This window comes from Sceloporus occidentalis, unplaced genomic scaffold (assembly GCF_023333645.1).
Source record: "Sceloporus occidentalis isolate IW3139 unplaced genomic scaffold, rSceOcc1.0.p SCAF_1, whole genome shotgun sequence".
Classification (NCBI taxonomy): Eukaryota; Metazoa; Chordata; class Lepidosauria; order Squamata; family Phrynosomatidae; genus Sceloporus; species Sceloporus occidentalis.
In genome coordinates this window covers 189,265,113-189,409,080 of record NW_028316981.1, presented here as the reverse complement: position 1 = coordinate 189,409,080, position 143,968 = coordinate 189,265,113, and the positions used below count along the sequence as shown (strand labels likewise).

General features: G+C 43.1%; 4 protein-coding genes and 1 long non-coding RNA gene across 6 annotated transcripts; 2 read left to right on the top strand and 3 right to left on the bottom strand.

Annotated features, from left to right (window-relative positions):
• The first annotated feature begins 11,158 nt into the window (after positions 1 to 11,158).
• LOC149323125 (uncharacterized) lies at positions 11,159 to 14,263 on the top strand. Its single transcript, XM_089536326.1, has 3 exons — positions 11,159 to 11,458; positions 13,058 to 13,516; positions 13,694 to 14,263. Exons 1-3 carry the CDS (start codon positions 11,159 to 11,161, stop codon positions 14,261 to 14,263), a joined length of 1,329 nt encoding a protein of 442 aa, XP_089392452.1.
• A 40,943-nt stretch (positions 14,264 to 55,206) lies between these two features.
• LOC149323124 (uncharacterized) lies at positions 55,207 to 59,523 on the bottom strand. Its single transcript, XR_016272445.1, has 2 exons — positions 59,442 to 59,523; positions 55,207 to 55,736 (listed from the first exon to the last, which is right to left on the bottom strand). It is a non-coding gene; the product is annotated as an uncharacterized LOC149323124 (long non-coding RNA).
• Positions 59,524 to 63,838: 4,315 nt separating this feature from the next.
• On the top strand, positions 63,839 to 67,892 carry LOC149323123 (ATPase SWSAP1-like). 2 transcript variants are annotated; one of them, XM_089487588.1, is made up of 2 exons: positions 63,839 to 64,005; positions 65,589 to 67,892. In XM_089487588.1, the coding sequence occupies exons 1-2, from the start codon at positions 63,853 to 63,855 to the stop codon at positions 66,132 to 66,134; spliced, it is 699 nt and encodes a 232-aa protein (XP_089343714.1). In that variant the 5' UTR covers positions 63,839 to 63,852; the 3' UTR covers positions 66,135 to 67,892. The 2 variants fall into 2 exon arrangements, with proteins under 2 accessions (XP_089343714.1, XP_089343710.1); XM_089487584.1 differs by having other exon boundaries at positions 63,839 to 64,080.
• A 4,565-nt stretch (positions 67,893 to 72,457) lies between these two features.
• On the bottom strand, positions 72,458 to 97,006 carry EPOR (erythropoietin receptor). The gene is made up of 8 exons (XM_089487756.1): positions 96,763 to 97,006; positions 88,334 to 88,475; positions 87,029 to 87,210; positions 84,230 to 84,381; positions 83,489 to 83,636; positions 77,343 to 77,430; positions 76,579 to 76,666; positions 72,458 to 74,434 (listed from the first exon to the last, which is right to left on the bottom strand). Exons 1-8 carry the CDS (start codon positions 96,869 to 96,871, stop codon positions 73,868 to 73,870), a joined length of 1,476 nt encoding a protein of 491 aa, XP_089343882.1. The 5' UTR covers positions 96,872 to 97,006; the 3' UTR covers positions 72,458 to 73,867.
• An 11,013-nt stretch (positions 97,007 to 108,019) lies between these two features.
• On the bottom strand, positions 108,020 to 143,745 carry LOC149323121 (ral guanine nucleotide dissociation stimulator-like 3). The gene is made up of 17 exons (XM_089487577.1): positions 143,689 to 143,745; positions 136,497 to 136,601; positions 135,188 to 135,402; positions 129,459 to 129,676; positions 128,314 to 128,438; positions 126,805 to 127,020; positions 125,817 to 125,920; positions 124,308 to 124,392; positions 122,858 to 122,950; positions 121,913 to 121,990; positions 121,378 to 121,410; positions 121,071 to 121,192; positions 119,228 to 119,317; positions 116,991 to 117,135; positions 115,910 to 116,059; positions 110,942 to 111,056; positions 108,020 to 110,840 (listed from the first exon to the last, which is right to left on the bottom strand). The coding sequence occupies exons 1-17, from the start codon at positions 143,710 to 143,712 to the stop codon at positions 110,269 to 110,271; spliced, it is 2,490 nt and encodes an 829-aa protein (XP_089343703.1). The 5' UTR covers positions 143,713 to 143,745; the 3' UTR covers positions 108,020 to 110,268.
• Between the last annotated feature and the right edge of the window lie 223 nt (positions 143,746 to 143,968).

Genomic DNA, 143,968 nt, shown 5'->3' with positions numbered 1-143,968 from the left:
GCATCCCCAACAGATGTCCATCCAGCCTCTGTTTAAAGACCTCTAAGGAAAGAGATTCCATTCCACTACACTCCGAGGGAGTTTGTTCCACTGTCAAACAGCCCTTACTGTCAGGAAGTCTTTTCCTGTAGCTTGCATCCATTGGGTCCTGTTCTCTGGAGCAGCAGAAAACAAGCTTGCTCCCTCCTCAATATGACATCCCTTCAAGTATTTAAACAGGGCTATCATATCACCTCTTAACCTTCTCTTCTCCAGGCTAAACATCCCCAGCTCCCTAAGTTGTTCCTCATAGGGCATGGTTTCCAGGCCCTTCACCATTTTAGTCGCCCTCCTTTGGACACACTCCAGTTTTTCAACATCCTTTTTAAATTGTGGTTTCCAGAACTGGACACAGTATTCCAGGTGGGGCCTGACCAGCAGCTCCTTTCAAACAGCTCCTGTCAAACCTGTTCTACAGTTGTGGCTTTCCAGCATTGCAGCTGATGAACTTTTTAAGCACCCTCAGAAATACAGTTCTTATGGTTCTATGGCAGGGAAAGCCATGACAATAGTGACACTTCTCTCACTGTTTTGCACAGTGCAGATACCTCTTCACTCACTTCCTCCCTCCTATCAGCCCCACTCTTCCCGAAACTTGAGCTGTAAACATCTTGGCAGAGAGTGATCTCCTCATATTCCAATGCCTCCCTGCCCCATTAGTGGGTGACTCCCTTGTTCTGGAAGGCTGTAGTAGCCATGTCTCTGAAGGAACATTTGAGGCCCTTCCTATGACTGCCTGGTGCTAACAATCGCTTGTTTACTGATGCAGTGCCATCACTGGGTGGCTGCATGGAACTTTTGCGGAGAACCATAGAGGGGTAGGTGGACACTTCTTTGAAGAGTGGCATGAGAGGGTCTGAACCTAGGCTGCTGCCTCCATGCTTGGAATGAAAGAATGCCCACATGTTTCCAAAAAAATGATTTTAATAAAGTGTTGTTTTAACAGCCCTTGCTTAGAGGAGTCATTCATTTGAGAAGAAGTCCTGCTGTCTGGGTTTGTAGGAGGTGAAACTAAGGGATACTACCTTATAAACCATCAAAAAAGTCTAATTCCAAAGCAGAAATTGTACACAGGAAGACAAAGTTCTGAATGTCTTGGTAGTCTTGACTAGAGTAGACCCTTTGAACCAACTGTGGAATTATGAATTAATGCTTAAATAAATCACATCGGGCCCAGACAGACAGGCCAAAATAAAGCTGTTTCAGGTCACTTTGGAGGCATGCTGTTCATATGATGAACGCGTCCTAAGAGTCCAAAAGCCATGCCAAAGCCACACTCCAGTCCTAAGACTGGAGCACAGCTTTGGCACAGCTTCTGGCCTCTTAAGATGCGTGTGTCATTTAAACAGCATACCTTTAAAGTGACCTGAAGCAGCTTTATTTTGGCCTGTCTGTTTTGGCCCAGTGACTCAATAGTTCTACTCTGGTTGGGACTAACAAGAGAATTCAGGCCACGACATTCAATCTAACCAGTGTATTATTTTTTAGATACAACTGCGGAATCCTTAGGTGCTCATCAACTCACTGCATCATCCTGGGCAAGTTTCTTTCTCACAGCTTCAGTTCTTTATCATGAAATGAAAATAGTGCCAATGGCTTACTTCAGGGTTGGATGAAGGTTTGAAGAGGTACTGGGCAAAGCGCTCTCTGGTTTTTATGTTGGTGAGCCTATTTAGGTATATGGCAGCCATATTCCACTGGTGGTTAGAAGGTGGAATTTTGATTTCTTCAATCCACCAGAGTGTCCAATGCAATGCCACCCCAGGGCATTCTGGGAAATTTAAGTGAAGACCAGTGCTTGTGACTCCTGGAGAGATCTTTAAATGCTGGCTGAAGACACCACGAGGGTTATCTAAACTGAGCCTGCTAATTCTACATGATTCTCCTATGTGTTATATTTTGAATTCACCAAAGATGGTGGGTATCTGAGTGGATTACAAACAGCGAGAAGAACAAAGTACTCTGCCCTTTTTAAAAGTCAGCACAGGATCATATATAAAAATAAACATAAAATCTATAAATGCCAGAGAGAAAAGAGGTATTTGCCTGCCTGGAGCTGAATAGGTAAGGCATCAGGCAACCTTTTGGGAGAGAAAGCCCAGAAGTGTGTGCGGGGGGAGAGAAATGAGAAGGCACCTTCTGCTGTAGCCACCTGCTTATCTTCTTTCATTGGGGACTCCTTGAAAGTCATATTAGACATTAGGCTAAAGCATATTACCTCTGATTAAACCATTTTTCGATCCTATAATAGTGTTTCCTTGGAGGCAACTAGTTCAGCTGTCAAACTTGCAGATTAAGTTTTTTATTTACCTTTCAATGAACAAATGAAAAACAAAGCATACCAAATGCAAGAAGTGTGTTGGGGGATAACCATGTACTATGGTGAAGCAGGTATCTCTTTGAGGGACCACCTCTGCTAAGCTTATTTTCTTGTTGGACTTCTGAATAAGACTATGACCTAAGGGCTTTTACAACCATAACAAATACACATGGGAGAATATACCCCTAGGTACCAAACACTTTAACACATGAGATTATAAAAGCATAATTTTAACAGGTTAAATACATCTTTGGCCAGTAGTTATCACACAATGTTGCGTCCATCCTGGTGCTGCTTTGCATTCCATTTGTTACTGTAATGCACTTGTTACTTTCTATTGACAGGCAAAACCCATCAATAGGTTCTCAATCTCACTGCTGTTCCTTTATTGCCTTCATGCAAAAGGTCCCTTCCACTGCAATTCTGCTTCTCAAGAAGTCATGGGGTATGAGCAGGTGTGATTCTATTTCTCTCCCCCCTCTTCTCCCTTTCCCCTTACGATCACAGCACAGCCATGTTGATAACCACAATTGCTTGTCTCCTCCCCCCCCCCCTCAAAAAAAAAGCATGGGGCTGTTGTGCGAATGTGCTTCAAGAGGGGGAAAGGAGCAGTGATCACAGCTGGCATTACTCATTTGGCAGTGTGGAAAACAGATCACACGATCATGGATTGCCAAAGTACTATCACGGGGAAAAGTGTGATAAGACCTTGTATCAAACTGGTATGCTTCCATTCTTAAACTAGTGTGACTGTGGCACGACAGCGTGGTGGGGTGATAAAATCCTTTATACTTCCTCCACTGTTGCCTTCAGCATCAGGAAGACTAAGGTGTTTTGTTTTTTTACTCAAGCATTATAGAATTTTCATTCACCTTTTAAGAAGCAGACTTAAAGCATTTTAAAGACTAAATTGTTCCTTCTGCAGAACTCATTTTCTTTTTTAAAGCCTATGACTGAGAGCCTGGATCTGGAAATGTAAAGTTGTGCACAGGTGGAAATAAAGCAACTCTATCCTTGCACCCACAACCCAACTTTTAAGCTGTTGCAGTCCTCCAGTGTGACCATTTTCTGGCTGGTGGAGACTTGGGGAGCAAGTGGAGTGCATCCAGTTGGATTCCTTTAGCTGGATGCATCCTCCAGGGCTACTCAGAGGTCCCAGAGGATGATTATCCACTTCCTGTGCTGTGTGGGATGATCCTCTACTCCCCCCTCCACCAGCCAGTAAATGGCTTTGTTGAGGAGGGAGCTCTAGCAGCTTAAAAGGTGGGTTTGTGGGGCATGTCTGGTCATTGCACAGTTGGTGGAGAATTCCAACTTCTGCCCTGACCAAAAAGTGAGTTAAGCAGGTATGCAAGTTGGACTTACAGTATGGTCTTATAGCAAGTATATTTCTATACTACTTACGGGTGTACTAAGTGGTTTACAAAGTGTAAGCTAATTGCCCCCAACAAGTAGGGTAGTCATTTTAGCAACCTATGGAAGGATGCCAGGCTGAGTCGACCCTGAGCCCCTGGCTGGGATTGAACTCACAACCTTGTAAAATGATGTCCCTTACATAAAATGGCAAAATCAAGGTTTGCGATTTGGCATTTCTATATTTTTAAATATTTTCAAGCCATGGATGCTTGAATCCATGAATGAAAAATCTGTGTATATAAGGTGCCAAATATATATCTTTTTAACACTCTAACAGGATGTCAGCCTGTATTTCCAGTAACATTGGCAAGAAATTGGTTGTACAATTCTATATTGTTACCCACTGTTTCTTTTGGGGCATGAGTTTGCCCCCCAACATGTCTCTTTCTGTTAGTACACCTGTTCTATTTGTCAAAGCATCACAAACCAAATACTTTCATATGATTTGGTGGACGCTTGAGCAAAAATGGAGTACCACATCCACTTCAGCAAGCGTATGGATGGCAGAGACAGCAGGGCCCTATGTGTGTCCTTGCCTGCTCCATGTTACAGATTGTCTCCCAGAAATTTTGCCCCTCATATCAGCCAAAAATAAACCCAGTTAGTAAATAGAAGTCTAATTCTGGATTTTTTCAGTATTGGGTGAAGTATTTAGACCAATACCAGCACTCCAAACATTTGGGGACATCTGGGGATGACATTTTTTGCACAAAAATAATTTGGAGATCTTGAGGGGGGTGTCACTGTTTCCCAGTCCTGACAATGAGCACCTTTAATTCAATCCCATTCCTTTCCTAAGTTGTCTGAAGGCCTCGGTGGAGTTTATCACACGGGAGAATTTCTCTTAATTTCGAATGAAAAGAAAGTGGGGCCAGAACGCATTCACGTGAATTCGCTAGTTTAGCAAATTTACATGAATTCGAATTGCATTGCCCAAAATTGTGTGTGGTAGTCTATCATGCAATAACATGAAACCCCATGATTGTATTCAAACTGACTTCCCATTGCCCGAAATTGAGTGTGGTAGTCTATCACGCAATAACCTATGCATTTGGATTGCCATTGGATTGTCCTTCCAATTTCCCTTGTCTGATAAACTCCAGTGCTAGTATGCCATGTGGGAGTAATAGAGGGGGATGATTTAGATTTGGCAGCAGAAGCTGGGAGGAGCATTTGAGGTTCACATCACCTGCTCACAGGCCAGAACAACCTTGGATATATTGGGTTGTTATGTTTCTTTAAAGTCAGATGCTGCTCTGTTTTTTCACAAACAACATTAGCTGGCGATATCTCAGTGTAATGCTGTTTCCCACAGTGAAACCCTGGATTTGTAAGATGGAAATAATAGTAATGTTCCTTCCAGGAAAGAGATGTGTAAAAGTTGTTATCTGAGCTCAGCTAAAGAGACACTTCTAAATAAATAACAACCCAGTCAATTGCCCCATGGAAAAATGTTAATGGGCGAGAGAAAGAGAAGGCAGAACTGCTCAATAGTGGAACAGACTGCTTTCAAAGATGTTGGGCTCTTATTTGCTGGAGATTTTAAAACAAGGCTTGAATGGCTATCTGCCAGGATTGCTTTAGCTCTGAATTTTCTGCATATCCTTAGGACTCCTTCCTACCATATGATTTTGGTATTCTGTTCTTCCTACCATCAACCCTCTTTCCTCCTCTCTCCATTTCACTACAGCCCTCAAAGCTGGCAGGTCTCCTGAATTAAGCCGGACTTATCTAAAGTGAGTTAATTGACATCTGGCAACTCTGCTATACCAGTTTTGCTTTTCTTCAAATCCAGTCAGCTATGATGACACAAAAGGTTAATTTCCTCATTGAGGAGCATTATTGACAATTGGCTTGAAAGTCTGAAGTGTTCCTCCCATCCCTGAAGCCTAACAGTATGAAGAACAGCACAATCTAATCATGGTTGACACCTAGTAGGTTAGTACAAACTAGACCTGTTCAGTCAATGGTTAGTGTCACATATAGGTAAATCCATTAATTCAATGGGTCTACTTTAGAACTAACAGTCCATACATAGGTGTTTTATTTCCTACACATTCCTACAAATTCAGTCGGGTTTTACTCCTGGGTAGGTTAATTCAATTTTTGTATTATGGTCTGGGGAATACAAAACTTCTAGTAAAATGAGCAAGAGGTGCAATCTGATTTTTTCTGCTTTAGATCTTCAGATGTGTTTCGATCTGTGGCTGAGGTGGCAATCTCATGTGCACACTTATTTGGGAGTAAACCTCTCTGAGACTGAATTAAAAAAAAACATAAATGGGAACAAGGTGTAGTCACAAATGATGTACAATTCAAACATAATCTGCCCCAGGAAGGTAAGGTATTCTTATTCGCTCCTTCATCCACAGAGTGTTCTTTCTTTTTCTCCCCCTACACTAGAATATTTGAGGCAGAAAATATAGTGAGCCCTTAGTATCTCTTGAGGTTTGGTTCCCCCTATGGATAACAAAATGCATGGGTGCTCAACTTCCATTATACAGTCGCCGCTCCTAACGTGCGGATCTGGGATCCATGACCTTGAATACTCACGGAGGGGTGACCTCCGTTGTTTCCAATGGCATACCTCCATGGGACGCATTGTTTCCAATGGGGCATACCCCCACGGCACGTACACTTGTGGACACACGCCCCATTCAAGCCTATGGTGCTTGGATATGCGCAAGCCTCCACTTTCGCATGGGAGGGGGTCTGGAACGTATCCCCCACAAAAACGGAGGGCCAACTGTATATAGTGAAGTTGTAAAAGGGTGTCCTTTATATAAAATGGAGAAATCAAGGTTTGTTTTTTGGAATTTATATATTTTGAAAACATTTTCAAGCCATGGATGCTTGAATCCATTGATAAACAATGTGTGGATATGGATGACTGACTATAGTACAGTACACAAATTCGTCCACATATTTCTACAAAGTGTGCTGATATACAGTTATTTATACATGTTTCAGTATTCTAAAATGTGCTGCTTCTCCCTTCTCTTGTATTTGCATCTCTTCCAACATCCTCCATCATTCTCAAAAGTAGTACTGTGCAATGTTTTCCATAGGTATGAATGCAAATATCTCCATACATTTAAAGGGCAACAGATTCATCCCACCTGGGCACAGATTCCATTGAGACATGGTAGTGTGGCATTGTAATGATGCTGCCCCTTGAGAATAGGGTAAGTTTGGTACCAGCAGATTCTGTGACAGATTTCACTTGCATCCTTAGGAGTTATTCAGTGGTGAAAGCAATGCCTCTGTTATTATTTAAAAAAAATTAGGGTCACTGTCAAGGTCAGCTTTTTGCTTTCTTTGGTTCACAGCATGTGCTGAGCAACTGATGAGCTGCACTGTTGTAGCTACTGTTAAAATTGGTCGCCTGACGAGAGGATTGGAAGGTAGTCATCATAATACCGATTTTCAAGAACTTTCCCCTGGATCTAGGAAATTGCAGTATGTTGGCTTGACTTGGTGGGAGGTATTATTGAAGCTGGAATTATTAAAGATAAAGAAGAAAAGGTCTCACTAAGGAAAAACAGCAACATATTTTTTGCACAGGGAAGTTTTGCCTTGCTAGTGCTTTGGAACTCTTTGAGACTGTCAGCAGATTTGTAGATGGGGATGAAATGCAGAAATGTAGGATGAATGACACCTGACTTGAGGACAGTAGACATGAAAAAGATTTAGGGGACTTTGCTGGTCACAGTTGAATGTGAGTCAATAGTGTAATGTAGTGGCCAAAAATATAAATATAATTCTTGGTTGCACCAACAGGAATATGATGTCCAGATCAAGAGATGTAATAGTCGCACTCTGTTCTGCTTTGGCCAGACCTGGCCTGGGATACTGCATCTAGTTCTGAGAAGCTTTCATTTTACATAACTATAGTACTATGATTTTACTTGGGCAGTCATATTAACATTCTATGGAATCCTGGGGTTTATAGTTTAGGGAGAGGTGGCTTAGCGGTTAGGATGCTGACTCTAATGACAGCAGATCAGCAATTCGAGACCCAAGCACCGTGTGACAGAGTGAGCTCCTGTCACTAGTCCCAGCTTCTTGCCAACCTAACAGTTTCAAAGTACGTAAAGTGCAAGTAGATAAATAGCACCACTTCAGTGGGAAGATAACAGCATTCTGTGCAGTCATGCTGGCCACATGACCCACAGAGCTGTCTTTGACAAGGCTGGCTCTTCGGCGTTGTAACAGAGATGAGCACCTTCCCATGAAGCTGGACATGACCTAACCATCATGTCAAAGGGGAAACTTTTACCTTTTACTTAAGAACCCTCCGCCTGAGAGTTGTAGTGCTTCTCCAAACTATATATCCAAGGATTCCATATGAGGTACCCATGGTAGTTCAAGTGGAATCACAGTGCTATAATTCTGTAGTGTGTAAGGGCCCCTGGACACCACAGTTCAAAATTATATTGCAAATTAGAAATACAAAATCAGGTAAATCCAGGTAAATCTTAGGACCCGTTAGTATGGAGAAATACAGTTTTTCAAATAGTCTGGACCTAAGATCTATAAGGCTTTATAGACTATAAACTTATCTTCCGAAGAGAGCACACATAATCTATCCATAAACAGGAAGGTCCAGCATAATGTAATAGTTTGCATGTTGGACTATGACTCTGGAGACCAGGATTTGATCCCCGCTCAGCCATGAAACCCACTTGACTTTGGGAAAGTCACACAATCTCAGCCTCAGGGGAAAGGCAAAGGCAAATCTCCTCTGAACAAATCTTGCCAAGAAAACACCATGATAGGCTCGCCAAAAGTCGGAAATGACTCGAAGGCACACAGCACAATTCACAAGGTAGTAACTGGAAGCAATGCAATCACTATGTCACAGAATTTAGAAGCATGATTTCTAGGGTTGTGTACTTAGAAAATACAAGGTATTCTCTCAGTGTACAGTGTTTCTGATCTTTGGAGACCCACTTCTTGTTGCTGCTGTTGTTGCTGTGGAGATTTCTCACATGAATGAAGAGCTGCATTTGTATCTTTTGCACATTTATAGATAAGCTAGGATTTGTTTTCCTTTGAAAATTTGAGTCAAGACATTTCTGATCAGCCCTTGGTAGCCAATAGACCAACTTCAGAGCCCACCCCAAGAGAAAAGCAGGATAGAAATAAAGTAAATACATACAAATAAAAATAAGTTGGTTTGTTTTGGAGAATCCGTGGATAAGGAGGGATGACTGTAATTGGACTTGAGCATCCATGAATTTGGATTTTGGAACCAAACCCCAACAGATACTGATGCTGAAACTGATTTTATCAATACAATAAATGGATGTTACAGTCTTATGATATCAGTCTAGATATCACCATAGTTCCTGAAAGTAAAAAAGTGTCATTTTTTTCTTGGTGATTAATCTTTTTATTTATCATATAAAACAACCATACAAACAATAAAATTTAATTCAAACATGCAATATATTTATTCGTTTTCTTTTTTTCTTATTGCTATCTTCATCTTTGATTTTCCATCTTTTTCTCTCTGCTCCCTACCTTCTCTATACATTAAACTCCTTTTTCCTCTCATCTTCTACTACCTCTTTTCTCCTACCTTCCATCTTTCTTCTCCTTCCCCACTATTCTCCTTCTTTCACACTCTACACATCTCACCCTTGCCTTCAGCATTTGCACACACCTTCCACTACATACCTGACTCTCTTATTATCATTCATATCTTCTCCCTCCTTTCTTACCCTTTCTTTCTTTCATGCTTTCAGAAGAATAGAAAAACATATCTTACATCAGCTTCCTCAAAATGAATTTATTGTATATTTTACCATGCATCATGACTTTCCTTTCGTACTTTATTTCATATGTACTGTACTTTGCTACTACACTTCTATCCTATTAACCAGTTAACATTCTTCTTGCCTACCTCTTGGGCTCCCACTTTGTTTCCTTATTTCCTTCTATTTCATTCTACTGTAATTTAATTTTCCTTAATATTAATATGTTTTCTTAATTACAAATTAATCTCTGTTCTATCAGACCTTGCTCCCCATTGTTCTCTCATATAGCTTATTATCGGGCCCCAAACATTTTCATATTTTTCTAACTTTTTATCTCTTAGTAGTTGTGTTAATCTGTCTACTTCCATGATATCGTACAATTTCCACACCCAATCTTCTTTCTTGGGAATTTCTTTCTTTTTCCAAGTTTGGGCAAATGTAATTCTGGCCACAGTAATTAAATAAAATAAAAGGTCCCCATATTTTTTATCTACCTCATCATCCAAAATTCCTAGCAAAACGATTTCCGGTTTCATTTCCATTTGTAAACCTTATATGTCATTAACTGTCCCTCTAATCATTTTCCAATATCTTGTGGCCAATTTACACTTCCACCAGCAATGGTAAAAGGTTCCAGGAATTTCATCACATTTCCAGCAATTACATTTAACATTTTTATAACTTGTTTGGCGAGAGATACTATCAATGGAACATTTTATGCCAATTTTCTTTTAAACTTTGCGACACTGTATATTTCAGCCCTTTGTTCCAATTTTTCCCCACTGCTCCATTTGAATTGGATGTCCCACATAATCCGCCCATTTTATCACTGACTCCTTAACTACTTCATCCTCTGTTTTAATTATCCAATTTTTTTTTATACAGAAGTCTTATTGTTTTTATCACATAGTATTTCTTCTAATTCTGTTTTCCCTTCAACTATCCCCTGAGATTTGATAGCCATCATGGCTCTCTCGTGAATCTGTCTATATTGGAACCACCCTAGTTTAAATCCCTTGTTTTCTAAGACTTGTTGTTTCACTATTTTAATTTTTCCATTCTGCCTTTCCACTTTATATTTGCACCAATTATCCTCTCTGTACATTTCCTTTCTATAGAAAGCATCTTGTGGAGACAGCCATAATGGAGTTTTGTTCATTATTCTTTTTTTATATATTTCCCCCAAACCATTAAAAGGGCCTTCCTTATACAATGGTTGTTAAGCATTTGATTCACCTTTTCTTTACCATAGGCCAAATAAGCATGTAGTTCAAATTTTATACCTTCTCCTTCTAATTCTAGCATTCTTTTGTAATTCAGTTTCATCTGTTCTTTGATCCAATCTAATGTGCAGGATCTGGTAAAGCCAGTCCCCCTCAGAAATGAACAGCCTTTCTAAGTCTAATGATTGGGAATCTCATTTCTCAACCTCTCTGGTCATGCCCAGGCTAAGGTTATGCTAGGATGGCTCCTGGAGGTGATGACATAATGGGGTTGTGACACAGTGCTGGAGGTACAAGTTGTGAGGAAAGGACAGACGGGGCCTCCGGCTTGCATGAAACACCAGGCAAGCCGGGCTCTCCAACCTGGCCCAACATCAGGTTGCCCAAAGCTTCTAGCCATGGCAACCCAACGCATCTTCATTATCGCCACCTTGGCTTGGTCCCTCCTGGTTGTGCCACTTTGGTTCGGAGAAGCTGATAGTCTGAAGCCCTCCACCCAACAGCAGCCACGTCACCGCAGGCCCCCACAGCCGGACACCCTTCTGTGGCAGGGATCTTCAATACCCCTCATGATCCTTCTAGGTGGGTGCTGTGCGTTGGCATGGTGCATCCTTTTCCTCGCCTATGACGTCCACCAACGGGGCTCCACGGAATTGCCACAGCTGCCCTACAAGGAAGAACCGGTGCCAGTGCTCCATGTGAGTCTTGGGGAAAAGGTGGCATGAGAAAGGGAAGCCATGCCAAGGATTGGAGAAGAAGAATAGGTGCCCAGCAGAGAGGACTGTAAAACTGGGAGGGTATTCAGATAATGGAAATAATCCAGGTAGAATCAGGGGCCCCATTTGCACTAATCTGGGTTATTTTCTTGGTGTTCACACTCACCCTGAATGCACTTGGTGTACTTTTTTGGAGGGAGTACGAAGAAACCTGCAACATTCGATACTATTCCCCCCCCCCCCCCACGTTTTCCTGAAAGATCTGCATTGGTCCGCATCTTCGGCAGCGTGAATACGCTTCCGAAACATTTTGGATCGCTCTGTGTTGTTCATGGGAATGGAGGTGGCTCCATTTTATCTGGAAACGATGGCATGTGTGAATGGGTTAAAATGACTTGGAGAGATTTGTGAACCCGCTTCTTGGCCTTTTGGCTAAGATCAAGTGTAGTGTAGTGAACCCAAAACATAATGGGAACAATGATCTCAATATGCACCAGCGCAGTGATCCACATCTCCTTGGGAGCAAAAAACTGTGTATGAATTTCTGGCTCGAATCTCAGGGATCATTCAGAAATTGGGTTTTTTTAGCAGAACGATGCAAATAATGTCACTCATGCATTCCAGGCTTGTTGTTCACACTGTGGAACCACATCTGTGCCCATCTCTGCAAGTTTGGTTTCGCACATATCCCAGCTCCCAAATAAGTTGATGATGTAAATGTATTCAAAACACATTCAAGGCATGCAGAGTTTTATCCCAGTTTTTCAGGATCTATTTGCATCGGTTGTTCACACGGCTGAAAATATGAATCTTTTAGAAAACTTGGAAAAAGACCTGCTATTATTCAGGATTAAGTGGAGTTTTTGCAGCCCTATCAATATAATCAGGTGCATTTGGGATGCATGTGAACAATGGAGATCAAACCTAGATTCATTCTGGATTGTTTTCATTGTCTGAATAACCCCTTTGTCATTTGGGTGGATTTTGAATGCATCTGATTAAGTGCCAAAAAATCATTTAACCTGTGATAATCGTACTCAGGTTTTTCCCCAAGTTTTTATAAAAGATTCACATTCTCAGCTGTGTGAATAACTGATGTGAATTGACCCAGGATACAACTCTGCATGCTTTGAATGTGTTTTGAATCCATTTGCATCGTCGACTCCATCTTTATCCGAGCGCTGGGACCTGTGAGCAACTGAACTTGTAGAGATGTATAGATGTATTTCCATAGTGTGAACAACAAACCCAAAATGTGTGAGTGAGATTATTCATATTGTCATGGTAAAAAACCCCACATTTATTTATTTATTTATTTATTTATTTATTTATTTATTTATTTATTTCAAGGATGTATTTATTTCAAGGATTTCCATCCCACCTTTCTCCCACAATGGAAACTTAATCATATGCCTTTGAAATGCATGTGAACAGCAAAGTTTCAACTCAGATTACTTTGCGACAAGATTCTTTAGAATAACAAGGAACAAGCAGGGTTGTTAAGTTTTTGTCCTTCTTCTTCTTAAAGCAATGTTCCAAACACTGCTAAGTTAAGCCTGACCTATTTTCTTTTCCGGACAGGAGGCCCAAAAAGAAAAGAGCCAGCTTTTGTTCCGAGCAGAGAGTAAAATGTCAAGCCTTGGCATTGAGAACCACCAGTGGATGGAAAACCACCAAGAGACAAACGAAGGGTTGAAAAGCATGATTGATCTGGAGAAAAAAAGTAAGAGCAACAACCTGGTGGACGAAAGGACTAGAAGCATTCTCCAACTGGAAACGAAAGCGACAAGCCAGAATCTAGTTCCTGAGAGATCTAGAAGTATTTTCCAACTGCAAATGAGAGAGACGAGCCAGAGCGTAGCTCCTGAGAGATCTAAAAGTATCATCCAACTGCAAAAGAAAGCCACTAGCCAGAGTTTAGCTCCTGAGAGATCTCCAAGCATTATCCAACTGGAGAGGAAAGCCACCAGCAAGAGTTTAGTTTCTGAAAGGTCTCCAAGCACCATCCAACTGGAGAGGAAAGCCACCAGCAAGGGTTTAGTTTCTGAGTGGTCTCCAAGCACCACCCAACTGGAGAGGAAAGCCACCAGCCAGAGTTCAGCACCTGAGAGGTCTTCAAGCATCATCCAACTGGAGAGGAAAGTCACCAGCAAGAGTTTAGTTTCTGAGTGGTCTCCAAGCACCACCCAACTGGAGGAGAGGAAATCCACCAGCAAGAGTCTTGTAAGCCAAAGGGTTCAGTCCGAGACCAAACTGGCAAATAACATCATGGTTGAGAAGATTGGGAGCTTCACACAACTGGAGAGCAACTTCGAAAGACAACTGGAAAGTCCAGTCAAGGTGGAGAGGAACAGAGGAGTGACCTTCTTCCAGGATGAACTTGACATGATCCTTCAAAGGTCTGTCCAAGCTGAGGAAGACAACAACCCGTCACTGTGGAACTTCATGGAGAAGGAACTAGAGAACCTCCTGAAGGCCCTTCGCCTTCGCCAAAACACCCAAAGCATGGCTCCGGTTGGGAAGAAGACTCCTGGTCCCTCCACTGAGGATAAGTCAGTGGGACCAGAGATAGAGATGTCAAATCCCTTGGCTCCGGAGACATCACCAAGGCCTGCAGTTGAGTTGCCTTCAAACTCTCCAAGAATGGAGGAGATCGAACCTGTGATGCAGGTGATCATCTGTGAGATCCCCAGAAGTTGGAGCAGAAGTCGGAGCAGAAGCCGAAGTCCCACCAGAGGCCACGGCCGTGGCCGGAAGCGGAGATGCACCAGCCGAAAGCGCAAATAAACTCTGTAAAGAGAGAGAGATAGTGGTATGTTTGTTCTCAAAGGCAGGCACTGAAAAAGACCCAAGGGTGGTCCCTGTCTTGCATCTGTCTTCTTTCCCAAGACTATGTAAATATTGTCTGTTTGGGAAAAGTTCCTTTTAGGGGTCTAGTATCGCTCCGTTGTTCATGTTTGGAGAGGACACAGTTTGTTGTTATTGTCATTATGTGCCTCCAAGTCTTTTCCGACTTACGGCAGCCCTAATGCGGTGAACTTATCCCAGGGTTTTCTTGGCAAGTTTCTTCAGAGCCAAGTCACACTCTCTTAGCCTCAAAGGAAGTCCGACAGATGCATTGTTGGATGGAGCCTAAGGCTGCTTCCTATTGTTATTCTTCAAGTCGTTTTCCAATTTTGGGGGCTCACTCTCACTATAAAAAAAATCAAATTACTGATCGGATTATATGACCATGGTTCCCATTTGAAATCGTTTCAGAGATTAATGCAATCATCCAGGCACTCTTTGAAGCGATTTATAAGCAAAAAAATTCAGTTTTTTTGAACAGTAGTTTTCTGGCAGTTCTTTTTAAAAGTCTCAATTCAGAACCGTGTTCTACTAGTGGGAATGAGATCCTGATCTTTTGTATTTGCATCACATTTGGGGAGGGACCAATCAGTTGGGTGGAGAAAGGGGTGTTGACTGTCCCTTCCTGAAGCTGCCATTTCCTCCCCCTGTGCGGCAAAGTGGTAAGAAATTGTGGATATTTCCCCTCCCCCCTTTTTAAAATAACTTTAGCGAAAATGCAGTACAACACAATTCTGGGTTCCTAACAGTGGGGAATCAGTTAGGAATCCTGTTCATTTGTCTTGTGTGGGTTGCCGCTGCAGATGTATAGAGGGAGATTGGCATGTGGATCCATGGCTTTTACTTTTTTAAAAACTTTTCTTTTAATGATTGATTTATTGATCAGTTGCATTTTTGGTGAATTGCAATTCCATGGCATGGCCCTGGTACTCCTTGGAATTGGATTTTTTTTGCTGCCTCCATGCAGTTTGGGGGGGGGGGGGTGATGGCCAGATCCATAGGTGCCATTTTGCGGTTGTTCCTTGCTGGACTTTACCGGAAGAGAGGGTGTTCACAGGTGGCCCAGGGGCTCTGGTGCCCACTTTGCCCTCCCCCCTTTATTGTCTTTTTTTCTATACCTGACCTTTTGCCCCTTTGTGCCCGCCCCTGAACCCTTTCCTCCTTATGAAAAAACCCTCTTCACAAAGCATCACTCTCCGGAATAGCAGCGCAGATCACAGCCACATGACACAACCTTCCATTAGCAATGGCAGAGTCAAAAAAAGTGGGAGGGGGATAGCTTGGAAAAGGGAGGAGATGATAGATTTGATCACAATTTGGTACCAGGAAATGGTACAAATGCAGCTGAACCACAGCCATTGTAGTATCAATGTCTACAAAACTATAGCTAAAAAGATGAGGGACAGAACTGGTTTGGAGTATAGAACCAAAGCAAAAACTATGAAAAGTAACTTTAAGGTTGCTAACCAGCTGGCCAACAGCAGTGGGATGGGTGTGGTAACCATGTCCTCTTTTCAAGAGCTTAATGATATTTTTGCTGGAGATGCCAGCGTCGAAGTGAAAAGGGTGACCTCAGCAACAGTGATGGTCCACAGAGGAAGTGATCACGTGGAACCCAGCATGGCACCGCATCAAGAAAATCAGCCCATGGAAGGCTCTGAAGAGCTGTTTTGACAAGGTGAATGTACAGCAATTTTGTGTTGTTTTGATGATCTCTACTTGCCCAGTACAGTTTCTTTGGGATGGGGTATAGCTAATGTTTTAAGTGGCTCTGTTTAAGGGAATATTTCACAGTTTTCATGGGTGTGTAGTCATGGACATCCTCTGCAGATGTGCTGGGATATGTGCACTATGACTGGACGATACTTAAGGAATTTTTTCTTTAGGTTGAGGAATATAGGTAGGGCTGTTTATGTCCTTGTTTGAGTTTGAGGTAATCCACTGGAACATGCAGATTGCTGGCATTCGTGTTATGGCTGTTCCAGTACTTTTGTAAGTGTGTGTTGGGAGTGCGGTAAGGGAATGATGTTGAGAGGGTTACACATGGGCATTTCTGGCATGAGTAAATACTAAAGAATATTGCTCAAAAGGTGATCTGGACGTACATTTCTGTCTTCCTTTCCTTTTGGTCCCTTATGCCTTTTTTCAGCCCCCGCCCCAAATAGCCATGTGGCTCTGAGAGTAATTATCATTCTGTGAATGGGTCCCTCTCCATTCCTATGCTCAATATTGAAAGGGTTTTTGGATAAACACAATGCTCCCTATGTTTCTGTACAAAAAAATCAGGGTTTTCTGTCCCTAATGTGCCACTACTTCTGTCTGCAGATTTCCCAGGAGAGGAAGAGGAGACTGTTGTGTTAACTCTTTCTCCAGTTGACAAGGAAGATGACAGCACCCAAGTGCAAGAGACTGCTGAAGCTACTCTGATGGAGGTTGTGGCAGATGGGCCCAGTAAAGAGCAGCACAGGGAACCTGAAACATCACTGTCCACGGAACCCAGAGATTTGTTATTTACATGTTTCTCTACATACATTACTTAATGGTTGAGGTTGTGATATGCCATGCAGATGTTGTCTGCATTTCCTTGGGGGCATAATCATTTTGGTCTTACATGGGATGTGTATTGCCTATCTGATGTTTGTGTTTCATAATATATATCCTCTTTAACTCAGTGAACAACACATCCAGGCAAAGGACCAGACTGACCCCTGCTGAGAGACTTGCCATGATCAACAGAAGGCAAGATTGAAGCATGGTGGAAAAGATGGCAGAAAAAATGATGGAACGCTCTTCAAGGCAGCTGAACCTTCTCCTTGAACATATGATGGAGCAAGCAGCAAGGAATGAGGCAAGGGATGTTCAGTTTAGGGACAGAGATTTCCAGATTAGAAAGAAAGACAGTTCCTCTCAGATGATGAGGTTGGGGAGTCCTCCTGCCTTTTCTGCACTGGGGAGGTCAGTTCTAGTTCCTACTCAAAGCAGCACACATGGAACCATTTCTCATTTCACAACTTATTTGTGAACTGCTAGAAGGCGTTTATTGCAGAAATATAAATGGGGTCTTCTGCTTTATAGCCTCCCAGACAATCTCTGCCATGCGCCCCCCCCAAAAAAAAATAGGGAAGGGCTGAGAGAGTGTGACCAATTTTGGAGATGTAATGGTGGCTGGAGAGAGGCAAACAAAACGCAATTCTGAAATGTTGTTTGATGCAATCTTATCTTGGAGTCTAGGGGGGGGGGGGGCAGGTGACATTGAGTCCATGCAAAAGCACACCAGGAAAAAAAATGACATAATTACAGTACATCATCCTTTCCTATGATATCTGTACAGGTAAACATGGACATTTAGGCATGTGTTTGTGTGCATAAAGGTTTTATTTCATTTATGCTTGTCACCACACTTCAAGGGGATAGTGCAGAACTAAATAATTAAGGTAAATATATATGGATATACATATCATAATGATGGCACGATAGCAAGCAGCAACACCACATGGAATACAAATTCTCAGGAGACCAACATTGCAGAGAAATATATTTATTACGTTCCATGGGAAAGGAAAGCAGCAATGGGTTGCCCACAAGGTACATAGCAAATAGCCTTTTATGGTAATTTACCTTTGCATTTTATGGTAATTACCTTTGCATTTAGGGTAATCCAAAGAAATAATGACCTACTTGTATACCTTAGTGTAAACATAGTGAATCCACAAGTATTCTAATATGTACAATAAAGTTCAAGGGGAACCGCAAACCCCAGGGGAATGACAATTGTGCTAAATAAAATACGAATCCATTGGAAAGCAAAATAATTTGATTTCATAGTGGGAATGATGCATTTTGTGGAATCAAGTCATCAATTCAATGTCATGCGATTTGGGGACTGATTTAAACCGCAAGTGGGAATGACCCCTTTCTTGCTCTCCCTTTGCTCTGCACCTTTCACACTTCACATTTAGGTTGAACTTGTAAGAAGCTGCACTTTTCTGATTAGAAGCAACACAAATTGGTTTTTAATGGGTTGTTCCGAATCATGTTAAGGAGGCTGAAGTATGAGTTTGTTGCTAGCAAAACACAGCAGCTTTGCAGTAATTATGACCTATTGTGGTATTTATTGTCTATAAAGCTAGTTAAATTTTTTGCTAATTGTTTTCAATAACAGGAAACTTGCCATCTCTTTTTAGGAAGTCCAGTACATGTGGAATGTCATTACTGATTGCTTTACAAATGGAGCAAATCTTTCTCTGCTGATGCATTTCCTGTAAATAATCCAAAATGAATTAATGGGGTGATGTTCCACTGGGACTTAGTCCGCAAGGATTCATTTGGATTTTTAAGAGATCATCTAGCTTCACTGATGGGCCTTTGAACAACTTTACACACTTACGTTGATTTGGACCTGAGATTTTTCCGGTTATGTTCACCACAACTTTTATGTCTTTTCCATTAAAGTTATTAGTAGTATAATTTTGTTCCCCAGCATAAATGTAGTGAGGCAGACTTCTAGAGTTATGACTATTTCATCTCATTCATCTCTTCTTTACTTATTTGGTTGTTATATCTGGTGACTCCTAGGAAGTTATGAAGGACCTGAGGGAATCCTATAGTATTTGTTTGTACCTATATAGCCCCATTAGTCTGTAGGATCAGTACGTAGAGAGATCTGGTAGCACCTTTGAGGTGAAAGAAAGAAGCCGGCAGCATGAGCTTTCATAGACTTAAGTCAACTTCCTCAGATGCATTTGATCAGAGTGGAAAGCCAGAGACAGACCTATATATGTCATTATTGTGTGAGAATGTTAATTCAAATTCAAAATCCTTTGTATATGGAAATGAAGTGGCAAGTCACCAATGAGACCATTGTTAAAACTGAACTTGCAACTTCATTTCCATACACAAAGGATTTTGAATTTAAATTTGAATTGACACTAATGGCATATATAGGTCTGTCCCTAGCTTTCCACTCTACCATTTGCATCTGAGGAAGTAGATTTAAGTCTAGGAAAGCTCAAGCTGCTAACTTCTTTCTTTCAGTTAGTCTCAAAGGTGCTTCAAGATCTCGCTATGTACTGATTTTACAGACTAAAGCATGGCTATATCTTTGAATTCTACCAGCAAGTTTAGGGTACTCTTGGGGGCCATTCAGACTACCTTTTGTACTGAATTGTAACCCGGATTAAAAGTCAGAAGTTCCCATTGGCACCGGTTTAAACACATCAGAATTAGGGTCATTCACACTCAATCCAGGGCAAATCCAGTGCGAATGCTTGTGTAAGACGATTCACAGGGAAGGACAGATGGCATTTTGGGGTGGAAAATGGAGGCAGGGCAAGGAGATCCAAAGAGGAGGGATCATGATTGGGTCAAGTTCAGGCGAGGGATTTAGGTCAGAGGGCAGAACATACCTCCCCTCTCTCAGGCAGCTTTCTCTCTCTCTCTTTCTCTCTCTTTTGTAATTTTATTTTGGACAGATTATGCGAATGCTTGTTCTACAGGTTGATACATATTGATAGAATGCCTCTGCTTGTGCTACATTTCCCTTTCATTTGCTTGCTGCCGGCACAGCACCACACTTTGCAAGTGGCATTTTTTAAAATTATTTTTTTGTGTGTGTGACAGAATATGCAAATGCTACAATACGGATGTTACAAATGTTTCCCTTTCAATTTGGCAAATTGATACAATGTGTGAATGCTTGTGCTACATGTGTGTATGTAAGGAGAGATGGCATTCTGGGGTGGCAATCGGAGGGAAAGGAGATGCAGAGATGGCATTCAGGTGGCCTCCCCTGCAAGTGACATTTGTTGCTGTTGTTGTTGTTGTTGTTGTTATTATTATTATTATTGTGACAGATTATGCAAATGCTTTGGGCTGGAAGGGAAGGGAAGAGGTTCCAAGGAGGAAATGCTGGGCTGCAAGCGAAAGGGAAGCTAGAGGCTGGCATTCAGAGGGAAGGCTGAGGAAACCCATGACTTTGGGGGAGTCACACTCTCTCAGCCTCAGGGGAAAGGCAAACCCCAGGATCTCCTTGGAACCAATCTTGCCAAGAAAACCCCAGGATGGGGTCGTTTTAGGGTTGCCACAATCTGTAATGACCCAAATACACACAACACACACACACACACACACACCTGGAGGTTTTTAAATTTGACAACTTGACACAATATTCGCACACTGCCACCAGTTTTTTTAAAAATGGGGGGGGGGGGGGAAGCACCCATTCCATTGGCCAGTGGTTGTAGGATATGTCACTTTTGATGAAAGTGAAAGTGTATTTGATTGACAACAAAGGAGGCTCCATGTTAAAGCGGTACTGCAAATGTGAATTTCAGAGGGGTAAATTGTCCTGATTGAGGAAAAACATAGTGGGCACTTGTAACTGGGCTGATTCAGTATGGGGGCAACTGGATCTACCCAGTTCTATCCAGTGCAAATGGGCTAGTGAGAATGGGGCCTTAGTTTTTTTTAAAAAAGTAAGATTTAGAGGGCCCATTTCTACACAAATGGGATGCACAATGGCAGCAGCACCAAAACCGCCCCTCCAACTATCATGTTTTGACAGTCCCAATTAGTCCTCTGTCACCCCACTTTTTCTGCTGCTTTTAAAATGTCCCAGTCTTTCTCTCACCTTCCATTTTCCTACTTTCTCCTCAGCTTACTTCTATTGCTGCATACTGAGGCGCAAAAGTAGTTTGCATTCAGTTAGCAGGGAAGGAAAGAATAAGAGGAGATAGAATCATATCTTTCCCTATAGGTTCAGACAAAAGCAAACGGCCCCTAGCTTGTCTGTTCTGCTTCATTATAACTTCTGCCATATAACGATACTCTGATGTTGCTTGGCCACATGTAGTTTCCATCTATAAAATGTCCAACCAATCCTAGGATTGAGAAGGGGATACATACTGTCTGACATTTCACAGGTGAAAACCAGGATCTGTATAGCCAATGTGGTCAGGATGGCAAAAGTTATTAAAAAGGAAGAACACACAAGCTAGCAGATCTGCAGCAGTTTGCTTTTGCTTAAGCCGACTGGAAAGGGCAAGATTCTGCCCTTTCCTCTCCTCTCCTCCTGCAAAGTACAAACTATGGCCCATTACAGACCGCCCAAAAGGGGCAGTCTTGGGCCGCTGCTGTTTGCTCCATGAGGGAGCCGCAGCAACCAAACCGCGCGACTCCCTCACGGAGCAAAAAAGGAGCACGCAAATCGCGCTCCTTCCAGGAACCCGGAAGAGACGCCGCAAGTGCCAAAGCGCGCACTCGCGACATCTCTTCTGGGTTTGGATGTCAAGATGGCAGCGCCCATCTGTATAGGGCACCGCTATCTTGACGTATCGGTTACGTGCGAGGGGCAAGGCGCGTCCGGAAGCGCCGCCCCTCACGCGTAATCGCAGTATGAGGACGGCGCCTCTTAGGCCCGTCTGTAACCCATCTATGTTTGCATTCTGAACTCATTTTGCAGCAGTTTAAGTGAGCTGAGGGCAGAGAGGGAAGGTGGAAGGAGGAGAGAGAAACTGGGACATCTTAAAAGCAGCTGAATGACACAGGATTAAGCAAGACTATCCCTGCCAAATTGAGACAGTTGGAGGGTGTGAGGGTGCTTCATAGGACCTGAAAATTCCTATGTGAAGTCTTGCCTTTAAAAATGCCTCTTCTAATATGTGCTACATGAATAGTTTAAACCTTAGAGAAGAGTTTGAGAAACTCTTTTTAATTGAAGATCCTGGATACTGAAAAGCATGAAGGCTAAAGAAAATCTATTTTAGGCTAATTCTTCCTTTAGAGCAAAAGCAATGCTATATTAGGGTGGAATGCAAGTGTAAAAAGTAATCAATGAATGTCTTAAAGTGGTAGTGGACTGGATGAGGAAAATCAGATTAAAACTGAATCCGGACAAAATGGAGGTATTTACAGTCTGGGCTTCTAATCTAGGTACTGTATAACAATCTCTAGTCCTAGATGGGGTTGCACTCCCCTCAAAGGACTGTGTTCACAATCTGGGGGTGCTTCTAGACCCGTCGCTCCAGATGGTAAATCAGGTAAATGTGGCAGGATATGGGGATACAGGACTGTATTGTTTTGACTTGTAAGCCACCCTTGTTGTTTTGGCCAGGGGGGCAGGATATAAATAAAATATTATTTTATTATTTATTTATTTATTTAATCATAATTATACCTTTGTGTAATTCTGTGAGGGGGGTTAGAAGTAGAAGAAGGACAAATGAAACAAAGTACATTGCTACTACCTGCACTCATTAGAAGTGTGGAAGCTCTGATAAATAGTAAGATGGGTGACTCTTGATAAAATGCAGAGCTTTTCTTAGCAGCAGCAGGAACCAAAGTTGTTTTTGTTGAACCAAAGAAAAGCAACTTCAGAACTCCCCTAACATTTTTTAATGTTAATTTTAAAAAAATATTTTAAATTGGCATCATGTTTAATATTACCTGCTATACTATAGTTCCATACAAGTATAGAACATATTGCTTCTGGGGTAAATTATGGACGTGGCATGAATGAACTCATAGAAATTGTATTTTGTATAACATCAATATTTTGAAAACCAACCTGAGCATCTTTGATGTCTTCCTTGCTCCTCTTTCAAGTGGATAATCTGGTCTTGGTCTTCTAGTTTCTTACTTAGCTCTGACAGTGTTCCATTCTTTGCTATAAGAAATCCTATTTTGGCATCTTCTGTTTCAACCTAACCATCCCTTTGTTATTTTCCACTTCTTTCATTATCTTTTCATACAAAATCTACTGCTCTCCTGCAATGGAGTATGCACCAGCTCTTCTGCGCAATCTGGGCAATTTTGTCTACTGCCTGATCTGAGAGGAGATAGAAAACCCAGCAATTCTTTAAAAATCTGAATGTGCCAAAGAATATAGGATAGTATTTCAGTTCTTCTCCCCAGCAGATTATCCTTGCAACAATATTGTGAGCTACAGTAGGCTGAAAATTAACAGTTGGTCCTGGCTTAGTGAGTAAAATGGAGTCCCTTATATAAAATGGCAAAAGCAAGGTTTGCTTTTTGAAATTTATATCATTTTGGAATATTTTCAAGCCGTGGATAGTTGAATCCATGGAAAAAGAATGGCATAATTTATTATCACACTGTTCCCATGATAATGTTTTGGCGAGCCATGCCTCCATGATTTGTTTTCTGTACTGTCAAACATAGCCTTCTAGGAGGAAGGAGAGGAACAAACAATCCCAAAGCTGGATGCACAGTTACACAGCAACCAGCCTTGGAAAGGTGTTGGTTGCCACAGTCACTATTCCACCCTTTAAAGCACGGGGCTGCCACGTGCACATTCACAAAGTAGCCCCAATTTTCAGGAGAAAGGGTAGGAATGAGCAATTACACTTGTCAGCTGCCTTCCAAAGACAGCTGCTGTGTGAGTGTGCACACAGTAGCCAACTTCGGGAAGCTGTTGGCAGCCACAATTCCTGCTAGGGGGAGAGGAGGAGAGTAGCAGAATCACACCAGTTTACACCAGATGACTGCTGGAGAAGTGGAACAGCAGCAGAAGGCACCTACTGCACTAAGGCAGGAATGGAATAACAGCATGATCGAAAGCCTATTGCCCATCAGTGAAAAGGGGCATAACAGTAATGAATGGAACACAAGGCAGAAGCAGGATGAACACAAAATTCTGTGATAAGTACCAGCCACAGATACTATTATCCTGTTCAAACACTTCTTTTCTAGCTAGTGTGATAAAATCCTTGGGCCCAGTGGGGTGTAGTAGTTTGAATGTCAGAGCAGGGAGACCATGATTCAAATCCCTGATCAGCCATGGAAATCCACTGGATGACCTTGGGCAAGTCACACTCTCAGACTCAGACGAAGGCAAAGGCAAACCCTCACTGAATGCATTGTGCAAGAAAACTCTGTGTGTCTCTATATAATAATAATAATAATTATTATTAACCTTTATTTATGAAGCGCTGTAAATTTACACAGCGCTGTACATACAATCTTTTTAGTTAGACAGAGTTGACTTGGAGACACACAGCAACAACAAAAGCCACTTGGCTTTCATGTAGGAGGCCTTGGCTTTTGGAGCCTAGGAAATAACTGAGCTCTCTAGTTTGTAGCATCAGGAGCTGTTGTGTATATCAGAGTTCTGTTCTGCAATCTGGGGACCTATTGCATAGGGCTTGACAAACTAACCATGTGCTCTAAAGATTAGCACATGGCACTTACTCTTTAGTAGGCATGCTTAGAATTGAGCTGTGTTTTTTGGCTGGGTAGGAAAATGTCCAAATGGATAAGAATTACACCAACATTTGCTCACTTTGATCTTAGCTCCATCCATTTTTGACTCTCAGAGTCTTCTTCCACATTGGAATGTGGTCCTAAAACCAAAAGAGATTCTCTATTCTGGTTGATGTCCTCAATAAAAATGCCTTTTTAAAAAAAACTGATTAAACAAATTCATGGAAAATAGGTTGGTTTGCCAAGGTGTACTATTATTACCATGATAAAAGCAGATCCTCCATGTTCAGCAGCACTGAACCAGAGTACATTGAGCATCAGATCTAGTGATGTGCAGCAGGTGAAGTGTGCCTGGTACTCCCAAGTCCTCTTTTGTGAGCTTCCCTGAAGCTCCTGCTTGCTTGCTCTTGAAGAACCAGTAGCTAGCTAGTGCACTGGCTCTCTGGTGGCCAGTTAGGGGTTCTTGTGTCATCATTCTTCTTCCTTTGGGTACCTCTCCCATCATTGGTGAGGAGCACTCAGTTGTGTGGTTGGTCTGTCTTTGGTCTTCTGGAGACTCACCTGACTGCATGTGACACATTCATGCAATTAGACATTCCCTAAAGTTTTTAAAAATAAAAACATAAATAAATGGTGTGTGTGTGTGTGTGTGTGTGTGTGTGTGTGAGAGAGAGAGAGAGAGAGAGAGAGAGAGAGCATCCAGAATGAAATCTTAGTGGTAGTGAGGGAAGAAGATTTTAAAATTTCCACCCCCAGTCCTGATCCAGATGGCATTGTGCTTATATTTGCAGTTCACACGAAGAAGATCAGGAGTTTATCCTGTGAATATCCCAGAAAAACTGCATAATTATGGATAGCAATTTCACACATCGCACAAAACCTGCCATTAAAATGGTCACAAAGAAGCATGAATGCACATCTTTTTACTTTCAAGATTTCAGCGACAGTGCATTCCCGATATCACTTTATTCGTGTAATTGCGTGCGATAATCATCTGCGTAATTGCCCACTGTTTCCGTTTCATTTGTGGGATACTTTAAATGTGCTTTAATTTCTCTTTAATGCTGAAATCAGCCCTGGTGTGATAAATACCTTAGAAGGAAAGCAGAGCTGGGCTTTTAAAAACAGAACAAAACACCCTACACCTCCCAGAATCCCACAGGAACGTCCACTGATCATGCTGACTGAAGGTTTCTATGAGTTGTGCTTGAAAAAGAACTTTCCTAAGCTTTGGTTTCTATAGAGGTCAACTCCAGTTTCCTACACTATGATAGTGAACTGGAGTCCAGTTTCTCCAGCACTTGAGAACCTGATAGCTCATCTGTGCCGGCTTGCTTTCTGGATCTCCTTCTTTCCTTCTTCTCTCTAGCATGACTTTTATCCTTCCCTAATTTTCATTGGGTGTAGCCAGTTATGTGCCCCCCTTCTGATAAGGAGCAGGTGCTTCACCTTATCAATGTATCCCAATGATAAATATTTCAGAGCCCTTCTGTGCAGCTATCACCCCCCCCCCCCCCATTAGCTTCCCATTAGCTGCAAGCAGGTCCAGGAGACAGATCGCTTGGGCAGACCATGATTCAATCAGGGCCTTTCCCAGGGGCACTCCTTTTATGATGCAGGCAGTGCTGCCACTGGCTTAGGGAGCAGAAGGTGGAGGCCGGCAGGGCAGGCCGCTGCTCTTGGTGTCTGCAGATGCTCAGTCAAATGGTTTTCAGAGTGGGGGAGGAGGTTGCTTAGAGCATGGAGGGTGGGGTAAGCATAGCAAGAGGACCCAAAAACAGAGAGACCCCTGTTCTCATCTGGACATGTGGGGTGCCCAGGCTCAAGTCTATAGTGGGATAGGAACATATGCCCATGTGATGATGGGCGAGGATGCATTTCTGGAATGAGAGATGCAGAGAGAGAGAGAGAGAGAGAGAGAGAGAGAGAGAGATGCATTTGCATTTGTAGATGAGAGAGTAGCATGTCATTCTCTGGGTATTTATTTGTGTCTGGTCTTGCATTTCTCTCTCTCTCTCTCTCTGTGTGTGTGTTTGGTCTGCCAGGCATCAGGGCCACTCTGCACAGTACATTTTTCCTATGTGGGTGGAAAAGATTACAGGGGAAAAAAACACCTTTGCATTTCATGATCATGTGGGGAGCTGATAAGTGGCTGTTCTGTTGTGCGTACATGATAGACACATGGCTAGGCTGATTATACATATAGATATACACACATTTTGGTGACAGGCTATTGCTATTACTAACAGTAATAGATTTATATTTATGTCTCCCCCCCCCCCCAAAAAAAAAAAAAAAAGCATTTACGTCCCATTTTGCAAGGTGGCATAAATGGCTATCCATCTTCTCACTTTGAGAGACAAAATGACTCATCCACTGGGCAATTTTGTGATTTTCAAGAATCATTGCGGACAAGCTGAACTGAAATGTAACTGGCTACTCCCAGTGAAAACTAGGGAAGGATAAAGGTCATGCTAGAAGGAAGGAAGGAAGGAAGGAAGGAAGGAAGGAAGGAAGGAGACTCAAAAAGCAAGCAGGTACAGATGAGCTATCAGTTTCTCAAGTGCTGGAGAAACTGGACTCCAATTCATGATCACGGTGTGGGAAACTGGAGTTGACCTCCACAGAAACAGAGCTTAAGAAAGTTACTTTTTCCAGTGCTTTAACTCTTGCAAGTAAGTGTGACAGCAACAACACACCGGTCAAGTCCCAGCTGGAGTGAAAACACTGAATCTGTTGTGGCATGGTGAGCCAATACATGGGTACATACTATACACTGAATGGGTTGGGTCACTTCCATCCTTAGTAGGGGCTGACAATAAGTTTCAGATCACTGACTGACTAAGTGTCAACAGCAATTGACTCTCCTTTCAATGCTTGCCACTTCTTTACTTCTTCCCTGTCAAGACTGAGTCTGTAAGGTCTTGGATAACTGATAGATGGGACAAGGGTCTCACCTGCAGCCTGTGGAATAAAGGTAGGGGTTAGGGTTTCACTAGGGGGGCATTCACACTCATGTTTTAGACCTGAGGGGATGTGGATCGCCGTGCTGATGCATATCGGCTTTGTTGTTCCCATTTTGTTTTGGGTTTGCGAATCTCTTTGAGTCAATGTAACCCCTTTGTTATTCACACATGCCATGGTTTCAGGATAAAATGGAGCCATCTCCATTCCATTGAATGATACAGAGTGATCCAAATCGATTCGGATGCTTATTCACACTGCTGAAAATGTGGATTCATGCAAATCTTTCAGTAAAACTTGGAAAAATACCTGGTATTGAATATCCTGGATTAAGTGGGGGTTTTTTGCCAGCGCCCCCCCCCTTCAAAAAGGGCATCAAGTGCATTCAGGATGTGTGTGAACAACAAGGATTCAACCCAGATTCATCCCAGATTATTTTCATAGTATGAATGGGGCCTAGGATGTTATCATGAGATGACATTACTCCCTGGAAAATATTATAATACTTTTTAAAGTGGGAGGTGTGAGCCAGCATGGCATAGTGGTTTGAGCTATGACTCTGGAAACCAGGGTTCAATTCCCAGCTTGGCCATGAAACCACTGGGTGATCTTGGGCAAATCACATGTTCTCAGCCTCAGGAGAAAGCCATGGCAAATCACCTCTGAATAACTCTTGCCACTCCCCCCCCCCAAAAAAAAACCCTCCATTATAAGTTCACCTTAGGACCGCCATAAGTGGGAAATGACTTGAAGGCACAACAGCAGCAGCAGCAACAACAACAACAATAACAACAACAACAACGAGGGAGATAGCAGGAAAAGAGGGAGGCTTCCATACAGGTGGATTGATTCAGCAAAGGAAGCCATGAGCACAATAGGATCGCCAAACTGAAAACTATAGAGGGTTTTGGTACCTCTAATGGTTGTGTAGAAGAGGCAGTTTAAGTGGGTGTTGCTTGTCATGCAACAAGGTAACAGGAAACACCGAAATCCCCCTTTTGGCTAAGATCCCCCTTTTAAAGATCCAGGAATCCATTCCAATTTTCACTCTGGCAACCATACATGTGAATGATCTTCATATTGGATTAGATATATGGCTATGCACAGGTCTGTTGTTGTTGTTGTGTGCCTTCATGTCGTTTCTCACTTATGGCAACCCTATCATGGGGCTTTCTTGGCATGATTTGTTCAGAGGAGGTTTGCCATTGCCTTCCTCCGAGACAGAGAGAGTGTGACATGCCCAAGGCCACGCAGTGCGTTTTGTGGCTGAGTGAGATACAAACCCTGATCTCAAGAATCATGGTCCAATGCTCAAAGCAGTATGCCATGCTGGCTCTATTATTGCACAGGTCTTATTATTCCTGAACCCACGAATAAAAAGAAATGTAACATGAACTCTCTGATTTGTGCGTGGGGGTGGGGGTGGGAGGAAAGGAGGAGTGTCAAAGCATCCATTGCTCCCCCACCAAATTCTCTTTTCCAGATTCTTTAGCACAATGTGGGGAGATTGTGGCCTTCCAGCTGTTATAGGATGATGACTGCCACCATAACGCCATGCTGCCGAGGACTGTGGGGAACTTCAGGCCAATGGGCCTTTGCCCACCCCTGTTTAACCAGTCACCTAGAGGTTTAGGGTGTGTGAGATAACACACTCCCAGCTTGCAGAGTGCTGTGAAATGTATATGGAGGGGGGTTGTGACTCTGAACATCTGTGCGCATGAGGCACAAGGAGCACATACCCCAACCTTTGATCTGTGTGTAATCAATGGGAGCTGCTCGGTTCACAGCCTTCGGCTTCAGCATGAATAATTTAAGCTCTGAATCAGTGACAATAGAATTAGTGGCTAGGTTCTTGTTTCTGCCAAGGCTGGCGAAGACGCAAGCGGGAATGATCAGGAGGAAGAGATCAAGGCCTGACCAGTCAGGAAGCCAGGGTTGCCCCAAATATTAAAGTGGGACAAAGATCTCATGAATCTCAGCTCCCAGAATGCAGGAATGAGCCTCACATGGGAAGTGTGCAGGCTCCACGCCCATTTCCACACACACCCTGTACCTCCCTCCGCTGCAGAATGGACTGTCACTAGAATCATAGGACCTTTTCAAATGGGCAAAAAGGATGGGAGCATAGCGTTCCATGAATGAAAAGTGGTTGGAAAACTGCTCCCATGTGAGGCTCATTCCTGCATTCTGGGAGCTGAGATTCATGAGATCTTTGTCCCACTTTAATTATTCATGGGACAATGGCGGGATTATCACGATGTTGCACAATGTCGGCTGAAAATCTTTACCAAATGGCGTGACACTGATGGGAGCATTGTGCTATGCTCCCATCATTTTTGCTCGTCTGAGAGGTCCATAGGGTTGAGATACACCACAAGAGCATCCAGTTCAACCCCATTCTGTCATGCAGGAATATACAAGCAAAGCATCTCTGACAGATGGCTATCCAGCCTCTGTTTAAAGACCTCCAAAGAAGGAGACTCTACCACTCTCCAAGGGAGCGTGTTCCACTGCTGAATAGCTCTTACTGTCAGGAAGTTCTTCCTAATGTTGAGGTGGAATTTCTTTTCCTGTAGTTTGACTCCATTGCTCTGGGTCCTATTCTCTGGAGCAGCAGAAAATAAGTTTGCTCCATTCTCAATTTGACATCCCTTCAAATATTTAAACAGGGTCATCATATCACCTCTTAACCTTCTTTTCTCCAGGGTAAATATACCCAGCTCATAGGACTTTAAGGTTTCCAGACACTTTACCATTTTAGTTGCCCTCCTTTGGACACGTTCCAGTTTCTCAATGTCTTTTTTGAATTGTGGTGCCCAAAACTGGACCATCTTCCACTGTTTTCATTCCACATATGAGGATAAATGACATCATCCCCTTTGCAGGGCTATTGTAAGTTTTTAGTTAGCTTTATAGTTATGGGGTGAGGCCTAACAAAATGGTGGTCAGATAGTTCAAAGGCTAATTCATGAGGCAGCAAAGAAGAGACTAAGGGGCTGTGCACACCAGCCATACAGGCCAGTCTGGGGGTGGAGTCAGGGTGTGGCGTCCACATGATGCTCCCAGGGCATCACGGTGTGCATCATAGTGCTCCTCTGGTGCTGCGTCCACACTTTAAGGAGCACTTTAAAGCTGCGGTGCTGCAGCTAGTGTGCCCTTTCCAAGGTGCAAAAAGGCTTTATGGCCTTATGGCCTTAGGTTCGCCATAAGTCGGAAATGACTGAAGACCCACAACAAAAGCAATAGACTGTGGCCACTAGATGAAGAGGAAAGGTACTCAACAGGAAGCCAGCAATTCAGGTCTTTAATGCAGCATCAGGACAGGAAGGAACCAGGGAAGGGTCAAGCAAGGCCAATCTTCCTGTGAGGTGAGAAGGACTCTTTGGCAGTCTTGTTCAGCTCCTGGAGCCAAAACAAATCTATTGCTTACAGCAGCTCTTCTGAGAATTCTCTTCATGTTGAATCTCTACTGGATATCCTAATATTCCATAACTGATACCAGACTTGGACAGATAAACCTAGTGCTCTCTCGCTCTCTCCTTTACTCTCTCTGTGTCTCCACCCTCCCTTCCTCAATCCCCTTTCCTCTGGACACCAGGGCCCTGAAAGTGCTGTACAATAAGATATGTACATAACGTTATTTAGAATCAGGTTAAAAACAGTTATATAAAAAATAGTTTTAAAAACCAGAGACCATATGGGGTAATACTGGGTGCATTTCTGCTGTAGAAATAATGCAGCTGGACACCCCTTTAACTGCCATGGCGCCATCCTACAGAATCCTGGGATTTGTAGTTTCGTGAGGCACCAGCACTCGTTGGCAGAGAAGGCTAAAGACCTTATAGAACAACAGATCCCAGGATTCCATAGATGAGAGCTGCAGCATTTAAAGTGAAGTCAAATTACATTGTGAAGATGCATCCACTGTTTCACTCATTTGATAGAAATGCAAAAAGCTGATCCATTCTGTAAAGAAGGTCCTACTCACATATTCATTAGCCTAGCCTCTGTTTGAGGTTGAGAATTGATCTATGACTGTATTTGATCGCTGGCATCCACCAACATAGAATATTTTACACATTCATCAGTTCTTTCTTTCTTTCTTTCTTTCTTTCTTTCTTTCTTTGCATCCATTGAAATCCTGTCTGTCTCCCAGAAATGTATTTCAAGGCAATGCAAAGCAATGTGTTTAAAAAAGAAACAAACCAAGATTGCAATCAAAATACAAAACAAGATAAACTACTGAAACAGAATTAAAGTGAAATTAAAAACACGATTTGAAATAAAAAAACTCAGTTTTAAAAATACACCAATAAGAAAAGAACAGCACCTACTTGGCAACAAGCATTGTTCTCAGCAGCTTGTGAGTGGTCCAAAGCCTGCCTGGATTTGTTTAAAAAGAAGTATTTACCTGCTAACAGGTAAGAGAAAGAATTAGCCTCCCCTGGTATGGAGTTTCAAATACTGGGAGAGGCACCAAGAATGCTTTCCCTCACATTCCCACATTCCCTCACATTCTCTTTTGAGAAGAGAGTGGGACTGAGAGAAGGCACATCTAAAAGCATGGAAGAATGAATGCTTATGGCATTTCTACTTAATACCAACCCAAAGCCCCAGTAAAATGAATGTGTGCAAAAATGTGGCCCTGATCATTTCAACCTGCTTTCCAAAATTTCCCTGTAGGGTCAGCCCTCTGGATCCATGGATTCTTTATCTGCAGATTCAAGCACGCAGGGCTTAAAAATATTTTTTTAAAGTATAAATTCCAAATAGCATACCTTGATTTTGCCATTCTGTGTAAGGGGCACCATTTTACTATGCCACTGTATTTAATGGGACTTGAGCATCAATGGATTTTTATATCCACAGAGGGTCATGGAACCAAACCCTAGCAGATACCAACGGCCCACTGTACATTGTAGCTCCTGGGTCAGGTCAGCTCCATCAGTTCTCTGTTTGGATTCTTTGAATGGCATCCCTTTTCACGTCTTCATTTCCTCCTTATAACAGGAATAAACAACTCCTCAGGGTCATGGGATCACTATGGATCACCTTATTTATTATTTATTTATTTAGGTATTTATATCCCGCCCTTCAGCCCTAATGGCTCTCAGGGCGGCTTACATTTATTATTTTTTAATCAGACAGTTCCCTGCCTGCAGGCTTACAATCTAAAAGACACGACACAAAAGGAGAAGGGAATGGTGAGGGGGCAGGGGATCAGGTCCAGCATTCTTCTCTCCCTCTGAGGCCTGGACCAAGGCAGATGGACCGGAGGGAGGACTCTGCTTCTTCTAGGCAGGCCTGGTGGACCTAGCCTGCCTCTCTCCCCTTCAAGATGGTGGCTGAAGGGAGGGCTAGTCTACTTCCAGGCAAGGCAGTTGGAGCTCGCCTGCCCCTCTCTCTCCCTTCAAGATGGTATCTGACAGGGGCTGCACCACAACTGGATTTGCCCCTTCCACTGAAATGTAGTGCCTGCTGCCCATTTGCTATTCTTTATTTATTTATTGCACTTGCAGCTTGCCTTTTCCCCAAAATGGTATCCAAGGTGGCTTACAATCATTTTTTAAAAAGCTTCAACTAAAACATTTATTGACAAAAATTAAAAAGCAATTAAACGTCACCATTATTTAAAACATGATTAAAACAGCCAAAACACTAAAAGCATATTGAAAACACAGTATGTATACACAGAGAGAGAACCAGCATGGCGTAGTGGTTTGAGTGTTGGACAACTCTGAGGACCAGGGTTTGATTCCCAGCATGGCCATGAAACCCACTGGGTGACTATGGGCAGGTCACACTCTCTCAGCCTCAGGGGAAGACAATGACAAATCTCCTCTAAACCAATCTTGCCAAGGAAACCCAATGATAGGGTTGCCTTAGGGTTGCCGTAAGTAAAAAATGACTTGAAGGCACACAACAACAATAATGTACATACCCCAGAGCGAGTACAACACTTTTAATACTGCAACTCCTTATTTAAAATGCAAACTCCTTCTGGTGTCTTCATCTACCACACAGGAGGGAAGCAGCCAGCAGGACACACACGGACACACACACACACACACACACACACACACTGTGGAAAGGAGTTCCACAGCCTGGGAGTAACTATGGAGAAGGCTCTCTCTCCTCACCAACCACACCTATGGTACTGCAACAAAGCCTTCCCCTGAAGATCTCAACAGATCTCAATGCATGCCTTGGTTTATATGAGGAGATATGGTCTTTCAAATTGTCTGGACCCATGTCATGTAGGGCTTTAAAGTTTAAAACCAGCACTTTGATTTCAGAAATGGATCAGTAGCCAGTGCAGCTTTGTCAGCAGGGTGGTCATACAATCCCTGTACCCAGCCCTGGCTAACAGTTGGCCACAGCATTTTGGACTCAGTGAAGTTTCCAAACAACAAAGGCAGCCCCACGTAGAGTGTGTTACAGTAGTCCAAATCAGACATAATCAGAAAATGTGTCACCATAGTCAGATCTGACTTCTCAAGGAATGAGTGCAGCTGGTGGCCTAAGGCCATGGGGTTTTCCTGGCAAGATTTGTTCAAAGGAGGTTTGCCATTGCCTTCCCCTGAGGCTGAGAGAGTGTGACCTGCCCAAGATCACACAGTGTTTTTCATGGTTGAGCTAGAAATCGAACCCTGGTCTCCAGAGGTGTAGTCCAACACTCAAGCCACAATGCCACACTGGCTCTCAATGGCCATAGCAGATTCATCAAAAAGATGTGTGACAACAAGGAGAGAGATGTTTCCATGACATTTCATTTCCCTCACAAAACCTCCATCCAAAACTGTGAACAGATTTAACAAAGGGATGGGGAACCTATGGTCTCCCAGTTGTTTTGGTCTACAACTTTGGGCTCTGAAGCCCCAACCAGAATGGCCAATGGACAGGAATTGCAGTGGAGAGTTCTAATCTAAAATATCTGGAGAGCCAAATTTCCCATCTTCCCATCTGCGTTTGTGTGTGCCTTCACATCACTTGTCAACGTATGAATTTCATAGTTTTTTTTTTTGGGGGGGGGGGGCAAGGTGGTTTTACTAGTTCCTTCTGCTGAAATATAGCCTACAACACCTGGTATTCATTGGCAGCCTTCCATCCAAGGACTAACCAGAGCTGACCGTGCTTTGCCAAGATCAGATAGGATCTGGTGCCTTTAGGTTATTTAAGTGTAGCCTAATTGGTGTAGAAAGAAAAGGGCACAACAGGTACAAGAGGAGCTCCAACTATCATGCAACATACTTGCAGTTCATGAAAGGAAGTGAAACTAGTGTAATTGTTTTAATATAATTTATTGTCTCATGTTGAATATTTTAGTGTAACACAGCGGCTAAGACTGAACGCCAAATCAGAGTCCCCGGTTCTCAGGCCTACAGCGTGGGATAATGCTGGCCTACTTCACAAGGGGATTGTAAATTTAGATAATAAATTAAGGCATGTGATATGATGAAGATGAAGAGGAGGAGGAAGAAGAGGGGGGAGGTTTCAGAATTGCTGCTATTTGATAACTGGCAGATTCTGAAATTTCATGTTTACCCACCAAAATGGGGTGGCTGGGGGACGGGGAGGAACTCCAGCAAGTACAAAACATGTTTTCTCATAATAAAAATACAAAAAATCCCATTCCAAAGGTGAATGGTACAATCGGAAATATTGTCCAATGTCATGTTACATAATAATTATGTTCATCTTTGGTCATTGTTGAGTTTTGGTTTCCTTCCTTTGGGATATGTTCATAATGTTTTCTGTGAAACCCTTCTGTTGTGTGTTTCAGATCTGCCTGTCCACAGCTCCTCTGAGGCAGTGCCCAATTCTTATGTTGGATTATACCAGTACAAGGCATCCTCTGCCCCCTTTTCCTCTCCAGTTCAAACCAGGCTTGTCCCCCCTGCAAAGGAAAAAAGAAGAAACATATACACACATCTCCAGGCATTTGCCTTCTCCCTGCGTTCCCTTGCCAGCCACTTCCAAGGCTGCCTAGGCCCACTCCAAATTCAGAGAGCAGAAGTCGCATCCCTGGGTCCAGCTAAGTTTCCACTCTGGATGGCATCTCTCCTGCACTGTGGCTTCCTTTGGGACCCTTCCCTGAGTCAGAGGAAGTGGTAGCACTGGGAGAGAATGGAAGGCAAGAAGTCCCTTACCTTGCCTGGCATCTTTCTGGGCAACTCTCAAACTCTCTCTCATTCTCATCCCTCCTGTTTCCATTGGGTGGGTTTCCTTTCTCCCTGGGTGTCAAGCTAGATTGTGTTTCCTCCTGGCAGTGCAATATTTATAGGGGATCTTGGAGGGAGACACAACTGGGGAGGGATGGAGGCTCTGTGTATGTGTATCTGAGGATGGCAACCAAGAGGCAGGAGGAATTTTCCCATCCTTCTTTTATGCTCAAAGGTGGAATTTGAACAAGTCGGTAGAATAGTGGGTTTTCTTTTCCTCCCATCTCTTTCCTCCTTATTTCCTTCCTTCCCTCTCTCCCCCTCCTTTTCCTTCCTCCCTTCTTTCCTTCTTCCTCCTTTTCTTTCCTTTCTTCTCCTTCCTATTCCTTCCTCCCTTCCTTCTTCCTCCCTCCTTTCTCCCCCTTTTCCTTCCTCCTCCCACCTTTTCCTTCCTTCCTTCCTTCCCCTCCTTTCCCTCCCCCTCCCTCCCCTCTCCTTTCTTTTACTCTCTTCCTTCCTTCTTTCCTTCCCCTCCTTTTCCTTCCTTGCTTCCCATCCTTCCTTCCATCCCCTCCTTTTCCTCTCTCCCTTCCTTCTTTCCTTCCCTCTCCTTCCTTTTCCTTCCTTCCCCTCATTTTCCTCCCTCCCTTCCTTCTCCCTTCTTTTTCTTCTTCCCTTCCTTCTCCCTCCTTTTCCTTCTTCCCTTCTCACTTCTTTTCCTCCCTCCCTCCCTCCCTTACCTCACCCTCCTTTTCCTTCCTTCCTTCCCCTCAGTTTCCTCCCTCCCTTCTCTCTCCCTTTTTTCCTCCCTCCTTTTCCTTCCTTCCTTCCTTCCTTCCTTCCTTCCTTCCTTCCCCTTCTTTGCTTCCCCTCCATTTCCTTCCTTCCTTGCCCTCCTTTTCCTTCCTTCCATCCACCCCCTCCTTTTCCTCCCTCCCTTCCTCCCCTTCCTTCCTTCCTTCCTTCCTTCCTTCCTTCCTTCCTTCCTTCCTCCCTCCCCTCCCCTTCTCCCTGGCTCTCTTTCTCTCTTCTGTGTCTCTCTCCATCCCAGAAACATGGAGGTTTCTGGACCAAGGGGTGGGTGGGGAAGAGAAAACCTCGGCAGGGATCGTGGAAAGGGGAGGGAAGAGAAGAGGGAGGGAAGGAGGGAGGCAGGGAAGAGGAGGAGGGTGTGCTCTTCTTCCTCCCCATCAGGATGGGATTCCATCAGAAATCCAGGGCTTTCCTCAGCTGGGGCTGGAGCGAAGAGGAAGAAGAGGAGGGCAGCTGGGCTGAGTGAGGCTGGCAGCAGCAAGAGAGGCGAAGAGAAGACCCCCTCCAGTCTTTTGGGGGGGAAGGGCAAGAAGCACATCCAGGCCCCCAGGCAAGCCAAAAACCCCACCCAGGGTGAGTCCAGGGCTCTCTGTCTCTCTCTTTCTGGGTGCCAGAAGGATTTGGCTCCACTCCCACTGGTCAGTTTTGGTTGGGTGGGTTTTGGCTGAAGGAGTTGCTGGGCATCTGGCTGCCAAGGTGGCATCCTCTAAGGTGTGGCAGAGGGGCAGGGAGAGGGGCAGAGGGGCTCCCTGGATGGATCCAGGGAACAGAAATGCGACCCAGACACCTCTCCATTCATTCCCCCTTGATGCCCATCCCTTCCTCCTTTCTCTTGTATATGTGTGTGTGTCTCTCTCTCTATATATATATGGGGGGGGGGGGGCTTTTGTGGCTTTATTAACTATGCCTGACTTTCTTGATCCCATCCCCAGGGAGGGAAGGGGGGGCTCTTTGCTATTTCTACCACCAGTTTTCCTAACAGATCCTCTATTTTTTTGCAAGAGGTGAGAAAATAAAAAGGTTGGGATTTTTTCTCCTTCCCTCCCTAAGATTCCACCTAGGATGCAATGATGCTCTCCCACCTAATATTACTTACCATCATGGCACATACATTTAAAACCCATATATATGTGTCTGTGTGTGTCAGATCTAAGCAGGTCCTAAGCCTCTAAGGCAGGTCCTTAAACTGAAATATTTTTCAGATAGATAGATATCTGAGAAATATTTCTGTTTAAGGACCTGCCTTAGAGGCCTGGGATGGGCCAAGGAACATAATAAAAACATTATATATATATATATATATATATATATATATATATATACACACACACACACACACACACGCATGTGCACGCACACACACACACACACAGAAATACACACACAAACACACACACATATAAGATTTGGCTTCACCCTTCTGTGTGAGAAAATATCATTTTAAAAGGTTTCGTAAAGGCATGGGGAGTGATCCCAAATCTCAACATTTGTTTTTATTCGTACACTTTTCTAACTGAATGGCTAGAATTTGGGGAGTGGAGATAGATGGGAACTCCCTAAAATAATTTAATAGCATGGCCACAGAGTCCAAAAAACCCACAAAAAAACTTTACAGGTTTTTAAAGAACTTGGCCACATAGCCCAAAAACCCCACAAAACCCCTATAATTTAATAGCCATTTTCTCTGGTGCAATAGGTGGCCTTGTGTGGCTCAAGGAAGGCTTGCCTTAAAAGTTGCCTCTGAAGTCACTTTTGGGAAATCCATCTTAAGGGAACTGAAGGGTCAAAATGGAGAAAGCCAAGGGAGGTCTGCTTCATAAAGGCAATGAGCCTGGGACAAGAAGAGCTGCTCTGTTTTCCTCCATCCCAGTCCTTCACCTTCCATTTCCTAGCATTAGATCTGACCCTGCTTTCCTTCAGATGAGCAAGAAGTGAGCTGTGTGTGGCAAGAAGTGTGTTATGTGTGTGTCTGGATATGAAGTTAACTATACAGGAGGAATGAATATGAATCTCAGGCAAAGTGAACCCAATTGCCAGATGGTTCCAGTATCTCCACTTCCCTCTGGATGGTCTCTGTCTGGGGCAAAAGGTCCACTTCAGAGACCAGACTGGATGTTAGAGGTGTGATCTGAAGTCACTCATAGCTGGAAGCCACTGCCAACGCCTTCAGCTTTGCAACCAGGCACTAGTACTACACTCCTATATAGTGAAGACAGAAAGGCTGTTTGGAACTGGCCTTGGTGCTGGAATAAAACAGAGGCAGAGGCGGCAGGCAGGCAGGCAGGCAGGCAGGCAACCAGCCAAATGGGAAACTGCTGGGCCTCAAATTTGGTCCTGTTTTTATTTTTAAAATTTATTATTATTTTTAAATTGCTAAGAGCATGCAGCAGGGTGAAGCAACCTGTTTTTGGTATCAGGTGTACATCTGGAGGCGAAAAGGAATAAAGGAGGGCACGGCTTTGGGGGCGAATGATGCAACACGCCTTGTAAAAGTATCGATTGGAGCGTTGTTCTTGTGAATAGATACCTGGGTGCCCTTTGGGTTCCCTTCCTGGGATCCCACACCTTTGGGGCCAGCATAGATTCCAGGTGCAAAGAAATCCAGGAAAGATTCAGCCAGTGGGCAGAATATTTGGGGAGGTGAAAAAAAATATTTCGAGGTGTTGGCAACAGAGGTTTGCAAAGTCGGTGGTGGAAATGTGGCATGCGCATGTGTGCATGCATGGGCGGGATGGGGAAGGGGACAGCGAGAGTTAGTTTACTTCTGGAGAAAATATGGAAACCCACGAGTCCTTATTCTCAGACTTCTAAAATGGAAAGCTCCCCGCTTGGCCTAGTTCCCTTTTCTTGGTTGTCTAAGGACCCTTTCATGCCACCATGTAGCACCCACTTTAACTACCATGGCTGCAACCTAGGGGATCCTGGGATTTCCAGTTTGGTCGGAAGCAACGGAACCCTAAGTACTCCTCCCTAAACTGTAAGTCCCAGGATTTCATAAGATGGAGCCATAGCAACTAAAGTGGAATGATAGTGTTATAATTGTGTGAAGTGTGAGTGTGAAGGCCTCAAGAGTGGTAACATTGCCTGTTGGGGTACATCAAGCCTGTAAAAAATTCTGCCCCAGAGATGTATTTTGTCTTAATGTCTCCTGTACAATAAGCAGCGTTGGGTGAATGAAGATGACCCACTTATTTAGTAGCAGCTTAAGCTGCTGTGAACATGGTAACACTGTCCTTTTGTATCATTGTGCCAAGTGTGTGGGAGGTGGGGCAGTGGCACTTTACCTTCTCGGTGTACCTGATCAGAAACTGAGTGAAGCGGGGGAAGCGGAAAACTTACTACCAACGAATCACTGCTTTACTAAACAATGACTGGCATCCTGTTGGTGTTTTATACACGTGTACGTTCCTTCAGGTTGTAGGTTTTTTTGGCCATGTTTGTATTTAGTTCGCAGTTATGTAAGCAGAGTTCCACAAGTGTAACTGCTGCATATGCCAATCCAAGAACATCAAAAATCCACCAAACAGTGATACTTTTATTGGCCAACCAAAATGCACAATATACATGTTGCAAGCTTTCAAAGCTCCACTGGCTTCTTCATCAGGCAAGTTGTTAAAAACCATATAGGAGAAAAATGGAAGATGTTAGTCATAGGCCTGGATTTTGCTGTTTTTCTTCTCTGTTCAGATGGTATGGAGGGGTATTTTTTGCAGGCTGGCACCTCCTCCTTCTGGCTATGTGAATACTAGGAGATTCTCAAAATCCAGGAAATTTAACATTCATTTGCAACACACAAAAAAAGATACTTCCTTTGCAATCTCCCAGTAGCCACATGGCCAGAAGTAGGATGTACCAGCCTGCAAGTAATACTCCTCCATACTATCTGAACTGAAACAAAAATGGCAAAATGCAGGTGACTAACATCTTCCTTTCTCCCCTCCTGTATGGTTTTAACACCTTGCCTGATGAAGGAGGAGCTTTGAAAGCCTGCAAAACATGTATATTGTTTATTGTTATTTGTGAATTTTAAGTATGTTTTAATTTTAATTTGTTTAATTGTATTTTAAGGGAGGGGTGGGAATGATGGTTTGTGTATGTATATTTTAATGTTGTAAGCTGCCCCGATTGCTTTTCATAGATGGGCGGGATATAAATATTATTATTATAATATATTGTGCATTTTGGTTATTCCAATAAAGGTATCACTGTTTGGTGGCTTTTGGATGTTATTGGATTTGCTATATGGCCAACATGGCTTTCCCTGGATGTTACATATGCAGCTGTGTGTTCTTGGGTGATATGTAACTACCCACCAGCACTTTCTATTTTCTTGGACTGTGGGTACAAGAGGCACATCCGCAGATAAGCAGTTGGTTGCACAGTATTGGCATTCAGCAGAAGGATAGTGTAGTGCAACCACCATTTAACTTTGTGGTATAGATTTATCCTATGCAAGCACAATGTAGAATCCCTGCTAATGTAGTGTATACTGTGGGAACCTATAATTTTGCAACCACCTCCATTTCATTAGTGAGTGTCTTACTTGGGGGATAGGATGGCCAGATTTGTTGATACCTAATGAGTGTCTGGAGTGGGCCCAAAAATCAGTCAGCCGCTTTAAATTAATGCTAGGTGACATACAACTTGAGACCATCCCCACTGCAGAAATAATCCAGGTTGACACCACTTTAACTACCATAGCTCAATGCTATGGAATTCTGGGAACTGTAGTTTTCTGAGATATTTGGTCTTCTCTGTCAGAGAGCTTTGGTGCCACCACAAACACCAAGTTCCAGAATTCCATAGGATGCAGCCATGACTGTTAAAGTGGTGTCACTATGGATTATTTCTTCAGTATGGATGCAGCCTTTATCACTACAGACATTGTACTTTTTGCTGAATCTGCACACCCCTAGACGCAAACAATATTGCTAAGTAAATAATATTTGATTGTGGGCAGGTTTGCAAAGTGGAAGGGCCAGCCCTGCCATTAGGCAGACTGCCTTAATCTCTTGGTCAGTCTTCCCCTAAATTGCCTATGCCCTCAGATGCAGTGGAAGACAGGGTCCAGTCACTAGTAAAACTCAATTGCTGATTCAGTGCCATCTTGTCCTCAGGCAGAGAAATGTATTGGGTCAGACCTACACAACAGCTTGCTGTAGTAAGGGGTGTTGATTTGTAGCATTGCTGTGACTAAAGCAACCCATTCTCTATGACCATGCTGTTTTGATCTGTTGCCTGTCCATTGAGATCCCAGTGCCAACACTTGCTGGAACACGTCAGGTTTGGGCCCAAGATAATCAAAATGCACCCACTCCATCATTGGCCCCTTGCTTCATTGTTGTTCTGGGTCATCACTCCCTCAATTCTGCCCATTTCTGTGCTGCTTGGAGTGGCCATGGAGTGTGTTGTGTCTGAATAAGCCATTACTGTTATTATGAGAGTAGAGCATGGTTTGAGTGTTGGACTAGGACACTGGGAGACCAGGGTTCAAATCTCTGCTTAGCCATGGAAACCCACTGAGTGACCCTGGGCAAGTCACACTCTCTCAGCCTTAGATGAAGGCAAGGGCAATCCTTCTGAGAACAATTTCTGCCAAGAAACCCCCATTATAGGTTCACCTAGGGGCTCCATAAGTCAGAAATGACTTGAAGGTGCACAACAACAATTAACCAATAAGACTGTAATTATATTAAATTTATCCACTTGGCTGTGCTAGATTAACATGTAAATTCTTGTCAGTTTTGGGGAGGCATTGCTAGAGCATTTCCACTACTCATGGATCTTTCACAGTACACAATTATACAGTACGATTCCACTTTAATTGCTATTGCAAAATCCTAAGCAATCCTGGGATTTGTAGTTTAGTCAAAGGCACCAGAGGAGCTCTCCCTCTGACAAATCTAAAGACCCTTTCCAACACTGCAAATCTCAGGAGTCCATGGTCTGTTACAGACTGCCAAAATAAAGCTGCTTCGGGTCTCTTTGGAGGTATGCTGTTTAAATGATGCGTGCATCCTAAGAATCCGAAAGCTGCACCAAAGCTGCCCTCCAGTGCTTAGGAATGGAGTGTGGCTTTGGCGCGACCTCCGGACCCAAGCATCATTTCAATAGCATACCTCCAAAGAGACCCGAAGCAGCTTTATTTTGGCAGTCTGTAACAGGCCCATATGATGTAACCATGGCAGTTAAAGTGGGAGTTAAAGAGGATGCTCAAGTCCCATTAAATAGAATGGCAGAGCAAAATGTTGTCCCTTATATAAAAAGGAAAATCAAGGTTTGCTATTTGGAATTTATACTTTTTAAAAAACATTTTCAAGCTGTGGATGCTTGAATCAGTGGATATAAAATCCGTGGATAAGGAGGGCCAACTGTATTTCTTGCTAGCCCACTTTGCCCTCTCACCATGTTCCCACATAATCACTCCTGTATGGAAAGGAAATGCCACCAAATGCACAAACAAATGTGGAACTGAACAAGAAACCAGTTCAGTGTCGCTGCCAGTTTCTGCAGGGACAGGCAAGCCCTGGCCAAGAATGCACATTGGATGGAGACTGGCATGGCATGTGTGACTCTGATTCCACAACTTTGAAATGAATGTAGATGTTGCACTTTGGACAACAAAGTCCAGCTGCTTCCAGAGGTGGGCATACGGATACATACGGAAAAATAAGACACCAACAGGATTCCTGCCGTAGAATGCAGGAGATCCAAGGTTCTAGATCACTTGGAGAGCCTCAGTGCAGAAGATCTACAGAAGGTTGCTCTCCACAGGAGGAGAGTGACAGTCACACACAGGCTGTGTTTCTAGGGCTAGCATGCTTTCCCCCCTTCACATGTTTACACAAACACTTGTAACTTGGAAAGAGGTGGGATGAGGGTTTGTTTGCAGTGGAGAAGCAGCAGACACGCAGGATGAGCTTAACTCTTCTCCTAGCCTCCTCTCTTTTTCTTCACAATCCCATCTGAATGCCACTTTGCTGGAGCCAGGGTTATAGCTACAAAAGGGAGGGGGCAAACCAAAGGAATTATCCCCCAAATAAGATTTCTGTCCCCAAATGAAATTTCCCTTGTGTCCTCAAATTTCTACCATTTCTGGACATTTTCTTTGGGTACCTAAACTGTATTTGTAAATCCAGGTGGGTACACTGTGGACCTATAGCCACATGTGGCTCCCAAAGGTTTTTAAAAAAACTTATTCCAAAATGTGAGGTTGAAGGCTTTCATGGCCAGCATCTATAGTTTTTTGTGGGTTTTCAGGCTATGTGGCCATGTTCTAGAAGAGTACCTTGATCACTTCAAACCAATATAGAAATAGATTTTTTACCATTGTTGTTATGGATGAAGATCATGGTCTTGGGGCTAATTTGTGCTTAAGAGTCAATTCCTTTTCATTTTAGAGGAAACAGAATTTCTAGTAGAATTCCCATAGTAGTATATCACTAATTTTTTGTTTGTTTTTGCTTTTATTTTTATAGTATAGACCAGAGAAATGGCTGCTAAATCTGGAGTGAGAATCTTACAGCCCTTCAGAAGTTGTTGGACTGTGTTTCCTATCAGCCCAGTGCAGCATAGCCAAGGATGAGCAGTTCTGGCTATGTGAGGAATAGTAATACACTCGTCTTTCCCGATTTGTGGTGAATCAGTCAAACCACATCTGGAGGGCTGCATGACTCCCAGCCCAAGACAGAAGTATAGTCTATTCTACCCTGGAATCATGAGATAGGAAGCAACTTTGCCTCTTATCTCACTTGACATGGAAGAGATGGCATTACTGGTTGAGAATATCCTCTTGACTAATGGAGAATTGGGATACAGGAGAGTTGTGCAAGAGTAGTTCTTGGAGTTTAATACACAAAACTAGTTGTCATGGCTTGGTCATGCATTTTGTTCTGTGAGCCCCTGAACTATGGAATCACCAAGGCAATGTTTGTGATTTGTGGCAACTTAATAGATATTGACCCATAGAGACAATAGAGCTGGGCTTAACAAGGATCTGGCTTGGCACTGAATTGATTGTACCATTAGGAAGGTAGAGGCAGCAGAACTAGAAGCCTCTACCTAGTATGCAGGAGCTATGCACTTTGCCCCTTACTAACAAGACTGAAACTGTCTGAGGGTATGCCTATGTGAGAGGCCTCTGTTTCTTCTTTCTCTTTTACAGGCCGAGAAGTCTGCTCCAAAACCATTCCAGTGCTGAGGTGCTGCTGAAGAAGACCCAGCCAGGTGGCTAACTGACTAGCTCCCTTCGATGACGGGTATTCTTGGGTATATAATACAGATGGCGTTGTTATTGCTTGAGAATACGCGTAGTTGAGGGGAAGTTGATTCATCTCGGCAACCGTTGCAAGGTGGCCTCTCTCTGTATGTCTGTCTTTCTTTCTTCTTTCTATCTGTCCTTCCAGCTATATGACCAGCAGAACACACAGTGCATCTCTTCTCAGTCTGCATTGGAGAAGACCTAACAAATTGCTGTACTTGTATACACCACTCCAACATCATTCTCACTGCTTGCTCAGCCTTAATTTTGTTTTTCCTGTCCAGCATCCTGTTTAACATGATCAGTCTGTGCTTTTGCTAAAGTCCAGAAATTTACAGGCTCCTGAGAACAAAATGGGATAAGAAGCTGGCAAAACATCAGGAATAAACTCTTCTAGAACATGGCTACATAGCCTGGAAACCCCACAAAAAACTAGGGATAAGAAGCTGTCCTGTTGGAAGCCAATGAGCTGCCCATAAGTTTGATGGCAAAGAGACAGGACATGCTCACCACATCATCCTGAAGGGTAGATAAACCAATTGTTTTCCTCTAGAAAGTGAACATCTTTCTTCTTCTGACACAGAGCTACCCAACATACAGAGATCCTTCTCATAGCTCTCCAGGCCAGCTGGCTCTAGAGACTTGCAAACTGAGTAATGGTACCCTGAAATACCTGGTATTACCCATTGTTGGAGAGAAGAAGCAGATCTAGGTAGGCTTGAGCAAATAAACTGTTTGGTAACATCTTTCGACCCCCAAGACTCATCAGGTTGATCTTGGTGAGTGGATATGGTGGTAGGTTTCTTCACTGATTCTTGATGTGTCTTGTGTAGAGAAAGAAAGAGATAGCCTTCTAGTTTTGAGCCTGTACTCTTCTTGCTCCATGGGCAAGGAAATTTTCAGGTGCAACTTGAAGCTATCAAAAGGGAGGGTTGCAAATCATTCATCCATGAGCAGCAGTTCATGACCTATTTGTACCTCCTGCAAAGAAGAGTGATCAGAAAAGAAAAGAAGGAAAAGAAGGCCACCATGCTGGGCGAGAAAACTGGCAATGCAGCATTTTAAAGGGAAAATTGTGCTAGGTCTCTAGGGGTGTTGTTGTTTAATTTTCATATTTGTAAAACAAAATCCACAAAAGAGCAATATTTTTATTAGCCAGCCAAAATGCACAAAACACTTCATGGAAGCTTATGAAGCTCCACTGGCTTCTTCATCAGACAAATGATATTTCAAAAACCACACTGGAGAAGATCATAATTAGACGGTAATTGGATGAGTTTTACTTACACTGCAACTAAATGTTTTATTTATGCAGCACCTAAACCAGGGGTAGGCAACCTTTTTGAGCCGGGGGCCGGGTTGCTGTCCCTCAGACAACTGGGGGGGCCGAAGCCAAAAAATAAATAATTAAATAATTTGTTTAAAAAATTAAATATGTAAATAAACCAGGACAAATGTAGGACAAAATTTTCAAATGGAAGATACTTTTTTTAAAAATGGACACGTGAAAAAAATTGCTGATTTTTTTAAAAAATGTTAATATAAATGCATGTTTCTGAGGCTTCTATAGACAATTGCCCCCCAAAGGCCCCGGTGGCAATCGGCGGCAGGACCGGGCTGGGGCCGGTCCCAAGGCCTCGCCAGGCCACATCTGGCCTGCGGGCTGCAGGTTGCCTACCCCTGACCTAAACATTTTCCCAGATGTAACAGCACAGAGACCTCTTGAGAAATTCAGAGTTCTCTGAAAGAAGCCTGGGGCTTCACTTGAGTCCAAGACACTCAGAAATAATCCAGTTTGAGACCACTTCAACTGCCCTGGCTCAGTGCTAGGGAATCCTGGGAATTGTAGTTTATTGTAGCATGAGAGCTCTCTGACTGAGAAGGCTAAATGTCTCACAAAGCTACAATTCACAGAACTCCCTAGAATTGAGCATGGGCAGTTAAAGCAGTTTCAAACTGGATTATTTCTGAAGTGTGTTTTGGACCAAAGACAGAGACACTCTGGATGTCAAGAGGAGTTGTTTTACTGCTGCTAATGAAGTTTAAATTTTACTGTCCTTTGTCTCAGTCTCCTCATAGCTAAAAAAGGAGAGTGGATTCTGCCTACAGTGCAATGCCTCCAGACCAAGTGAACTACAACAGAAACAACATCCAACACAAAATGTAGGCCTGTGACACCAATACCACCACTTTTCCTCTCCTGTGTGATTTTTTAAAATATCCTTTTCCTGGTGAAGAAACTCTTATGGATTTTGCTTTATCTTGTTGTATTGCTAACACAGATTCCCCTGAATACATTTCCTTTTCATATTTGTATTTATTGATGCTTACATGTTTGCACATGTGTTTTTCCATGTATTGTTGGGCTCTCTCTGTGGTTGGTAGGTGTCCGTATTGGTTCTGAAAGAAATGGATGGGCTTGTAGAGGAAGGGAACAAAATTCCTGCCAAATTAACCGCTACCACTGAAACCCCAAGGTATGAATGAGCCAGGAAAATATTAAATCTTTTTTGATTTCAGAAGCTAGTCAGGGGCTAGGGTTGCCATAGTGCCGGACCTCGAAACCGGGAAAAATGTAGGACAAAATTTTCAAATGTAGGACACACAAAAAGTGTGTCCTACATTTGAAAATTCTGTCCTACATTTTACCGCGATCGCAGCGGGGAGCGGAGGCCAAGCGGCAAGGGAAAGCCTCCACTTAAGGAGGCTTTCCCTCCCCGCCTGGGCCCCGCCACGATCGGAGGCCAGGATCGGGGCCTCGCCTCGTTCCTGGGACCCTCAGGGACCAGGAAGGAGGGGAGGAGGCCGGCGGCGATCGCCCCGGCCTCGCCTCCTTCTTGGCCCCCGCAGGGACCAGGAAGGAGGGGAGGAGGCCGGCGGCGATCGCCCCGGCCTCGCCTCCTTCTTGGCCCCCGCAGGGACCAGGAAGGAGGGGAGGAGGCCGGCGGCGATCGCCCCGGCCTCGCCTCCTTCTTGGCCCCCTCAGGGACCAGGAAGGAGGGGAGGAGGCCGGCGGCGATCGCCCCGGCCTCGCCTCCTTCTTGGCCCCCTCAGGGACCAGGAAGGAGGGGAGGAGGCCGGCGGCGATCGCCCCGGCCTCGCCTCCTTCTTGGCCCCTGCAGGGACCAGGAAAGAGGGGGGAGGCCGGCGGCGATGGCCGGGGCTTCGCCTCCTTCTTGGCCCCCGCGGAGGCCAGGAAGGAGGGAGGAGGCTGCAGGGAGGCAGGGAGGTTGGCGCGGCTGCACCCAAGAGGCGCCGCCTCCCTGCAGCCTCCTCCGCCTCAGGCCTCGCTGCCCTCCTTTTCCGTCCCAGGCCTCAGAAAGGCCTTGGAGCCGCCGCAGCGGCGGAGGTGGCCGCGGTGGGCGGGGCTGTCCTGGTTTGGGCGCCAAACCGGACCGGGACCGGGATGGCACCGCCCAAACCGGGATTGTCCCACCGGGGGGCGGGATATGGCAACCCTAGTCAGGGGCAGACCTGGTTTATGTTCAGACAGGGGCCACTAGGGAATACCAGGAATGCCCTGGCAGAGATTTTTTTAAAGAAGCCTAAAACAAGCCACTGCCAGCCAGTCAGCATTGACAGTACTGTGCTAGATGGAACCAGGGCTTTTGATTCAGCCCAAGGCAGTTTCTTATGTTCCTTTGAGTGCCAGGTTGTTGCTGTTCTGGAAAACCATTATAGATCTTTTTTTAATGACCACTTGTGCTCTTTCCTTGCATTTGATTCTTGGAAGTCAGATGGTGCCCTGCCTCATGCTGATTCTTCATCCAGTCAATACAAAATGGTGGGAAGGGAAGACACCATAACACCTCCTGCTCCCTTTTACTTTCTTTTTGGGAGAGCAGGTAAGCTTCTCAAAAGCTAGCTCCCAAAAGATATAGCCCCCAAACGTGTTTAAAGAAAGAAACCCTCTCTCTTTCCTATAAATTCTGTACAGCTGAAGGCTCCTCTTCATGCATTTCATGGAAAATGGGAATCAATGCTTTGTTGTTTGTGGCTTACACGAACCCTTGATATTTTAATTGCAGTACAATTTATTTTAATTGTTGTTAGTGCTTTGACAGAAAGAAAGAAAGAAAGAAAGAAAGAAAGAAAGAAAGAAAGGCTTTTCTATCAAGTAAGCCTAATACTTGCCTTCCAGGGAGCAGGTTTGCAGTGGGAACCAAACACACTGATTATAATTAAGAAAGTCAAACTCCAGCGGGCTGAGGCTCTGTATTAAAATTCATTTCTTCCCCCACAGTTTTTGCCCCAAATTCAGCCTACAAACTGATTTCCTATCCCACAATGTCTTCAATTCATATTTCCATCAAGGGCTCGATGCATTTGTGCTTTTTAACAGCACAGGGCCAGCCTTGCTGTTAGGCAGACAGCAGCAACCACCTTTAGTAACAGATGCCAGGAGAGCAGTGAAAAGCTAGAGCTATTCTTCAGCACCTCTGTCTGTTTATGTACATTTGGAGGACAGAAACAACCCCTGTTCTCTACATGAAGTGGGTGCCCTGGGATGGTGGTGGTAGAGGACACTGTCCTGTGTCCAGGGCTGAAATAAGGTTCAGTAGCGCATCCAGCTGATTTTGGCACATAAAATGGCACCATTTTGTCTTTTGACTCAGGCAGCAGAAGGTCTTGCAGCAACTATGTAAAAGTGAACACATATGAAGTATATACCCAGGGGGAGTCATGGTGGCAAGGGATGCTGGACATTGTAGTCCCAGTAATAATGTTTCCAAGCTCTGCAGAAAATGTTCCTTTCACTAAACTGTGCTGTGATCATGCTTTCTTAATAGATTCATAAAAACTATAAAAACAAATAACTCTCACATTTTGCTATTTGAGTTACTGGCTAGAAAACAAGTGCAGGTCATGATTCTGAAATTATTTGGAGTAGGATGCAGAGCCATTCTTTCAGTGGCATAATTCTATTGGTTTGTTTTTTAGTAGTTTTTCATAACTATGAGCAGCCAGGGAGAGCCGGCATGGTGTAATGGTTTGAATGTTGGACTATGACTCTGGAAACAAGGGTTCGGATCCCTATTCAATATGGAAACCCACTGAGTGACCTTAGATCAGTCACACTCTCTCAGCCTTAGAGGGAAGCAAAGGCAACCCCCTTCTGAACAAATTTTGCCAAGAAGAACTTACTATAGGCTCACCTTAAGGCCACCATAAGTTGGAAACAACCTGAAGGCACACAACAACTATGGGCAGCCAGATAAAGGAATCATGGCCTTTTTCTAGCTGCCATCAGGGATTTATTTACTACAATCTAGTGGTTAAAGATCAGTCTAACGATGGCTGAATACATCTCTGCACTCCCTATACACTGTATACGTGGCTTAGGGATCCAGTCTGCTTACTGACTCTAAATGAGAGGCAATTATTTAAGATATGTCTACCACAAAGCTGGACTCTGAGTGAAAGAAGTACCTCATGTTTGCCTGACAATCAAAGCTGTGATTTACAGTCTAGATCATGAAAGGGGAGATAGAATGTAGTCCCATGAAGGTTTCCTAAAGAGGATTTCCTTCCAAGAAAAGGTCTGACAAGGGAAGTAGCATTATATTAAGTCACACCACTGGCCAAGCTTATTCAGCGTTGTCTACTTTGATGGACAGCATCTGTCCAGAATTTCAGAGCTCAGCCTTTCCTTACACTTTCCTGGAAATGCAATGGATGGAACATTCATGCAAAGTTTGTGCTCTGCTAATAAGCAGTGGCCTTTCTTCTTTTAGAAAGGGTTGCTGTGTGGAAAACAGGACAGAACTCCTAGACCTTTATTAGCTGGGTCAAAGAATTTCAATAGATGGAGCTTGCATGACAAACAACACAAGCTGCAGCTCCCTCTTCCTCACAACCAGGAGCCCTGTCCTTTTTCTTTCACCTAACAACCCTACTCTAAGATGAAGATGCATGGATCTCTTTCCCTAGGTATAAAGCAGCTGAGCGATCAAACTGGAGGCTCTGGTGGTAGGGTCCAGACCCTTATTCTTTTATTTATATGAAAGAAGAGCATAGCATTTTCCCAATAAAATGATGCAGTAGACAAAAACAATAAACACAACCTTCATAGAATCATAGAGTTGGAAGAGACCTCAAGGGCCATCCAGGTCAACCCCATTCTGCCATGCAGGAAATCACAATCAAAGCATCCAGCCTCTGTTTAAAAACTTCCAAAGAAAGAGACTCCATCACTGTCCGAGGGAGTGTCTTCCACTGTCAAACAGCTCTTACTGTCAGGAAGTTCTTCCGAATGTTGAGGTGGGATCTTACCATATCCCTTTTGTCACAGGGGTTTCCAAGTCATATTACATACATTCACTAGAGTGAAGTGTCTCCATACTGCTTTTTGTACTGGAAAGAAACACCAGAGAAGGGCCTGCCCAGGCTTTGTGTGTTTCTAGATGGGATGGGATGTGGGTAAATAAGCATGGCGATGGGGAAGAGACAAAACAGAAAGTTCTGCAAAAGTTTGGTGTGGGTGGGTGGTAGAGGAAAGTGATGTGTGAATGTGTTATAGCTCATCTCTGGTATGTGGGAAGCTGGTTGAAAAGTTCAGTGTGGACCAGTTCTTGTTTAATCCTTGTCAGCAGTACTTTGATTGTGTATTCCTGCATGTCGGGGAGGGGGGGTTAGATTTGATGGCCCCTGTGGTCTCTTCCAGCTCTATGATTCTAATAGTTGTTTGCTTTTCCCAATCTTTGCTAAATGCAGGAATACAGGTCCCTTGTTGCTGCAGCAGTCTGTGACTGTGAACAGTTCATAACCTCCCTTCCTGCCACAGCGTCTTCCATGTCAATCCACTCCAGCAGAGAATGAACCTGCAACCTTTTGCATGCAAAGCATCTGCTCGGTCACTAGGCTGCAGCCCTTCTCTATCTAAGCAAGGAGGAGTATAAACTGCCCAAAGGACTAAACTCTGCTATGGTATTGAACGCATTCACACTATGGTTGAACATGTATGCAGTGAAGCCCAGGAAAGAAAGCTCAGGGCATACATGTACCCTACTTGCATGCAACATTTTCTGCATGTATATGCTGGATCCTACATGAACAGCCAGAAGCACAGATACAGTTAAAAGTGGCATATAAACACATATCAACATATCAGATATTATAAAACATTAGATATATTTATTTATTCATTTTAAACATTCTACCATCTCATAGTGAATCTCATTCTTTTGCTCTCTAACTATACCCAACATCTCTGCTTGCCTTGCTACTGAATTCAGGGAGTGTGATTATGGGTGCGTAAACCTGAAACGTGTTCTCATGGGTCACAGCACACAGAAGATTTCACCTGGGGCAAAATAATAGAAACTCTACAAAAGTTTTCTTTTAAGATTATGTTGGACAAATGTCTGTTTTTCTGACTCTTCAGCCATCTTCAAAGCAAGAATTCTGTAAGGTTAACAGGTTTTATTACTGCAATGCTAGACATTTGGGAACTAAAGGAAAATATTCCTGCATGGCGGAGGTTGGACTGGATGAACCTTGTGGTCTCTTTCAACTCTATGATTCTATGGAGGAAGGGTGGCATTCTTATCGGGGTACAATGCCTTCATATTGACAACCCACACACATAAATACTTTCCTGCCGGTACTATGGTCTCCATCCATCCATCCATCCATCCATCCATCCATCCTTCCAGCATGATTGTGGCTGGAGTCTAAGAAGCAGCAACACAAATGCATCACCTGCCTCTTCATTCACACCAGAAAGGGGGCTGGGCTGAGCAGGCCTCTTCTCTTCACGTATATGTCTGACTTGGTAGCATCACAAAGTACAAGATGTGTACAAGATAGAGTGGGCAAAAATAGTAGCATGGGACCCTAACCAACAAGGGCTCTGGAGCACTTGCTCCAATTGCATCACTGGTCATCTGGCCAATATGAGAACCCTTACTTGGGATGAATATTCTGGCCAGATGGAAAAGATCTCCTGGCACACCAAGGAGACCTGGTGGCACAGTGGTTAGATGCCAGTACTGCAGCCACAAGGTTGTGAGTTCGATCCCAGGGGATCCAAGGTTCACTCAGCCTTCCATCCTTTTGTAGATCGGTAAAGTGAGTCCCCAGCTTGTTGAGGGCAATTAGCTTACAGATTGTAAACCACAGTTAGGGAATGCTGAATTCACTGATAAGCGTTACAGAAATATACATGCTATTGCTATTATGACCTGACACAAAAGGACCAAAGTAAGGCACATGAGAATTGCACAGAAACATCAGGCTAAAAAATGCCTCCATGGTTGTCCTTGTGTCTTGCAATGTTTCTAGAATAAATGAGGGGAAAGAATAAGAAAGAAAGATGAGTGGGTGGAAAAGGTTAGTTTGAGTCTTAACGGATTATAGTATCCCAAACAAGTGATTATAGAAATCTTTAGAAACCTGTTTTTTAGAAAGCAAAAAATTGCCAAACCTCTCCTCCTCTTTATACGGGAAGATTTCAGAACAGATTCTATTCTCCATGGGGCAGCTGGGTGGCCTTGCAAGTGAGGCAGTGGGAGAGATAGAAAGGTCATGCACCAGAACCTCCTTCTCCAGCACTGTGACTTCCTCTGGAAGTGCTTGTGCTTGGCCCATTTTCTCCACTGCCTTGGCTCCCTTAGCAGAGAGAGGCAAAGAAGCTGGAAGGGGCATGCACCCATGCCTCCACCTCTGTTGCCTGGCTCTTTTTGCAGAGAGAGAGAGAGACAGGGAAGTGGAGTAGTGGGAAGGGACATTCACCCTTGCCTCCTTCCCCACTTCCTTGGTTCTTTTGGTGGAGAGAGACAGGGAAATAGAGTAGCTAGAAGGGGCAAGCATTCATGCCTTCTTCTCCACTGCCTTGGCTGTTTTGGTGGAGAGACAGGGGAGTAGGTGGAAGGGGCAAGCACCCATGCCTCCTACTCTACAGCCTTGGCTCTTTTGGTGGAGAGAGATAGGGAAGTGGAGTAGCTGGAAGGGAGAAGCACTCATGTCTCCTCTGTTGCCTTGGCTCCCTTGGCAGAGAGAGAGAGAGGGAAGCAGTGAAGCTGGAAGAGGCATGTACCTGTGCCTCCTTCTCTGCTGCCTTGGCTTCTTTGGTGGAGAGACAGACAGGAAAGTGGAAAGCTGAAAGGGGCATGGATCCATGCCTCTTCTCCACTGCAGCAAGGGTCTGGATCCAATATTGGTTGTCCCATCTATCAGTGTGGTGGTAAAAGCAGTTTATATGGTCCAGAAGATGATCTGAGTGATGGCTTCACTTGATCCTGAGTGCCTCCCACCAACCAGGCTGACTTTAACTGTCCGTGATCCATACTAAACCTAGGAAAACAGCTTAGACTTCTGAGAAACAGAAACAAGTCCAGCACCTGGAACATGGTTTCTATTCTTGGTTTCCCTGCAGCTGCGATTGGCAATTTGTGTTTCCAGAGAGTCAGGGAACACACTTTCAGTGCCTTCATCATGATGATGGCTACATAACAACATCAAGACCTGGTGAGATCTGGCAGGCCAGTGACCTCTTTGGGAAGGAGGATGCCAAGGAATGTGGGATTATATAGCAGGCCCTTGGTATCTGCTGGGGTTTGGTTCCAGGGTTCCCGTGGATACTTAAATCTGTGAATGCTCAAGCCATATTCAATACAGGGGCATTTTATAAGGTGTCCCTTATTTTTAAAAAATGGCAAAATTGAGGCTTGCTATTTGGAACGTATATATTTTTTTTACTATTTTCGAGTCGTGTATGCTTGAAAATGTGGCTAAAGAATCTATGGATTTAGAGAGGGCCAACTGTAATAAGATTTAGTAAGGACTTCTTCTCTATGTAAAACAAAGATCATTGTAATAATCCTCTTTTGCCCCCCTTCTGCCCCAAAGCACTGAGGCCAAGCTGTCTCACACACTTCAGAAGCCAAACCACCTTTTCAGTAGACTAAATTGCCTTCATCTGATGACAGTAGAGAGAAAGGGAAAGGAACATGCCCATGGGGTATAACAAGTGGAGTATCACAGCAGCTCACAGACTGAGCTATGAATTATGGCATCCTTGGTTCAGATCTCAACTCTGCCATGAAACCACAACACTAGCCATTTGTGTCCCTTCCACAACACTGTTTTTCATTTCAGTCATAAACTGGGAGCAGGTGTATTGTGTTTGTGTGTGCAGAAGTAACACTCCTTTTTGCTGAACAGTCATTTGACTGCCAAGTTGCCACTGAGCCCCATCAATCTGTTTAAAATAAGCATACATCTGCAGGAGGCTTCCTAAGCCAGTGGTTCTCCAACTCTGGGGTGGGACCTTCAGCATTGCTCAACGGAGGTATAAGACTTGGAAGCCCTCCTCTCCCCATACTTTTTTATGTGTAAACTTTACACATGGATTGAGTTAAATGTTGAATTAACTTAAATAAAACTGTTCTAATTTGAACCATGTTAATTCCTTATAAAATGTTAAAATATGAATATACATAAAAATGTGAATGAAAATGCACACATTAAATCAACAAAACATTTTTATTCATATACCATGTCGAGTGGGGATGTGCGATATCCACATGTAGATAGACGTAAAGGGGGGTCCTGGGAGCAAAAAGTTTTAGTACCACTGCCCTAAGCTATCTACTAGTCTTGCATCAAGCACCCTGAAAGTATGCCCATGAGCAGGCCTTGTAATCTTTTCATTAAAACTTCTAGGGAATGGGATTCATTTTGCAGCCTTCCAAGGAGCTGTGGAGTAAGGAAGGAGTTCTTACTATTTTAAGTTCAGTGCATATTCCAGTTACTTGATGCTATTGCTACTTCTGTTTATCTGTTTGTAATTAGGGGGGGCATGCAATGATTCTACCTGCTTTCTGGCATTCTTTTCAATATTTAGATGCCAACCATTTGCTTTTCTCTTGGCCTTACAGACCCAGTTCTATCAAGACCTATCTCCATGAACTTTTAATGAACTTCTAAATCAAGAGTCCAATATTTGTGATGCAGCTTGTGGAGAAATGGAGCCTACACCGACACATACTGAGGCCTGCAAAAATTCAAAGATATAAATGTGTTAGTCTGTAGAGTCAGTATGCAGAGAGATCTTGGAGCACCTTTGAGACTAACTGAAAGCAAGAAGCTGGCAGCATGAGCTTTTCATAGACTTAAGTCTACTTCCTCAGATGTATTTGGAGAGGTCTATTGAGGAAGCAGACTTAAGTCTATGAAAGCTCATGCTGCCAACTTCTTTCTTTACAAGATTTCTCTGAAAGATTACAGTGGTCCCGCAAATAAAAAAAACACTGTTCTTTTTACCTGAGAGAACACCTCTCTATAACTCTCCAGGTCCTCTAGTGTAACTCTATGGTCAAAATCTGCCAGAAGTTGACCATGGAATCATGCTGGAAGACCTACAAATGGCTAGAGATGTTTTTTCTCTACTTATTTCTAAGTTCTCCAGCACAACTCTATAGTTAACGTCTAGCAGAGTTCCAATGGAGGACCTAGAGATTCCTGGAGAGAACATATTGATCAAAACTGCAAATAATCAAATCCATAAACGTCAAAGCCTCAGATGTGGAGGGCCAACTGTACATTACAAAAATAAGAGGTTTCTGGAGCCCCTCTTCCCCAGCATACACACTACACACAATTATGAGCTGTGTTCAGCCTGATGGCTTAGAATTGATTGAGCTTGGCTCTGAATTCTTTATGCAGCCAAGGGTGGGGTTCATCTTTGGAACAGAAGGAAGAAGTGGGCAGTATATCAACAAATTCCCCTTGCTAAAATTCAGAGCCTGGGAAGGATTACCTTTTTGAACTTCAAATTCCTTGCCAGCTTCCCCTTTTGGCCATGCTGACTGGCACATTCTGGGAACTTAGGGCCTGAACAGACTGACCAAAATAAAGCTGCTTTGGGTCACTTTGGAGGTATGCTGTTTAAATGACACATGCATCTTAAGAGGCCAGAAAGCTACTCCAAAGCTGTGCTCCAGTGGCTTTGGCGTGGCTTCTGGCCTCTTAGGACACATACATCATTTAAACAGTATACCTCCAAAGTAACCCGAAGCAGCTCTATTTTGGCCTGTCTGTTCGGGCCCTATGTTACTTACGTAGTTACTTACTTTACTGCATTTATACCCTGGGCTCTAATATGGTTTATAGAAATTAAAACAAGATTAAAATAAAATATTACTTTACAAAAGCTTTAAAAAATAAATAACAATGCTATTAAAAATTAAATAACAATACTTTAAAAAAATAAATACATTTCAAGCTCTGCTAATAAGGCTAGAAGGCTAGGTCTCCTCCTGTGTTCTCAGATCTGGTAGATAGAAAAGCCTCTGATATGGACAATATCGTACATATTTTACATTTTACCCATTACATTTTACAAAAATATATAAGATCAAATGAAATGGAAGAAAGGGGGAGCGCTAGTACTGTGGAGTTGCCAGCTTTTTTAAAAACTCCCTTTTACTTATTGTGCTTTTAATAGTAGTTCAATCTGTGGATATTAAATCAGTGGTTGTGTTTACCTGGAAGGCCTTGAAAAGTGTCACCTGCTCATTCAGGCATATCAAGATATTGCTAAAAATGCAGCCTAGCAGACCAGGCTGATGTGTTTCCCTGAGAGATTTGTAATCTGAACTGAGAAAGTTATCAAGGCATAGATAAAAGGGCAACAATTTTAAAAATATAGTGATTGAACTAATGTTATTAGACTACATTGAGCCACGCATTCACAGGCACACGAGTTCAGGTATATTCATGTAAACCAAGTAAGCGACAGAAGAGAGCTTTTTTTAAAAGGAGACCAATTATAATGCTTGGATATGATAGATTTTCCAGCTTGCAAAAAATATCAGAATAAAAAAAGAAAGTATGTGTGGCATTGTGGTTTGAGTGTTGGACAATGACTCTGGAGACATGAGTTCAATTCCCAACTCAGCCATAAAACCCACTGGATGACATTAGGCAAGTTACACTCTCAGCCTCAGGGGAAGGCAATCGCAAACCATCTCTGAATAAATCCTGCCAAGAAAATCCCATGATAGGTTCGTGTTAGGGTTGCCATAAGTCAGAAATGACTTGAAGGCACACAGCACACAAACACATTGCAAACCATATCAGGCATAATGATCACACTTGCTGTCTTTTGCTTAAGATAGCATACCAGAATAGAGGAAGTTTAGGGAAAAAGTACTTCTTTTTACAAAGTACCAGTTAACTGTCCCCCACTTTTTTTCTCAGTTCTCTCTGAAATAGCAAGGACTAGAAACATAATACAGTAATAAAGTTTAGATTCTGAGGCAATGAACACATTGTCAGAGCAAGGATCATCTTTACCACACAGCACTCACCATCAAAGTGTTTGGAACAAAACCATAACATGTTTAATAGCAAAATAAGAGCTACTGGCATTAAAAAATTAAAATAAAATGGTTGACAACTATTTTGTCTACTTGCTTGGGTTTCTGGCTCTGAGAGAGGAGTCCAGAGATATAAATACATTTCCCTATGCTAAAACAGACAGTCATAAGATCCTTTATGTCTCTCGGAGGTGATGTGTAAGGAGAACATTGTGCATACACAAATGCTCTCATACACATACAGAGTTTCCCCATAATATTGGGTTGTGTAGGATTGCTTCCCACATAGAAACCCCCACAGAAATGTTGTAGGGATAAGCAGAAACTGTCTCTATCCACCATACCAGTTGCATCTAAGATATGACACCTACATTTTTGTGATAAATGCCGAAAGCACCATAAAGGTACCAATGTAGTGGGCTGACAGCTGGAATTTGGAGGAAAGTGGGTTGAGGGTGATGGAGAAAGGTCTAGTTTCTTCACTGTAAGGGTACACTACGTTGGAACCATGGAAAGGAGTTTTCTGTGTAACCTGGCAACTAGATTCAGCTGTCACTAGGCAACGCGGTTGCTGGGCAGCACTAAAGGTGATTGGCAGCTCTTGATGGGCAAGGCTGGCAACCGCCCTTGACCCGGGAAGCTGGAGCTGATCCTCCATCACCACCAAGGGAGTGGCAGCATTTGGCTGGAATGGAAGGAAGGAATGGAAAATCAGATCTGATGTTGTTCCATTCAGAGCAGTGGTTGAGAAGCTGGGGTAAAAGCCAACTCCGTGTGGAAAGGTGAAAGGGCATAAGTGGGTAGCCCTGTCCATGCAGGGTGACCCAACATCCTCCATTTCAACCTTCTGCTCAGGAGAAATTCCCAAATGTCCTCCCTGAAGGCTGGAAAAACACAGACTTTCAGTATCACCATGTTTCAGCAACAGCATATTTGCAATGGTCAGTTCAGTAAAGCTTGAGCTGGGGAGGAATAGGCTTGTATTCATTGTGTGTGTCAGAGCTACCTATGATAGGCAAGGTAAAGAGCAGCTCTCTCCAGAACCCTTTACTGAGCATGTTTGAACAGGACAGCAGATAAGCCCGATTCACCAGCTACCCCTCAATACATTTATAAGCATACATTTAGAAGTTTGGTCACCAGAATGGAAATCATAAGATTTGAGACTGGTGAAAAAAGGGGGGAAAAACAACAACATCCCTGGATGTATTTTGGAAGATCCCTTCAAGAGCTCTCTCAAAAGTTCAAAAGGTCTCTGTAAGATTCAGAGCAAATGTTTTAGTTTAATTTAACAGGTCTATATTGTTAGTTGTGGGATAAATAGTTTGCTGTGTCATGTTGAACTGTTTTTCTTTTTTGTGGTGTATTAGAAACCTTACTTTTTTCCATGTTGGTTCTGCCTTGGTACCAAATTTTCTGTTAAAGAAGTAATGTCCAGGAACTTGACAGCTGTGTTATCTGAAGTACACCTGTATTCAACAGAAAAAGAGTTTGGATATGGAGTAAGGTAATGACGGAAAAATCACACTTCCTTATAAAGGTGCTGTTTTCATGGCAATGACAGTTATTATTATTATTACCACAATCATCATCATCATCATCATTATTTATCTCCCGCCTCTCCTCAAGGCGGGGTACAGCAAGTTAAAATACAAAACACAAGAATACATAAAATCAATCGTTAGATATAATAGTATAAAACTATTAAAATGCACTCATAAGAGCACATTAAAAAGTCATGATTTAACATTGACTGGGTAGGCCTGGTGGAAGAGACATGTGGCATGCCTTTAAAGCTCTTTTAAATGCAGTCAGTTTTCAGCAGTTGTATTTCTTCCGGCAGGTCATTCTAAACTCCGGGGGCAGTAGATGAAAAAGTCCCTTGGGAAACTGTTGCCAGTCTAGTCCTGGATGGTTGGAGCAAACATTTCTCAGAGGTCCTGAGTGTATGGGACAGAGTTATGTGGGAGAAGGTGATCCTGTAGGTAATCTGAACTCAAACCATGTAGGGCAACCACTGGCAGCTCAGAATTGATGCTCGGCTCCTAGGATGTGGGGCAGTCTATTTCCCAGAAGACTTGGCTCTTTCCTTGACTGCTTGCCAATCATGGACCAAGAGAATTCCAGTTCCTATCCTGCCCTAAAGTGGGGGGAAAAACCTCAGCTCTCTTTCTCACAGCCTTGTATTCTCTCCATGTACTCCTTCAACGCACAACAGATGGCAAGGGGTTTGCGAGTACAGCTTCTTGTCTCGGCACTGGCAAGCGAGGGGACAGATGGTGGCACTGGCCTGCTCAAAGCACCAGCGTTTAGTAGCTGCTAAATATTTTAATTAACCCCCTTGGTGCCTGCCCCTCATGTCTCTGAATGACTTTTGAAACCCAAACTCAGAGAAGTCAGGCAAACAACGTATTGGCACAACAGTGGTCTGTGTCTGCCCCAAAAAGAACTGTGCAAAAGCCCAAGAAACTTCAAACTGGGAAGGAAGGAGCTGCAGAAATCCCCACCACCACCTGGGAGAATTACAACATTCAGAGCTGTTTAATTTAGGAAGAAGAAGATACAGAGGGAAAGGGACAAAACTAATAAAAGGAAGGAATTGAAGAAAGTAAAAGCTGTCTGAAAGTGAAAGATGCTGCTTCAGAGTGTGTTGGGTTCTCCTTCTTTGGAGGTTTTTAAACAGAGGCTGGATGGCCATCTCTCATGGATGCTTTGGTTGTGAGTTCCTGCATGGCGGAAGAGGGTTGAACTGGATGGCCCTTGGGAGGGTCTCTTCCAACTCTATGATTCTTTGATTCTAAGACAGTAAAGTTTCTCTCCCTCATTATACTAGAACCTGGGCTTATCCAATGACATTGAAGCATGGGAAACTCTGGGCTGGGAAAAGGAAGTACCTGTGGGGCATTGCTCCGTTATGGAATTTACTGCAAGATGCAGTGTTTGTGGCCTCTTTGTGGCGCTTTAAAAGTGAAACAGAAAAATATGTGAGGGATAAAGTGCAGGTGATGACATTCAAAGCCATGAACAGCTTTGGACCCTATCTAAGGAACCATGTAGCAAAGTACAGTATCATCCAAAATCCACAAAACAGGGATACCTTTATTGGGCCAACCAAAATGCTCATTATACAGTACATGTTAATGGATGGAGACATATTAGGTTGCAAAGGAAGTATCTTTTTTTTGTGTTGCAAATGGATGTTAAATTTCATGGATTTTTGAGAATCTCCCAGTTGTCAATGGCCAGAAGGAGGAGGTGCCAGCCTGCAAGAAATACCCCTCCATACCATCTGGACTTACAACAGAAATAGCAAAATTCAGACCCATGACTAACATCTTCAATTTTTTTCTCCTGTATGGTTTTAAACACCTTGCTTGATGAAGAAGCCAGTGGAGTTTCAAAAGCTTGCAATATGTATATTGTGCATTTTGGTTGTCCCAATAAAGGTATCACTGTCTAGTGGAATTTTGATGTTATTGGATTGTACACATTGCAAGCTTTCAAACCTCCACTGGCTTCTTCATCAGGAAAAATACACAATCCAAACACTCCCAACCTCTGTTTAAAAACCTCCAAAGAAGGAGACGCTACCTTGAGCAAGTCACTCTCAGCCTCAGAGGATGGCAATGGCAAACTCCCTCTGATGAAAACTTGCCAAGAAAACTGTATGATAGGCTCACTTTAGGGTTGCCATAAGTCAGAAACTACTTGAAGGCACACAATGCACACACAAACAAAGCAATACACAAAACACTGATTAATGATGATGATGATAACAGAAACATCAAGAGATTGAGGAAGTGATTGTGGGAGGAATCAAAGGATATTTTTCCCTTTAAGCACTGAGCTGCTAGCCTATGAGGGACCTGAAATATTGCAACCCATTGAAGCATTGATAATCCAACCTTTATTCCCACCTTCAAGACATATTGGAATCAGAAATATCTTTTGCTCCTCCCCATCCCTTTCCATTAAAAAGGTTGATTAGGGGACACTGGATGTATTTTTGTGAAGGGCCACAAAAACATCCTGGGGGGACCACTTTGCCCACCCTTGTTCCAGAGCTTGTGAATGCATCAGTGAAATGGCACTTTTGCACTATAACACTTTAATTCTGAGACTTAAAAAAATCAGATGAAATTGGCCCTTCAAGTCATAGGACCTCCTCATCCAAGCCAAAGTAAGCCATGGTTATCAATGTCCTCCATTTCAAGGAAATGTCCTCCATTTTCTAGCAGCAGCAGACAAGACTCGCACCCAGAGCTCAGGGCAGTTTGTTTCTTGGAGGGGGAAAAGAGTAATGGGCTGCTTGAGCTCAAAATGCAAATACTGAAAAGGCTTTCCCCTTAATTTCAGCACAATGGACAAAGGAAGGGAAGAGTTTAAATGCAGATTTATGTAGAAGTGTACATCGAACTGTCTGCCCTGGAAGAATTCTAAAGTGTCCTCCATTTTGAGTCTGACTAAAAAGCATGAATGTATATTCCTAGGAGTGTTTTGAGCTTTTACGGGGTTATGTCTTCCATTTTTATCCCATGTCCTCCTTTTTGAGGCTAAGAAGCATGAATTTACATTTCTTGGGAGTGTTTCAAGCTTTTTTGGACCATGTCATCTATCTTTCCCCAATGTCTTCCATATTGCGCCTGACTAAGCAGCATAAATGTACTTTTCTAGCAGTGTTTTGAGCTTTTATTGGGTCATGCCCTCCACGTTTGTCTTGAATGTCCTCCATTTTGAGCCCGACTAAGAAGGATGGATTTATATTTCCAGGAGTATTTGCTTTTATTGGGTCATGTCCTCCTACATTTTTCTTGGATGTCCCCTATTTTCAAGCCTATAAGAAGTATGGATTTACATTGCTAGGAGAGTTTTGAGCAGCTATTGGGTCATGCCCTCCATTTTGAGCCTAAGAAGCATAGATTTATATTTCTAGGCGTGTTTTGAGCTTTTCTTGGATCATGTCTTCCATTTTTATTGACTATGCTCCATTTAGAGCCTAAGAAGCATGGATTTCCCTTTCTATGAGTGTTTTGAGCTTCTATTGGGCTATGTCCTCCATTTAGAGCCTAAGAAGCATGGATTTCCATTTCTGTGTCTTGAACTTCTATTGTGTCATGTCTTCCTACGTTTTTCTTGAATGTCCTCCATTTTGAGCCTATGAGTTTTTCAAGTTTCCATTGGTTCATGTCCTCCATTTTGACCCTGACTAGGAAGCATGGATTTCCATTTCTATGGCCTGTTACAGACAGCCAAAATAAAGCTGCTTCGAGTCACTTTGGAGGTATGGTATTTCAATGATACATGCGTCCTAAGAATCCAAAGGCCGCACCAAAGCCACACTCCAGTCCTAAGGACTGGAGTGCAGCTTTGGTGAAGCTTCCAGACTGTTAGGACCCATGCATCATTGAAATACCATACCTCCAAAGTGACTTGAAGCAGCTTTATTTTGGCTGTCTGTAACAGGCCTATGACTGCTTTGAGCTTCTGAGTCATGCCCTCTATTTCAACGGTGCCTTGTCCTCTTTTGTGGTGAGGAAGGCCCCTGCGGCTGCCCTGGGCTCCAGCCTCCCTTTCCTTTCCCCACTTTAGCCCCACCCAGAGGCTAAAAAGCCCTTTTGGCCGCCATTTTGTCCCCAGACCCTCCCTCGGCTTCTCTGGAAGCGCCGTCGAGGCTCATTCCTGTGGGGAATATCGACGAGGCTTCGGCTACCTCTGATTGGCTGCTTCGCTGGGAACGCGGCTCCTGATTGGCTGCGGCGCGCCTGCCTGACGCGGCTGAGCGTTCGGAAGATGGCGGGGGCCTTAATGTCCGCTCTGCTGGGCGTAGGCCCGGGAAAGCAGCGGCGTCCCTTAGTGGTCTTGGGCCCCAGCGGTTCGGGGAGGTCGGCACTGCTCTTCCGGGCTGCTTTAGTGGGTTCTGGCGTTGCCCCTGCTCCGGCGACGGTGATGTTCCTATCGCCTCATCCCTTGGAGCGCCTGCCTTGTGGGGGAGGAGATGCCGATGCCTCAGTCATGCAGGTGGGGAGGAGGGAGGAGAGGCGGCTGGGCATCTTCAACTTATATCCCAGTGGTCCCCAAACCGTGCTCTTTAAGGGGATTTTGGACTTCAGCTCCCAGAAGCCTCACCCATGTTGCCCAGTAGCCTGGAATTCTGGGAGCTGAAGTCCAAAATCCCTTAATAAAGAGCACAGTTTGGGGGTCACTGCTGTAGAGAAATCTTGTAGCCCAGTGGTCCCCAAACTGTGCCCTTTAAGAGACTTTGGACTCCAGCTCCCAAAATCCCAGGCTATTGGCCAAATAGCTGAGGCTTCTGGGAGCTGAAATCCAGAATCCCTTAAACAGCAAGCTGTAAATGTGGGAGTGATGCCACATCCGATAGTCCTGATGAGGAATCTGTAGTTAGGACAAGAGGCTACTGTTAGGAAAGAACATGGAGAAACAGAATGGTTCCCAATTGGCAAAAAGGTCAGGCAGGGCTGCATTCCTTCACCCTCTTTGTTCAACTTGTATGCAGAAAATATACGAAGAGCAGGCTTGGACACTGTAGGAGGAGGAGTGAAGACAGGAAGTAGGAACATCACCAGTCTATGTGGATGACACTACTACTAGCATAGCGGTTCTCAACCAGCGGGTTGCAACCCCTTTGGGGTCAAACACATATTTCCGAGGGTCTTAGGAACCGAGACACCGCTCCTATTATTATTATTATTATTATTATTATTATGTGTGTGTGTGTATATATATATATATATATATATCTGTAGATTTGCACACTGCTGTACATACAAACAATAAAATAGATAAGAGTAATCCTGCCCATGGCGTACAATCTAAGAAATGGTAGCATAATACATATAAATAGTACATAACAATACAGGGAAGGGTTCAATAAAACAGGCAACAAATTAAAAACGCTCCTCTATGGTTGGGGGTCACCACAACATGAGGAACTGTATTAAAGGTTGAGAACCACTGTACTAGCTGAAAACATCATGGACCTGGAACAACTACTAAGGAAGTTCAAAGAAGAAAATGCAAGAGCAGATTTAATAATGACCTCTGATGTTAGGCAGTGAAAAGCAAAATGTGATATATCTTATCATGTGCCTGGTATGAGCTCATGCTACAACAGGTTTATCATACAGAACCAAGTAGAAATTAATTCTCCAATATCTGCCACGACTTGGGCCTGTTACAGACTGCCCAAATAAAGCTGCTTTGGGTCTCTTTGGAGGTATGCTATTTAAATGATGCATGGGTCCTAAGAGTCCAGAGGTCGCACCAAAGCCACACTCCATTCCTAAGCACTGGAGTGCAGCTTTGGTGCAGTTTCCGGATTCTTAGGATGCGTGCATCATTTAAACAGCATACCTCCAAAGAGACCCGAAGCAGCTTTATTTTGGCAGTCTGTAACAGGCCTTGGCTAACTTTCTATCTCACCTTTCACATCTCCCCCCACCCTCCCATTGCAATTTCTTCATGCCTCCCAACCTAGGTCATTAATGCTCTTTCTTTTCCTTCCCTAGAGAATACAGTTCTTGTACCCACCATCCTTTCAGGAGCTGTTTCAGGTGGTGGCCAACCTGCAGCAGACCAGCTGCCCCACCCTGGTAGTGCTGGATGGCTTGGAGAAGTATTTGAGCAGTTGCCCAGGCCCAAGTGTGGCTGCTCAGTTGGTGGCCTTGCTGCTGGACACGGTTAATCATTTCAGTCAGAAACTCAGCCGCATGTCCTTAGGCTGCCAGCTCCTCGTTTCAGTGAGATTTCCTGGGGAAGCTGGGGAAGACATAGAGTATCTTTCAATAGTGGAACGCTACTTCGAGGCCCGGTTGTGGCTGCACCCAGAGGCAGTGGAGCATGCTGGTTCAGCTAGCCATGGTGTCTCCAAGGTGACGAGAGCACGTCTCTCCCAGCCTGGGTCTCAAGATCAAGAATGGCTGTTGAGATTTGAGCCTGAAGGTAAAATGAAGATCTCTCCACTTCCATGCAAAAGTGAAAAAGACCATGGTGCGGCTTCAGAGAATGATATACCTACTGGGGCTGAAGCCCAGGCACTTCCACCTGGCTCTTAGTCTTCAACCTCTGGTGATGCATTGCTGGGTCGTGTTTGGATCTGGTTTTTCATTTTGGTATAAAAACAAGCTTCTTTATGGTTAAATAACAAAGCTCTGCTTCTGGAATGTAGAATCCTTGAGGCTGTCACAGTCATGTTACTTAATCTGGGGACTGATAGTGCATTCAGTGGCAAATGTGAAATGTGCCTTTCTACCTGTTGATGGTTACTAACAAAGGGTTGGGAAGAGAGATCACTTCAGGGGAGGATCTAAAGGTTAGGAAAACAGGACACAGAGGATAAATTTCACACTTAATGCTTTTGATTCCAACTTTGTAAAAGCCACTTATATATTATCAGAAGGAATGGTTTTCAAGAGCATTGGATGGGTCTCTTGAGAGGCATGGACAGTGGCTTGTAGGTGGGCACATGTGGTTTTCTGACCTGCACCCAACTGTTACCTTCACTGATCAGAAGAGTGTTGAACCCATTACCATTTCCTTCTAGTCACTATTGGTTTAAATCAAGGGTGGGCAAGGTATTGCCCTTCGGCAGTACATGGGCCCTGGAGGCCCACTTTTGTGGTCCCTGCTGGTCCTCCAACATCTCTCACATGCACCCCAATTTTTTTTAAAAATTGACAAGATTTTCAGACTGAAAAATCTCCCAAATGATTGAAGACACATGAGAACACCCTCTTCTTGCTCTACCTCCCAGAACCCCTCGTCACTAGCCACCAAAACCTAAATTTTCGACTATAATCCCTTTCAAAAAATGACAGTAATGACACAGTGTCACTTCCTGACACCATTTTCAGAAGGACAACAAAGGAAAATGGAAGCATACAGGCTTCTTCATAGAGGAGCTGCCCTTGGGCTCAAACATCTCTGTTCTCAGAGAGAATTTACTCCTGTAGCAAAAGCTGTAAGAAAGCCCTGGTTTTCAATATACTCCCACCTCAGAATTCACCCATAGTTTCATGCTGAGTTTACACCAGTCTTAAATTTAAATTGATGCCTGAAGGATAATATTCCAATTTCTCTGGCTTGTACCATCTAATTTAAGTTTTGTTTATCCTTATGTATTCTTCAAGAAGAATTTGGGCTCCCATGAATAACATCACAAGCATGTTTGGAGATGAAGTGTTGTTTTAACAACTTATTTTGGGTCAGATGTATTGGCACATCTGAAACCCCAGGTTGTTGGCTGAACTTAGAACACATTAGACGATAGAAAATATATCATATATCAATTATATCAATAGATAAATGAAATGGCAGCATTGTAAGAAATCTAGGGTTTGTAGTTCATTGAGGCATGTAGAATCCTTTGCTTGACAACTCTAGTCCCCTGCACTGAACTATAATTACCAAAGTGCCTTGTATGTTTCTCTGTACTACAGTGTCACAAAACTGATAGAATTGTAGTTCAGTTAAGTTGAACCATGAAAGGTGGGTGGAAGAAATGCTAATGCAGTTGATTTCAGAGCAGTTAGCACAAACTGGTTAAATTCAATAAAAGTCAGGGTCAATTCTTGGAGGGATACATGAGTTACATAGAACTTGGACCACATGTAAATTTTAATTCAGAAGTGTGTTATATGATGTTTTCTTTTTATATGTATACCGCTTGCTCATTTTTTCTTTGTTAACTATTTGGGGTATATGTCTTTTTTTTTTAAAAGTGTTTGTGAATGGAATGTAAACTGGTGAGAAATCAAGCAAGAGAAGAAATGGGGTTGCACCCAAAAACCTTACAATAAAATGTTTGAAATATATTTAATTATTCATTTATTTTATATGCTATCTTTCTCTCAAATTACACTTTTTCCTTATTGCCTGCTCTGATCCTTGTGCCTGTCTTCACTGCAGACTGCCTAGTCCCACTGCCAGCCACAAGGGTGCTAGGGTGAAGGCATGGTCAGTGGCCACATCCAGTGGCATCACTGTCGGGTGCAGGGATGCAGTCTGTACCAGGCGACACCTAAGGTGGGTGACACTAGTGCACCCCAGACATCTGCCTTTTGGCAGAAACAGGCTGTGGCGTTTGCCTGTATCCTATTAAAATACTGAAGAGATGATATGGGTGGGGTGAAGGAGAAAGGAGAGGTCTCAGGGTTGTTTTTTATTTTTATATATATATATATATATATATATATATATATATATATATATATATATAAAATGTTTAAAAGCATCACCCTTTACAAGATTTTCATTTTAACCATATGAAACTAGGTACTGCCAGCCCTCCACATTGTTGGCTTTGACTTTTGCGGATTTGATTATTTGTGGTTTTGATTAATATGTTCTCTCTAAGAATCTATGGGTCCTCCAGTGCAACTGTGCCAGAAGTTGTGTTGAAGAAGTTCCTAGAGAAAACACTTCTCTAGGCATGATTCTATGATCAGCCTTTGGCAGATGTTGACCCCAGAGTTGCACTGGAGGACCTAGAGATTTTCCTTAGGTAAAAAGAACCATCTTTTTTTCATTTGCAGTTTTCCCATATTCATGGGGTCCTTCACCCCAAACCCCAGAAAATTTGGAAGGGCCCCTTTATATGTAACTGCACTGAGGTTGCATGTAAGGTACTGTAATTGAAAGGTACAATTTTGCGAGTTGTTTATGTCATGACTATTACCATGATGTTCAGTAATATGCAGGAATTTCACTTAATGAGTCACATTGTCCAAAAAAGAAAGACTAAAGACTCTGTATTGTGTAGGATGGAAGGAGGTCAGTAGTGAGGGTGACACCATGGGTTACCGCACAGATGACCCCAACACTAGTGACACCACTGGCCATATTCTAGATGATGTTTTTAAAAATCCTGCCGTGAGTACAACTGTTCACAGAAAGGACACCCTTTATAGTAGACCGAGGCACACCTGGATTACAGCATGTTTTGAGGGGACGTTTGTTCATAAAGCATTTTTAAGACTCCTGATTTCCTGAAAGTCATTTGAGTGCTCACAAAACCTAGGTCCTTGCCTTTTTACTTATTCCATATTAAGTCCCAGTCCTGGGAAAAGCAGGATGGAGAGAGAGAGAGAGAGAGAGATCAATGTGGATAGTGACCCTGGCTAGTTCAGCTCTTTGTTCCAGGTACAGCTACAATCCATGGAGTGTTTCTGGGATCACTGTGTGGTCTGGCTCAAGGAGTAGTGAAATTTGGCCACAAATGCACTCTATTCAAAGTCAGTTGTGATTCTAAAAAAGAGACCAGGCAAATCATGAAAGATAATTCATTTTCCCTAAACTGGTAGCTAGACATTTTATTTACAAATTAAATGGGAAAATGTTTTTCCCCATCATTATTAGAGGCCCCAACTTTCCTGACCGATGTCCGGGATTTGTAACTGGTGTTCCCCCCCTCTGTCCATTTTGTCTTTAGCGTGTCAGTAGATCATCTGTCCATCTATTCTGAGAAATATACTGAAAATAAATTTGTGAAGATTGTGATGTCAATCTCTCTCTCTGCCTGTTAACATTTTTTTTATACTTCAGCTCCCAAAATTCCTCAGCCTGTATCCCATAGTGTAGGAGTTTTAGTAAAAAAAAAAGATCAAACATATACACTGCCCAGTTTCATTGTAAGTATGTAATACGTAGTGAGTTGAAAAGACTGGCTAAGCATTGCAAATTTCTGCTGGAACTTTGGTGTTCCAGACTATTTCATCCCCCATCCCCATACCTCCCAGATTGGCTTAGATCTATTCACATGTGAAACCAGTTTGTTGCACATTCCACCCTCTCTCCGTTGTAGCTCTGTGTCCTAGAAACCTGTTCAAGAAGTTTAGGAGCGTTGGAAGTGTAGTGTGCTGGCAACAGTGGAGAGGGCACTGAAACCAGGGGCTAACTATCCTCCCTGTTTGTAATTAGGTGACTTTCTTCTTCTGCTAGACAACTTGAGATTCGAGCCATTGCCTTCTACACCCAAATTCATTTCAGGTCGGACTCCAGCATTACTGTGTCATCTTTATCCTAAGGGAGGAATGGGCAGTCCTTTTCAGGAATGTTTTGGCCTACAACTCCCATCAGCCGTCCCATGCATAGCCACAAGTGAGGGATTATGTTACAAGACTTGCAGTCCCCAAAAGATCTGAAGGGCCACAGTTGTCCACAACTGTCCTCATAATGCAACAGCAAAACAAGCTGCATGACTGGCAGGACTCTTTTACAGGTGTCAACAGGAGCAAACAAGAACCACTATGGTCTGATGAAGCCCCAAGTGAAGAGCCACGCAGGGAAAAGGCACTTCCCCCTCTGCCTGGAAAGAAAGGTTTCTAAACGTTCTGTTATGAACTTTGTGTCCTGGATGTTATCCAGCATCAGAAGGCGCCTGGCTGGGCTCCTGCTGCTTTCCGCTGGCTGTGTGCCTGATAACAGCTGCAGAAGGTGCTGGCTGTCATGCTGATAAGGCCTTATCACCAGGGCTAAAGCCTGGGCTGGGTTTTCTGTACTGGTGGGCTGTGAACTTGGTCATAACGTTTTTGTGCACCGGTAAGAACCTGGCTTCCTTATTTGAAGCATTCACACTTAAAATTCTTTTGTTTTCTTAGGCTGAAATCCTGCCTAACTACATTGGTTTGATGGCACCAGGGTGCACCTCCATGATGCAATTGGACAGCAGGGGGGAAAAGACAGCTGTCACTCTGCTGGATATTATATTTTTAGGGTCCCAGGAGGAGGATTCTTCTTTTTGCCTGGCTGCGCAACTGCAGTTGGAGGGTGCATCTGAGTGAGCGTTGCATTTTGATGCTTTCATAGCACAGCTTGGTAAGATTTCAAAAAGGTGGGAAAGAAAACAAGGTACACTCTCACCAGAAACTCAACTCCACTACAAGGCTCCTGTTCCAAACTGGTGAGAGTCTTAAACAGGAGTATTCCTGTTGAAGCTTGGAAATGCATGGTCACTTTTTGTTGTGGGTCCTTAGTTTGTATTCACCTAATGCTGAAGCCAGGCAGGATCTACATTCAGTATTAGTTTACACACATGGACTGGTCACAATCCTATATGGTCCAGTCTAACACAGCAGAAAGTTGCAAAGTGTGGAACAAGGCTATAAGTGGCCATTCGCTGCACCCTCCCTGGCTGTTCTGTACCTGGCAAGAATGGTAGGGAAGCCAGATGCAAAACAATAACATCCTCTGCTGAGGCCTTCCAGAGATTTCAGCAGATGTTGTAAGCATTTCACATTAGGCTATGGGGACATGGATGGGAAGGGCTTGGAAAACTGGCAGAGGCTGGTCTCAAAAGGGTCAAACTTCTGTTTCTTTAGCCATGGGAAAACCTGAGAACAGAAGACCTACTTTTCTGTAAGTGGTAAGGGATCAGGGATTTTTGTTATGTTTCCCTAGTTAATTGTTGGTTCCAAGGAGTCTGGAATGTAATCAGTTTCTGTACTTTGCAACTTTCTAATATAAGCTATGCCTGGAAAGGGATGCTCCAATAAACGATACTCAGAAACCTGGTGTAATCCTTCTTACTTAAAATAAAACTACCACAAACTCTCTGTTAGACATGAAATCAAAGGCTTTCACAGCCGGCCTCCATAAGTTTTTTGTGGGTTTTTTGGACTATGTGACTGTGTTCTAGAAGAGTTTATTCCTAAGATGTCACCGGCATCTATGGCTGGCATCTTCAGAGAATTCTCTGAATATGCCTGTAACAGATACTGGCAAAACGTCAGGAATAAACTCTTCTAGAACATGGCCACATAGCCTGAAAAACCCACAAAAACTCTGTTAGGCCTTGGCATGCTTTTGGTTACTTAGCACAGAGAGATTCCTTTCTTCTGCAGGGGCAGAGAAGGGAAAAGTGGTTTTACTTTGGGCTACTCCCTCTGAGGGATCGTGTTCCACTGTCAAACAGCTCTTACTATGAGGAAGTTCTTTCTAATGTTTAGGTGGAATCTCTTTTCCTGTAGTTTGAATCTATTGCTCCCAGTCCTACTCTCTTGCTCCATCCTCTGTATGGCATCCTTTCAGATATTTAAACAGGGCTGTCATATCACCTCTTAACCATCTCTTCTCCAGGATAAACATACTCAGCTCCCTAAGTCTCTCTCCGTGGGGCTTCCATGCCTTTCACCATTTTGGTCCCCTCCTTTGAACACGCTCCATCCTTTTTGAACTGTGGTGCCCTGGACACAGGATTCCAGCTGAGGCCTGACCAGAGCAGAATAGAGTGGCACTATTACTTCCCTTGATCTAGACACTATACTGCTATTGATGCAGCCTAGAATTGCACAGGCTTTTTTAGCTGCCGCATCACACTACTGACTCACATTTAACTTGTGGTCTACAGGCAAACACAAAACAGTGAATGAACCAAAACAAAACCCATTAATTTTGTTTATTCGGTTATTTTAAAAAACTATACATTTATTTTTTTTAAAAAAGTTAATGAAGTGTTTATAAAACTATGTCCAATTCCAGTCTGAATTCTTACTCATAATTAAAAAAAACTGTATATAGACCTATTTGTGAAAATGAAATTATAGTCCTAGTGTTGAAATGTGTAGTTTCACACCAATTGTCTCATGTTGGTCTGATCCACTCCTTTGAAAAATAGTTTAAAAACAGGAGGAAAAGTTCAAGGTCTTGTCCAGTGTTATCCAAAGATTGTGAACACACTCAGATGAACAAATAACAGTAATCTTCTCATCTATTCCTACATAATCAGCCCAGTGTAAGAGAGTAAACAGCAGACAGAATACTTATACAGTTTTCCTCAAATTTGGAGGATTCTCTTCCAGGGTTTCTGTGCTTATTCAAACAGACAGACCCTTAACACGTGAATCGTTTTGTTTTGTCCCCCCCCCCCCCCCTTATCCTCATTCTACAGATGAGAAAGCCTAGTGCACACTTTGATCTGTAGCACAATGGAGGACTCCAGGATTCCAGGAACTCTTGCATGTTCTTCTCTGTTCCTGAATTCCACTCTTTCTTTCCAAGGCTGGAAGAAGTTTCCTCAAGTCTTCAGTCTCAGGCCCACACACTTAAGCAACATTTGAGGCTTGGTTTTATAACACAGCATGAAAACTTATTTTTAATATAGGCCTATAGACCAAAAGATGTAGCCAAAGGAAAGTTTAGACCTTCTTGCTCGCTGGTGTAGTATCAAAAGAATTTCCTCCAGTTGTGAAGGGTGAGTTGATTTACCTGGCTGGTTCACCTGTTGCTCAGAGAGTTTCCAGTTTCCAAGCAGGCTCTGTGCCTCAAGCCTGGGGAAAAATGGCATTCGGAGACTACAGCTGCTCCATCAGCCAGCACTGAATTTTTCAAGCGCTGCTCAAGCCCTGGAAGTCTTGTCTATCTGGAAACCTCCCGGGCCATGCCCACAGAGTCCTATGGGACATGTTGTTTCAGACAAAGTTGGCCTGCTTCACAGAACAGGTTTGCCTCTGTGGTTCCAAGGTAAAGACACTGCAGTGCTTTTCATGTCAAATGTCCTGTTTGCTGGCTCAAAGTTTAATCGTGGACCAAATATGTCCTAAGTATTTTCCTTGCGCTATGTGCCCTTTGTCCATTTACTGCCCATTCACCATCACCTCTCCATCTGGTTTGCAAACCTCTCTTCCTTCCATCAGTGCAAGCTGGAGCTTCTGAGGTGGCCCCAAGTTGTTTCCACTAGAGTTTAGTTACCACTGGAAGGAGGGGAAGAGGTGCCAGACTCTGGGGCTACTTATCTCCTTGCCTCATTTCTCCTTGGCCAAGCTGCCTAGCTGTGTGCTCACCACCATCACCACTAGGAGCAAACAATGTAGGTAGGCAGGAATGGCTCTGGCCCACCATCACAGAGGTTGGTGTATAAGCTTGCTTGGCCTGGACTGGACTCTGAAAGGCTGTAGTCAGCAGATATCCCAGAGTCAGACACCATCTGGTAGCTGCTCTTGAGCTGGACTTCCGCCTTGGGATGACCCTGAGGACAGAGGCTTTCTGAACTAGGGTCGAATACGGTGTACTCAAAGCTGGAGGATGTTTGGCTGAGTTCCGGGGACCTTGTTCCTCCACTGAGGGCTGGGTCCAGGCCCTCACTACTGTCACTGTCCAGCAAGAGCAGGGAAGCATCCCCACCAAGGCAGCAGGGCACAAGATCTTCATCCAAGACAAGGTAGTCACCCTGGAATACTTCAGAAGTTTGAGGGAGCTCCACAATGTTTCGTGTCTTGGAGGGAAGTGGAGGAGGGAGGCGAGGGCCATCCCTCTTCCGGCCATCACAGTCAGACAGGACCTCCACCAGGAAGGGCTGCTCCTCCAAATAGGGTGAGTTTTGGCTCCACCACAGATAGGCACTCTGATGTCCCATCCAAAGCTGCAAAGAAAGAGTGGTTGTTGTGTCAAGAACTAGGACACAGAATGCCATCGTACAGAGAGCCTTCCTCATCTCTCTTGTTTCATGTTTTTCTGCTAGTGGCTGCCTGTTTCCTCCTCTTCCTCCTCCTCCTCCTCCTCCCATCTCCATTTAAACTCTCCTGCAGAATGCTACCTGCTTTGCCCCACCTTTACATTTGCAAACCCTTTGAGCTAGAGTGACTTAGCAGAGACTATTATTAGGTCTAATTAACAAAAGCCTTGGGGATCACAAACTTCAGCTGAAACACTTTAAGCTGAACCTTACTAGCTATTACTGGTTTTAAACATGGTTTGGGGTCATGCCATGTTTGTGGTCTACCACAATATCAAAGAAAATTTTGAGTTCAGATAACATAGCCATATAGTACTCAATAATAATAATAATAATGATAATAATAATTATTATTATTTTAACACTTTTCCACCAACACATTCATAAATTACACGTTGCACATATTTTTGTCTTTATGAAGGCCCCACACTCAAAAATATCAACTTTTTTGGCATCTTGTACACTCTGGCAACTTTTTCTCCAATGCATTGGTACTCAGGCTCTGGTCCCCAATTCCCAGAATGCTTGAGCACTGGACATACTGGCTTGGACTTCTGGGAATCCAAAATACCTGAAGGCCAAAGTTTGAGAGCCACTGCTCTAATGATCCTTTTTCTTCACAAAACTGTCTCAGGGAATTGCTCTCCAGATGTTGTCTCTCAATTGAAATACCTTTTAGAAAGTTGGTTAGTACCTGAACTGCCATTTTAGGTCTCTAGAAAGTAAGTGTGTATGTACACAGCTTGATCCTAAAACCACATGTAAATGCATGCACATGAGCATTATGAAATAGTGTTCCACAGCATTTGGTCCTGCATATGTTTTGGATTTCAACTCCCAGAAGCCCTCTTCATCCTGGCCAATGGTAAGGGATTATTGGGAGCTGAAGTCCAAAACATCTGGAGTCAGAAGTCAAGAACCACTGCTCTAAGACATCATATGATGCACAATCTACCATCAAGATGTCTCTCTCACACACAAACGCAAACAAAATTTAGAAAGACCTAAATGAGGGCATCTCAACTGGTAACAATTTTGAAAAGGTATTTCCTTTGGGACAGTCTGCCATCGTGGTTGGGCAAAGCTAATGTAAACATTGCAACAGCGATAGAGGTTTATAGTTCTATTAAACTAGTCAGACTAAGTATATATCCTCAGTGAAGTCGAAGGCTTTCATGGCCGGCATCCATAGTTTTTTGTGGGTTTTTCGGGCTATGTGGCAGTTCTAGAGGAGTTTATTCCTGATGTTTCACCACAGATGCTGGCGAAACGTCAGTAATAAACTCCTCTAGAACATGGCCACATAGCCCAAAACCCCCCCAAAAACTATATATCCTCTACTTCAGTGGTTCTTAACCTTTGGTCCACTAGATATTCTGGACTTCAGCTCCTAGAAACCTTGACCATTGGCCAAGCTGGCTGGGGCTTCTGGGAGCTGAAGTCCAAAACACCTGGAAGACCAAAATTGGAGAACCACCACTCTACCTGATATCTAACATGCACCAACTATTGACTTTTAGAAATCAGTTTGCCACTGGAAAAGTACATGATTAGGTTGTATTGCATGCAGGGCGATAATGTAGTCTTTCAGAAGCTGCTGCATTGCAATTCCAATCAGACCCAGTCAACAAATCTATTGGTTAGGAATGCTGGGAACCATAGTGCAATAACATCTGGAGGGTCATTACAACTGCCTGACAAATCCATATAACTGTCCCTGTTTTCACCTGCTGAAAGATATATTGGCAGATATGTCTTTGGCTTCATGAGTTCAATAGAGAAAAAGAAAAAGAAATCTACTGGCTATGAATTCCAAAAGGAATCTCCTTGCACAAAGACTTCCATAAAGCATTTGTCCCTTTCACTTTTAAAATAATTGGTACCTCTCATTTCAAGGTGCTTGGCCACCAAGTGCCCCAGCTTCTATATTGAAGGACTGAGAGGTGTGTGATCCCACCGCTACGTCAAACCACTAACCACTCCAAGCTCTGCTACAGTGTGAAATGGGAATCCTGGGGAGCAAACACACACAGATGAGGGCAGTGTGGTACCTGGAAGTTGCCTTTGTAGATTGTGAAAAGGTCCTTGAATTCATGCTCTGGAGAAGGGATTACAGGCCACATCTTCTGCTTCAAAAATCTAGTGGAAGGGAATGGGACAGAATGACCAGTTGTGAGACGATATGTGCAAAAGAAGCATGAATACAGGAGGACACCCCACCACCATCACTTCAGGGAATTATAAAAATTAGGACCAGCTATGGCAGTGGTTCTCAAATGGTGGGGCAGGACCTGTGGCAGTAGGAGGAACATGAGAATTGGTCATAGGAGGCCCAAGACTTAGGGGCCCTGATCTCTAGTCGTATTCTTCCCAAACTTTTTTATGTGTAAAATTTACACATGCATTGAGTTAAATACTAAATTTACTTAAATAAAACTGTTCTATTTTGAACGATGTTGTTTCCTTCTAAAATTTTAACATATGAATACATATGAATTTGCGAATGAAAATACACACACTAAATAAAATAAATATTTTTATTCATATGCTATATTGAGTGGGTTGGGCTTGATATCCACATGTAGATTTAAAAAAAAAAAAAAAGGGGGGGGGATCCCAAGGATAAAAAATTTGAGTACCACTGATCTATGGAATTCCCATAGGGTTCAAATTGAAGAGAGTTGAGATGATGTTACAGGACCTCCAGATCTGGTCACCATAGTCCAGATATGTAGAATGGTGGAGAGGAGCGGCCATCTGATAGAGGCCAATGGGCAAGAAGACCAAAGATTTCCCAGAGCAGTCTAAATGATACCTGTGTTTGGACATGAGAGTGATGAAAGCCAAGATCAGAACGATCAACACCAGAATGAGTGACAGTGTCAGGATGAGGGGATCCAGATCTGCAAGGCAGAAGAGCAGGTTAAGGTCCCAGGAAGCTTAGACACTTGCAGTGGAAGAACTGTGGAAGAACCATTCATGATACATTCACCCAACCATTTTTTATGTTGGAGCTTCTTGGAAAAATGACTTAGAATGGTCTGACAGTCTTGTTTGGCTTGCAATTTATCACCTGGTCTTTTTAAAGTTCTTCTGATTTGGGGTCAAGCAAACCTTGATAGTTAAATGCTTCAGAATAGTTAAATACTATGCTGATCATATCACCCTGTTAAAATCACCAGAATATTCCAATTATGGTGATGACATCTATTGTCATCTGCTCACCTGTGAGCAATCAAAATGTCTTCCCTCCCACCACACAATCTAAATTTAAAACTGTCTAATGAACTGACTGTATCATGATACCAAGTTATGTAATGTAATATTAAGTACAAAATTCATGACTGTTTGGAAGAACTGTATTGTTATGTTTGAGAAATACATACTTAATAACAATGTTCTACAATGCGCCCGTATTTTACGTGGGCACGGCATATGCTGCTTTCAGCATACGCTGAAAGCCACACAAGAAAAGCCCGTTGTGCACCCCAGAAGAAGTAATGGGCCGCGTGCCCATGCCATAGGTGTGCTGTAGGCGTGAGCCCCATTACTTCTAATGGGTCTCCAGCATGCGCGAATTTCCCCTTACGTGGTGGGATCCAGAATGGATCCCCACATAAGGAGAGGAACTACTGTATTAAAAAAATCTCCTCCTCCTGTTCCTGCAGATTTTGAAGACTATATAAGATGATGAGAGAGAACACAACATGATAATGGGAAAATATGAATATATTTCATGGGAAGCAGTGGTCTCATCAGAACAGGACTTTAGGAGTAGAAGTCTAGGATCTTAAATCCTCAGAATGAGCAGGAACGCTGGCCTACTACATCTTGAATTAATGCACATTACTAGCTGAAGAAGTGGGGAGAAGATAAATCTTATACATAGGGTATAATATTAATTTCAACATTTAAAAATAACTTGCTGAGCCAGTAGTGGGAAGAATGGTAGTTTTTAAGAATGGGGTGTATAGTTTTAAAATCAGTCTCATCTTTGCAGTCACTGTTGCCTTACAAAAGGAAGAGCACATAATAAATAGGACTGGAGAATTAGAAAAGGAGACTGACAGTTTGTGCAGACTGGCTATTAAGGCTGGCCCTGAGGCAGAGTCGGGGCATGACATCCACACGACGCATGCCTATGGCGGTGTGATATGCATGCTGCGCCACACAGTGCATGGAATCACGGCGCTCCTCTAGCGCTGTGTTTAGATAATGCAGTGCCAAAGGAGTGCTGTAAAGCTGTGGCACGGCAGCTACAACACTCTTTCCAGGGCGCAAAAAGGAGCTGTTTTTTGTGGATCCTTTTTGTTCTGTGGAAAGGCCAGGTCGGGGCTGCAGTGTGTGGTTGCCATGGCCCCGATCTGGCTCTAAAAGGGGTGGCCAGAACAGCCCCTAACTCTAAAACACTGCAGAAATAATGCAGTTTGAGACCAATTTAACTGCTCTCGGTCAGTGCTAGAAAATCCTGGGGAATTGTAGTTTATTGTAGCACCAGAGCTCTCTGACAGAGAAGGCAAAATGTCAAACAAAAACTATAGTTCCCAGAATTCCATAGCAGTGAGCCAGGGCAATTAAAGTGATCTCAAACTGGATTATTTCTGCAGTGTGTTTTGAACCTAACAGGAATTAGGGCGTCTAATTGATGTATAATGTCTGGAAAATCACAAACATTAATGTAAAAGAAGCCCAAATAGAGCTTTTCATGTTGAAAAAGATTTTTTACATTGGATGACCTTTCCTTTTTTTTGGAACACTTTGAAAAAATTATGTAGTTAGATTAAAGATATTAATAGAAACCCATTGCCAGGATGACTGGCTTAGGGCCATATTTCAAATTCATTCTTTATGAGTTTAGATATCCCCTGCCAAATCTATTGCCTGTTTTCTGCTTAGTATTGTGGGTCTTTCTTATACACTGGGGTTTGGTTTCAGAACACTATTCTGGGGATACCAAAGTATGTGGCTACTCAAGTCCCATTAAATGCAGTGGCATAGTCAAACAGTATCCCTTATATAAAATGACAAAACAAGGTTTGCTTTCAAGCCATGGATGCTTGAATCCATAGATTAAAAAATTCCGTGGATGTGGAGGACTGACTGTAATTAGAAAAAGAAACACTGCTAAAATAATTGGTGTAGAAATCAAAATAATCATATACACAAAAATCACTAGTAAGTGGTTCTGCACTGTCTTCAGAATAGTATCTGAATGGTAATAGACATTGCAAATTCTGTTCATAGCTGTAGAGCAGTGGTTCCCAACCTGTGGGTTGGGACCCCTTTGGGGGTTGAATGACCCTTTCATGGGGGTCGCCTAAGACCATTGGAAAACACCTATTTAATTACAGTTATGAAGTAGCAATGAAAACAGTTTCATGGGTTTGGGTCACCACAACATGAGGAACTGTATTAAAGGGTCGCGGCATTAGGAAGGTTGGGAACCACTGCTGTAGAAGATTGTTTTTTAAACAGAGCTTTGGGCAGTTTTTAAAATCAATGACAAAACCAAAACTATTAACAGTCTGAAACCAACAATGAACTTCTAAGGTGGAATAGAGGATTCCAGCGCAATCCAGGGAACTCAACTATCCACAGTTTTCAATAAGCTGCCCAAATTAGTAATGAGGAAGGGAAAGGAGAGGAAGAAAGTCCCAAATGTTCTGCCAGTGGAATGATGAACTTATCCCATGTTCAAAATGGTATAAAAGCAAACCAAACAAGAACAAATAGAACATGTGAAAAGAAAAAAAACACTTGAATAAATTTAATTTGAATTTCTTTTGCTGTATTGCAGCTTGCTACAATTCAATTTCCCCCTTTCCCGACTTTGCCTATAGGAATAAGAAAAATCTCACATAAAAATCTGGCCACCCTCCATCCCCAGTTCTGTGGTTTATTCTGAGTAAGAAACAGTCAAAATCAAAAGAGTCAGTACTAAAGGATGAGGGATGGAATGGTTCAGCTTTTCCAAGTGGTAAACTTTATTATGTTGCTAATGCCTTCAAAGGGCTAACAGAATGGGTACACAATGACAATCCACAAAAGAAGATTGGAGTTAAAATTCAAGGATCTTTTGTACCTATTTTACAGGCTTTATGATTGGAAAGCAGGGTTTGAACATAGGGAACATCATACATAACAGAAATATATTTCTATTAGGAATATAAATATAAAAGCATGCTGGAGTGAGCAAAACCACTGGTAGCAGCCATAATATATAGTCTTGAATTTAATCCTTTTGAACTTCTTGGAATTTTTGATCTGCAGAGGGGAAACACAGTCTTTGTAGAGAAAAGAGATTTCATGTGTAATAACTAGTAAAGTGAATATGTGAATATTACAAATATTTTTGGTGGAAAATCTGGTTTGGATATCTTTAGACCAAAAATTACATAGAGAAACAAGGGGAAAAGTGACATTTCAGTATAGAGAACTGTGGCCCGTTACAAACAGGCATAAAAGTACATCCTGAGGATGTACTAGGGTTAGAAAGGGGTGTCACTTCCTGACGCCCCTAACCCTAGTACGGACCCAGTCCGTACAAAATGGCGGCACCCGTTCCACACGGGGGCCGCCATTACAATGTCACAAACGTGCTGCCTCCAAACGAAGCGGTGCGGGCGTGACGTCATCGTGCTGCGCGAGGGTGCCTAGAGTGCCCTTTCCGCGGCACGAGAAGGAGCTCCGAAACAGAGCTCCTTATGAGGTTTGCATCGCTGGCACAGCCTTTAGACGACTGTGCCAGCAACACAGAGGAGAAAGGGGCCGAGCGGCCCCTTTCTCTTTCTCCCCGCCATTGCCGGGTGTCCTTGGGGCTTGAAGCCCCAAGGACACCCCTTTCCAGGCTGTGGGGAAGTGGCCTTTTGCTGTTTCCCCGCGGCCTGGAAAGTGGCAGATCGGGGCCTCGGAGGCTGCCGTTGTGGCAGCTGAGGCCCCGATACAGCGGGGAAAGGGCCGCTTACAGGCCGCCCCAAACAGGCGGTCTGTAACGCACCTGTATTTAGGGGAATGGTATCACTTGTTAAAATATGTAATCTTAACATTTATAAAATATTACTGAAATGCAATTGAACAATTGATTAACTAAAGCAAAGATTCAGTCACACAGTAAACTTAAGGGGGAAAAAACTTGCATCCCTCAATCATCTGAGGTATACTTCTGATTGTATAACTTCTGTCTTTCTATACTACAGACTCTCTCACACTCTACAGTTATAGCACTGTGGTACCACTTTAACTGCCATAGTAGCATCCTATGGAATCCTGGGATTTGTAGTTTGGTCAGAGGGACTATAGGAGCTGGACATTTCTACCAGATTCTGTAAAAGTGCTTTGCCTCTAGCTGCAATGACTCCTGATCTACTTCTGAGCCCAAGGGCTTCAATATGCATAAGCCCAGCACTTTCAAAGGTTTTAAGATGCTTGTGGCAGTCTTGTGAAAGATTTATAAGATCCTCTTCAGAGAGAGCGCCCTTGAGTGCTTCCATGACTGTAGTCAGAAAGACAACCTGGGAGAGGGCCTTCTGGATAAAAGATCCAGAGAGGTTTACCTTCTCTGTGATGTTTTTATACTGGGGAAGACCTTTCTATCCTCCTGGTCCTTTCAACTTGTTTTACTCATTTATCTCTGGTAGAAAAGGTTATGCTGCAGCTTTTACTACAATGTAGGGTGGACAAGTGTAGAGATAGCCATATTAATAATGTGAATTTAATCAGTGTAAATCAGAGCTGCAGAATTTTGATAGTGTGATTGATGATGATGATCATGATGATCATGATAACATCAACAACAACAATTTACAAGAGTAAAGTTATTTGGCCCCATTTGTTGTTGTTGTGTGCCTTCAAGTCATTTCTGGCTTATGACAGCCCTAAGGTGACTCTATCATGGGGTTTTCTTGGCAAGTTCCTTCAGAGGGGGTTTGCTATTGCCATCCTCTGAGGCTGAGAAAGTGTGACTTGCCCAGTGAGTTTACATGGCCAGGGATTCGAATCCCCGTCACCAGAGTCATAGTCCAACGCTCAAACCACTACACCAAGTTCTTTCTACTGATGTTAATTATACTGCCTTTAAAAAAAAACTGGCTGTCCATCTGTTGGGAATGTCCTCCTCCTTGCCTCCTACTTCTCCCACCTTTTGAAGGGATTTCTTTTCAAGAGATAAATCATTTTTAATGACTTTGATTTTTTTTAAAGTGGCTTTGGCCTTCATCTTCACTCCCACCACAACATCAGCAAATCAAAAGCTATGGTCTTGCCAGGTTCTACAGTTGTTGAATGCAGAGCCCTTGAAGACTTGACCCCGCCATCCCACTGCCATGATGTAGTCCTCCAGGGCTCTATGACAAATGAACATAGAACCCTAAGTTGCTGGTAGAGTTATTGCTCTCTTTCCAAGAAATGGGAAAGGAAAATTACAAAGTAATTTCCTACTCTCACTTTCTGATGTTTTTCACTCAGTGTGGGCCCATGCTTTAAAAGGTTTGGCGGGGGGGGGGGGGGGCTGGATGTTTTAAGACACAACACTAATCCAAGTGGTAGCTTGGGGCTTTTTTTTTTTTTGGATGATTTTTCAATTGGAAAAAAAATCAAAATATAAAAGCTTTGGGAGCCTAGGGGACTTTGCTGTTGTTGTGTGCCTTCAAGAAGTCAACCCTAAGGTGAATCACAGGGTTTTCCCTGGCTGAGAGTGTGTGATTCACCTAAGGTCACCCAGTGGGTTTCTATGGCCAAGCTGGGAATCAAACCCTGATCTTCAGTGCTCAAACTACTACACCAAGCTGGCTCTCTAGGGAAACTTAGGGGTATGCAAAACAAACAAATAAATAAATCTCCCTACTCCTGTGTTTTATTATTAAAACCAGTTATTTATAATTTTGTCATGGTAAACCACCTAGAGCTTTATAGGACTGTTGAAATAACTACAATGAATGAATGAACAACATGAAGATTCCTTACCACTGGGTATCACTACTGACACAGATTGTGACCAGACACTCCAGTAGCCATCATAGGATCCTCGAGCCTTGGCCCTCACTGCCAGAGTGTAGTGAATCCCACTTTTCAGATTCACAAGGTGATATGTCTGCCCAATGGTAGTCTCCACCTGAACGACAAAAGCAGAGGTAAGAGGGAAGGAATCATAGAATTATAGCATCATAGAGCTAGAAAAGACTCCAAGGGTCATCCAGTCCACCTCCCTGCCAAGCAGGAGCACACAATCAAAGTACCCCCGACAGATGGCCATCCTGCCCCTGTTTAAAAACCTCCAAAGAAGGAGACTTCATCACATCCCGAGGGAGTGTGTTGAACAGCTCTTACTGCCAGGAAATTCCTCCTAATGTTTAGATGGAATCTCTTTTTCTGTACTTTGTGTCCATTACTTCAGGAACTATTCCTGGAGGAGCAGAAAAAAGCTTGCTCCATCCTCAATGTGACACCCCTTCAAATACTTAAACAGGGCTATCATATCACCTCTTAACCTTCTCATCCTCAGACTAAACATACCCAGCTCCCTAAGTTGCTCCTCATATGACATGGTTTCCAGAACTTTCACCATTTTGGTCGCCCTCCTCTGGACACACTCCAGTTTGTCATTATCCTTTTTGAATTATGGTGCCCAGAATTGGACGTATTCCACATGAGGCCGAAAGAGGGAGACAGTTTCCAGAGTTAGGTAGCAAACAACCAGTGACTTACCCGGTGGGTCTCGTAACCCTCAGGGGAGATGGACACCTCATAGTGCAGGTTGCTGTCCATGTTTGTAACCGGAGGTGGCAACCAGCTCACATTCAACAGTTGTGATGACTCCAGCAGCTGCACTGTCAAGTTGGAGGGGGGATCCAATAAAACTGTCACAAGTGGAAGAAAAGGAGAATAGTAGTGTCAGAATAGAGAGGATGAGCCAGCGTTGCCTAGTGGCTTGAGTTGACAACTATGGGCTCTGGAGATCAGAGTTTGAATCCCATCTTGGCCATATAAACCCACTGGGTGCCCTTGGGGAAATCACTCCCTCTCATCCTCAGAAGATGACAATGGCAAACCTCCTCTGATTAAACATGCCAAGAAATCCTTGTGGTGGGGTCACCATAAGCCAGAAATGACTTGAAGGCACCCAACAACACACATCCTTCCTCTTTACATTAAGGCAGTGGTTGGGAAATTTGGTGTATGAAAAATGGCCCCCAACATAGCTGTTCCTTGATATAAGGCAATGCAATAGACAGTGAATTTACCACTCACATTACCCATCTCTGCCAGGCCTGTATTATCTCTCCTGCTTTGCCACCAGGGCTGGCTTGACCTCAGGCAGCAGATGCTCAGGGACAGTGATGAAATGAAGGACAGAGCTCTGTGTCCCATCAGACCTGACTAGTGACCCCTAAACTAATCTGTAGCTCTCTCACATGGATGTGTGGCTCCTGTCCTGTGTCTCCAGTGCTGAAATAAGTTTGAACAGCCAAGCAGGGCAACTTTGATATAGGAAAGGAGTGGAGGCACCATCTTTGCCCTTTGCCTCAGCAGCAGAGGACTCTTGCTCCAAAAAAACTAAGACTTATAACCCTGGCACTGAGGCCTAGCAATGCAATCCTATCAACATTTAGATGTATGACATTAAGAATTCTCTGAAGATGCCAGCCACAAATGTTGGCAAAATGTCAGGTACTCCATCTTCTAGAACATGGCCACATTGAAAAACCCACAAAAAACTATGGATGCCGGCCATGAAAGCCTTCGACTTCACATTTAGATGTATGTTCCACTTAACTCCCTTGCTACAATTGGCATTTTCTGCTATGGCAGTTTTCCTGTGCCTTTCAATGGTGGCACAGCGTAACAATGGAGAATACTGCACTACACTGGTATAGTGATTTTATTCCACTTTCACTGCTACTCTGCCTTCTGTGGCATTCTGGGATTTGTAGTTTAGTGAGGACTAAGGGCTCTCTGGCTGTGAATTCTAAATGTCTTTCCCTAAACTGCAAATCACAGAATGCCACAGGAGTCAGCCACAGGATTAAAAGTGGAATGATAGCACTATAATTTTGTGGTGTGTGGTATATTCAACAGATGAAGCTTTTCTTGATACAGAGGTGTAGCATTGAGAAATGTTTCACCTGACAAGGTTTTGTCACACAGGTATAGTCTGTCTCTGCTATCATTCTTTCTTTGTTTGTTTAATGGACAACTAATCTACTGAGAGTCAAACCACTTGAATCTCACATATGCCCTTATCACACGAGGAGTTTTGCAGCTCAGATCCGGAGTCACTCCTGGTCCAACCATACGAATTCACGTTAAAATGTGATGTATTATCACACGTGATTGATTTCTATGTGGGGGTCGTTCCGAGGCAGATCCACAGTCAATCTGAAGTGACCATCTACTTCCATTGCTGCCAAGGGGGAAATGCTGCTGGGAAAAGGGCAGAGAGCTACTGGGGAATGAATGTATTCATGTTTTAACGTGGACAGAGATGAGGGTGGGCAGTGGATGCTGGTTTGAAAGCAAAAACGGACTCCAGAGCCCATAGAAAAGGCTGCTAGTTAGGATGAAAAAACAGACTCCAAAGCCCAAAGAAACAGCTGCTGGTTGGGATGAAATAACGGACTCCAAAGCCCATAGAAAAGGCTGCTGGTTGGAATGAAATAACGGACTCCAAAGCCCATAGAAAAGGCTGCTGGTTGGGATGAAATAATGGACTCCAAAGCCCATAGAAAAGGCTGCTGGTTAGAATGAAAAAAACAGACCCCAGAGCCCATAGAAAAGGCTGCTAGTTAGAATGAAAGGATGGCACATTCGGATGTTTCAGAGAGGAATGGAGGACTGTCAAGGAAGGCACATTTGGGTGATGCTGGAAGGGTTTTGGCAGCTGGCAAGGATGGCAAATTCAGATGTTTCAGGGGGAATAAAATAGAGGGGGAGAGGAAACGTGAGGCTCTCATTCACGTGAGGCTAGCATTCACGTGAAACTGGAACCAGGAAGTGACCCCCTCCTTCACCCCAGAAGTGCAAAGCTTCTTGATGCATTCAGAGCACCACTGAGTATGCACAAGGGTGCCGATTCGAATAGTTGAATCTGCATGTTATGTACCGGTGTGGTAATTCAATGTGCACTGGCTCCGCTTTGCCTCAGTAATGACCACAATTTTGTTCTTCATGTGTGATAATTCATCACATGAATTGCCTTGGATTCGAATTGACTCTGCTTCTCCTTCACTTCGGATTGGCTCTGGATTTGAGTTCCAATCTCGTGTGTGATAAGGGCCATAGACTCTTTGCCCCTTCTATTGTGGCTAGAGCAAGCACTTGGATTTAGTACTTGTGGTGGGTTGTTGCCTTATGAGAAAACATCCCGAGGTGAAAGATTTCCCATCTAATCTAGAAATCTAGGAAGCCAGATTTGGGGCTTGTTGGAAGATAGACTCTTTCCGGATTAGGAAGATACTGGTTGGGTCACATCCTACAGAGCCCATCCCTCTTATGCTTAGGACTTACTTAGCCTTTCGACATAGAGGTCTCTTCTGCTATATATGGTGCGGTTTGTCTCATCAAAGACCTTTATTTCTATGGGAGCAAAGGCCGAAACATCTCCCCGTGGAAAGAAGCAAATATAGCGTGTTGTGTTCCAAGGTGTGTACTCCAGAGTCAAATTGCACAGCGTCAAGTATTTGTCTTCCCTGAATGAAAAGAAATGATAGAATTTTATGAAAACTTGGGACAAAATTATTCTGGAAAGTTTCTTTATTGTTCCCAGTAGAAACCACAGAAACAAGATGGACATTATTTAGGAGCCTCCTGAAGACCAGACAGGCATCTACATGATTTACAATGTTCATCATGAAAATGTTTACTTCTGAGATTTTTTAAAAAGCTTCCCATCAGGGCTAGCAGTCAGGATACAACATTAAAAATGTCAAATGCTTTTGAGCGAACATTTGGATGAGTATTTCAAATTTACATCTGAACTCTTCTCCAGCATTTGTGCAGCTCCTGGCAATATTTCCCACTCTCCTTTCTCTTTGTCTTCTCCTCTTCTAGTTTGGGACAGGCAAAGTGCAACCCTTGTTGGACTGGAGCTCCCAAAAACCATAGTCGGAAAAGCCAATGGTGACGAATACTGGGAGTTGCAGTCCAACTATATCTGGAGGGCCAGTAGTGTGCCTTACGCTGTCCTAAACCCTTCTGCCTGGTCTGCCCCTCAGCAGAACCAATGCCAGAGAGAAACTCTTTTGTCTGCAACATCCCATCCTCTGTTGAATGTAATGGTGGCTTCCCACCATACGTTCGAATGAGGACTCCCATCATCCTCAACCAGAACATCATTTGCTGTGCTGTCTGGGTAAATTATAGTCAAATGTCCAATACAGGTGAAGGGAAATAGGTGTGGGATGGCTACTCGTATTTAGCCATTTGTTGGAACCAAGGGTTGGGTCTATGGTTGACAGATTAAAACTGCAGGGGGTTCCTGTACCATTAAAAGTTGTGTAAAAGGAGACTAATCAGCAGTTGCTTGTTACCTGGTTATGTATCAAGCAAGACCTTTGAAATTCCCTGTTTTACACAACACATTAAAAATACTGGAGCCATCTTCAGTTCTCAGTCCAACAACCCTTGGGTCTAATATTAAGGACAGGTACAGGGTCACCATAAAATATCTTTTTTAAAAATGGCAGGTTTGGGGAGGAGATCTGGCAAGTCCAGGAGGATCCAAGCTGATAGATCTGAGCATCTTCATGTCTAAGAGCCAAAATGCTAGCCCCTTGAGACTGACTATTCTTGTATAACTTATAAGCCACTCACCCATACTTGTAGCCAAAGCTGTAAGTGCTTCGATTGTTCTGTTCATCAGCATCGCTGGATGTCTCCCAGAAGCAAGCCAGCTCTTCCATTTTCTCTGTGAAACACTTGGGGTATGAGATGTTCTCTTTCTGTAGAAATGAAACTAGAGGCAAAATCAGAAATGTTACCCACAGAAATGGAGAAGGAGCTGGGTATGTTTAGCCTGGAGAAGACTCAGGCTGCATCCGCACTGCAGAAATAATCCAGTTTGACGTGGCTCAATGCTATGGAATTCTGGGAACTGTAGTTTGTTGTGGCACCTGCTCTGCCCAGAATTCCATAACATTGAGCCATGGGAGTTAAAGTGGTGTCAAACTGAATCATTTCTGCAGAGTGGATTCAGCCTAAGAGGTGACATGATAGCAATCTTTAAATATCTGAAGGGATTCATAAAGAAGAGGGAATTCTTATTATTGTTATTATTATTATTGTTATTATTATTATTATTTACTTATATAGCGCTGTAGATTTGCACAGCACTGTACATACAATCAATAAAACAAATGAAAATAAACCTGCCTATGGCATACAATCTACAGAATAAGAACAAAATACATATAAAATCTGTTGGGTATGCTTTGATTTAGATGTCCTGCATGGCAGGGGGTTGGACTGGATGGCCCTAGTGGTCTCTTCCAACTCTACGATTCTATGATTCTATAATACAGAATAATACATGATAGAATTCGATAAAAAAGCAAGCAACAACAAATGAGGGGGTTTTTTCCTGCTGCTCCAGGGAACATAAACCAATGGTTTCAAATAACACAAAAAGAGATTCTACCTGAATGTTATTGACTGTAAGACCTGTTTGAGAGTGGAATATATTGCCTCAGAAAATGGTATATTATCTTTTGGATTTTTTTTTTAAAACAGAAGTTGGAAGCGACAGGATATCTTTCAGAAGTGCTTTGGTCGTATATTCCTGCATGGCAAGGGCAAGAGATTGGGCCCTTGTGGTTCCTTCCAGTTCTATGATTCTAAAGTTCCTCATCTCACAAATTATCAGTACCTAGCAAATCTGTGTATTCTGAACTAAAAATAAAGCAAAGCATTATTTTCTCTTAAACAACCCAAATTTAGCAACATGGAAGGAAAAAAAGGTGGGGGAAAAATCCTTTTGAACTAAGATTTTCAGAGTGGCAAAAGTTTGTTTTATATGGGGAAGGGGAGGCGAGGACTATTTATGATGGCAAATGATCTTCTCCCTTGGCTTCCTCCACCACAGCCTTCCGTATACACACCAGGTTCCAGCACTATATGTTTCTAAAATAAGAGATGCAGAAACTCAAGTTTGCTTATATTTAATGATCTTCCCTGGGGAAACATTGCAAGTATTTTTGTGTGTGTGTCTAGGGGGGGGGGGGGTTGCTTTATTAGTTTTGTTAATTTTTGAAGTTTTTTTTTAATTTCATTTTTATTGAGCTAAGCTTTAAAATTTTATTTTTCCTAAAACGACAGTTCCCAAAATCTGGGAAGTAGCCCAAAAATATAATTCATCCAAATAGGATTTCTAGATAGGGTTGCCATAACCCGGTTGCAACCGGGTTTTTTCCGGTTTTGGTGGCACCTGCCTGGTCATGGCACGGGTGCCGCCAAAAACCGGGAAAAGCCCGGTTGCAGCGGGGTTGCTAGGCAACCCTGGGGCCTCGCTGCCCTCCTCCTCCTCCACCGCCCATGGCCGTGCGGAGGAAAAGGAGGGCAGCGAGGCCTGGGGCGGAGGAGGCTGCAGGGAGGCGGTGCCTCTTGGGCGCAGCCGCGCCAACCTCCCCACCTCCCTGCAGCCTCCTCGCCTCCTTCCTGGTCTCCGCGGGGGCCAAGAAGGAGGTGAAGCCCTGGCCATCGCCTCCGGCTCCTCGCCTCCTTCCTGGTCCCTGAGGGGGCCAGAAACGAGGCGAGGCCCCGATCCTGGCCTCCGATCGCGGCGAGGCCCGGGGCCCAGGCGGGGAGGGAAAGCCTCCTTAAGTGGAGGCTTTTCCTCGCCGCTTGGCCTCCGCTCCCTGCCACGATCGCGAGGGAAAATGTAGGACATAATTTTCAAATGTAGGACACAATTTTGTGTGTCCTACATTTGAAAATTTTGTCCTACATTTTTTCCCGGTTTGGAGGTCCGGCGCTATGGCAACCCTATTTCTAGAGGGGGGAAAAACGAAGCTGGCTCCTATGCCTTTAAATGGTACTGTTGAAGAGGGATTTCAGCCTTAAGTGGTTGGATGCCTTTTTGACAGAGAAAAGAGCATACAAATGCAAGAATTTACTAGCTAACCAATCACTCAACCAAGCAACCAGTGGCAGTGTTTCTTGGCACACAACCAGTTAAAAGCAACATCTGCTGCAAGTCCTGCTTCATCACAGCCATTCAAGGTACAAGAGCCGTCTCCAGTTTTCATTCTGGCAGCCTTAAATGGTTGGATGCCTTTTTGACAGAGAAAGCAGCATACAAATGCAAGAACTAACTAGCTAACCAATCATTCAACCAAGCAACCAGTGGCAGAATAACCAGCACTTTGTGCATGCCCTCCTCTCTTTTGTTTTCTTACAATCATGTCCCCAGTTTGATTCCCCATAGTCACTAAGGTGTGAGTAGCTGAAACTGAACTCTGTAACAGGTTCTCCCTTGTACTTTCCTCCATTCCTCCTGAACTGTTCTATGTGTCCACAAATGTGTGGAGCTGAGTCAGGTTTTATTATTCCCTGCCAACACCTCTTCATTTCCAGCAAGCATTAATCTACAGTGGGTCCTTGGAATGCATGGGGTGCATGGATGTGTTTGGTTTCAGGAAATCCAAAATCCATGGAGGCCCAAATCCCATTAAATACAATGGCATAGTGAAGTGGCATCTCTTATATACAATGGCAAAAGCAAGGTTTGCTTTTGGAATTTACATATCAAGCTGTGGATGCTTGACTTTGTTGGTAAAAAATCCATGGGTACTAAGGGCTGGCTGTATTTGAATTGTTTCCTCAGACGTTTCCCACATCAGAGCAAACACTCAGGTGCATGCCGAAGTCTGGTGCTCCATGGACTGGCGTGCAGCAGACTGACTGTGCTTTTCAATATTCAGAAACTAAAAATCTATATACAGTGGACCCTTGTTATACGCTGGGGTTTGGTTCCAAGATCCCCCGTGTATAACAAAATGCGTGCATGCTCAAGTCCCATTAAATATAATGGCATAGCAAAATGGTGTCCCTTATAAAAAATGGAAAATTAAGGTTTGATATTTGAAATTTATACTTTTTTGAACATATTCAAACTGTGTATGCTTGAATCCGTGTATAAAAAATCCATGTATAAGAAGGGCCGACTGTAAATCAAAATGTAAATGTTCATTTGTTCAAAATCTTAAATCTCCGAAAGTTTTTCACCAATTGCTTTGAAATTTTGACACATCATTCCTTTCAAATATACACCTGTTTTTATATACATATACCTACTATTATATAGATGTCACACCAGTGACAGGTAAAAATGGGTTTTTTATAAAAAAAACAGCGCCATCTGTTGGACATAACAGCAACACACGCTATGCTAAATATCCAATTGGCATTAGCAATTACCATCAACAAATCTTTAGGGCCAATCTTTAGAATTGTGCAGTTTAGATCTAGAGACGGATTATATGTTGCGTGTTCTAGAGTCGGCAAACCAGACAATCTCTATATCTACACAGACAATGGCACAACAAAAAAATATTGTATACCCACAAGCACTGTGAAATTAAATATTTCAGAAACGTGCGCTTTCTCTTTTCTTTCTTTTCCATTTAACCAGACTGAGCCACAGCAACGCATGGCCGGGTACAGCTAGTAAGTAAATAAAATGGAAGCATTTTCTGTATCACAAAAGACCCAAGAAACTTCTCTATATGCTGCTATTCCCCACCAATGACCATAGCCACAGGTTGAGGTTGAACCAGCCCTACCTTCAGGCAGAGTGAAGCAACCTGCTCAGACTTCAGAATCTTACAGGTGGGGAACAGTGGCATTCCTCTTCTGTCTCCTGCAAGATCCTTCCTCATCATAGAGGACAGTTAAATTTACCATAGATCTGCTCTATATGCCCCACCAGCAACTCATTGATCTCAGTGGTGGTGCTGGTGGAGGACACCATTTTGCATTGCCAGTATTGATGTCAGATTCATCTGCCAGTCATGTTTGTTTCTGTACTTGGAGACAGGCACAGCTTGTTGGCTTTGCACAGGGTTGTTGTTGTTTTTTCCACACTACTCAACCAAAGCACAATAATAATAATAATAATAATAATAATAATATATTTATATTCTGCCTTTTCCTGAGGGAGTTAAGGCAGATTACAAAAGAGAGTATAACAATAAAATATACTGTGACTCCACTTTAGCTGCTATGGCAGCATCCTAGGAAACCTAGGTCTTTCAGTGTGGTCAGAGTGGGGGCTTCTAATACAGACTCTGCTTCATGAGACTAGTCCACAGATATAGCAAGCTTTCCTGCCACCTTAAATACAAGCAGTTTTCACACAGCCCATCTCCAAATGGTCAAAGGCTGCATGGTCAGCATATGTACTTTTGTGTATATGGACCAGGGGACCTTCCATTCTACAGTCACAGCACTTGTATAGCACATTCACAGTGCTCTGAATGAGAAATTCTTAGTGCCTTTCCCTAAACGGCAAATCCCAGGATTCCACAGGAGGGGACCATGAGAGTTAAAATGAAATCAAAGTGTTGTAATTGTGATGTGTGAAAGGACCCCTGGTTTCAGGTCATACACGCACATCAAAGATATGCAACAACATTTTGTTGAGGGCCGCGTGTTTGTTGTTATTTGGCAAACATTGCAAACTGTCATGCTTATATACAGAGTCACATGGTTAGGAACCATGCCTTTTAGGACCTCTTTTCCTTAAATTTTACACACACACACACACACAACTTACAGGCCTCTGCAATTGACATGTGTTTCCCGAGATAAGGGTTGGGTTGGAGCGCACACCCTCAAACCCTGTTTTCCGTTCCCGCCAGTTCGAGTAGAATCTGGCTTGAGGAAAGAAGTACAGGAAAGAGGAGGGTGCACCAGAGAAAGAGCTTATTATCCAACACAGAGAGATGTATTTTTATATGGCTACTAATATAGACCAGTTAGCGATTCTCAGTCTCCTGAGGCCAAGTCAGTTGTTTGAAAGGAACCATGGAGAGGTAGGGTCATGTAGGTTCTCTTTTATTTCAGTCCTTCATTCATGCAACCCCACTTTTGACTCTAGAAATATCAGCCCATAGGAATCATTAGATTCTGGTATTGATACAATAACCAGAGAATAATAACTGTTTTGCTTTGCTTAGTCCTTTGGCCTTCAGAAAACCGCAGTCTAGCTGTGAGCACGCTAATTTGCCTTGATCTCTCACAGTCCTTTGTAAAATGGGACCAATATCCTATTTCAGATTTTTGCTCATTCCCACAAAGTGTGGTTTTAGCTTCGTTCCCACCAAGTCTGCAAATGGATGTGTCTCTGAGTGTGTGTAAATTGCAGTGATGTATTCAAGTCTTATAGTCCAAGTCTCAAGTCAAGTCTCTGCCTTCATGTCTCATGTCCAGTCTCAAGCCCTTGCAAGATACTTTCAAATTGAGTCTCAAGTCTGGGAGCTAAGTTTTAACAGAAAAAAATGAGACTTGGTGCATTTTTTGCAGGAACAGCAAGAGTGTTAGGAAATGGGCTTGAGGTGGGGTTGAAGTGTGCTTGGCAGCCTGTCCCCTTGCACATCAGAGGAGCCTTCTAAAGTTTTTCAAAAGCTTTAGAAGGATCCCTCCACCTCAAGCCCACACAAGCTGTTCGAAGTGAATGGCATCAACAAGACAGTCGCTAAAAATGTACAAGTCTTAAGTCAAGTCAGTATGTCATTTTTGCTAATTCAAGTCCAAGTCAAGTCATTGAAGCAACCTGAGCCTGAAGCAATTGACTCGAGTCTACAACACTGGTAAATTGACATTGAGTAAAAGGCACCACCTGTGATTAGGATTCTGTCTCACCATTTGCTACATTGGCAAGGACTGCTGGGAAATGCAGTCCAACAATCTCTAGAGTGCCTCATGATTCCCGCCCCTGTTTGAGGCCTATAGCTGTGTTCCAAAAGGAAGACATGCACCTGCAAGCCAGAACTTTGCATGTAGCATGTGCTTCCTCTTGTTTAAAAGCTCTTTCCAGGAGCTGTGGCTGTCTCTGTATTTCATCCTGTAGGATTGGGGCATAAGGCAGACTATTTTAAATGGAATAACTGGGAGCCTTTCATACTACACAGTTATAGCACTATGATTCCACTTTAAGTGCCACTGCTCCATCCTATGGAATCCCAGTGTTTGTAGTTAGTTTGTAGTTAAACTACTAATTCCAGGATTCCATAGGGTGGGATCATGGTAGTTAAATAAGTGCTATATGAGTGCTATAACTGTAGTATGGGAGAGCTCATGCTTCATAAATAGAAAAGTACATAGGTTGACCCTATCTATGCAGATATGTATTCCATCATGAATTTGGAATCTCATCAGAGAAGGAACGGCAGGGTGCACATGTGAAGCTCTCTCTCACATATGCTAAGAGCATATGTGAGAGAACATGGGGAAGGTAAATTCCTCAAATCTCCCATCAGCATGACCACAGTCAGTTGGAGAATTCTGGAAGTGGTAATGGCCACGTTGATGGTGAATTTTGGTAGCTGTGTTCTGAAAATGTAACTTTCCCAAGCTCTTTTTGTGTTCTTAATTCAAAAAACTGGATTTGTAGACTGGATATATTTAAGGTTGGCTTTAGCCTCATTTCTATGCATCCAATGTATTTAATTTTCAGGTTAACATCTAACAGTAAAAATAGCAACTAATAAATATTTAGGGAAGAACAGCAGAAGCTAAAACTAAATTTCTTCTCTAGACTTAAGTTGCAAAATTCAGATATTTGGAAGGAACAGTGGTGTTCAGTTGCCACGTGGGAAATGTATACACCCACTGCTTTAGAATATTGATACTACTTTGCTAAGTACACCCTGAGTTTATGTGTCTACACAACACATACCAAGAGCTCCACTCTAACTGACATACACCGTCCTTTGTGAGAAGTTATTCTTTTTGCTTATTCTGCTTCTGCTCCTCTGCTTAACTGCATACTGATCTTCACCTAAATGTTTCTGTCACCATAGGAAAGCAAACACGGGACATATGCTAAGGTGGAAAGTGAAGTCTTAAAGCTTTCAGCAAGAATCTCAAAACCTATTATCACTGCCTTCCCAGTCAATAAGAGATCATCTCTTTCAACTGATGAAAAACTGTTCTGAATTGGCCAGCTCTCTGTTTCCTTCAATATATAAGAAGAATCCACTTGACCTTACAAGATGATTCTCTCTTCTGTTTAACCTCCTCAGAAAGATAGATAGGTACATAGTAAATGGATGGATAGATAGATAGATAGATAGATAGATAGATAGATAGATAGATGAGAGCACAAACTTCCACACTGAAATGTTTTCAATTTCAACTCAATTTCAATTTCTTAGATTGTAAGCCTGAGGGCAGGGAACCGTCTAACTAAAAGATTGTATGTACAGCGCTGTGTAAATTTACAGCGCTATATAAATAAAGGTTAATAATAATAACTCCGCTAAAAGTTTTCATTCTACTTCATACTGATTAAGGCAGCAACAGAGAAACTGAAAAAATGATACAGAAAAAAGGGTAATGCTGAAGAGCATGAGACAGAATCAGCTAGAAGTGATTGATTCACTCTGTTTTGCATACACAGGCCCCATATAGACAGGCCAAAATAAAGCTCCTTTGAGTCACTTTGGAGGTATGCTGTTTAAATGATGCATGCGTCCTAAAATTCTGGAAGCCGCGGCAAAGCCACAATCCAGTCCTAAGGATGGGAGCACAGCTTTGGTGCAGCTTCCGGACTCTTAGGATGCATGCATCTTTTAAACAACATACCTCCAAAGTGACCCAAAGCAGCTTTATTTTGGCCTGTCTGTATGGGGCTACACAGACCTGAAGTTTCGGTTCTTAGTCCCAACCAATTCATTGGCCCACCTGTTCAGTTACTTATTCAATGAATCTACTCTAGTTGGGACTAACCAATAGAACTCAGGTTTATTATTGCAGACTCCTGTTTATTATTGTCATGCTGCCAGCCCATACTATGGCTTGCTGCCAGCCTTCCAGGGGACTCAAAAGAGAGCTTGCATTTAGCAACAGTCAGGATGCACACAAACACATGCACACATGCAAAACGTTCAGGCACAGTTTATCATCACAGTGGTTTCTCTTGGAGTAATTCCCTTCTCTCCATGACACTCCTTCCCCAGTTGCTCAATTTCACTCCCCACACATGTTGACTGGGCCTACCAGTCCTGATGAAACACAGAAGGTACCTTTGTTGCTGAAGTAAGGCCCCCAGTTCCCAGCATCCCCCTGAGATGAGTCAGAGGCCCAAAGCACCAGGGCCAAAAAGGTGGCAATCCATCTCCAGCCTTGCTCCATGCTGTTGGAGTTGGTTGGTGGTGGGTGGTCTTCTTTCCAGAGGTGTCCTTCCACCTGCTCTCTGCATCTGCATCTGGCCCTGTGAGAGCTGCTGCTTTCCCTCGCTTGGCTATCCAGCTGGAGGCTTTAGATAAGGGGTGGAGCAGGAACAACAAAACGGCTGTGACAGCGACAGCAGCAACTCTGAGCAGAAGTTGAAAGAGAGAAGCAGAGCTGCTCTTGTACCCTATGGGTTTTGCCACAAGTATGGGAAAGGTCTCTTTGTGTCAACAAGATCCAATGGCAGCTAAAACCTCAAGACCCGCATCCTGGGTATTCTTCCTGGTTCCACCACAGGGCACTGTTTCAGGGTGGGATGTGCCGATTTTCATGACCAGAGCATTTTAAGTCTACAGATGTGACAATCTGGGAGGCAACCTGTCTTAGAAATGAACTCTGGAAGAGGGTAGGAGGTGAATCAATACATATGCTGGTTAAGAAAAAAAACAATCTGATGAAAAGCAGATGAGGGGAGAGTTCTTTAGATGCTACATTGGAAAGTTACTTTTAACCTGAATCTGCAGAGCATTGTCCTACTGCTGCTCAATTATGGATGGCTGCCACACATGGTTACTCTCATTCCTCCTTGTAAGAACCTCCTAAGGAACATCTTCTTTAGCAGAATTTAAGAAAATACTGGCTCACTAACCTGTCTTGCTTCAGAGTATGACTTCCAGTGGAGCCCTTCAGACACAACACTTTCTAACTCGAGCATTTTGTAGAGCTGAGAGTAACTTGGTAGGGCAGGACCTGCTGTCCCATCTGTACATAGGCCAGAATCCTGTAGGAAGCCCTGCCGGTGCAGTCCCAACTGCTAACATACGTACATTTAGGATGTTCAGGGAGGAGGTAGCCAGTACCTCTTTATGCAATACCCATCACCTGAACGCACAACAGCAACCAGGTATAGCTCTGTCCGTTCATCTACTGATTGGCTGCAGGGGTGTATCCAGTTGGATTCTGGGTGCGTGACATACCCAAAGAAGAAGGATGAACCTTATGCTGTGACAATGGTTGTTCCTTGTTCCCTGGGTGTGCAAGATACAACCGGCACCTAACTGATGACCAAAGAGAGGGAGTTACTCCCAGTAGTTGGACCATTACAATTGCAAACCTAGAGAAGGAGCCTGGCATATTTTGTGCAGACAGGCTCCTCCTCCTTCTGGCCATGTGGCAAAAGGAAGATTTTCGAAGTCCAGAAAATTTAAAGTCCATTTGCATCTCAACAGGGACCCCTCTTTTTCAGTCCAATATGTTTCCTTTCCAGCAAGGTCACAGGCCTCTTTGTAGACAGAGAACAATGGATTCTTCAAGAAGTCTCCACGTTTTTGCATCAGGAACATTTTGTTGGTGTAGAGGTAAAACATACAAATTCAGTCCAAATATAATAATAAGAAAAATGTTTTACCTTGGTTGGAGGACCCAGGCCACAGGCCACTCTTCATGGTTTCCCTGTTGCACTTGCCTGCCTGTACCCTGTTTCCTGTCTGTACAAAATATATCCTCCCCAGTATACCATCTTTACTAAGGAATGAAACAACATGCAGGCATCTAACATCTCTTTTCCTGTTTGGTTTGTAACAAGTATATTTGTGCCTTTTGCATGGCCAATAAAGGTATCACTGACGGAGATCAGTCATAAAAGTGAGCCTACCTCGGCCTTCCCCTGTACAACTATTGCAAAGACAGTGAAGTGACTATGTTCTTTGGCCAAATGATAAGCAAACTCTGTTGATAGTGGTGTCTGGGATGGAGGAGTTGAATATAAAACCCTATTAAACATGTAAATGAAGGTTGGGTAAGAGCAAATGGTACAAGAGCTTTTCCTCAAATCAGATGTTAGTCTGGGTTAATGTTTTTTGTTTGTTTGTTTGTTTAAAAATACAGCAGGGCCATTGGCACCTTGAAAGCATAGTTCCTTTCTGTTTCCAAAGACATTAGGAATATTCCTGACCTCCTCTTTCCAAAGATACAGTATTAGGAATATTCCCTGACCAGCATTGCAGGCAGCCCAACCAGCGCATTTCAAAGCAAGTCAGTTACATGTGTCTTTCCTGAGCATGCAATTGGTGTGCCAGTGATAGATGTGGGAGGTGTGGGTTTGGGGGAGAGAAATAGGCACAAACAAACAGAAAGTGTTGGGACATGATAAGCCTGCAAGAACGTGCTTCTCCAGCACAAGGGTTGTTTATTCCAACCACTTGTACTTCTTGAAAACATCATCACGAAGATATTGAAGTCACAGTTTCTTATCTGATCTTTTCTTCCATTTGGCTGTTATTTAGCTTTACCCAAAAATGACAGCAATTCCCCCAGTCTCCAAAATATGTCTTAACTCAAGCTCTCCCTCCCCTCCTTTTTAAATAAAAATCTTTTAAAGTTCATCAGGCTTAATCACTTAAAGTCCCTGCAGGATTAAACCGAGTGTCTATCAAGTCCACCTAACGTCTCAACCCACTTTTTCTATAGCATTCATAACATTATAAACCACAATCCTCCCCGCAACACACAGAGGTTATCAGCAGACTGATATGCTATCTTTAGTTTCATTACATCCATGAGATCCAAGAGACATGAACATAGAACCATAGAATACTGAATACAGGAATTTCATCTGCAGACCAGAAATAAAAAGATCTTACAGTCCTTCCATGTAATAGGGATGTAATTCTTCACTAATTTTGTTCTTGAAGCAAGTAGGGGTCATTTTAGCAGTTTTTTACAACTGTAAGAAAGTCTATGAAAACTGTGCATCTTTGAAGACAATTTACAGTAGTTCAGTGGTTATACTGCACAAAATTCACACACTGTATTTTTGCAGCGAAAACAGCATTTTCTGTACAGAAAATAGCATTCCTGTGCAGTAAAAACAGTATTTCTGTGCAGAAAATGTTCTTTCCTGTTCAAAAAATGCAAATGTTGTGCAGAGCATATCCCGAACTGCCAAGATTCTCCGCAACAAGGTTTTCTGAGAATCAAGAAACACATTTTCAACCATATTCCAACTATTTTTAACACCATTTCCATCCCCGCGATGCAATACCCTCCTCTTTCAGTCCAACCACGTACAAACGATTGGGAATCAGAAAGCCTTGCCAGCCTATGTGAATCAATTAGAGAACATAGAATTATAGAGCTGGAAAGGACTGCAAGAGCCATCCAGACTAATGCCTTCCCATGTAGGAATACTGTGCTAAAGCACCTTGAGAGGTGACCATCTAAACTCTGAAGGTAGGCTATTCCACTGTCAAATAGCTCTTAGAGTCAGGGGTCCTTCCTAATGTTTACTTGGAATCTCTCTTTTCTTATCATCTGAATTCCTTGCTTTGGATCCTATCATCTGGAGCAACGGGAAACAAGCATGCTCTACCACATACATGGTATACCTTTAAAATAGCTATCATTATTGTCTCTCAGGGATCATGGAGTCCTAGTAGACCACGTTGAACATGATTCAACAGTGTGATGCGGCAGCTAAAAAGGCCAATGCAATTTTAGGTTGCATCAATAAAAGTATAGTGTCTAGATCAAGAGAATAATAATAATAATAATAATAATAATAAAATTTTATTTGTATACCGCTATTTCTGGGTAGATCATAGCGGTTCACAACATACAAAAATAATACAATGAAATAACAACATATATCCCCAGTAACATCCAACAATCTGTGCCACTCTGTTCTGCTTTGGTCAGGCGCCACCTGCAATATTGTGTCCAGTTTTGGGCACCGCAATGAAAAAAAGGACATTGAGAAACTGGAGCGTGTCCAAAGGAGGGCGACTAAAATGGTGAAGGGTCTGGAAACCATGCCCTATGAGGAAAGACTGAGGGAGCTGGGGATGTTTAGCTTGGAGAAGAGAAGGTTAAGGGGTGATATGATAGCCCTATTTAAATACTTGAAGGGATGTTATACTGAGGAGGGAGCTAACTTGTTTTCTGCTGCTCCAGAGACTAGGACCTGGAGCAACGGATGCAAGCTACAGGAAAAGAGATTCCACCTCAACATTAGGAGGAACTTCCTGACAGTAAGGGCTGTTCAATAATGGAGCAAACTTTCTTGGAGTGTAGTGGAGTCTCCTTCCTTGGAGGTCTTTAAACAGAGGCTGGATGGCCATTTGTCAGGGGATGCTTTGATTGAGAGTTCCCAAATGGCAGGGGGTTGGACTGGATGGCCCGTGTGGTCTCTTCCAAATCTGAGGCGCGTTAGATCGCCGAAAAGCGGCGGCCTGCACCCGTCCCTTTCTCCACCGGATCAGGGCCTCAGTGGCTAGAGCGGCAGCCGCTGAGGCCCTGATCCGCCGCTTTCCAGGCCGCAGGGAAGTGGCAAAAGGCCACTTCCCCGAGGCCTGGAAAGGGGTGTCCTTGGGTCTTCAAGCCCCAAGGACACCCTGCGGCGGCGGGGAGGAGAAGAAAGGGGCCTCTTGGACCCTTTCTCCTCTACGTCACTGGCGCAGCCATCTAAAGGCTGCGCCCAGCAACGCAAGACCAGGAAGGAGCTCCGTTTCGGAGCTCCTTCCTGCGCTGACGCAAGGGCGCACTAATGCCCTCGCGCGGTGCGACATCACATCCGCGCCGCCTTGTTTGGAGGCGGCGCGTTCGTGAGGCCATCATGGTGGCCCCCATGTAGATGGGGCGCCGCCATCTTGTACGTCCTCAGGACGTATTAGGCTTGAGGGCATCAAGAAGTGACACCCCTTTTTAAACCTAGGACGTCCTGAGGACGTCCCTTATGGAGGTCTGTAACGCGCCTATGATTCTATGAACAGGTCACAATAGTCCAGGTGAAATCTGACGAAAGCAGAATAGAGCACTACTGTTACTTCCCTTGATGTGGACACCATGCTCTTGTTATACATCTTGGGTTCAGATTATTTGAAAGACCATATCTCCCTGTATGAACCCATTAGAGTTTTAAGATTGTTTGGAGAGGCACTTTTCTCGATCCCACCACCTTCTCAGGCTCATTTGGTGGGAACAAGGGAAAGGGCCTTCACAATGGCTGCTCCTAGGCTCTGGAATTCCATCCCCAAAGAGGCCAGGATGGTCCTGTCCTTTCCTTCCTTCCAGTGGCAAGTTAAACTGTTTTTGTGCCACAAAGCCTTCACAAACAGCTCAGCTTGGCCTCTTAATGCTACATGGTGCTGGTTTTTGAAGTTTTAAGAGTATGTATGTAGTTTTATTTTTAATGTTTCAATGTGTTTTAGTATTTTAACTGTTTTAATGTGTACTGTTTTTAAGTGCTTTTAGCGTTTGATTAAATTTTATTTTTTAAATGAGCAGTGTTTTAATATTGCACTAGTTTAATACTATTTTAATGTGTGCATTTGTATGTTTTTGACTGTACTGTTTTAATTTGTAAGCCATTTTTGTGACCCAATTTTAGGAATAAAGGTGGGGTAAAATAATAATAATAATAATAATAATAATAATAATAGTTGTTGTTGTTGTTGTTGTTGTTGTTGTTGTTGTTGTTGGTAGTGTTGATGCAGCCTAGGATTGCACTGGCCTTTTTTGCTGCCACCTCACACTGTTGACTCATGTTAAACTTCTGGTCTATGAAGATGCCCAGATTATTTTTATATGAGCTGCTGTAAAGCCACATCATATATTTGCATATCTGATTTTTTCCTACCTTAGATTTATCACTGTTGAAAAAGGCAGGATACAGACCGCCCAAAAAGGGTGGTCTCCCGCTGTCCTGGTTTGCTCTGCGAGGGAGCCGCAGCGGACAAACTGCACGGCTCCATCATGGAACAAAAAGAACCCGCAAAAGGTGGGTTCTTGTGGTGCCTTTGTGATGCTGCAATACGCCAATGATGCACTTGTGGCATCACAAAGGTGCCGGGACATGCGGACACGAAGCGTCCGTTGCATCAAAATGGCAGCGCCCATGTGTACAGGGCACCGCCATTTTGACGTATGGAGTACGTACTAGGGTTAGGGAGTGTCTGAATGGTGTGCGCTCCCTAACTCTAGTATCGCCACCAGCATGCTACAAAATGCAGGTATGTGTCACGCCATACTTCTCTTTCCTTCCTTCCTTCCTTCCTTCCTTAGCTTGGGCCAACTCTCAGATCTCTTGAGATCATTCTGAATCCTAATCCTGTCCTCTGAGGTATTAGCTATTGTCAGCTTGGTGTCATCTGCTCTGTCATCCAAATCATTTATAAGGTGTTGAACAAAATTGGATCCAGGACAGAATGGTAAGCACCCAGCTTGTTACTTCTGATTGATTGATGAGAAACCATTGGTAAACACTCTTTAAGTTTGGCCTATCAACTAGCTACAAAACTACCTAAGAATAATATTGCCCAGACCACATTTTCCAGAGAATGTCATGGGAGAACTTGTCAAAAGCCTTTCTGAAATAAAGATACACTATATCCATAACATTCTCCTGATCTAGAAATCTTGTACCTTTGTTTTAAAAGATATGCAATTATTCTGATTTGTTTCTGGGGAAAAAATAACATGCTGAGTCCTAGTTATTACAACATTATTTTCTAAATGTTCGCATTATAAATTGTTCAGGGATCTATGCTAGAACCTTTCCTGCTATTGACGGAACGCTGACCAGTCAGTACTTGGCCAGGTCCTCTTTTTCCCCCTTTTCAAGACGCGGACATTTGCCTTGGCTCCACACATCAGGGACCTCACCTGTTGTTGTCTCAAAGTTTAAAGCCCCTTTAAATATAATGGATAGTAAAATGGTGTGCCTTATATAAAATGGCAAAACCAAGGTTGGCTTTTTGGAATTTGTATCTTTCTGGAACATTTTCAGACCGTGGATGCTTGAATCCATGGATAATAAAATCTATGGATATGGAGGGTTGCATGTACATTTTTGAGAAAAGGTCATGAGAACTTTATCTAATATTTCAAGAATGGCCACACCACAAATGTTGGTAACCACAAATGCATTACAATACAGGTTGTTTTTATTTTTCATGCCTTTTGTAACACAGGCATGTCTCACAATAAAGCCTCTGATAATTAAGCTCCTGTTTACACAGTCTTTTTATGTCTAGCCAGCCCACCTCCTATTCCTCCTTATGCACTGTCTAGCTGGAAATGTTAAAGCGGCATCAACATTAGGAGGATGTTGAAGGAGGGCTGGAGAAACACAGGATGCAGCAGCATGTCTGCAGTGAACAATGCAATGAAGCTCAAACTGGGAAAAGATGGGATTCTAGTCAAGCCATCCTACTGTAGCCATGTGTGCTTGTACATCAAGCAAGGAAAACAGCAGGTTGTATAAAAGGCAAAGTAGACAGCAGCTATCCCTAGAATCCCTACTGGATATGTGAGAAATGTAAAACAGAGAGAAAAGGAGGAAGGAGATAAGACACACGCACACGCACACCAAACTGAAAAGGTACAAACCTAAATGTATGGCTGCCAAAATGGAAATCGTAAGAAAAGCAGGGGCTGGTGAAAGAATAATCCCTGGATATATTTTGGAAAAAAACCTCCAAGTTCAAACAGAAGGTTCAAACATTTTTTGTTGACTTGTCCAACACTTACCTGATCTAGTTGTTTCATTTCACACATTCATATTCTTACTTTTGGATTTAAAAAAATTGCTGGAGCGTATTGAACAGCCCTTCTTTTTTGTGACTGAGGGTCCTATTGTTATTCTTTCCAAGTTATTTCTGCCTCTGTTACCAAATTTTCTGTTAAAGAAGTACTACTTAGAAACACATCTGCTCCATTGACAGAGCTATACCTATAAGGTTATCATGGAAACCAATGCACTTTTCACTGGTGCCACAACCTTAGTTGTTGCTGTTTATATATGTTTTGACCTTGCTAATGGTATATCTCCTGGTTAGTCACAGCCAGTTTGGACCTCCTGCCTCAAAAGCATAGGGTGGAATTAGCAATTATTTTTAATTTATTTTATTTTTGTTATTTATACCAGTTTTATCACCACCTTCAAGACATTTCTTGCTATTTTGTCGCCTGATGCCCATACTTTGTAATTGGTTGATGCTTTTATTGGCTACCCAAAATGCAGCAAATATACTGTGCAAACACCTGAACCTTCACTAGCTTTTTCATTGGGTAGAAATGTTAAAAATCATACAGAAGACAAATGACCCGCGACAAAATTTAGGCCTGTGACTAGAACACTTGTCACTTTTGTTTTGTGATTTTAACATCTTTGTCTGATGAAGAAGCTAGTGAAGCTTTGGAAGCTTTTCAAGATATATTTTCTGCACGTTGGTTAGCCAATAAAAGTATCACTTTTGTGGGTTTTGTAGTTTGTTGTATAAAGCTGATTCAAGTGTGCCCTTGGAGAGCAAATTCTACACTTTTGCTGTTTTCTTACTCTGAAGTGCCTATTTTTCAGCCCCAGTATATTGTTATCAAATATATAGAGGAGATAGTGAAACCGTCTGGAACCTGAGCTAACCAAGTTAATTATGTTCCCTGCCCCCAGTGCTGTAGTGTTGACTTTCTAATAGCAGTGCAGGAGTAAATTAAATTAAAAGGAGAATTTATAATCTGAAGCTACCCTTTGCCCTCCTAGAAAATAAAGCAATTTTCGGTTCAGGTACTTCAGATGAGGCTGTGACCAAAAAAGGGATTTTTGTTTCTCCCTTTGTAACAGGGCTAAGGGAATTTTTCCTCCTCTGTTGAAGGCCAGATTCCATTGAGGATGTGTCAGGGGCTGCATACTGGTGATGGGCAAGCCTAAAATCATTCCTGGATGGGGTGAGGCAGAAGTACATTTTCTCCTTTCTTTCTCATGCAGCAAGGAGTGTCAGAACTAGTGCATAGCAAATGTCCTGTGCATCTACCCCCTTCAAAGGCTTTCACTATCATTGGCAGTTGTGAAGGCACCAATAACATTCTTCGGCAGGAACATGAGTTGAAACATGATGGGAACTGCTCTGTACAGAAAGATACAGCACTATCTCACATCTCCATGTCTGATTGTCCCATTCCTTGTAACAGTCTACTTTGATGGAGTTTTTTTTCTTACTGGTGCTTGAGATCCACCCACTAGAACTGGATTCAAAAGTGTGACTCAAGTGGGAAGACATATGGTAAGAATTAAGGAACAAGATGCATCTGGTCATAGGTTCAGCCAGGGGATTTATGATCACAGCAGAACCAAGCTTGCAAGTCTTCAGGAAAAAGGTCAGCTTCTTCCTCTACCCAACAAATGTCCTTTCCTAGCAATTGAATTTTAGAAGAGGGAGAGAAGGTTTTTTTAGTTGCTAGTATTGTTTGTATTCTCCAAGCCATTATTTTCCCCATCACCATGTATGGATGAGAGAGTTGGACAGTGAAGAAGGCAGATAAGAAGAAAATCAATTCATTTGAGATGTGGTCCTGGAGAAAAGTGCTGAGGATACTGTGGACAGCCAAAAAGACAAACAAATGGGTCCTTGAACAGATCAAGCCTGAATTTTCCCTGGAGGCCAAGCTGATCAAGTTGAGGTTGTTGTACTTTGGCCAAATCATGAGAAGGCATGACTGATTAGAAAATACAATAATGCTAGAAAAGGTGGAGGGATGTAGAAAGAGAGGAAGACCGCATGCTAGATGGTTGGATTCTATTAGGGAGGTCACTGGTATAAATAAGCAGAGCAGTAGAGAGCCAGCATACCATAGTGGTTTCTGTGTTGTACTATGACTCTGGAGACCAAGATCAGTTCTCAGCTCAAACATGAAACCCACTGGGTGACCCTGGGCAAGTCACATGCTCTCAGGCTCAGGGGAAGGCAATGGCATACCTCCTCTGAATAAGCCTCGGCAAGAAAACCCCATGATAGGTTTGCTTTAGGATTGCCATAAATCAGAAATGACTTGAAGGCATAGAACAACAAAAGCAAAACAGTGGATAGTGGGGCTTGGAGATGTCTCATCCACAGGCTTGCCATGAGTCAGGATCAACTTGAATGGGGTTAATAACAATAACAATACCGTTTGACAAAGAGAAGTTAAAAAACCTTGATAATAATTCTTCACACCCAGTGGCTGATCCCAGTTTATCTTTTGCCCACCTCCATTGTAAACTGCTTTATTTGGGTCACTGTGTTTCTTCTTGCACTTAAATCTGCATTTGAACTCTATTTGAGAAGTCTCCCAGTGCCATCAATGGACCGTCATGGCCTCAGACTCTCTAATAATCATCCTCACCACATTCAACAATAATTTTGATTCACAAATAACTTTGAAAAAATTTTGATCAAAGAAATTTGTAAGAAGAAAAGGCCATGGATTTGAAAGGAAGAGGCATATCTGGAACACAAACTTAAGGAAGCCATATCTGTACATGCAAGACTTTGGCCTGTTACAGACTGCCAAAATAAAGCTGCTTCGGGTCTCTTTGGAGGTATGCTATTTAAATGATGCATGCATCCTAAGAGTCCGGAAGCTGCACCAAAAGCTGCACTCCGGTGCTTAGGAATGGAGTGTGGCTTTGGTGCGACCTCCGGACTCTTAGGACCCATGCATCATTTAAATAGCATACCTCCAAAGAGACCCGAAGCAGCATTATTTTGGCAGTCTGTAACAGGCCTTTGTGAACTTAATCTATCTAGGGAGGACAACACATCTGACCCACTTCTCCTTACAACATCCACAGAGTTTAGCTCCCAAAATAATTACTTCTAATATCCATCTGAATACTACCTTGAGAAATCAGCCAGCATTATTCCAATGACCCATGAGCTGCAGAGTCTGCAGCCTTTCTGGATTGTGTGTTCTTCTAAAATCATGGATGGGCAACTTAAAGAGTTCTCCAGATGCTGTTAGATCACTTCTCACCACTGGCTATCCAGGCTAGGGCTGATGGGAGCTAAAATCCAACAACATTTGGAAGGTGATAACCTGGCCCATCTCCATTTAAAATCAAACATAGTTCTTTAGTCTCAGTTTGGAAACTCAGGGCCCAAACAGATAGGCCAAAATAAAATTGCTTCAAGTCACTTTGGAGATATGATGTTTAAATGACACATGCATCTTAAGAGGCCAGAAGCTGAGCCAAAGCTGCGCTCCAGTCCTTTAGGACTGGAGTGTGGCTTTGGCATAGCTTCCGGCCTCTTAGGATGCATCATGCATCATTTAAACAGTGCCTAAAATGTCTTCAAATGCTGATAGGGTTGTGACAACATCCTTCTCCTAGTAACCAACATTTAGCCATCTTTTTGGATGGGGGGGGGGGGGGAAACAAAACAAAGCCAAACATAGCACCTGATAGACTAACTTTTTTTATTATGACAAACTTTAGGGGACCCAGTCCCAGATGCCTCAGGTTGCCAGATTTGTATACCCAACCCAGATACCAACTCTGGTTGCCATATTGACTCTATTACAGAATTCAATAATCCACAACATCAGGGTTTCATAGACCTGCTTATCTTCCAGTGCAGTATTTTGCCATTAGGGCCCCACTGCATTTGAGAAAAGAGCGAGTCTCTATCCCCAAAGAAAATATGGACACAAATCTGATCTGCCAGCATCAAAAATAGCGTAATAAGGCTTCATTCTCCCAGGACACACTGCCTCTGATCTCAGAATGGCCTTTCTTGAACAAGGAAATGTGACACATATACTGTATATGTATAAGGCTAGAAATTTAGGTAAAAAAATTGACCCCAAAAAACCTGAGTCAACTTATCCATTGGTCAATGTAAGTACTGTATCTTAACTCTTATTTAAAAGAAGGAACCATCATCTGGTGAAAAATAAGAGTATAATCTGTCCTGGAAGCACTGACCCCCTTTTACTTGCTCATCCATTCATCCTTAAGAGTGAGCACAAAAAGTTATGTCTACTGGAATTTTGTAAGTTCTTTGACGTTGTTTTGCTTTGCTTCATCCTTTCGATCCTTTGCTATATGCTCCTAGGTTTTACCTTCAGCTTATCCATGGGTCATAGCAAAATCCATAATTTTGGCCCCAAAAACGTGCCCTCGACTTATACATGAGATCAATTTATAGTTGAGTATATACGGTAATTCAGCCCCAAATTGCTGATCATTCATTAAGCCATTCCACTCTATTTCCTGAGATTTGGAGAAGGACAAAGGCTGGTGGTGATTTTTAAAACCACACTACTTGTATACATCAGGTTGCCAACAGAATAATGTGTGTGCCATCTTCTGATAAGATAAACATAGTGTAAGTATAGCCATTATTAACATAATTATTGGCTATACTTCCTGCATTTCATATTCCTCTAGCTCAGTTTCCAGATCTCCCTGTATATAATTACAATCTACCATCCTGAAAATACAACATCATCCATCTCAGAAAGTGGCTTGTGGCCTGGTGGAGAAAGAATCCCTTTTAAGTCAGCTCCTATAGGGTGTTGGAAGCCTACTTCATTGCTGGTGGCCTCAGTCTCCGGTGTTATTCTCATAAAGCCTCCTGTCCCCTGTCATTTTTGACCACACTTCTGAATGTTGCAGAGAGCGGCTATGAGGTGTTCCACTTTCTTGAAACAATGAGACCTCACTGGTGCTCCGTAGCTCCTCTAGTCTTTGGCGTTTGCAGTCTTGGTGGCCTGTGTTGCCTCTTGGACTATATAATCCTGGGTCTAGGGCAAGGTTAACAACTACTAGGGTGGACCCCATTTCGTTGTTCACATAACAACAGGCAGCACTACTATTCCAACAGGCTTTTAGCACCAAAGGTTTTTAAAGAAAGGGTTTTTAGGAGGGTGCTTATTATTTTAAATGGTGCTGTTTTTAACTACTTTTTAATCCTTCCACATATAGTGTTTTAGACTGTATTCTAATGTTGATTTCTTGTACGTTTCCAACTATATTGTAATAATCTATAACCACCACATTAGTGAGCAGTTTTGGGTGAGAGAATTCCCATTAAAAAAGCCAAATCAAAACTGGGCATTTAAAAACTGGGAGATCAAGGGTACTTTAGGAGATCGCCAGAGGACTTTGGGGTAAGGCAAAAGTTCGTTTCAGTATTATTTTCCGCACGAGAAAATGCCATTTCCTGTGCTGAAAAGGCCATAGTTGGAGCATACTCTGTGCAAAATTAATTTTTTCAGCCTTTTCTGTGTAGGAAACAGCTTTTCCCTCCTTGGAAAATAATATTTTATGGTGTTTCTCTGCAGAAATGCTGTTTTCTGTGGGGGAAAAAAGCCCACATGTGAATGTTGCACAGAATAAGTCCTGAACCCCAATGATTCTCATCTGTCCAGGATTCTTCTCACCAGTGTTTCCTAACATTCAAGAAACACATTTTCAGCCAAGTTTTTGGATATATTTTTGAAATATTATTCCCCTCTCTAGTAGATATACTAGCTCCATCCCAGGGGACTTACTTTCTTGCTCTGGGGCACTATCCCTGGACAACTCAGGGGTCCTCTAGGCATTAAAGAGCTGAAAAGTGATGGACAGCACTGTGGTTGGGGGACTCTGACCAAAAACAGGGCTCCAAAGAATAGCGAGGGAGTGACTGGGGCATAGAAGCCATGGCTTGTGGGCTCTGCAAGGAAGAGGATAGACTCGTGTCAGGTGAGGTTGATCCAAAGGCTCCTGTTGTTTCTAAGTGATGAGGAAGAGGCAAAGTTGGGGAAGGAAGAGGAGAGTCTACAGAGACACTTGGGTGCTGGATTCCCAAGAACCAAGAGGGAGAAGGTGGAAATGGGGGGGCCAGAAGATTTGGCCTGAGTTGTGGCTCCATAACAGGGAGCGATGGGCAAACCCTAGGAGTTACAAGTTGTGGGGCACTGGAAGAAGAAGTGGGGCATGATGCGGTAGAAAGCACCCTGGTGCTACAGTCCTTGAGTGTGAGAGTGCTGTGGGAGGTGGTTTTGCGACAAGCCTGTGTAACCCCCAAGACAGGTGGTTTGGTGGTTCCTTTCTTGTGGCACAGGAAGAAGTCATGAGGGCTGCTAGGGTTCATGGCATAGAAAGCGTTGGCCCCATCAGGAATCAGCAGCTCTTATGGTGGAAAAAAAAGAAAGAAGAGAAGAAATGTGAGGAATCCTGGCAGTACTTCCACTCTTCCACCACCACCCTGAGCCCCTGCCTCTTTTTCTTACCTTGGCCATCCTCTAAAAGCTGTAGGAGTCGGTAGTCACTTGGGGTGTCCCCTTCTAGGTTGTGCTTCTGCAAGGCACGCTGAACCACAGCTGTGGTCTTGTCCTGGCTGGTGATCTGTGGGGACAATCCACTGCTTATGGGTTAGGGAAACAGGGCAATCCAGTGTCAAATACACTCATGGGATCACAAGGTGTTTTTGTTATTTGCAATTTTTCCATATTCACGGGGGTCTTGTGCTCCTAACCGTAGTGAATATGGACAAATGTAGTGGGAAATAACCCCTTTTAACCTGCATGCCAAATGGCAGCCCAATAAAATCTTGAAAACTTTTCAACTATTAGTGGAAGATTCTTTAATCAGAATCTGAGAGATTTCCAAAAATGTGCCTGGAAGAACAAATGGGCAGATTTCAACACACTTCCTTGATCAGTCAGTTTTATCAAATTACCTCACATCTCATTTTTTCAATAATCTACTTTCAGTTGGACATCAGGCGTAGCAATATGTAAACAAAGAGTTGATATTGAGACCTTTGTCAACACCAGGTTGCTGAAATGATGGGCCCAAAATAAAAAGTCTTTTCAAATAGCAAACTATCTGATAATGGGCTTGACTCAGTCCTATAGAACACCTTTATCCAGAGCAAGATTTAAGCAGTTAGATTCAATGGTTAAATATAAACGATTCCACCAGTTGCCATACATCGAGAGAACATGTGTCCATGGAGCATCTGAAATAGAAGATATTGAGCATGTCCTATTTAACTGCCAATTACATGCCAGAGTAAGGGCCCGCTATCTACCGACAATACTTGATAGAACCACATACTGGGAATGTTTCAAATGGCTAGCCCATTTTCTTCAAGGTATAAATACATACATAGTAATTAGAATTGCTAAATTTATAGGTAGGGCTATCCAACTGAGAACATGTTTTATTGAACACATTGGGATTGCATGTAAAGGTGATGAATTTATTTAAACATATTTTGGCTTTGTATTTTATTATTTAGTTGATCATAAGACAGCAATTTACTACAATTAATTTAAATTATTTTACTTATTTATAATTTTATTAGGTATTTTAAAAACATATATAAAAGAGAACATATAATTATACCAGTCATTCAAAACATACAAAAACAATACAAACCATGTTATCCACAATAAAACAAACATTATATTGCTAGGGATATCCCAGCCAACATATATATCATACATTCCTCATTCATTAATTCCTTTCTACTAGTCTAACTTTTATACTAAATCCATACATTTTTTAAAATTATCTGTTAAAGAATAATATATTTATGATTCTGTTTATACTTGCACTTACACGCTTGTAATTTACCTTACAATCTTCCTTTGAAATATATGTAGATATGTTCATACAAAACTGATCTCATTAATTTAAAGTAAGTGCCGTTGGATTCTATATTTAAACATAATTCGATTTTCCAACTGTTATATTAATATAAATCAGACTGAAAAAATTCAATTTAAACTGATTCCGTTTCCAAAACTGCATTCTCCCCCAAAACATTTTGGAGATACATAATTATATTATCCCAATCTTCTTTATAGGAGTTCGACGGTTCATTTCTGATTCCTCTTGAGAGCTTGTCCATTTCCATCATGTCCAGTAGTTTAAACATCCATTCCTCCTTTGAGGGTATTTCCTTTGTTTTCCATTTCTGAGCGTACACTATTCTTTTTTCCCAAGTCAAATAGCTCTTCCTCTTCTAATGGATCATCAGGATCATCCTCTTTAGCTTCCTCTTCTCCATTAGGGATGCCATCCCTCGGTTTCGCTTAGCTATAATTCTTCTGAGGATTCCATCTCTCTAAGATCTTTTTTATTTCCATTCTCCTTTTCCTTTTCTGGTTCTAGTTTATCATCTTCTCTTCTAACACCATTCTCTATCTTCTTACCATGCTTTGCCCAAAAATCCTTGGCTTTTTGTACCGCATTCAGTCTCAACCATTTCTGGTTCCATTTCACTTAAATTCCTTCCAGGTTTTCCCATTTGTAGAGAATTTTATATTTATTAAGATTTGATGTTATAAATTTATAGTTCTCTCTTTTTTGGAGTATTCTTTTAGGGATGCCCTTGAAATTTTTTATCTCAGAGCCTTCTATTACCATAGGGCTTTTGTAACTTAAAGATAATAGTTTGTCCATTATTTTTTTTCTCACAAAAGAAATCACAACGTCCCTAGGCAGGCTCTTCTCTTTTGCAGTCTGAGAGTTGATTCTAAAAGTTTTATTTACCTCTTTAATGAAGTCTTGATAGGGAATTTCCATATACAGTGGACCCTTGTTATACGTTTGAGTTTGGTTCCAAGATCCCCTGTGGATAACAAATTCCATGGATGCTCAGGTCCCATTAAATATAATGACATAGTAAAATGGTGAACCTTATAAAAATGGAAAATCAAGGTTTGATATTTGAAATGTATACTTTTTTTGAAAATTTTCAAACTGTGTATACTTGAATCCGTGTATAAAAAGTCCATGTATAAGAAGGACCGACTGTATTCCGCTAATGCTGGCACAAGATATTCATAAAGATTTTCATTTTTCCTTTCTTTTAATCCTCTTATCTTCAATGAATTTTCCCTTTGCTTTAATTCATCCAGAGCTTTCAGATCCAATTGAGATTCCTGCTGTTGTACTATTAATGCTGATTTTTCTTCTAAGATTTAGGATTTCTCTTCCAATTTATCAGTCCTTGTCATGATTTGACTTATTTCTTTAGCCACTTCCTTTAAGGAGTGTTTAATTCCTCTCAGTTCTGTTTTCAATTCTGATTTCAAATCCTGTTTCAAATCTTTCCTCAAGTCCTTAATCTCTTGCCTGAATTTTTTTCCATGTCCTTCCCATTTTTTTTCATCTACGCAGATAATCTTTTCATCTCTTCCATGACTGATGTTTGTTCTACGGAGTTTCTCCTACTTGGCTGTGATGTGTTTTTTGCAGAAGTAGTTCTGGTATTCATAGTTTCTGTTTTAGCTTGGTTTCAACATTTTACTTCAGTCTTTTAACTATCCTTCTTCCCATCTCAGTTCACCTTCTTAATCCCCTTTCGGTCTCCTCGCTTCCACTCTTCTGCACTCTGTTTACATGGCTCTCTCTGATCTACCTGTTGCAGTTCTCCTTTCTCTCTGACTCCACTCTCTCTCGCTGCCTCCACACTTTCTCACATCCCGTCTCAGCCTCTGGTCTCTTTTCCCACTCACTTTCCCTTTCTCTGTCTTTGGTCTCTGGTCACTTCTTCAACTCTGCATTAATCTCTCTGCAGGATGGGGTTTAGTAACAACACCAAATAGGACAGTGGTAGAAGCCACGCTTGTTCCCCCATTCAATTACTGAAAACAGCTGGTGGCCTCCTTTCCTCCAATGGTCCCATTTGACGCAGCTGCAGGTAATATTGCGGATTGCGTCTTGATGTTATTCCTTAATTAATGAAGATTGTCCTTTTATTCTTGTATAATAGCAGTAATGCAGATAATAAGTTGACAGAATAGACTGGTAGTATTCATGAAAAATATTCTAGTAGCTTGCCTGTCTTCTTGTTTAAAAGAAGTTGGCAAAGGCGCTTGTAGCCAAAGGCTTTTCGTTCGCAGCTCGGTCTCTCATGGCTCCCTCTGTTTCTACTGGATTCTCCTCCAGTGCTCACCCTCCGGTTTGCAGTGGAGGAGAGATTTCCCCAAAACTGGGAAATGAGCCTCTGTGAGGTCCTCCTCGAACCCCCCTTGACAGGGAGGTTTGACCCAAAGTCAGGTGGAAATAGCTCTGGGTTAACACTCCAAAATGAGAGGTTTTGGTAGGAGCTCCTACCAATAGCCTCCACATGCCTCTATTCGCCGACCGGAACTACTCAGTCCCTTAATTTAAACTATTTTATATGTTATCTTATTTTAGTCTAATTTATCTTATCCCATTGTATTTTATGCATTGTATTTTCTTGTATTTTACCATGTTTGCTGTTAACTGTTTTGATATGGTCAATTGATTGATTTATCAATAAACTTTAACTAACTAACTTGAAAACTTCCCCCTTCCATGTTCTCGACCTGAACCATCGACACGCATTCTTGGTATTCTTAATGGGAGCAAAAGCAGTGATTAAAACAAGAAATCACAGCCTGTTGAGTCTTTAATACAGAGAGATAAAATGGGAAACAAATTGTTCTGGGTGCCCCTTTGCCTTCTGCTGTTTCCAGGAAATGTTCAACGGTGACAAACTTCTAGAAAAGTCTGGGCAAAGTGCAACCCTGGGACCAGTGTGGCTCCCCAAAGCTATTTTTGTGAGGCTCAAACCCAGGCCACATCTTTTCTGGCCAACATAAGAAAAGAAAAGAGGGGGGAAAATCTGAATTTCCTCTCCTATAAGAGTGGCAGTGTACCTTTTAAAGAGGAAGCACGACAGGTGCTGCATTGTACTGTTTCCCCCACAAAAAAGAAGTGGACTTCTGGCTAGCTGGCTGTTATGGGGGGAACTCAGTCTCATAATATTTACTTGGAGCATCCCTTCCAGCAGGCCCCATATCAATACAGTGGGGTGGAAAGCAAGCAAATAATTACAACCATAGATCATATGGCCCTCTGACCTATCCTGCCTTGGCTGCTTGAGTCCCTCTCAGGAGATATGACTTTCTCTTCAGTTCAGGATTTCCCTTTACGAAACACTTGGAATCCATCCAGCAGCTATCAGACCTCCTTCTTTTGGACATTACCTTCTTCACCACCCCACTCTTCTCCCACCCATATGTTCCTGGGTACCTTTCCTGACTATATTCACATCTAACACTCCGACAGCATATTTTCCAGTCCAGAGGTTGGCAGAAAAAGCTGGTTTTTCCCCCTAAAATTTCAACTCCTCTGCTCCAAACTCTGATCCAGTCATGTTCTCACTAAACCGGCAAACCTTGCACCCCTTCCTTCCAACCCACTTTTCAACTCACCAAAATGCTGCGATAAAGGTTGCCATTGCCATGCTCATTGTCCATACTGACACGGATGATGCGTGCTTCTGTCCCTCTCTGCTTCAAGGCAGGGGATGGCAGGGACAACTCAAGCAAAGGGTAGGCTCTGGACTGAGATGCAGGCAGGTTCTGGGCAAAGGAAGAGAAATAAATGGTATAATAGAATCACAGAGCTGGAAGAGACCTCAAGGGCCAGGTAAGGCCTGACCAAAGCAGAATACAGTGGTACTATTACTTCCCTTGATCTAGACACTATACTTCTATTGATGAAGCCTAGAATTGCATTGGCTTTTTTAGCTGCTGCATCACACTGTTGATTCATCCTTCACATCCTAAGTAGTCTTTACAACTTAACAGGTATACCATTCTAATTCCAGAAATTAATTACTGTTCAGTGGCTGCAGCCTGCATTTTTGGGCAAACAATACCAACTCTTCTAGTTATGTATTCCAGAATTTGCTACTGCTGAATTTAAATGCTTCTTGCATTCATGTTCTTGTGTTTTCCATAATTCCAGACTGTGGCAAAATATGCTGTAAAATTACCTTATTGCTGCTGTGTATGATCCTTTTAATAGTTGTGTAAGGTATGCTCCTCTCCAAGAGGTATTTCTTAGCTAAAAATGAAATTGGTTTACCACACTGATGCTGTCTTTTAGCATTGCCTGTGGAAATTACTTTGTCTACTCACTGCAATCAACATCTGAGGTCCTGATCTACTCCCTTTTTGCTCCACCGCCAACGAAAATGTAGTAGTTAGTAACACAAGTGCAGGTTTTGTTTGCTAGTAATACCCTGCCTATGAAAATCCCTCCCTCCTTACTTCAAGTGCTTTGTCAAGACACCTTCAAGTCGACAGCTATCTGTTAAACAATTCTCGCTTTTCTGTTTTATGACAACATGCTAATGCTTGTTTTTTTTAAATACTGCTTTTGTTTTGTGCTGTCATGCTTTTGTTATTACATGCTGTTGTTGTGTAACAGTGAATTTCCAAGTTAGAAGCCAGCTTGGGGGTGCTTACTAGGGTTGTAAGGCTTTGTGGATACAAATAAAGGCACCACCTTGACAGTAGGGGATCCCCACGTTGGGGAGCAAGGGGCACTGGACACATCTTCAGTTTCAAGACTGCTGCAGGAGCCCAGGGGTGAAATTCCAGATTTCTCAGGGCCTGGAGGAGGGGCAGAGGATTCTGTGCCCAGGAGGAGTCTGCAAAGAAAGATGGGGAGGCAGTGGTGACAGCTGAGACAGAAGAGTGGAAGGAGACACAGATTCTCAAATTGCTCTTTCTCCCACAACCTTGCATTATGAATACAGTGAAATACAAGGGGCTGATATCTAGCACTTCATCATATGCTGAACCTCTCACTCCTTCTGCTCTTAGCCATCACTACTCCAGCCAATGCCAGCAGCACAAATCATTCTTCTGTTGCCAAGCAGCCTGGCACTATGCACCAGCATACCAGGCTGGCATGAACCAGTGGACAGAATGTGAATTTGGAATCAGAGACATCTGCTATGATCAAATGTGTTTTCTGCTGTACAATCATTGTCTGGCCATGGGCACATCACTACTTCTCCACTTCAATTCTCCTAGTTCTCAAGTGTAGAACAATAGTGGCATTTCAGAACAGTCCATTCGCTTTTAGTGAGCTCAGAAAATTGGTTCTGGAAAAGATCAGCTCTACTCCTAGTCATGTTTTCTGACTCAGGAGTTCAGTTCCCTCCTCCAATAAGGCCATCATTTTTGTCCAAGGTGGGCCCAAGGTACAAAGACAGAGCCATGCCAGGGCATCTCAAAAGAGCAAGGTAATGCCCAGATCACCCCAGATGCTGTCTCTCTCCCTTAGCATTCACCAAATCTACAGAACATTAGTGGAGACCACATATGGGAATGGGCTCTTTCCCAAACTAATTTGACAATCAAACCTTAGGGTGAACATCACTAACTCAGACCAGTTCCATAGTTGATCCTCTACCTCAGATCAGCTAACAGAAGAGAAGGAATACTTAAAATGATTCACAGATGTATTTAACCCCCATCCAGTTATCAAGGATAGCTGAAAATGTTCCACTACCATGCTAAAGGGGTTGCAAACAGGCTGGCTCTTATATCCATATGTGGATAGAATATGTTAAAAAGAAAAGTTTTTGGACAGTGTTTATACACCAGATCTCACTTATCACTGAACAAACCATCCATTTTTGTCCTGCACTTTTGTTACTCCATTTGTACCAAAGGAAATAGTGCTCTGAAACACAGAAACTTATATCGCCTACCTTTTGATTGCTGTAAGAACTGAAATAGTTGCCCACTGAAAGAAGAGGAGATTTAACCCTGGAAAAATGGTGGATTAGAGTTCGGAATACATAGTTACTTCACAAACTTTCCTACACCATCAATTCTTATAATGAACAAAAGAAATCACACTCCTTTTAGAATTGGTCAACTCTTACTGATTACGTTACCACTCATCATCATCATCATCATCATCATCATCATCATCATCATCATCATCATCATCCTGCCCTTTCCCCAAAACTGGGACTCAGGGCAGCTAACAATATTTTTTAAAAATACAATTAAAAGCATACAAAAAAGGTACATTAAAATAGAATATAAGGGATGCTTCACAGGCAATGTCATTAGGAATAACACAAAAGTTCACTGACGCTGCATCTGCACTGCAGAAATAATCCAAGTTGCCGCCGCTTTAACTGCCATGGCTCAATGGTATGAGATTCTGGGAATTATAGTTTTGGGAGACATTTAGCCTTTTCTGTCAGTGAGCTCTGGTGCCCCAACAAATTTCAGTTCCCAGGATTCCACAGCACTGAGCCATGGCAGGTAAAACGGTGTCAACTTGGATTATTTCTGCAGTGCAGATGCAGCCTCTGTGTACATTGGAGTTATTCCTAATGGAATTCCCTGTTAAGCATCACTTATATTCTATTTTAATGTACCCTTTCATATGCTTTTAGTTATATTTTTAAATTGCTATTCCTAATCATTCAATGCCACCCAGATAACCATGCTAATGGAATTGCCTGTTAAGCATCCCTTACATGTCTTTTTCTGTTAACTCATATCTTAAGCCTGTTTGAACATTTTGTTGTTGATAATGATTTTATATTTTTTGGTGAACTGAAATAAAAGTTTAAGCAACAACAACAATAACAACAATGGAGAACAGACAATTGCTAGAAAGATGCCCATTTTGCTGTGTTAGATGTGTGGACAAGCCAGGGGAAATAGGAAGTGAAGTATCAACCCACTCGCAGAAACAGAGAGGTGACTTACGAGCTGAAGCGTTTGGTCAGGCTGCGATGCAACTTTGGAGAGTTGGGACAAGAATCTGCCGGTGGCTCGATGATACGGGAAATCCGGTAACTGTAGGGAGAAACCAGAGGAGGAGAGAACACAAGATACCAGAGGACAAAGATGAGAAGAATACACATGGACAACAGAAGAATTAAGTGGAGATGATGAAAGATTTTGAAAGAAGAGCGAGGATAAGAGAGAGACTGCGCAGTTAGGGAGAGAGGATTGTATGTAAAATAAAATATTTTCAACATTTCTCTATGTGTATATTACTGCACGGGCCATTTCTTCAAATATATTTATGAAAATTGTTCTTGGTTATTGTTGATGTGGGTTGATGATCTTAGATAAAAATATAAGTCCCCCTCCTTTTTCACGGGGGATTCGTTCTGGACCTCCTCGCAAAAATGGAGTTTCGCCTATAGTCAAGCCCCATTGGCTTGAATATAGGCGCGGGCACATGGGGCACATGCCCCATTCCTTCTCCCTCTGTTCGTCCCTCACGCATAAGCAAGGGATGTGGGTCCGAAGACCGTGAGAATGGAGGGAGGACTGTATATACAACTTTTTGTGTCTTCTCTCTCTCTTTTTTCTCCCTCTTCCTCTCCCTTTCTCTCTGTATTTATTTTTAAGGGAGGGTGGGTGGGTGAGAAGGAAATTTTTCAAAGTCAGTTTCCTTCTCTCCTGAGCATAAAACAATGATGGGGAGGAAGGGAGAGGAGTAAAGTCATCTGTGTACTTTTTCACTGTCCTTGAGTGCTATAACTTAGGCGTCTCTGATTAACCTTTTCCTCCTCACACCATTTATTTCCCCACCAAAAATGACATACACACATAGGTGCTGTTTGTAGTAACAGCATCTCTGGCGAAAACAACCCTGGGTGGATGCTTTCTAGCAAGAAAAGAGCACAGGAAGGAACTTCTCACCATGCACTGTACCCCTGATCTGAATGAGAGTCCTACAAGGCTGCTTCCTCTGAAAAAAAGGAAAGGATCTTTTACAAATAAGTGCCTAAGGGGTTATTCAGATGGTGAAAATAATCCAGGATTAATTGGTTGAATCTCTGTTGTTCGCATGCGTCCTAAATGCACCCGATTAGGTCTGTAGTGGAGGGCTGCCAAAAAACCCACTTAATCTGGGATAACTGATATTGGGGTTTTCCCAGAGTTTTTTTTTAAAGATCCGCATCGTAAGTAGTGTTAATAACTGATGCAAATAGACCCAAATAGACCCGAGATAAAAATCTGCATGCCTTTAACATGTTCCAAATGCATTCACCTTGCTGACTCCATCTACAGAGTGTTTGCATGTATGAGCAATGGAATTTGAAGAGATGTGCATTGATGTGGTTCCATAGTGTGAATAACAAACCTGGAATGTGTGAGTGAGATGAATCACATTGTCGTGCTAAAAACAACACAAAACACAACGTCCAAATGATCCCCGAGTGTGTAGTTTAGCCTTTCTTTTAAAGTTTTCCAGCCAAATTGACTCTGAGAGGAGCAAGAGATTAACAACTCCAAGTGCCATGCACCCACCACACAACAGTGGCCATGGTGTTTCAGCTCCCCTGGAATGCCATGCTTCTGATGAAGGAAGCAAATCACATCATTGAATTACACTGACACACTGCGAAGCTGCTACTTAAAGCAAGCATTTTACTTGCCTTAAGTGGCTTGTAGAATTCCAGCCATGGGAAATTGGAGGGAGTGCCAGAGAGGGTGAAAATGCCCCCTGGACACACTGGGACTCTCCATCCCTGACCTACAAGTTCCCGTTAATTATTTCTTTTACAGTAGAGAATCCTCTCCTTTTCCCTACCTCTGTTCCTCAGAAAGCTGTGGATGCTGCAGGAAGATTTTGCAGAAGGAGAGGTTTGGATGAAGGTTGTATCCTTGACATGACTCCTGTAGCTGACGGATCAAGAAGAGGATTGTTGCTTCCTGAGGAAGAAGACAAACCAGTGAGGTGGGTGGGCAGTGAAGTCTTCTTCTTATTTCTTCGGGGTTAGTCTTACCTCTATTGCTCACTTCCAGTCCCTACTGTTCCCAGCAGTTGACACAGAACTAAGAGATGCTGGGTTCCCACCAACTCCCACCAAGCATCAGCTTTTCTAGCTTAGCATTACCTTGCGTCTTTTCTCAAAGTTGATGAGGTTGCCCTGCAGAATTGGAGAAGAAAAATAACCAGAAGAGAATGTTAGTCATACACAGGAAACACAGATGTAGCTGCAGCTTTGTTTGAAAGGACTCACATGGCTACCAATATTTGAAAGACCAAAAGTGGAAGACCCAGGCTTCTCCCCGTGAGCAGAGTGAGCCACCTACACAAACCTCACACACCCCTTCAGAGGTGGCCCTGCCATAAAGGGGGTCTGGGTGCCAGAAGGGGAGACAGAATAATTAGAGGCTTCTTGGTAGATTCATACTTTGTAATTGAATGTTCCTGTCTACACCATTCACTGGGCACATTTTGAGTCTGATCTTCGTCACCTTGCGAGTTTAGAGTGGAATTCTGCTGCAGTAATTTGTCAAAGGGAGGATTCCATTTGGAGGACAGGTCACAGCTTAGAGACAGACCTCAGCAAGATAAGTTTTTGGAGTACAGTGGCCATCTTCCCCTCCCACTCCTCCTCCCACCCCCTCCAGAAAAAAGATGCTTACCTCCACGAAATCTGGAAGTGCCGTGTCCAGCATGATGAGATCAGTTAAAAAAGTGCCCAGATATGGGATGGTGGGAACCTTGAAGAAACCACAGGTGCGTTCACTCAACTCATCCCTTTTGTTGTTCTCAGTGAACCCCTCCCATTGCTATTCCAATCCCATTCTAAGAGATTAGATTTGTTTATTACCAAGATGTGACCATTAAATAAATAATGCCCAAGCCAGGGGAGAGAGATGCTGTGATTTGGACTCTTTGGTTATGGGGTTTCCTCTGCACTAGCCCTTTCACTGCAAGGGAATGGAAAAGAAGTGGATGTGTGCAGGCATAGGGGTGGGGAGAAAATGAACCTCCTCCCCCCCCCAAAAAAAAAAGAAAGAAAGAAAGAAAGAAAGAAAGAAAAGAAAATAATTATGTGGAAACTGGAAAATTATTTAGCAGATAAGGCGCATTATTGGTTTCAGTATAAACATCTAACATCTTGATAAGACAGAAAGAGAAGTGGTGGAGGGAAAAGGTTTCAAAACACTTGTCAAAATTACCACTATTAAAAATTAAAGGGAATAAGGGCAATGCCAACTCTTCCTTTGCAAAATACTAATTCCTGCTGAAACAGAGTGCAATGTATGGGCAGGAGCCATTATGAGGAGCAAACAATTTAAGCAAAAGGTGGCAAGTACTAAACAGAAATGCAGTTGAAACACAGCTGGAGTCCAGATACCGGAAGGCTGCAATCCTATACATGCATCTCTGAGGGTATATCTCATGAAAATAACTGGGGCTTAGTTTTTTGTGGGTTTTTCGGGCTATGTTCCATAAGAATTTCTTCCTGACGTTTCGCCAGCATTTATGGCTGGCATCTTCAGCCACCTTTTATGTAAATTTCTCCTTGGGTTCAAAGGACCGATCTGGATGGCTGCAACTAGGCAGAGAGAAAAGGTTCTTACCATTGGCCTGGCTGGAGGTCTCAGCTTCAGAGATGCCTGGGTAGGCACTTGAGGGCTGTTGCGTCCATCACACAAGCCTTGAGTCCCACCTTCCTATTGAAAAGAAACAGGCAGAGTGAAAAGGAAACTTCAGGTGACACCAGACATGCCTCAATCAAAATGTGTCAGTCCTCTTGGGCAGCCCCCTGACATTGGAAACAGCCACAATTTAGGCAGAATTTCAGCAAATGCAAAGGAATTTCAGCAAATCCCCCTCAGTCCTGCAACACTGCGATGGGAGTTGCTGCATCCCAAAACAGATGTGATCCACACTACAAGGAGAAAGGTCCTGCACTGGGAACTTTATCGCCTGCTTCTTGGGCCAATGGGTTTTGATTGGCACACTGTCTCAGCAGCCTCTCCGCAGCGTTCCCAAGAAACCAGTAGGAAGAAATCTTTAGACTGGGGCCTCCACATCTGACAGGGAGTACTTCAATGGCATTTCTGTGGGGAGTGCAGGAGATGCCAAGAAGACCAGGATTTGGGCTTCTGTCAGGATTGTTCTGTCATTGTGGTCTAGGTAAAAAACTGACTAGTTTGTTGTTGTATGCCTTCAAGTCATTTTCTAAGACAAATCTATATTTTGTCATTTTCTAACGCTAGCCTGTCAAAATGAACCGGGATGTACATAAAGCTCACTGGCTGAAAGTTGTCTGCCTCAACACAGTATATACAGACTTTAAACCACTTTAATAGCATCTTCCTTGCTGCTCTCCAAATTTGGTTCAGGGATTTTGATTTTCTTGGCAAGATTTGGTCAAAGGAAGTTTGCTTTTGCTTTCCTCTAAGGCAGAGAGACTGCCACTTGAGGTCACTCTATGGGTTTCCACAGCTGAGGGGATTCAAATCCTGGCCTCCAGAATCTTTGTCCAGTGCTCAAACCACTACACCACACTGGCTCTCAAAATTTACTAGCACTGTATAATCATACCAAGAGTTGCAAAAGAAATTATGGAGCTCCCTCTTGTGGGAGGATATGGCTCCAAGCTAAATCTTGCTTGATAGCTAGCCACTGTCTTGGGAACTGAAAACCAGATCCTGTTGTTTTTTTCTAGAGCAACCCAGTATGGGAAGTACTATGATCAATCACAACTGGAGCAGGACTTTGTAGGGCCATACTGGGAAAGAGCGAAGCAATGAGGTCCAATGGTGCTCAGCAGCACCTAACTACTGTTAACCACAAGACTTCCTAAGGCAATAGTGAGCAAAGTGTGACCCACGGGCTGCATGGAGTCCCTAGAGGTGTTTCTGTGGTCCTCAGGGCTCCCCAGGGGTAACACAGTCAACTTCCTCACTGACTGACCCAGCTGCTTGGCAACTCCATTGAATAAAATCCTTCCTGAAACACGCACACACACACACACACACACCACTCCTCTTTGTTTCATCTCAACAGACACAGTTCTGCTACCTGAATCAGGATTTCTCTGCAGTTCAAGTGATTGTTGTCTTCAGAAAAGATCTGCGAGAGCTTTCGGAAGGCACCGCGAGTGTCCCTGGTGGATAAGCAGGGTTTGAACAGTGGGATAACATGAACATTTGGGTTTGGGTGTTTTGTTTTGTTTGCACCCTGGACTTAATGGTTTTAGGCCCCTAGTCACTTCAGGCATCCACATGTATTATTTCGGTTAAGGATCATAGAATTGACATTTCTCTTCTGGTCCTGCCACTACCAGTTCATGATTTACAGCGGCTGATGGAAGCATGGAATGTTAGGTATGAAAGGTTTATCATGTTGAATGTTATAAATTGGAAATTAACAATGGAAATAGTTTAGTTGAGTTACTGTCAATCATAATTTAAAATTTAGCATTGGGTAAGACCAAGGAATTTACAGAGAATAGCTTGGACAGTGTGACCTTAGGAAAGCACATTTTGTTACTGGCTCCTTCAAAAGGGTTCTCTTTGTACTTTTAAAGTTGTCTTCCTCCAATCTAGAATGTCCCCACACAGACTACAAAGTGCATAATATAATTGTTACTTGGAAATGGTGGGAGTCCAACACATCTGGGAACTGTCAGGTTGGGAAAGGCTGTCTCAAAGCATGGGATCTCACTTTATATTCCAAGACACTCCCCGCTGCCCACTGCCTTCTTTAATTAGTGTTTATTCTGCTGCTCTCAGATGAATCTCAGAAAGTTCTAGCCTGTCTAACAACAGAGTTGTGTGATGCTGCATTCCCTCCATTCCTAATTCTTCTCCTAAGACATTAGGAGTTTCCGTTTTACTGAAATGGATAGAGGGAAAGGAATCCACTCTCACAAATTCTAAGGAATTCTTGTGACTTAAACCACTGAATCATATTTTTAACTTACTTTAACTTTAACTTAATCTGAAAATATATTGAGTTGGGGAAATTGCTAGAAAGGTTGTTGAATTAGTAACTTTAAAAGTTAATTAGTGAGTTAACCTTAAGCTCTGTTTCTGAAAACTATGTTTTTGTGTTACTTCAAGTAGCTTCTGTCTTATGGCAATCCTAAGGGTAACCTATCACAGGGGTTTCTTGGCATGATTTCTTTAAAGGAAGTTTGCATTGCCTTTCTCTGAGAGAATGTGACCTGCCCAACGTCATTCAGTAGGTTACCATAGTCAAATGGAGATTTGCAGCCAGAGTGCTGGTCTAACAACCACTAAGAGTCCTAGTCAAATTTCTACACCATACTGGCTCTCTGTATATATCCTAAAATATATAAGTAAGAGCAAAATGAAAGAAAAAACAACAACAAAGAATGCTGTGAGTATGAGCATGTGCAGTTACACAGTTTAAACTCATAGAAATGATAGCACAACTATGGCTTCAGAAATGGATTTTGGAATTTGAAATTCCAATTTTTTTTGAGTTTGCTATTGCTGCCCTGAAGCTAAACATTTTATTATTGTCCAACCCTTCCTCTCCATTCCCCCCCCCCCCCCAGCTCACCTGTTGACAGCAGCCCAGGTACGCTTCAGTCGGTAGATGGGGTTGGACTGCAGAGCAGAGAGGATTGCATGGAGTGAGGAGAAGTTCCGGAGGACCCGACATTTCTGGAGGATCAAGACAGCATTTTAGGTTTTGGGAGAGGGAACAATAAACATCATTTAGTAAGACAGGGTAGGATTCCCTGCAAAGTTTAAATGTCAAAATTTGAATATATTAAAGGTGCATCCATACTGTAGAAATAATGCAGTTTGATGCCACTTTAACTTACATGGTTCCATCCTAGAGAATCCTGGGATTTGTAGTTTTGTGAGGCACTGGCATCCTTTGCCAAACAAGGCTAAAGACCCTGTAAAATGACAAATCCCAGGATTCCATAGGATAGAGCTACAGCTCATTTTCCCTTCAATAAATCAGGAGTAAACAATTTCCTGAGAGGGGGCTATGTTGATCTAATCCAAACCTATTTGGGGCTATACTTTCCACACTTTTAGCTAATGGTCTCTGACTCTCATGAGGCAGACCATGAGGAAGCTGGTGGAGCTGGACAATGGAGTCCAGGATCCCAGCTATTCAGAAACATTAAGGACTACAAATTCCATCTGAGCTATGAGTAGGATTAGGAACATATTTGGTCTAGGGACAAAACTAGGGCTAGGTAGGGCTGGGCATCCACACGTACCTAACCCTACTCTTGCCACCCCCACACTATCATGGCACGCCCCTGTTTACATGGGGTGTGCCATGATGATGCATGGGCGTCAGAGCACCCAAATGGCGCTCCACAGAAGGGAGCTTCTTTTTAGGGAGCGGGTTGGTGCCGCAGTGTGTGGCTGCTGCGGCACCGACCAGGGTCAAAGACAGGCAGTTTTTAGTCGCCCATCTGTATAGCCCCAAAGTTACAGTTTCTGAACAATTAAAAACTTGGATGTTCCTTTGCCCCCGCCCAAGAGATCAGATCCCTACCCCTCTGCTGCTGCACCTGACCTACCTGAGCAATGTTGATCCATTTCTCTAGTAGTTGCACACGCTGTGGAATTCGCAGCGACAGGTCTCCAAGCACAGAAGCTGTGACACAACTGGTGACTGCATTGAACTGGGCCACAGTAGCACGGACGCTGGGAGCTATGTGCTGATTTTCCTTCTTGTCTCTCTGGGACCAGACACAACCCAGGCAGTGGAACAGCCTCACTGCCCTAAATAGGTTCTGGGAGAGGAGAGGAAGGGCCATCAAACTGTTTCCCAAATGGCACCACTGCAAAGATAGCACTCAAACCCAAAGCCCAAGGTCAGGTTTCTGTAAGACAGCACTCTACAATGGGGTAACTTCCCAACTGGCATGGCTTGGGATAATGGAGGCTGCAATCTGTCACATCTGGAGGGCACCAGGTACACTACTGTAAAGCTTAGGGTATGCTTAGATGGAGAAGAGAAAAGTGAGAGGTGATATGATAGCCATCTTTAAATACCTGAAGAGATCGCATGTAAAACATGGTGCAATTTGTTTCTACTGTTGCAAAGATTAGAACTTATGCCAACGGATTCAAATTCCAAGAAAAGAGATTCCACCTATATATTAGGAAGAACTTCATGGCAGTAAGACAGTGCGAAGTGTATGACAGTGAAATAGAGTGCCTTGGAGGGTAGTGGACTTTCCTTCCTTGGAGACTTTTAAATGGGGGTTAGATGGGCATCTTTCAAGAACGCTTTAGGGGCTGTGCCATGTTTGCATCATCATGGCAGAGGCCACCATTATGGCACCACTACTGTGTGCTAGGGCTTGGGAGCGTGTGGATATTCCGCACTTCCGAGCCCTAATTTTGGGCCTTAGTTGTATATTTCTGCTTGGCAGGGAATTATACTACATGGCTCTTGTGGTCCCTCCCAGCTCTACTATTCTATGACACAGTCTTCATTTTCTTTCACTAAAGAAAGGGCACACTTTTGGAGCAAGGCATGGAGGTCAAGCATCTATCACTTCATCAAAATCTATCACTTTCAGCTACTACTTTCAGCCACTACATTTTAGCTTCTAGATCTGGAAACAGAGCTCAGAGTTTTGAGGGCCAATCGACACACCCAAAACTAGCTTTATATGGGTTTCTTAATAAAACCTTTTATAGGCCTGGTACATACCTCTTTGAAGGTCTGGAGCGGTGGCAACCACCTTTTTTTCCTGCGGAGGGAAGCCGTAGCTATCAAACTGCGCAGCTTCCCTCCACAGGAAAAAGAACTGCCGCGCCAGTTACGTTTGAATGTGCCAATGGCACACTCGTGACGTAACTGGTGCGATGCGATGTGTGGATGCTATGCGTCTGTTACGTCATAATAATGGTGCCCATGTACATGGGGTGCTGCCATTATGCCACCGCCAGTACATGCTAGGATTAGGGACCATGCGGTTGCTGCGTGTTCCCGTAACCCTAGCACACCAGGAGCATGGAGCTTTTGCACCGTCTGTACTGCACCTCAATCTCTTGACCCTTGAGATCTTACTCACAGCATCCATCAGGGTTAACTGCTCAGCCACTTCATCCACAGAAAAGGACAGCAAGGTTGGTGTCTCCTCACATCCCCTTGGTGTTTCACCAGTCATCGGCACCAGTCCCATTTCTGGGGGGTTTCCTGAAGTGCAATAAGAAGAGTATGGGCAATAGGTGAGAAATGACACCTTAAGGGAAATACCTGCTTTTACAAGATTCTCCCTCCAGGCAGGCAGTTACTTCAGAGCACTTATCCCTCAGCAATTAGCCTTGCAAAAGAACCCTGTGCTTACCTCCCCAGGACCAGCCACAAATAAAAGCAAGCTAATTTACAACTTGTGGAGCCAGACAAACTCTTGCTAGGATCAAACAGATCCCCTTTACCTCTGAAGTCTTAGCTAAAATAGTCCCCAACCAGTGGCTGCTGCTCAATCTTTTCTGAAGGGGGCTCATCTGCTAATGATGTGCTAACTTGCATCATCTGGTTTAAAAATTAGATGAAAGCATTTAAGGGCCTTTTCACATTGCACAGTATGATTCCATTTTGTATCCTGTGCAGTCCTGAGATTTGTACTTTGATGAAGCACTAGAAGAGCTTTCTGGCTGAGAATTTTAAATGACCCTCCCTAAATTACAGATCCCAGGACTCCATAGGAAGAAACAACAGCAGTTAGAGTGGAATTATAGTGCTATAATTTTGTAGTGTGGAAGGGCCCTAAAAGAGTGTGTGAGCTTAATCTTTCGAAAGAAGTGGGTCCAAGCACTGAAGGAATGGAGTATATCATGATGTTTGCACTGGATCAAGATATTTTGTTGCTTTATCTAAAACAGGCTGGACAACTTTGGTAGTTCTAGGGGCTAATTTTGTCTCGGGCTTTTTAATATTTAACCACACAGCTGTGGAGTTAGAATTTGATCTGGAGTTGGACAGTAGAAAAATAAAAGAGTAAAAGGAGGCAAAGCTTTGGCATGCCAACTTCACGACTATGTTTAATGCTACATGTTTAATGCTTAATGTAGTGGTCTGAGGGGTGATCTTGGGCAAGTCACACACTGAGTTCCTACATGACAGGGGGTTGGCCCCTGTGGTCTATTACAACTAATTCTATGAGTCTATGATTCTATGAACCCAGTATAACCATTGTCCATGAGGAATTCCTACCATCAGGGCTCATTTTAGCTTCTGGTCTTCTTACATCTCCCTCCTCCCTTTCTTTCTGATGGGTTTGCAGCAGTTCCTCAGCAAGAGCACATGCTGGGGAGGCTGGAGCAGAGTGCTGCAGAAAATGGAAGGTTTTTTGCAGGCTGGAGTGCTCAGGGGGCTCCCAGAAATCCTCAGGGTGATCTTTTAGCCAGAGCTCCAACATCTGCAACACTGCCCTGTAGCCAAAAGAGAAATGCAATCAGCTCTGCTTCCTCCCAATATCTTTCCAGTCCCATCTTTGTGCCTCCAACTTCTGGGGTCTTGTTCATTCTGAATAAGCCACTTCCTGGCCTTCATCTATACCTAATATACTCACCTCCTTAAATATTTTGCCAGACTGTGCTGTTTTCCCCAGAATTTAGAAATGCTGCTATTCTTTTGGACCACAACTTCCAGAATCCCCAGTCCACATGGCCACACTAGTTTTCTTGCATGAAACTTCACCACTACCCATCTGGAACCTGATCTGATCAGGTGGGTTACACCAAAGCAAAAAAATGGTAGATGCCAAAGAGAGGCGATTGAGTGGCTGGGAAATGTAAATTTTAAAATGTGCATGATTGTGCCTAGCTCTGTTTGCGTGCTGTTTGCTTTCAAGTCATTTCCAACTTATGGCAACCCTAAGGCAAACCTATAATGAGACAAGATTTGTTCAGAGGAGGTTTGTCATTGTGTTTTCCTCTGAGGCTGAGAGTGTGTGACTTGCCTAAGGTCACTCAGTGGGTTTCATGTTGAAGCAGGAGTTGAACTTTGGTCTCCACAGTTGTAGCCCAACACTCAAACCACTACGCCACACTGGCTCTCACACCTGGATCTACACCAGTGATCCCCAAATTCTGATCCTCCAGATGTTTTGGACTTCAGCTCCCAGAATTCCTGACTGTTGGCCAAGCTGGCTGGGACTTCTGGGAACTGACATCCAAAACAACTGGAGGACCAAAGTTTGGGAACCACTGGTCTACACTATCAATTTAAGCTGGTTTGGACAACCATTCATCCTTGCTCTAGAAGGCCGGGGGAACTCCAGCTCGGTGAGGTGGAACTAGAAGAAATTTATAGCACCTCAACAACTTCAAGCAGGGCTTGGACTACTTTTAGGCAGCTGCCTCAAGCACCAGAGTTTGATTATTGTAAGAGGGCAGCGAGATGTTAGCTGCTTCATGCATTAACATGATTTTCAGTGCAAGAGATGGTGAAAGGTGTTTGAGGATTTTCTGCTTCAGAAGGTGCCAAAATGTCATGTCTGGCCTTGGGCACTGTGGACCCTAATGTGGGCAAGTGTGTGGATGCCTTTTCCTGCTCCATCTCAAGCAGCCAAATGCTTTGAGTTGGACTGGCCCTGACTGTCTCCAAGAGAGGGAAATTAATCAGCTACATCAGTTAAACCTTTACAAATGTTGTTATTTTTGTGTGTCTACAAGTCATTTGCAACTTATGGCTACTCTAAGGCAGCCTTGTCATAGGTTTATCTTGGCAAGGTTTCTTTAGAGGTAGTTTTTCATTGCCACCTTCTGAGGCTGAGTGTGATTTTCCCATTGGACTTCCATGGCTACATGGAGACTTGAAACCTGGTCTCCTAGGGTGTATCTATGCTGTAGAAATAATGCAGTTTGAAACCACCAAGAGCCTTATTGAATTACAAAGGCCCTATTCACACTAGCATTTTTGCAGCGAGGAGATCCGAGTGGAATTGATGTTGCGATTCTGAATCTAAATTCACACTATATTTACCCTGATCGAATCTCTCTGGCACAATTTAACCCTGTTGACATTCAGACTGACTGAAGCACCGATTCAAAATGGATCCTCCATATCAATCGCATTCTATCATTTTCAGTTTTATTATTATTATTTTTGTTCTATCAATCAAATGATGTGCCCCTACGTCACACCACTTCTGTTGTCATAGGACTTTATCACACAGGGAAAATTGGTGGTTTAAAGAGTCATTATCCCAGGAAAATGAGTGAGCAATTATCCCGGGAATAAAGAGGGAGCAATGCCCCCCTCTTCCTTCTTGGCTTCCCAACTTGGGCTCGAGTACAGCCCAGGCTGCTGAGGGGAAAAAGAGGGAGCAATTTTTTCAAGCCAGTGTGGTGCAGTAGTTTGAATGCTGGACTGGGACTCTGGAGACTAGTGTTTGAATCCCAGATCAACCATATAAACCTAGTGGGTGACTGTGGGTTAGTCACACTCTCTCAGCCTCAGAAGATGGCCATGGCAAACCCCCTCTGAAGAAACATGACTAGAAAACTCTGTAATAGGTTATCATTAGGGTTGTCCTAAGTTGGAAACAACTTGAAGGTACACAACAAGAAATGACAACAATCTCTTCCTCTCTCCTTTTCCTTTCCCAAATGCCAGTTCTCCCTCTCTCTTTTTCCATGGTGCAGTTTTCCTTTGCAAAAGTAAGCACAAGTCTTCCCTCCTCCTCTTCTTCTTCCCTGCCAAAAGGAAGGAAAGAAAGATGGAAAAATGGACTAGCTGCCAAAAAGGAGAAAAACTACAAAATGTAGGACATGGCAAAGGCAAACCCCCTCAGAGCATCTCTTGCCAAGAAACCCTGGGATAGATTAGTCTTGGGGGGTCACACTCTCTCAGCTTTTGGTGGATGGCAATGGCAAGCCTGTCAGAGGATACCTTGCCAAGAAACCATGGAATAAGTTAGCCTTGGGGTGATTCCCCTTGCCAGCCCCAGAGGATGGTGATGGCAAGCCGCTCTGGAGAACCCTTGGTTCTTCAGACCCCTAACCCCCACTGATAGAAGTGTCCCCCCCTCCCCTGCACCTTTGTCGTGCCAGCAAAGCCAGTATTTAAAGGTACTGTCTACTGTAGCCATGCAATAACACAGATGTGCATAATCTGTCATTTTTTTTCTTTAAAAAAAACACCGTCTAATAGGATGTTCTGAGAAACCCCTTCATGGCTATAGCATTGGCTGGCAATAACAATAGCAAGTACATTTCTATACCGCTTATCAGTGCACTTAAGCACTTCCTAAGCGGTTTACAAAGTGTAAGCTAATTGCCCCCAACAATCTGGGTACCCATTTTAGCGACCTCAGAAGGATGCAAGCCTGAGTCGAGCCTGAGCCCTTTTGCTGGTATTGAAGTCGCAACCTTATGGTTTGTGAATGAGTGGCTATAGTACAGGCATTTAACCACTGTGCCACCAGGATTGACGAAAAGAGCAAAGGAGTGGGCATGCTCTGCCCCCTGCACATTAAACCCTACCCCCTCTTCTGGAAGCCCTGAATGTGATTGGGAGCAAGTTCCCATTGGCTGCTCCCTTAGAAAATCTGGCGCTTTTGAAAAGGCACAGAGAAAATATAATTTCTTGAAAAACCAGGTTAAGGGGGATTTGTCCCCAGCCCCCTTTAAATTCGGGTCAGGAAAAAACAGTCCAAGTGTGAATGATCCACTTTTAAACTGGCTTGCAAACCAGTTTATAATGTACCGTGAACAACCCCAAACAAACCTGGCAGGCAGTGAGACAGAAGCATGTTTCTGTCTTCGCTCGAGCACTTCTCTTCTGGTTGTAAAAGCATGGGAGGGGATCATAAAAGTATCCTTTCTGCAAAGCTGTAAAAAGATATTTGGCAAAAAGGACACTTTTATGATCCTCTCCCACTTTTAAGACCAGAAGGGAATGAAAGTGCTTTGACACTGTGTGGAGACAAACCTGGCAGAAATACACTTCTCTCATGTTGCCTGACAGGTTTGTTTGTAATGGATTAAGGCTCTAAGTGCTGTAGGTACATCCTATGGAATCCTGGGATTTTTTCTTTTACATACCATTTTTATTGATTTATAACACACATTGAAAATATTACAAGTATAAACAACATACTACACTAATACCAATACATACATCCCCCGACCATCCCAAACCAATCTACCCACAAAAGAACCATACCGTATTTTCCGGTGTACAAGATGACTTTTTAACCCATGAAAATGTTCTTAAAATTTGGGGGTTGTCTTGTACACTGGGTTAAGGCCCGGCCTGCTCCCACCTTCCCAGGCCCAGGCCTCCGCAGAGGCCTGGAAGGAGTGCGTGGCCGCCGCCATCACAGCCGGGCTGCTCCCTCCTTCCTGGCCTCTGAGGAGGCTGAGGCCTCCTCAGGCACCTGGAAGGAGTGCGTGGCCGCCACGATCACCATGATCGCAGCCGGGCTGCTCCCTTCTTCCTGGCCTCTGAGGAGGCCAAGGCCTCCGCAGAGGTCGCGAGGGAGCCCAGCCAGCGTGAGCACCACTGGCCTGCTCCCTCCTTGGATTTGGGTGAGGGGTAGTCTTATACAGCAAGTATATCCGAAACTCTATATTTTAACAAGAAAAGTTGGGGGTTGTCTTATACACCCAGTCGTCTTATACGCTGGAAAATACGGTAATACAAAACAAGAAAAGAAAAAGAGACACACAATTGACTTCCCACCTTCTAAATCCGGGGATACAAAACAAATAACACTTACAGCGAACTTTTCTATATTCCTAACACCATTCATTACTACTTCTGACCATAATTATAATGCATAACAATAAAGATCAGATCCTACAAACGTAATCTTCCTGTTTTTCTTAAAGACAAAAGTAGTTCCCAATCTTTTAACAAATTATCCAAATATTTCTCTTCAACCAATGTTGCAAGCTTGTCCATCTCAGTTGTACAGCAGGACTGTTATATGCCCAGAAATCAAAAGGTGCTTATTTGTAGTTTTACAAGGTCTTTAGCCTTCTCTGCCAAAGAGTGCTAGTGCCTCACAAAACTACAAATTCTAGGATTCTGTAAGATGGAGCCATGGTGTCAAACTGCATTATTTCTACAGTGAGGATGAAACCCTAGAGTCCTCCTCCAACCCTCAACCTACTAAATCACGTTGACTGAGCCTATTGTGTGGATGTGAAAGGCAGCCTTGTGTGCTCTATGGCAGCCTAGCAGGATTGATCTATCCTGGGCTGGATTTCCAGATTGAAAACCAGAACGAGCTCTCGTACTTTTAATGGTTGTGTAGAAGAGGGAATTTCAGCAGGTATGGCTTGTTACACACTTGTGTGATAAGCAACAGCTGCTGAAATTCCCTCTGCCACTCAACCATTAAAGAGACAGGCGCTCTCCCCAGTTTCCATTCTGGCAATCCTAGTCCTACCTTCAGCACTATCTTTTGCTAGCTGCAGTTTCCCAGTCATCTTTCCTATTCACATATAATTACCAAGTGATTAGATACAGTGACACATAGAATGTCACCTCAAAAGGATAGACCTGCGTTCTCCTTCCACAGGGCTACCTTCACTGTCCTCTCCTATGCTGCATCCACACTGCAGAATTAATCCAGGTTGACACCACTTTAACTTTACCATGGCTCAATGCTATGGAATTATAAGATTTATAGTTTGTTGTGGTACAAGAGCTCTCTGACAGGGATGGCTAAACCTCTCACAAAACTCCAAATCCCATAGCACTGGGCCATGTCAGTTAAAGTGGTGTCAAACTGGATTCTTTCTGCAGTGCGGATGCAGCCCTAGAGGCTTCAGAAGCAAAACACTTTCTATAAATCACCTGTTCTTACTTTGTTATGATGCCAACTCCTCCTCTAAGAATAAAAGTGCTCAACCTTGGTAGCCCAATCCACGGCATTCCAGTGCATCCTATATCCCACCCAGCCTCCCCTCCCCAGTTGTTCTCCTCACTTCTCTGGTCCCAAGGGCAATAGCAGCTCCAGCACTTGGGCAGGGGTGGCAAAAGCTTGGTAGGTGGCCAGGAAGTCAGGTATACAGTCACAGTCACCCTCCACATTGCCAGATGCCAGCCATTTCACCAGCCTGGGGAGTGTGGCAGCTCTCAACACACGTCTTTTGCAGGTGCGGTACTGTACAAAAGGACACTCCGGGGGGCTGTGGTCATCCTGTGGGGAAAGGGAACAGCACAGTGAAATGGGGGGTGATGGCATGAGGGAAGGAGATATTCCAATGTAAGTAAGGTACCTATGCTTAAACTCTGCAGAGGTGCAACCTCCCATCATGTGAGGGAGATTCCTGCAAGATATTTAAAAATCTAATTTTTGATATATTCTTTGATTGGAAAAAATATACAGTGGACCCTTGTTATACGCTGGGGTTTAGTTCCAAGATCCCCCGTGTATAACAAAATCTGTGTATGCTCAAGTCCCATTAAATATAATGACATAGCAAAATGGTGTCCCTAATGAAAAATGGAACATCAAGGTAAATTTATACTTTTTTGGAACATTTTCAAACCGTGTATGCTTGAATCCGTGTATAAAAAATCCGTGTATAAGAAGGGCCGACTGTATATCTAATTTTCAGGGCATCACGTCTACCCTTGACATTCAAAGGAGGCTCTCATCCATTTGTGGAAACCTGCAGCCCTCTGGACATTCAAAGATATAGCCGTGTTAGTCTGTTGAATCAGTATGTAGAGAGATCTTGTAGCACCTTTGAGACTAACTGAAAAAAAGAAGTTGGCAGCATGAGCTTTCGTAGACTTACGTCTACTGCCTCAGATGCAACATTCCCCTGGATGTTGTTAAACTTTGGTTCTCATAGTCCCTGACCAATAACTATGTTGGTTGAGACATGTGGGAAATGGAATCCAACAAGATCTGGAGGGTGTTATATGCTCCTCAGATAATCATTTATACCTTCTTTTTGAAACAAAGGCCTCTCATTTCCCAGATCTTGAGATCAGTAAACTTGTAGAGGGCAAGGATGGAAGAGATCTCCTGATCATGCCTAAACATGATTCAAAGAAAAGCTTTACTCCTGCCATCCCTCTGCTACTTAATTCCAGAGCTTAGGAAAAGTTACATTTTGGCTACAACTCCCAAAATAACCTACCTGGTTGAATTCTAGAAACAGTAGTCCCCCCCCCCCCAATCCGCCCAAAGAGCAACATTTTGCAAATTCCAGCCAGTTATAATCCAATATGGTATTGGAGGAAGGACCCACTATTTGTGCCCTGGAGGAAGATGGCACATACCAGGTGACAGGATCTCTTGGCCAGAGGCTCGGCTCTCACTCGCTGAAGGATGATGCTGTATATAGCCCCGTCTTCCACCTCTTCACCCCACTGCTGGAGCGGCGTCTGGGAAGAGTCAGAGAAATGAGGAGAGCTAAGAGATATGGGCTTGTAGCTTGCTAGGAAGAGATAAACATCTTCAAGGTGGTACCTAAATCAGTTGAGCTGGAAGCACTCCCTGAAAATCCAAGATCATGTTGTAATGTATTGTATTGTATTGTATTGTCCCAATAGTGTCATTTTACTATTATTTTTTAGCTACGTTGGGCATCTAGTATGAAAAGGAAGGATTTATTCAGAGACATAGCTCTGTTAGCCTGGAATATCAGTATGCAAAGGTATCTTGCATACTAACTGGGTATACTAACCCCTTTGAGACAAACTGGGTGAAAGAAGTTGTAGCATGAGCTTTTATAGACTAGGTCTACTTCCTCAGATGCATGAGGAAGTAAACCAAGTCTACGAAAGCTGATGATACAACAGTTAGTCTCAAAGGTGTTACAAGGTCTCTTTGCATTCATCTTTTACGTTAAATGCCTGCTTTGAAATAAAATATGTTCAAGCAAAGTTCAGTGGTCCCACTCCCTAGTAAATGTGTTTAGGACTATATCCTTACTCCTTCCCATCTACTAAAATATATAAGTCAGGAGTGAGCAGAAGATACACCAGAACCTACTGGTTGATCTTGGGAAACTTAGTATCAGGGTTTCTGCAGTGGGATGTCTGAGAGTATCTGACTTTTAATACTGTACTTATTAGTCAAGTAAAACTGAAGGTGATGGAGCCGTCTGTTATGTTTGCCTTTCTGCTAATGGCTTCTTTCTCAGCTCTAGTGTTCTTCATCAGTAAAACAGGAGTACTCACTTACTGTTTTTGGCCAAGTTCTTATGAAGCACTGCTGACCATTTTTAAATCATTATATTAGCATCCTGAATATCAGCTAATTCCCCTGTATATTTATAGGTATCTTATAGATCACTGACTTTACTCCCATGTCATCATTTTGTACCTGGCTCTGGTCCGCTAAACTCGGTATATTAACAAAAGCAGATGTCACTTACTTGAAGTTGCACATCTCTGCTCAAACCATTCTGATTTTTTTTTAAAAAAAAATCATATAATATGAAAAGTATTACAAATACAAACTGGGGCGGGGGGAGATAAGAGGGAGAGCAAGTTTGAGATAGGAGAATTCTTAAGCTTCAATTCCATTCTTTTAAAAAAAAACAAACAGAGAAAATACAAGCCAAAACTTTTCCAGTGTATTGAACTCAGTGAATGGACATCATGCTGGGAAACTGACCTGAATGGACAAGGCTGGCTTCCCCCTCTCCCTGGACTAGCTTCTGAACTTAAAAAACAACAAAGCCATGAACAACTTGGGAACAGGATGTTTGAAGGATACTTTCTCACTTATGAACCTGTCCAGAAGGTGAACCTCAGTGGAGGGGCACAAAACAGGGATTTCTCTGTAATAACACTCCAGCTGTGGAAAACACCTCCTAAGGGAAGTCAGACTGGCTCCATATCTCTTAAGCATCTAGCAGGCAACCAAGGGCAAGAGTCACACTACACAGTTATAGCACTATGATTCCATTGTAGCTGCAACAGTAACATCCTTTAGGCTTGGTGTCATCCAGTGCAGTAACTCATGGTGTCACACTTCCCCATTGTAATGCTTTTTTGCACTCATGTTACTCGTAAATCGTAATTCCCATATGCTATATCTCTGAATGTAATACTAATACTTGTGACATAAACAACTAGAAAAATGAAAATTATACTGTCAAATTACAATATCATACACACAACCTAAATGTATTTACATGTATATAGTGACAATTTGGTTCAAATGTGATGTTTTTAAAAGAATTTAATTTTTTTTAAAAAAATCGAATTTCATATTTTAATTTTACAAAATGCTGGGGCCACTCCTTTCTCTTCCCACTGAGCTTCACTCCACTTCCACCATCACTTAAAGCATTTTAAAGGGAAGCAGATGAATGCCACAGCCCGTTTCTGCCAAAAGATGGGTGTTTGAGGAGCAGTGGTGTCACACACACCCTTAGGGTGTCACCTGGTACGGTGTGCACCCCCCTAGTGATGCCACTGCTCTATGGCATACCTTCCAGAGTGCAAAATTAGTTTGCACTCAATTAATTCAGCAGCAAGGAGAGTAAGGAAGAGGGTATAGCTTTGCCTTTCTCACTAGGCTCAGGCAAAAGCAAACTGATGCGGCATCTACTTTGTTTTGTGTGTCTTTCCTCATGGATAACTTTTGCCATCTTGACTACACAAGGGACGTTGTAAAAGCAGCTGAAAATGTAGGATGTCGGAGTATCCCTGAAAAATCACGACAGCTGGAGCATACAAGTTATGAGGGCTATCATGTTGTTTCACTGCACTTCAGATTTTGCCACTGTAGCACTTATGAAGCATTTCCTCCCACTGCAATCAGAAGAAATCTTCACCTACTTAAATTTCACAGGTTATGCTATGTTTAGAGGCCCAGAAGAAAGGAGGCAAGCTTTGTCTTGTTACTAATGTTGCCAATACATAGCACAGCTGCTTGGTTTGTGGTGAAGAAGCACCTCACCGATGAATGCTTTCTTGTTGTTGGTGTGGGCCTCCAAGTCATTTTTGACTTATGGCCACCCTAAGGCGAACCTATCATAAGAATTTAGCACACTGGGGCTAATTTTGGCATTAAAGAGAATTTAAAGCACATTTAAAGCATCCCGCAAATAAAGCAAAAATGTAAGTAATTGCACTAATGATTATCACACACAAATGCACAAATACAGTGATATTGGAAATGCATTGTCACTGACATCCCAAAAGTAAAAAGATGTGCATGAATGCTTATTTGTGACCACTTTAATGGTGGGTTTTGTGCGACATCATGTGAAATTGTTTTACATAATTACGCGATTTTTCCGGGAGATTCACGGGATAAACTGCCCATCTCCTTCATGCTGTAAATTCCAGAGGGTTTTCTTAGCAAGATTTGTTCAGAAGAAGTTTGTCATTGCCATCCTCTGAGGCTGGGAGAGTGTGACTTGCCCAAGGTCACTTGAGCAGGGACTCGAACCCTGATCCCCAGAGTTGTAGTCCAATGCTCAGACCACTACGCTGGCTCTCCCTTCTTCCCTTGGAATAAAATGGGGACACTGATGTGGAATCAAATGTGGATTGCCCGTCCCGCAACCAAGATAAATCTCTTTCCACTTCAGTGGGGCCTAGGGGCCCAGAGAAAGGTGGGAACTACTATCAAATGAGCCCCGGAGACAAGATTTCTGCACATTTGGTCTCCTTGCCCCTATCCACTCATTCCTATGACCTTCCTTGACATTTCGTATGGTGCAGAGTGGCCCAACCGGTTTGACAAGAGGTGGAAATGTAACACCACCACCATCACTACCATCACCATCCACATGCTGCCTGCCCTGTGCCAGGCAAAGCCAGCCCCTAACTCTCCGCCAGCTGTCATTAGGCAGGGTGTGTGTGTACATATCAAAACAACCATGGCGCAATAGCTTTAGAAATGTATCTTTCCTCATCTATGTTTTCCTAAATACTGTGGCTCTGTATTAGTTGCAAACATGCTCCCACATTGTCATCCTTGTAAAAAATACCTTAAAATCAGTGATTGTTCCACATTTGAATTTTTGGTGCACAAGACAGAGGGGCTGCAAAGGAGCTTTAGCTATTTTCATTTCAGCTGTAGTATTAAAATTGGGGAAGGACATTCATGTTATGCAATTTGTGTTATAAGTTTTTTTTAAAAAAATTCTTACACACTGCATTGTGTCCTTTCTCTAAGTACATCATTGTCTGATTCCTGTATAAAACCTAGAGGAATGACATGTTGCATTAGGATGGGATGGAGAGAAATTTACCACTAGTCTTTTGAGACCTGAAAGTTTCTAAGGAAAATGCATTTCAGAGTATTTTACTGTTGAAATTGTGCTGTTTTCAAAATGTATTTAAATATTTTAAATGGTATGTTTTATGCTTTTTAGAGTAGAGTTATAGGGCCTAAATGCATTAAAGGCAAGACCCCATCAGATCTTAGAAGCTAAGCAAGGTCAGCCCTAGCTAGTATTTGGATGGAAGACCACCAATGAATACCAGGTGCTGTAGGGTACATTTCAGAGGAAGGAACTGGTATGAGTATTCCTTGCCTTTGAAAACCCTATGAAATTCAGCCATAAGTCGACAGGTGACCTGAAGGCACATAAATGCACAATAGCTTAATTCCATTTTAATTTTGCTTTTGGAGGGAGGTATGTTCCAACTATATTGCACCTGTTTTAATTTGTATTCCATCTTGACTCTTGGGCTGCCTCTACACTGCAAAATTAGTGCACTTTGACACCGCTTTAACTGCCATGGCTCAATGCTGTGGAATTTTGCGAGCTGTAGTTTTGTGAAATATTTTGCCTTCTCTCTCTCAGAGAGCTCTGGCGCCACAACAAACTATAAATTTCAAGATTCCATAGGATGGAGCCATGGCAGTTAAAGTGGTGTCAAACTGCAATAATTCTGCAATGTGGCAGCAGCCTTAGCTTTGGTGGGAGAGGAGGAAGAATAAGAAATAGTAGCAGCACAAATCCAAAAAGGACCCTCAAGTTTAGGTCACTTGGACATTCCCCACACCTACGTTTTACCCTGAATAGTTAAAAATAAAAATGCAAAAATGCAAAAGCATCACGCTGCTTCTTCTGGCACTATCCATCTCTTTTGGTCGGCTTGGACACTGAAGGATGACTTTATATCCAGGATTGAGTGCCAGCCTGGTGTAGGGGTTTGAGAACTGGACTATGATCCTAGAGACCCAGGTTTGAACCCCTGGTCAGCCATGGAACCCAATGGATGATCTTCATAGAATACTAGAGTTGGAAGAGACTCCAAAGGCTATCCAATCCAACTCCCTTCTGCCATGCAGGAAGACACAATCAAAGCACCCCGACAGATAGCCATCCAACCTCTGTTTAAAGAAGGAGACTCCACTTTGGACAAGTCACACTCTTTCCACCTCAGAGAAAAGCAAGGGCAACCCTCCCTTTGAACAAACCTTGCCAAGAAAACCCCATGGTAGTGTTGCCCTAAGTCGGAAGCAACCCGACAGCACACAACAACAGCAGACACTCTTTTAGCAAGGTTCAATCCAGCTTTCCCTTGTCAGCCTCTGGATGGACAGGGTAACCAGGCATCCTCCCTTTCCAAGACATGTCCTCCATTTCAACTTTCCATCCAGGAGGAATTTCAAAATGTCCTCACTTTGGGGCAGGGCTAAGAAGCAGGTATTTGTATTTTGTAGGAGTGTTTTTTGCTTTAACTTTGTAAAGTCCTACATTTTGCAGCCTTTGTCCTCCTTTGTGGTTAGGAGAATGTCTTGTCACCTTGTGCCAACTTACAGGCATTTATGCAAATTTAGAAATATGTCCAGGATGAGCAGAGGTCCTCCTATCCCAGGACATGTCATCCATTTCAACCTTCTGTCCAGGAGGAATCCCAAAAACGTCCTCCCTTTTGAGCAGGACTAAGAAGCATGAATTTATATTTAGATGCGTGTTTATAACTTTTATTTTGTCATGCCTTCCATGTTTCTTTTTTCTTTTAGCTGGCTCACATTTTATTTATATTTATTCATTTTCTGCACACGGATACACATGTTACTTCATTTATTATAATTGATTGTTTGTACAGTGCTGTGTAAACTGTGCTTTATAAATAAATCTTAATAATAATAAATAATAATGTATACATACATATATATGCATATATGTATATATATATACATATACTATGTTTGTATGTGTGTGTGTGTATATATATATATACACACACACACACACAAATATACATATATATCTATCTATACACAGACAGACAGACAGACAGAGACACAGAGAGAACTGAAGTTCTGTTTGTTAGCAGTTAATAAATATAGATCTAGATCTTTATATATATTAGATGCCATAAAACTTTTCAGAATTTTGTCTGCAACAAACCTTTTGGGGAAAACAGAAAAATGTAACATGTGAGACTTCAGCATCTGTTGGAATCTGCTTCTTAGCCCTGCCAGATGTCCTCCTCACTGCTATGGAGGACAAGACATTGAAAAATATAAGCCTTTCCAGAAAAAAGGAGGACATTCCCCAATAAAAGCTTGAAACACTGGTAGAAATAGAAATTCACTTCATACAAGGGGACCGCCTAACTGTAAAGGACCACCAAATGGAGGACCTTCAAGAAAAATGGAGGAGAAATAATAATAATAATAATAATAATAATAATTAGCCCACCTCTCCCTGTGAATCGAGGTGGGTTACAATAAAAGATAATAAATACACAATACATTAATATTATTAATATTAATTCACTTCATAGAGGGTGTCCAGAGGCCCTCCTGACCACCAAGGAGGGCAGGCCACTGCAAAATGGAGGACATTCCCAATTCAAAGCTCCTAGAAATAGAAATGCCCTTCATACCAAGTGACCAGAGGTCCTCCTAGCCACCAAGGAGGACCAGGTGCCACCAAATGGAGGACATTCCAGAAACAAAATGGAGGACACCCCCCCCATAAAAGCTCAAAACACTCCCTAGAAATAGAAATGCTCTCTTCATAGTGGGTGACCAGAGGTCCTCCTGACCATTAAGGAGGACAAGGCGTTGCAAAAGGGAGGGCATCCCCCAAATAAAAGCTCCTAGAAATAGAAATGCCTTTCATAGAGGGTGACCTGGCACCACCACCAAATGGAGGGCATTCCAGGAAAAATGAAGGACATCCCCACATGAAACCTACAAGCAGGTAGGTAAAACAAAAATCACGCTTCTGAGCCCTGCTCCAGATAGAGGACCTGTTGGAACTCCTCCTGGGCAGAAGGTTGCAATGGAGGACAGGTCCTGGAAAAGGAGGACGCCTGGTCACCCTGCCTGTGGGGCCCAGCCTTGCAACAGGCATCCGGTGCATTTGGCTTGCCCCGTTGAGGTGCTCTTGTCTGGTGGGCTTTGGTGATGCTGTCCTCCAGGAGGGCCAACCTGGAGAGCCAGGCATTGGGCAGGTGAGGCTCTGGGAGGGCTGCAGGGGAGCTGCCCCCCTTAGATCTCCAGATCCACCCCCAGAACCCAAGATCTGAGCCCTACCATCGCAAGTTCTGCTTTGCCCATCCTCGATCCGGCTCAGTCCCTCCCTGGCAGGGCTCCTGGCTTCAGAGTGACCTCTGGTTGGGCTGGTCCTGGTGGAAGAGAGGGAGGGAAAGAGGGAGGACCCAGTCTACCTCCTCCTCTTCCTTCTCCTCCTCCTCCTCCTCCTCCTCCTGGGGAAGGTCCCCAGCCAGCCCCCGCCCAATTCCTCAGGGGCCAAGGACAGCAGGAGAAGGAGCACAGATGGACCAAGGAGGACCAGGCACCACCAAATGGAGGA

Coding starts and splice junctions, on each gene's coding strand:
- LOC149323125 (XM_089536326.1), top strand. CDS start 11,159: ATGGCAACCCAACGCATCTTCATTATCGCCACCTTGGCTTGGTCCCTC. Junction 11,459..13,057: donor AACCGGTGCCAGTGCTCCAT/GTGAGTCTTGGG, acceptor TTTTCCGGACAG/GAGGCCCAAAAAGAAAAGAG. Junction 13,517..13,693: donor AAGCCACCAGCAAGGGTTTA/GTTTCTGAGTGG, acceptor TCCACCAGCAAG/AGTCTTGTAAGCCAAAGGGT.
- LOC149323121 (XM_089487577.1), bottom strand. CDS start 143,712: ATGGGCAAAGCAGAACTTGCGATG. Junction 119,318..121,070: donor CAGCTTTCTGAGGAACAGAG/GTAGGGAAAAGG, acceptor TTCTCCCTACAG/TTACCGGATTTCCCGTATCA. Junction 111,057..115,909: donor ACCTTTATCGCAGCATTTTG/GTGAGTTGAAAA, acceptor TTGTCCCCACAG/ATCACCAGCCAGGACAAGAC.
- LOC149323123 (XM_089487584.1), top strand. CDS start 63,853: ATGGCGGGGGCCTTAATGTCCGCTCTGCTGGGCGTAGGCCCGGGAAAG. Junction 64,081..65,588: donor CCGATGCCTCAGTCATGCAG/GTGGGGAGGAGG, acceptor TTCCTTCCCTAG/AGAATACAGTTCTTGTACCC.
- EPOR (XM_089487756.1), bottom strand. CDS start 96,871: ATGGAGCAAGGCTGGAGATGGATTGCCACCTTTTTGGCCCTGGTGCTT. Junction 77,431..83,488: donor GTCAGTAGTGATACCCAGTG/GTAAGGAATCTT, acceptor TCTGCCTTGCAG/ATCTGGATCCCCTCATCCTG. Junction 74,435..76,578: donor TCTACAAAGGCAACTTCCAG/GTACCACACTGC, acceptor CTTTCTTTGCAG/CTTTGGATGGGACATCAGAG.